The sequence below is a fragment of the Impatiens glandulifera genome, chromosome 9 (genome assembly GCF_907164915.1).
Source record: "Impatiens glandulifera chromosome 9, dImpGla2.1, whole genome shotgun sequence".
NCBI lineage: Eukaryota > Viridiplantae > Streptophyta > Magnoliopsida > Ericales > Balsaminaceae > Impatiens > Impatiens glandulifera.
In genome coordinates, this window is record NC_061870.1 from 17,404,496 (window position 1) to 17,548,674 (window position 144,179).

At 32.9% G+C, this 144,179-nt stretch overlaps 12 protein-coding genes and 1 pseudogene across 13 annotated transcripts; 6 read left to right on the top strand and 7 right to left on the bottom strand.

The window, feature by feature from the left end:
- Positions 1-18,246: 18,246 nt before the first annotated feature.
- On the top strand, positions 18,247-19,808 carry LOC124915900 (triacylglycerol lipase 2-like). Its single transcript, XM_047456648.1, has 7 exons — positions 18,247-18,433; positions 18,508-18,618; positions 18,713-18,856; positions 19,133-19,173; positions 19,272-19,351; positions 19,416-19,511; positions 19,585-19,808. The coding sequence occupies exons 1-7, from the start codon at positions 18,344-18,346 to the stop codon at positions 19,806-19,808; spliced, it is 786 nt and encodes a 261-aa protein (XP_047312604.1). The 5' UTR covers positions 18,247-18,343.
- Positions 19,809-21,284: 1,476 nt separating this feature from the next.
- On the bottom strand, positions 21,285-22,484 carry LOC124915901 (F-box protein At3g07870-like). The gene has a single exon (XM_047456649.1). It carries the CDS (start codon positions 22,482-22,484, stop codon positions 21,285-21,287), a length of 1,200 nt encoding a protein of 399 aa, XP_047312605.1.
- A 16,939-nt stretch (positions 22,485-39,423) lies between these two features.
- LOC124915090 (triacylglycerol lipase 2-like) lies at positions 39,424-40,002 on the top strand. Its single transcript, XM_047455743.1, has 2 exons — positions 39,424-39,510; positions 39,585-40,002. Coding segments are annotated over exons 1-2 (327 nt in total). The 5' UTR covers positions 39,424-39,509; the 3' UTR covers positions 39,911-40,002.
- Positions 40,003-41,385: 1,383 nt separating this feature from the next.
- Positions 41,386-42,198, bottom strand: LOC124915902 (F-box/kelch-repeat protein At3g06240-like). Its single transcript, XM_047456650.1, has one exon. It carries the CDS (start codon positions 42,196-42,198, stop codon positions 41,386-41,388), a length of 813 nt encoding a protein of 270 aa, XP_047312606.1.
- Positions 42,199-47,464: 5,266 nt separating this feature from the next.
- On the bottom strand, positions 47,465-48,139 carry LOC124915903 (F-box protein At3g47030-like). The gene has a single exon (XM_047456651.1). It carries the CDS (start codon positions 48,137-48,139, stop codon positions 47,465-47,467), a length of 675 nt encoding a protein of 224 aa, XP_047312607.1.
- A 1,542-nt stretch (positions 48,140-49,681) lies between these two features.
- Positions 49,682-50,359, bottom strand: LOC124915904 (putative F-box protein At5g52610). Its single transcript, XM_047456652.1, has one exon. The coding sequence runs from the start codon at positions 50,357-50,359 to the stop codon at positions 49,682-49,684; it is 678 nt and encodes a 225-aa protein (XP_047312608.1).
- Positions 50,360-72,323: 21,964 nt separating this feature from the next.
- On the top strand, positions 72,324-76,163 carry LOC124915905 (3-oxoacyl-[acyl-carrier-protein] synthase, mitochondrial). Its single transcript, XM_047456653.1, has 15 exons — positions 72,324-72,482; positions 72,601-72,843; positions 73,073-73,180; positions 73,250-73,321; positions 73,408-73,494; positions 73,597-73,648; positions 73,728-73,827; positions 74,501-74,581; positions 74,666-74,699; positions 74,782-74,848; positions 75,027-75,103; positions 75,491-75,551; positions 75,641-75,723; positions 75,824-75,895; positions 75,961-76,163. Exons 1-15 carry the CDS (start codon positions 72,324-72,326, stop codon positions 76,123-76,125), a joined length of 1,461 nt encoding a protein of 486 aa, XP_047312609.1. The 3' UTR covers positions 76,126-76,163.
- A 790-nt stretch (positions 76,164-76,953) lies between these two features.
- LOC124914028 (putative BPI/LBP family protein At1g04970) lies at positions 76,954-79,419 on the bottom strand. The gene is made up of 6 exons (XM_047454488.1): positions 78,888-79,419; positions 78,531-78,670; positions 77,967-78,318; positions 77,634-77,882; positions 77,362-77,487; positions 76,954-77,280 (listed from the first exon to the last, which is right to left on the bottom strand). The coding sequence occupies exons 1-6, from the start codon at positions 79,299-79,301 to the stop codon at positions 77,017-77,019; spliced, it is 1,545 nt and encodes a 514-aa protein (XP_047310444.1). The 5' UTR covers positions 79,302-79,419; the 3' UTR covers positions 76,954-77,016.
- A 10,902-nt stretch (positions 79,420-90,321) lies between these two features.
- On the bottom strand, positions 90,322-92,748 carry LOC124915907 (fimbrin-1-like). Its single transcript, XM_047456654.1, has 10 exons — positions 92,659-92,748; positions 92,421-92,591; positions 92,193-92,340; positions 91,852-92,042; positions 91,724-91,762; positions 91,576-91,644; positions 91,378-91,494; positions 91,089-91,300; positions 90,845-91,000; positions 90,322-90,772 (listed from the first exon to the last, which is right to left on the bottom strand). Exons 1-10 carry the CDS (start codon positions 92,746-92,748, stop codon positions 90,568-90,570), a joined length of 1,398 nt encoding a protein of 465 aa, XP_047312610.1. The 3' UTR covers positions 90,322-90,567.
- A 20,586-nt stretch (positions 92,749-113,334) lies between these two features.
- LOC124915592 lies at positions 113,335-114,874 on the top strand. Of its 2 annotated transcripts, XM_047456348.1 has the most exons (2): positions 113,664-113,884; positions 114,133-114,874. In XM_047456348.1, the coding sequence occupies exons 1-2, from the start codon at positions 113,811-113,813 to the stop codon at positions 114,710-114,712; spliced, it is 654 nt and encodes a 217-aa protein (XP_047312304.1). In that variant the 5' UTR covers positions 113,664-113,810; the 3' UTR covers positions 114,713-114,874. The 2 variants fall into 2 exon arrangements, with proteins under 2 accessions (XP_047312303.1, XP_047312304.1); XM_047456347.1 differs by having other exon boundaries at positions 113,335-114,874.
- A 6,050-nt stretch (positions 114,875-120,924) lies between these two features.
- On the bottom strand, positions 120,925-124,756 carry LOC124915908 (annotated as a pseudogene).
- Positions 124,757-126,828: 2,072 nt separating this feature from the next.
- On the top strand, positions 126,829-128,079 carry LOC124915909 (putative F-box protein At3g10240). Its single transcript, XM_047456655.1, has one exon. The coding sequence runs from the start codon at positions 126,829-126,831 to the stop codon at positions 128,077-128,079; it is 1,251 nt and encodes a 416-aa protein (XP_047312611.1).
- A 4,659-nt stretch (positions 128,080-132,738) lies between these two features.
- LOC124915910 (uncharacterized mitochondrial protein AtMg00810-like) lies at positions 132,739-133,368 on the top strand. Its single transcript, XM_047456657.1, has one exon. It carries the CDS (start codon positions 132,739-132,741, stop codon positions 133,366-133,368), a length of 630 nt encoding a protein of 209 aa, XP_047312613.1.
- Positions 133,369-144,179: the final 10,811 nt, after the last annotated feature.

A 144,179-nucleotide genomic window follows, 5' to 3' on the forward strand; every position in this document is an offset into this window, starting at 1 on the left:
CACATAAATATCCAAATTAATCACAACTCTCGACCCGGCAATCCGGACACTTTAAAAATTAAGCATCATTATATATATATATAGATTAGTTAGTTAAAAATTTGAACTTTTATTGTTAAAATGTCTCGCGTTCATCAAATTTGGTGTTGAATCTTAAATATAAAGTGTTGTTAGCCTAGTTGGTTAAAGGGTTGTACTTGTGTTTGTTAGGTTGCAAGTTCGGAACCTACAAATAACATTTTTAAAACTCTCACATAAATATCCAAATTAACCACAGCTCTCGACCTGGCAATCCAGACACTTTAAAAATTAAGCATCATTATATATATATATATATATTAGTTAGTTAAAAATTTAAATTTTTATTGTTAAAATGTCTCGCGTTCATCAAATTTGGTATTGAATATTAAATATAAAGTGTTTGTTAGGATCTAGATCGCCGCTGGTGAACCGGGGGTTGGACCGGTTAGCGGTTCACACTCGAAGGGTGGTGGTTAATCCGGTTAGAGATTAACACCGGGGTTTCAATACTACACAACCTGTCACAAACCCTTGAACTAGGTTCAAGCGCGGAAGAGGTTTGCTTTCAGGTTGAAGCGGTACTCTTGTATGATAGGCACGGTCGGCTTCGGATAATGGGGATTTGGAAATGGTGGGTCGGTTTCGGTAATCTGGATATTCGGTATGGTTAGTATAAAGTCGGTTTGGAGCGGTGTGGTTAAGTTAGTCGGTTAGATAATGAAGCCGACAGAAAGTAAGTAACAAGACGGATTTTATGGATGTTCGGAGATAAAACTCCTACGTCACCCCTTCCTCTCAAAACCGCGAGAAGGATATTCACTAAGGAATACAAGTACAGGCCGATCGAGACTTATTTCCTGCTCGATAACACTCTTACAATTTACACCGAAATTGTAAAACACACTTTAACTTTCAACACTTAGGCTTTCTAAAACAGCACACTCTTATCACTTGTAGTAAATGCTCTTAGCGCTATCTCAATATCACACTGTTGTCTCTTAATGTCCCGCTTAAGTCACTGCATTTACTCTTCTTCAGCTACCCCTTTTATAGGTGAAATATGCCAACGGTCATATTTCACTGCCTTGAATCTGATTGGCTGATCAGAAGTGCAGTGATTCAGTGTTTCAGAGGTTCAGACCTGCGGTCGTTTCCTCAGACCTGATGGTCAATCTCAGACCTGGTATTATGTCTCAGACCTGGCGGTCTGTTCTTCCGGTGTGTAAGACAAACCTGCCGGGTTTGTCTTTTACTTGATGTAGGCACTGTCTGTTGGACAGTTGTCTGTACTTGGAAGATTTCCTTTCTGGCTTATCCCGAAGTAGAAGGATCCGGTAGTACTGTTTTATGCAGCCTACAGTCTTTCCTCAGACTTGCATGGATACGGAAGTATTCAGTCTGTTCCTTTGGTATCATTCTCAACAGATACCCAAATTGTCTTCTTGTACTGGTCGGTCATTTGACTTGGCCGAATGTCTTTTGGTAGTGATGTAACCGGACTTCTTCCGGTTATTCTTGTCTTGTGGATGATCGGCTGTTTGATGATTCCGGTTTTGAGCTTTGACCGATCCTTTCTTTGTGCGGTCACGTTCCGAATACTCTTGATCGGTTTGGTAGCTTGACCGGTTAGGTTTCTTTAGTCGGTTCTCTTGTTGGTCCGGTTCCTTGTTTCTGCATGGAAAGTTTATTTAAGTTAGGTTTATTTGAACCGGTTTTATTTTATCTAACAATGTTGTTAGCCTAGTTGGTTAAATGTTGTACTTATTTTGTTAGGTTGCAAGTTCAAAATCTACAAATAACATTTTTAAATTTATTTTTAACCGTTTTAAGTTTATGGGCGGTTCAACCCACAATCCGACCCAAGTATCCATTTACTCTCACATAAATATTCAAATTAACCATAGCTCTCGACCCGACAATCCGAATATTTTAAAAATTAAACATCATTATATATATAGATTAGTTAGTTAAAAATTTGAACTTTTATTGTTAAAATGTCTCGCGTTCATCAAATTTAGTGTTGAATCTTAAATATAAAGTGTTGTTAGTCTAGTTGGTTAAAGGGATTTACTTGTTTTGTTAGGTTGTAAGTTCGAAACCTACAAATAACATTTTTAAATTTATTTTTAACCGTTTTATGTTTAGGGGCGGGTCAACCCGCCACAATCCGACTTAATTATCCATTTACTCTCACATAAATATCCAAATTAACCACAGCTATCGACTCAGCAATTCGGACATTTTAAAAATTAAGCATCATTATATATATATAGATTGTATATTTTTATATAACTAACCAATTAAAAATAAAATTAAATAACATTAATAATAGATAAATTAACCTAATTTAATCTATCTATTAACTTATTATTAGTTTATTTTGTATATTTTGATTTTTCTATCCCAAAATTAAAAATTAATTGTGTTTAGAGTCTCATACAGTGTCTCTAATAAATAAATTATAAAAACAAATGGTTTGAAAATTATAAATATAAAAGTGAAAAATGCAAATTTGACGAAATGACCCCGAAGATTGGGGTAATTGACCTGGTGGTCGCTGATAGTTTTTATTGCTTTTGTGGTTTTTTTTGACGAAATTGCAATAGTAGCGAAACGCTAAAGGACTTAGTGTTTCGTTAAGTGGATTAGAGTTTAGTATAAATACTCTAATTTTCCATTTCCTTTCTCTCTCTTCTCTTGTTCTCTCTTTGACGGCGGCGACTACGGCGACGAAGGCGACGAGACGGCGGTCCACTTCATACATATACAGATTTATGTTCTTATTACATGATCTTTATTTCAAACCCCAACCTAAATCGATTTTTGTTTTTATTTACACGATCTTCATTTCAAACCCTAACCCTAAACCTATTTTGCATGCAAGTCAGGTGAAGGATTCTAAGGGTTTGAAGGTCAAAGAAGATGTTCATTTCAAACCTTAACCTAATTCGATTTATGTTCATGTTTCCATGATCTTCATTTCAAACCCTTCGATTTAACCTGTTCTTATTTGGTTCATATTGGTTCATATTTGTTATTTGGTTCATATTGGTTCATATTTGTGGTTCAAATTGGTTTATATATGTCGATAATGATATTTGCAGATAATCTCAGATTATATGCGTTCCGTTTTAGGGAAGTTTCGCAAAGGACTTACCGTTTCGCTAAGTGCTTACCGTTTCACTAAGTGCTTACCGTTTCGCTAAGTGCTTAACATTTCGCTAAGTGCTTATTTATTTTGATTAATAAATAAGTAATGTGATATATAAAAAGGAGAATGAAATGATGTTTGAAGGATGAATATTGTGCTAATTTAAAATATATTTTAAATAATTTGGTGTAAAAATTACTTTAAAGTGTAATTTAATTTATACTTTAATTTTTGACAAACATAACTTTTTTTTAAAATTTACCCATTTATTATAATCAAGATGAAAATAATAATTCATAAGAAAGAGTCCAATAAAGATTCATATAAAGAAAGTAAACTATTATTGGTTAGAAATATCATATATATCCTGATCATAATGCACTCCTTTCATTACAAAGTTGTATACATGCATTTAAAACAGGAAAAAACTGATAAAACCAAACATAAAACCAAAAAAGCTAATGAAAATAGGAAATAAATTCACATAAGTTCTCCATTGAAGAACCAAAAGATGAACTTTAGATGATTAAAGCCATGAAACAAGTGAGAATTACATACATACATACATACATATTATTACATACATAGAAAAGAGCAAAATCCATTAAGGTTCAAGGTTTAACAACACAACTCTGGCTTGCCGATTACTCTTCGCAGACTTGACAAAAACAACCGCCAAACAAGGAGGTGCCCACCATGGCCTTCGTACCCTTTGTTCTCCTTTCAAACAAGCCACTGAAAAAAAGTTCATTTTCTTATTATCAACAAACTAAAGCTAATAAGATTATAGTTTTGGAAGAGAATAAAGGAATGACAAGAAATCGACCAACCTTTAATTCGCCTCAGTTCCTTGCAAAGGATTATAAAGTCACCCCATTTTATGTGACATCGTCTTATAAACCTAAGTATTTGTTATGTCGTGAACATTGACATACTTTCTAAGTATTCCCCATTTACACTAATTTCTTTGAATATTTGACGATAACTTCCCAAATTTATCTCTTCTAACCACAACCAACATCCTATCATGGAAAAACAACAATTATAAGACTTTTGAAATATAAAGCCCCTCAAATGTTGACACAGAATAAACAACTCAAAAGGGTTCCTAATGACATACATGTGTTATTTATTCAAACAATATGAAGAATCAATACATCAAATGACCATTTCCTTATTTCTGTTTCTTGATTATCTAAATACATAATGATCTCCAATACACACCATAAGAAAATATATCTATGTACTTTAAACAGGAAGACTTTGTCCAAGATTATCTAAATAGTTGAAAATGCTTAACATATTGTATTATGTATAATCTTCAAAAGAGATGGGAAAATCTCTAGATAACTTAACAATGCATAATCATAATAATAATAATAATAATAATAAAAAATAGGGTTCAATATATCCATTTCGAAATGCTAAGCACTTAGCGAAATGCTAAGCACTTAGCGAAACGGTAAGCACTTAGTGAAATGGTAAGCACTTAGCAAAACTGTAAGTCCTTAGCGAAACTTCCCTGAAATGGAACCCATATGGTTTGAGATTATTTGCAAATATCATCATCGACATATATGAACCAATATGAGCCGCAAATATGAACCAATATGAACCAAATAACAAATATGAACCAATATGAACCAAATAAGAACAGGTTAAATCGAAGGGTTTGAAATAAAGATCATGGAAACATGAACATAAATCGAATTAGGTGAAGGTTTGAAATGAACATCTTCTTCGACCTTCAAACCCTTAGAATCCTTCACCTGACCTGCATGAAAAATAGGTTTAGGGTTAGGGTTTGAAATGAAGATCGTGTAAATAAAAACAAAAATCGATTTAGGTTAGGGTTTGAAATAAAGATAATGTAAATAAGAACATAAATCTGTATCTGTATGAAGTGGACCGCCGCCCCGCCGCCTCCGTCGCCGTAGCCCCCGCTGTCAAAGAGAGAACAAGAGAAGAGAGAGAAAGGAAATGAGGGAAATGAAAAAAATTAGAGTATTTATACTAAACCCTATTCCACTTAGCGAAACGCTAACAAGGGCAATTTCGTCAAAAAAAGACCACAAAAGTAATAAAAATTATCAGCGACCACTAGGTCAAATACCCCAATCTTCGGGGTCATTTCGTCAAATTTCCTGTGAAAAATGGGTGCTAAACCCTTAGCAAGATGCTAACTAATTTAATAGTTCATATATATATATATATATATATATATATATATATATATATATATATATATATATATATATATATATATATATATATATATATATATATATATTTCAAAATATCTAATAAATAAATAAAAATAATATTAATAATTAATAAATCATTTCAATTTAATCTTATTTTTAATATTTTGAGTTTTATACTCAAATTTTTTTAGGAATTGAATATGAATTTGTGTGATTTTATTTATCCACATTATTATTTTTATTCATTAAGGAAATTAGTTTCATTTAAACAATAAATGATTTAAATTACAACAATAAAATGATCCAAGTTGATCAATTCAAATATACATTCGACTATAAATAACATGTGCGTCAATACTCCATGAGTTAAATATGGTTATCAAAATATGTTTATTTTATGTATCGTTAATTACATGTTGAATGTGAAAGAAAAAATATTTCATATTTTAGATTTATACTCAAATTACAACATAAGACGATGACAACCAACAAATAAATGGATAGTAGCTAACATGATTGATCAATGGACATGTCTTGGCGACTTTTGCTTTAATTTTGCTCGCACCTTCTATATCTAGAAGCTCTATTGATACTCCTTTATGTAAGAGTTCGGGTGGGCTGAAGCCTATTCGAATTTTTTTTAATTATTTTTTTACGGTTAAAATGTGACATTAACCTTTAATTATTAATTTTTTTTTAATAAAATTCACTATTTTATTTATTTAATTATTAAAAAAATAGTAAAATTTTTACCTGTTTAATCCAAAATATTTTTGTTTTTTACTTTAGGCTTTACTCCACCCTAAATTTTTTCAAGTCCACTCCACCACCAAATATTGGATCTGTCCTTACTCCTCTTAGATAGATTCCACTTTTTTCTTTAAAGAAAAAGTTCGGCAAGAAGATATCTATATAGAGGTATGATAAATACAACGGATGTTTAGCGAAAGCAAGGCCACGAATCCTACGTGGCCTTTCCAGTTATGAGAGAGAAAAAGCAAAAAAAAAGGGAAAAAAATTATTTATGCATTTCTGCATATCCTCTTTCACCAATATAGTTTCATATTTCTGCATTTCTTTCTCTCTCTGAAACGTATCCGACATCATTTATTTCTCTTCTCCGACTGTATTTATTTCTCTTCTCCGACTGCATTTATTTCTTTTCTCCGGCTGCATTTACTCTCCATGGTATCCTTTTTAAGGATCTTTATTATTTTATTTTATAGATCTAGGGTTTAGATTTTACAGATCTAGGGTTTACATTTTACAGATGTATTTATGGATTTAAAGGTTTATGGATTTATTTTAGAACTGCTTGAACTTTCAGGAAACCGAAGCACCGAACTTGAACAACCTAGTAGATGAAGAACTTAACCTAAATAGATCCACCCCTATTGAACCCGAAAGGTACCCGATTGCCCGATTGATATAAAAAATGTACATTTCAATGTGTCAAAATATCCCGAAACATACCATTTCTGGACCTAAAGAGGGTCGTTTCAGGACCCTAGAGGATCATTTTGGGTCCCAAAATGGATGGTTTTGGGACAAGAAATGGTCCTTCCTTGTCCTGAAATGGGTGGTTTCGGGACAAGAAAGGGTCCTTCCTTGTCCCGAAATGGGTGGTTTTGGGACAAGAAAGGGTCCTTCCTTGTCCCGAAATGGTTGGTTTCGGGACAAGAAAGGACCGATCCTTTCTTGTCCCAAAATGGGTGGTTTTGGGACAAGAAAGAGTCATTCCTTATCCCGAAATGGTTGGTTTCGGGACAAAAAAGGTCCGACCCTTTCTTGTCCTGAAATGGGTGGTTTCGGGACAAAAAGGATCCTTCCTTGTCCCTAAATGGTTGGTTTCGGGAAAAGAAAGGACCGACCCTTTCTTGTCCCGAAATGGGTGGTTTCGGGACAAAAAATGTTGTGTTTTGGGACAAAAAATGTTGTGTTTCGGGACCCGAAATAGGTGGTTTCGGGACCCTTTCTTATCTCGAAATGGGTGGTTTCGGGACCCTTTCTTGTCCTGAAATGGGTGGTTTCGGGACAAGAAAGGGTCCTTCCTTGTCCCGAAACCATTTCAGGACAAAAATTGTTGTGTTTCGGGACCCGAAATGTGTTGTTTCGGGACCCGAAAGGGTGGTTTCGGGACCCAAAAGGGTGGTTTCGGGACCCGAAAGTGTGGTTTAGGGACGTTTTTCTTACGGTTGCACATCCCAGTGTTAGAATGGCATTTTCCTCCGAAGAATAACTTCTTGAATTCTACACATCATATGCCCACTTAACTGGATTCAGCATTACCAAGTTAAGGAGCAAAAATGTAGGTGGTAAGAGGAAATACTTCAGCGTTGGTTGTGCCAAGAGTTTTATGAAAGAATCGAAGCCAAAAATAAGTTTCATGAGCCTAGACCATTAACGAAGACAGATTGTAAAGCGAAGATTAATGTTGTTGTTTGAAATGAAGGGAAATATGTGATAACAAGTATTTCTCTTGAGCACAATCATACATTAAGCCCTAAGAGAATACGTCATGTTAGATCCTACAAAGTAATTGACGGAAATGTAAAGATAAAATTGGATACAAACGATGAAGCTAGAATAATTGTGGCCAAAACATTTCAATCACTTGTAGTTGAAGCTGGAGGGTATGAAAACATGTCTTTCGATGAGAGGACATGTAGAAATTACGTTACAGAAGCACACATGTTGAGGTTAGGGAGTGGGGATGCTGAAGCACTCACTAATTATTTCTTAAGAATGCAAACTAGGAACTCAAACTTCTTCTACCTTATTGATTTGGACGAGAATCCCGAATTAAAAACGTGTTTTGGGCAGATGGTAGGTGTAGGGCTGCCTTTAAAGATTTTCATGATGTTATCTCTTTCGACACAACCTATTTGACAAATCGCTATGACATGCCTTTCGCTCCGTCAGTTGGAGTAAAATCTGAAGTCAGTTGTTCTTTTTGGATGAACGGAATAAAAGACTTGATGGAACAGTTTATGTCACTTAATCATGGAAGTACTAAAGCATCTAAAGACCAAAGCACAAAAGCATCTCCATCTCCATTTCAATCTCCCGCTACATCCATTTTGATACACTCTCCTAACAAAGTTAGAAGTCGAGGACGACCACCAACAAAGAGGAAAAAATCTTTAATTGAAAAAATCCCCAAGACTTCGAGATCAAAAAAGAAGGGAAATACGGCCACAACATCTACAATTTTGGATTCAACACAACAACAACAACAATGGAATGATCCACTTTCAATTCAATTATCCTTCACATCACTTTTGTCCTCTCAAATATATATCGAAGATAATGCGTGTGGGGATAACATTCAACGAAGATAGTAACTTATTTGAACATGTTGTCACTTTGAATATTTTTACATTTTTATCATATCTTTAACGAAGATAGTACTTATTTGATCATGTTGTTGTCACTTATTTTTGTCTATTTTTGGTCCCGAAACAATCCATTTCGGGTCCTAAAACACCATTTCAGGTCCCGAAACACAACATTTTGGGTCCCGAAACGATCCATTTCGGGTCCCGAAACACCATTTCAGGTCCCGAAATACCATTTCGGATCCCGAAACACAACATTTCGCTCAAACACCCCCACATTTCGCTCAGACACCATTTCGGATCCATCCATGTTGAATTCATTGGTTCTGACCTCTTCCTAGGTGTTGCATTTTTAGGTTCTGTTGCTGTTGCCTTTGGAGGCTTAGACACCCCCACATCCTCCTCCTCGTTCATATCCTCCTCCTCGTTCTCCTCCTCCCCCACATAATTATACTCGTCATCGCTCTCCTCCCACATCCCCGATAGTGGAATGTGTCCCAGAACACTTCCACGTCCGAATCCTCCATTTTCAAACTCTGTATCCAGCCTAAATTTCAACGTCGTGTCATTCCAACATGACAGTATAGGAAATCGTCGCTCATTAACTCCTCCCAGTTCAGGGTTGCTCACCCTATACATGTAGCACAACTGAAAACATACATATGTTAAAACCAAATATTTTTGAAAACATGAAAATTAATTGGTGATAACTTACGATTAAGAACGTATGTGGTCCTTGGAAATGTCGTTTTTCATTCTCCTTCACTTTTGCGTATGATTGAACTAATCCTTCAAGTACAAATTTGCACCAATTGAACTTCTTGATATTATCAACATCTGAAATAGATTTCAGAATTCTATACCTGCAAGTGAAAAAAAAAATATTTGAGGATTATTTAACAATACATATATGTTGTCATGCACGTGAAAATAACAGAAATGAGATATACCTGGATAGTTGACCTAGGTGATCACACTAGAGAAAGCAGCTGACAACAAATAATACGAAGTTTATCTTGAAATTGTTGTCAGCAACTTTGTTCTCAATGATTTCCGTCGGCATATCAGTCGCTAAAGGAGCGCCATTAACAGGGTTACCCCATCGAGTCCTAAATGCCTTCAACTTGTCATTAGTCTCGTTATTCTGATATTCTACAATGTCCAGCTCCCCTCTGGGGAGACCTAATATCATATGAACATCTTTTTCTTCGATTTTCACTTCCTCACCATTCTCTAGGGTGAATGAACATTTATTATAGTCAAACTGTCTGACTAGATAATGAGAGATCTCCCCGGGGCATTTTGAAAGCGATAATGAAAGTAGAGAGCCAAAGCCTATTTACTTCACATCATCTTTTTGTTCCTTAGACAGCATTTGAAGAAGATTGAAAAGGCCATTAGACGATGTCCTAGTTAAAAATAAGTTGTGGGGGCCTGCTTTGGGAGTTATTGCTCTAGGGATATGGGAACTACTTAGGGAGCTGTTTTGGGGGATTTGGGAGCTACTTTGGGAGCTGCTTCGGGAGCTGCTTCTTGGGCATTCATTTTACGTTTATTTGTCCTACAAAAACAAAAGATAAACATTTAAAAACCATGAAGCAGATAATCAAATAAATGAAGCAATTCGGGCCCAAAAACAACCCTTTTGGGTCCCGAAACTAAGCTTTCGGGTCCCGAAACTAAGCTTTCAGGTCCCCAAACTACATGTTTCGGGTCCTGAAACCACATGTTTCGGGTCCCGAAACCATCCATTTTGGGTCCCGAAACTAAGCTTTCGGGTCCCGAAACTACATGTTTCGGGTCCTGAAACCACATGTTTCGGGTCCCGAATCCATCCATTTTAGGTCCTGAAACCAAACTTTCAGGACCCATAATAGCCAAACATGATATAATCCCACTTTCGGGTCCCGAAACCATCCATTTTGGGTCTCGAAACCACACTTTCGGGACCCTTAATTCAGCCAAACATGATATAATCCCACTTTTGGGTCCCGAAACCACACTTTCGGGACCCTTAATTCAGCCAAACATGATATAATCCCACTTTCGGGTTCTGAAACCATCCATTTGGGGTCCTAAAACTACACTTTCGGGACCCTTAATTCAGCCAAACATGATATAATCCCACTTTCGGGTCCTGAAACCATCCATTTCGGGTTCTGAAACCACACTTTCGGGACCCTTAATTCATTCAAACATGATATAATCCTATTTTCGGGTCCTGAAACCATCCATTTCGTGTCCCGAAACCACACTTTTAGGACCCTTAATTAAGCTAAACATGATATAATCCCACTTTCGGGTCCCGAAACCATCCATTTCGGATCCCGAAACCACACTTTCTTTCGGGACCCTTAATTCAGCCAAACATGATATAATCGCACTTTCGGGTCCTGAAATCACCTATTTCCGGTCCCGAAACCACACTTTCGGGACCCTTAATTCAGCCAAACATGATATAATTGCACTTTCGGGACCCTTAATTCATCAAATACACATTAATCATAGTTTTCGGGACCCATAATTCAACCAAACACAATAAAATCATACTTTTGGGTCACAAAAACTTGGTTTCGAGACCCATAATGCAACAAATACATAATAATCATAGTTTTCTATCGTTAAAATCATAATAATCCCTAACCCTAACCTTAACCGCAAAACCCTAACCGATATTCAAATCATCAAAATGATCTATGATTCTAAAAGAGAAGATGTCTTATTTACCTTGTCCTTGGAGATCTGGGAGTCTTGCATGGAGATTTACTTGGATCACCAGCCTAAAAAGAATAGTATGAAGTGAACACGAATGCAGACAATCTAAATGAAGTATGAAGTGAACATACACGAAGGAGAAGACCTACCATTTTCGATCGAAAGAAAATGAAGAAAGTAGAAGAAGTCGGGGATGCCGGAGAGAAAAGTCGCCAGAGAAGAAGTCGGTTCGTCGGAAATGAGAAATGAAATGAAGAAAGAGGGGAAGAAGAAAGAGGAGAAACGGAAACGTTTTTATTTTTATTTTTTATTTTTTTATTTTTTTTCTCTCATAACTGGCAAGGCCATGTAGGATACGTGGCCTTGCTTTCGCTAAAGACTCGTTTCGCTAAAAACTCGTTGAGAATATCATTTCTCATATCTATATGTATCAAATAATTGCAAATAATTATTTGATTGCTGCTATCAGCTATTGATTGCATGCTTCACTATGCCAAATATGTTAATTATATTTAACAATTACAATACTCCCAGATCTCTTCTAAATATGTTTGATTTTCTTAACTCAAATACTTACAACTTATAATTAAAGTATTTCTATTGTATTCTCATATATCTATTAATTATCCAAATTAGTAATTCGATTTCAAATTATTATTTAAATGTTTGACTTTACCTTGTCCACCACATTTATGTGAATATCCCGTAAAGGCACGTATGTTTATAAATGGAAATTAAAGTTAAATAAATACAATTTTAACAAAAATAAAGTAAAACATGATAAATATTTTGATTTTGTATTTACTCCTTAAAATGGAGCCTAGATCAAGATAAAAAGATAATTGTAGTTTTGATTTTAATTTATTTATTTATTTATGTTATATGTTTTAATTATCGTGTGTTTTAATTGAATGTAAAATAAGAAGTAACGGTTTGAATCAATAAACTGATCATTCATGTGAAAAAAATGTAGAAAACAAAAATAATATGGTCAAATATTTATATAGTCAAGCAGTTTAGGGGCTTAAGAATGATTAATTTTTATGTTTAATCCAAGTTGATATTTAAATAAAATAAATCGGCATAATAATAAATAAAATAAAATAGAATAGAGTGTTATTAAATAAACTAGTGTATGGAGAAAATATAAACGAAGTTTTAACAGATGAATATGAGACATGTTTTTAATTACAAAATTCACTATACTATATTTTATTAATTAGAATATATATAAATAATTAAATATAAAAAATAAATGGTAATTAATAATTTCTTTTTAAAAATATTATAAATTAAAATAAAAAAATATTTATAAATGATTTAAAACATATCAAAATATAATGTTTATTTTTAAAAATATCAAAACATATCAATGCACATTATTAATCAATCTCCATTCTCAAATTCCATAATATACATTATCTTCAAAATTGACATTCTTAAACATTCGATTTACTCGTCATACTCAATTCCCACCATACATTATCTTTTCAAATATGACATTATTAAACATTCGATTATGCCTTTTGGCATGATTTTAGGCCTTGAATCACCCTTTTGGATGAATCTTACGGTCTTCAAAGATGCATTCTTAAACATTTGACTACGCCTTCCGACATTATCTTAGGCCCTAACTCACCCTCCGTGGATGAATCTTGCAGTCTTCATAGATACTTTTGACTACACCTTTCAACATTATCTTAGGTCCCTGACTCACCCTCCGTGGATGAACCCCTCACTATTCTCAATTCTCACCATACATTATCTTTAAGGATGACATTCGTAAATATTCAATTACACATTTTAACATTATTTTAGGCCCTAACTCACCCTTCGTGGACGAATTTTGCAGTCTTAAAAGATACATCCTTAAACATTCGATTATGCCTTTTGACATACATTTGACTATGACTTTCGACATGATCTTAGACCCTAACTCACCCTCCATGGATGAACCTCTTTACCCTTCTCAATTCCCACCATACATTATATTCAAGGATGACATTCTTAAATATTTGATTACACATTTTATTTAAAACTCTGACTCACCCTTAGTGGACGAACATTGCGGTTTTCAAGGATAAATTCTTAAACATTCTACTACACTTTTCGATACTATATAGGCTCTAACTCACCCTTTGTGGACTCAACTTTTCGGTACTAGATTTTCACACTAATGTTTGTGTTACTTAAGTCGACATTCTCGCTTATGTTCGATTACATCTTTTAGCATTATTTTAGACATTTTTAGGGGAAAACGACTTAAAGTCATTTCATTAAAAAACCCCAAAACGAAAAAAAAACCAAATGAGTTTTTGTATTTTCCTAGACAAGCCTCGAAAAATTAAGTTCGTAACGATTTTAAAAACAAATGAATTACAAACAATCATCAAATTACAAACAAATTTAAATTGCGTTTATCTCGCTAAAAAAACAGTGTCTTGGTGACTTCTTGATATGATACCTTCCAGTCCCTACAAATGTTCCAATTTTGTTCGTTTTTCGTGGCTCTTCTCCACGTTTGTATGTTCGCACTACAGTTAGTTACAATATCATCCCAGGTCTACTCCAGAATTCTTCGATTTCTCGAGAATGCCCTCGCGTTTTTCTCTCGCCAGATGTTGTAAACTGTTGAGCCGAATCCGCATTTGAAAATCTTTGACTTAAACTTTGTGCCCTTCGCTTTCTTTACAGCCATTTCCTTGATTTCTTTCTAGTCTCTCAGGAAACTAGTCATATCCATATTTTTTACAAATTTATTCCAAAGTTTTGAGGTAAATGAACAGTCCCGAAGAGATGATCAACTATTTCTACATTCCCTTCACACAGTAGAGAACTTGAATCCGAAATTTCTATGTACTTCCTGATGCGGTCTCTCGTGTTTAGCCTTTCCCGAAATGTAATCCATATGATGAATTGGTGTCTCGGGATAACCTTTGACGACCAGACCAGATTAACCCAATCTACTGTTTTTTCATTCTCTTAGATGGTGTTCCACACTTTTCTTGAAATCATGTTCCCGTTTTCCTCGGCTTTCCATCGGTGTATGTATGTTCTTTGGTTGAATTTGATGTTATTAATATGTTCGAGAATGCGCCGCCCCGCCGGTATTTGTCTAAGGAGCGAATTTCATAACCCGTCTTTAATGTCTTTGACCTTGACAGCTAGGTAGTCCCGTTTGATCCTCACATTTATGAATTTCTCTTTGTTGATTAACGGTTGGTCCTCATATCAGGGATCATGCCAAAAGAGCATGTTTTTGCCGTCTCCTTAACTATTATAAAAAAAGTCATACAATATTGTTTCTTAGCTTAAGGATTTTCTTTAACGACCATTCCATGCCTTCGCTTATTTTGAATGTCCAAACGCTTGATTCGTGTTTCATAAACCAGGTGTGGACTCACTTGATCCAGAGTGATTCTTATTTTCTCTCGATGGCCCATAGGTGTTTATACGTCAATGCTTTATTCCATTCAACACAGTTCTTGAGCCCTATGTCGCCTTCTTCCTTTAGTTTGCAAAGTGAGATCCACACATTCTTCCCGCCTCTCCCGCTGCTTCTCAAAATAAAGTTTCTCATTAGTGCGTCAAGTTCTTTCATTACTTTCTTCGGGAGCACGAGTTTCTATGACTAGTAACCGATGATTCCCATTACCACGCTTTTGACCAACTCAATTCTTCCCGCGTATGTAAGTTTCTTTAATGCCCAACCGGAAATTGAGTTCTTCTCTTTCTCGATAAGTGGTCTGTAGTGCGAGATTTTGATATATTTTTCCGTGAGTGGTATGCATAAGTATCTTACCGGGAAGCTTCCTTCTACGATGCCCATGAGTATATGTTTGATTTTGTTTCCTCTTTTACTCCTCCGTAGAATGCCAAGCTTTTGTTCTAATTGATAGTCCATGTAACCCAAAAAAAATGTTAGTACAACTCTTACAGTTTTTATGGAATTTATGTCAGCCATCGCGAGAATGAACAAATCGTCAGCAAAGCATAAATGGGTGATCTCCTCCTCACAGAATGGGTGGAAGATGTATGGTCGATTCTTTCGGAACGTCATAAAGACGCTCTCAAAGATCGCCATGATGACGACAAAAAGGTAAGATGATAGGGGATATCCCTGCCTCACGCCGTTTCACCCTGAAGTAGCCTCCGTGGATCCCATTGACGTTAACTACAAAATGAGAGGTAGAAACACATTGCATGATCCATTCTATAAAAATCATAGGAAAACTCGATACGACCATAAAGTCCCGAATGCTTCCCATCTAACAGAATCAAAAGTTTTTTTGATATCAATTTTGAAAGTCACTCTCGGGGATATTTTTCTCTTCCCATAACCATTGAGGAACTTTTGCATGAGAAGAATATTATGTGAGATAGTTCGACAGGGAATGAATGTAGATTAATTTAAACTAATAATTTTACCAATGACATTTTTAAATCGTTTTGAAAGAATTTTTGAAATTATTTTGTAAACGACATTACAACATAAAATCAGTCTAAATCTTGAACCTTTTCGGGAACTAAGGTTTTGGGTATAAGAGTCAGGATTGTAGTGTTCCACTACTTGAGCATCTTCATGTTCTTATAGAATTCCAGAATCCATTCTATAATATCGTGACCTACACCGGCCAGTTTTCCTTAAAGAATTGAGCATTAAAACCGTCTAGACCCAGACTTTTATTACCGTTGATGCTGGACAGAGCCTTTTTTACTTCATCCCGTGTGACAACCCTGATTAGATCTTGACTGTCCCGTGTGACAACCCTGATTAGATCTTGTCTGTCTTCAGTATAAACTCTTTTATCAATTATCTGGTATAAGGTGTTCAAATGACTTGGTTGCGCTTTCTTTGTACTTATAAGCTCTTTATAGAAGTTGATGGCGAGATCTTGTAACCCTTTCTGTGCCTGTACATATTCACCCTCATCATTCTTCAGTTTGTAAATATTGTTTCTCAGATTCCTAGTCATACATTTCCGATAGAAGAAGGCAATATTATTATCACCGAGAGAAAGCCAATTTTGCCTTGATTTCTATTTCACAAAATTCTCTTCTAATAAGCTGAGCTTTCTGAAATTATCAAGGGCATCTTTTTCTTCCTCGTTAAGTTGTTCATCATTTTCTCTCCCAAGTAACTTGCTTTGGACTTCTTCTAACTCAATTCTGGCTATTTGGACTCGTTTGGAGATGTTACTGAACTTCTTCTTATCAAACTTTTTCAGTTGGATTTTTAGAAGTCTAAGCTCTTTTGAGACCTTGAACATGTTTGAACCCTCCATATTTTCGGCCCACACTTTACCTAGTATATCTTTGAAATTATCACTCTCCATCGAGAAATTAAAGAATTTAAAGTGTCTTTTGAACCTCTCCTCCTTCTCCCAGAAGAGTTTGATAAGACTGTGATATGAGATTCTAAGATTCAAAACGTGTATTAGCTTCTCGGGAATTGAGCAATCAACTTCTCATTGAAAAGAATTCTATCAATTCTGTTTTTCTGAATATGTCCATCTCCCCGAGTTGATGACCATGTAAAGAAGTTCCCTAAGTTGGTTGGGTCGATGCATCCTATGTCTTTAATTCAATCGTTGAAGTCAATCATATCTTGGGTAATATAAGACTCCGGGCTTTGGTCAATTTCGCTTCTCGTAGCATTAAAATCACCAAGGACATCCCATGGTTTATCGCTATCAATCCAGTTCCTAAGACAGCTCTAGAGAAGTCTTCTCTCGGTACTGGAATTGTTACCATAGACAATAGCAAGTTAGAACTCAAGTTAGAACTCTTTGGAACTGACTTCCATACCTTGGTTATTACCATGACTTTGATTCTCAACATTCTTCTAAACCCTGACCCATTTCATCTTTTTTTTGTTATTTTTTTTAACCTTGATATGGCTTTTGGCTTTATTCTGCTCTTGATTTTCAGCCTTGTTACCTTTTGTCTGAATAATTTCTTTAGCTTCAACCCGATGTTGATTTTCTTCTTTGGCAATTTCTTATTGGATTTGATTTGTTTCCTGATTTTCTGTTGTGACATTAGTTTTGGCAGATGCTTCTTGTGCTGTTCCAGTTCTATTGTTCTAATTACATTGCCAGTATTTTGTTCACTCCTCCTAGATGCTTGATTGCTTTGATTGGAATTTCGTGAATTGTTAACAGGACACTTATTTGTCGAGTGAGTGAAAGTATTGCGTCTCATGCATCTGTTTGGGTGTCATTCATACCTTGTTCCAATTTCGAATATGTTTGGTTAAAATTACAAGAATTCGAAGTATTCATTATAAGTATGGGTCAAAATGGTGGAATATATTTGTGATGAGTAAACTTGTTTGATTAATATTCTCAGCATGGGCTGTTTTTTATGTACTGTCCAGTATGCCCTTTGAATATTTAGTTGATGACTTTATTAAAGATCACATGAAAAGTTATTTGAATTAAATCAAAATAACCCGAATCATCAAATAGGCTATCAGATCCTACTTCACAATATTCAGTGATTTCCTTAACTTGGTTTTCTTAACTTGGTTTCATTAATGCACTCAATCAAATATTATGGGAGACTAAGAACATGATGCAACCTCTATTATTAGCATTTCACAATTTACTTCAGTTTTATTTTTGCCCTGTGTATTTGAGGATTTAACAAGGTAAGGAGCAAAAAAAACTTTTAGCATTGAATAAATGCATTTTTCTTAGTAAAAGAAAATAGAGGCCCTTATACTATTTTGGGGAAAGAATCTTCCTTGAAATTTTGTGTTTCCAATTTGTCTTGGACTTGCTATTAGAATTTTAGATAATGATTAGTCTGTGTTTAAGAATACAACATGGAATGACAAATATGTGTAACCGCATGTGTAGGATGGTATAACATGGCTACTGAATCCCCAAGACCAGGCTTTGGCATTTGTTATGGCTGACAATGGTTTTGATGTTTGGGTTGCAAGTACACGCGGAACTAAATACAGTCGAGGCCATACATATCTTAGTACTGATAACCCTGTAATTATTATTTTTATGTAATTTTACTGTTTTTTCCCCTTGTGTTTTCACTTAACATTTCCCAGTTTTCTTAGGCTTATTGGGATTGGTCGTGGGATGAACTTGTTGCTTACGATCTTCCAGCCACGGTTCAGTATGTAATGCGTCAAGCTGGGCAGAAGTTGTATTATGTTGGACATTCACTGGTAAAAAAACACTTGTTTCAAGCTATTTTAGTATTCTTAAACTTAGTCGTAATTGGAGCATTGATTAATGTTTTGATAATATGTTATCTTTTAGGGAACTTTGATTGCCTTGGCTTCTTTCTCAAAAGGAAATCTCATCAACATGGTTAGATCAGCTGCCTTGCTTAGCCCGATTGCTTATTTGAGTCAGATGTCTTCACCACTTGCAATAAATGCAGCTGAGAATTTCATTGCTGAGGTAGAAGTTAAAACCAACCATCCATCATCAATTAGGTTAGGATTAAATGAAAACAACTCAAACACGAATTATCCATTTATAGTAGTTCAAGTAGTAATAGTCTTGAACTAAGAGGCTAAGGTCTCGGGTTAAATAAAACAACTGAATTCATTCCTCCTATCCGGTTTAGAAATCACATTTCATATTGCGATGAATCTTATATTATTCACTTTCAAGATTTAATACGTCATTACATCTCTAATAACATTTATATGATTTTCATGTCTTATCACCAAGACCTTGTACCGTGTGGGTGTTCATGAATTTGATCCAAGAGGGTATGGATTATGATCTGATCATTCCTGTAATTGATATTTTTTCTTCATTCAATACAAAATGGTATGAATCGTCTTTGATTTCACGATGATCTGAGCAGGAATGACGTGATCGAACTCCTCAAATCGCTCTGCCTGAACCCTGGCCTGGATTGCTTTGATTTGTTAACCACTTTCACAGGTAACTAGTTATACACGAAAATGAACTGTACTTAAGTCACTGGCTTTTTTTTTCATATATACAGGCCAGAATTGCTGCCTGAACTCTTCAACAGTTCAACTTTTTCTCGAGCACGAGCCTCAGCCAACCTCTACGAAGAATATAATCCATCTGTCGCAAAGTAAGTAGTTTTGGAATTCGCGACTATATGTTAGGACATGGTTTTTCTAATTTGTTTCTTTGGGTGGAGACAGTGATAAGAGGAGGAGGATACATTGCAATGTTCAACTACTCGAGTGAGGCTGATAACATGAAGCATTATGGGCAGATGAAACCGCCATTGTATGAGATGGTGGGAATAGCTGGAAAACTTCCACTTTTGATAAGTTATGGAGGAAAAGATGCACTCTCAGATAGCAGAGACGTGGGGATGTTGATTCAAATGCTGCAAAAAGGCGGTCACAAGATGGTGAATTGAACGTGGATTATGGTCACGCCGATTATGTCATGGGTGTGAACGCTAGACAAGATGTCTATGATCCTCTCATTTCTTTCTTTAGGTCGACTAGGATCTAATGATTTTCCCATTTTCTCAATGAATCTATACAGCCTAGGTAAACTATAAAAAAACACAAGCATTTGAACTAAGTAATTCTCTAGCATATGAATTTAACATCATTCTGCACATACAATATTTTTTGAAATTCAATTTATAGGAAGATACAAATTAATTAGCTATAAAGTAAAAGTTTACTATATATTTAACTCGTGTAACTGTAATAATATAAAATTTTAAGAAAAAAATTACGTTAAAAATATAACTTTATAATTTAATTTAATATTTTTTTTATCTAATTATTAAAAAATATAATAAAACTTGCTTTTATCTACTTGATTTATTTAAAATTGTTTTTTATTTAATTAAATCTAACCAAATTCATATAAATTGAAAACATTTATGAGGTGAAAATAAAAATAATTTCGATAAAACAAATCTTTAAATATTAAATTTTGGATCAAACTACCAAACAAGTTCTACTGCATCTAATATTATTTATTATTATATATTCATTTGAAAAAAATAAGAATATTAAAAAAATCATCTAACTAATTCATTTAAATTTTTATATTTTTTATATCTATAATAATTTAGATTATTTAATAACCAAATTCGAGAGTGAATTCTTAAACATGATCTTAAGCCCTAAATCACCCTCCGTGGAGGAGTACTTAGGTTTTTTTCTCAAATGTTTATTTTACTTAAGCCAACATACTTACGAAATGTTAACACTTTAACCGCTAGACCGCTTATGATTGTTAAAATAATTTTATAATTTTGTGTATGTATATATATATATTTTGGTTAAGTTGCAAGTTTGAAATATATATATAATATTTTTAATTTTATTTTTAACCGTTTTAAGTTTATGGACGGGGTTAACCCACATTCCGACCCAAGTATCCATTTACTCTCACATATGTATCTAAATTAACCACAACTCTCGACCCGACAATCTGGACACTTTAAAAATTAAGTATCATTATATTGAAGCTAATGCTATAAAATTCTTATTTTTGAGTATGCCACGTCAGATATTGACTTCTACAAAGGTAAATATTGTGTATTTAACATAAATGTTTGATTTGTATTTAAATAAAATAATAAAAATAGATTTAATTAATTGTATTGAACTAGTGTGAAATATATTTAAACTCATTTATTAATATATATAACAAAAACAAAAACAAAATTAGACACCTTATAATTTACCAATTGAGGCAAGGTTAAAAAATAAAAATACCATTTATTTCAATGAAAGACTTGCATTAAAAGTGAAACCTAAAAAAAAATAAAAATAAAACTATACTTATATCTAAGTTATTAAACTAAGAATGTATCCCTTCATAAAGTACTAATAAAAAATATTAAAAAAAAATATGCATATTTGTAAAATTATTTTAGAGAAAGTAAACTCTCAACATTATTAGAGACAATCTTCCACAATTTGTCATTTAAGCAGTCCAATTCCAAATTGGTAAACTTGTGTGTATCAAGATTTACAACCAAGATCTTCTTATCAATGGTTTTCAGCCACAACTCATTCTGCCCTTCCATGTTCTTCCAAAACTTTAAGGGTCGAAATAAAGATAGAAAAAACAAACTAAAACCATTAAATGGAATAGAGTATATCTTTTTCCAAGACTCATTCACCCCATATTCAGTCATTACCCATATCTCACCCCACATCGTTTTGTGATCAACAATTACCGGTCTTAAAAATGAAAGATTTCCGTAAAAGGACAACAGGTCCGAATCCATGTTGTAATCAGAAGTAGATGGAGGGAATTCAAGTTGTCCAATGGTTTCCAATCTTGCATCAAATGTGACAATCACAGAAACCGAATCCCTTTCCATACAAAAGTGGACAATTCCATTCAATAACAAGGATTTAATACGAAATACCCTTCCAAATATAGCCTTGCTTAATCTCCAACTATTCACAGTTGAATCGTATGTCTCGATCTTGCAGAAGCCACTCGAAATAGCCATCATAAAGACTTTGTAATGCTTCTTAGTGCTGGATTCGAACCAAACATCCAGAATACGAACCACCCTAAAACCAATTTCTAATCTTGAAAGATGAGGTTGATTGTGCAACAATTGAGATTCTCTAGTCGATGGGTTATATAGAATAACATGCAAACCATATCCAAAACATATCAAACCATCAAAAGGAGAAAATAATTGGATGTCATCCATATCCATATTGGATGGAAAGCATAATGATGATAGAATGGAACTAACGTCTACTTCTTTGTCGACTGTGGCTACTAGTTGGTTGTTTGTTTTCTTTAAGGTAAAGAATGTCAATACATTTTTAGCACCGAAATTGTAAGGAACAGAGTAAGCCTTTCGGAGGAGAATGAAATGTGAGGAGGAGGAGGCATTACTGATCTGTGAGGAATGGTTATAATGAAGAGAAATAAAGTGAGGAGTTCGTAATAGAATGTTCCATTCCTTGCAGACCGATCTGCATCGAAGAACATCTTTTGCAGGCAACCTCTTTAGAATATCTAATAACAAATCTTCACATAACAAAGAAATCTGAGTATTGTCGACCATTCTCTTCTTCTGGTTTGATCGTGTATCCATATCTAGTTCATGCATGCATGTAACAATAAATAAACTTCAATTAATCCATACAGAAGATTAACAAGTATATATATACTCAAAGATTGATATCAATTTAATAATTTATGTTTGAACAAACCCAGTAAAACTAACCTTAAAGGAGAAGCCGTTTACGGTCGGTCAATGACGAGGAGTAGTCGTCAGCGCTCGTGAGAGAGAGGAGAGATCCAAAGGGAAGAGAGAAAGAGTCAGCGCTCGTGAGAGAGAGAGGAGAGATCCAAAGGGAAGAGAGAAAGAGATGCACACAGATAGAAAGACCTAAATCTAATTAATAGTTTAATATGTTAGTTAGTTATTTATATTCTATTATTAAGGTATAAAATAAGCTTTAGATAAGTATTAATATAAATAAATAATAAGTGAAAAGTAAAATTATTAATAAGTATTAATATATATAAACAAATACTCAATGAAACTAATTTCACTTCTATTTTTTTTTATATTATATATATATATATTTATATTTTCTTTAATAATATATATATATTATCTTTTATAATTAATTTTTATATAAATAATTTTTATCTTTAATCATATATATATATATATTCTCAATACTCATAAAAAAATATATATATAATCTCGACCGGAATCGCACTGATGTGATGGAAAGGAATCAATCTCAGAGATTCTCCGCCTATCGACCCTTACAAGAGAGCTAAGCCTTACCTGCTCCTGATATTGGAGAGTTTCCAGTAGAACGGAAAGGCTTAGCTCAAAGACTTGAAAGAGTTGGAGGAAATTGATTAAAGTCAAGGGTATCAGGTCTGTTACTTGTTGAATGTTTCTTCTATGCTACCCACACAAGTAAATCCAATTACTAATCCATGTCAACCTTTAAATTCTTTAACTTATAAACTTAACTATGATTTAGAATTTAAAATAAGAAATAATATATTAAATTATTATATATTTTGTTTTTACTAAAAAAAATAATGTAATTATTTTAAATTATTATTAATTAAATATATATATATATATATATATATTAAATTATTATTTATATATTTTTATGAGAAATAACAAAATAATTTTAAAACATTATTACGTGATATATATTTAATAACGTATATATATATATATATAATTAAATTATAAAACTATTATGTTATTTCTCCTTAAAAATATATATAATAATTTAATGTATAATTTTTACTTTAAATTTTCAACAAAATTAATAATATTAATATGTAATATATATTTAATTAATAATAATTTAAAATTATTATGTTATTTCACTTAAAAATATATATAATAATTTTATGCTTAATTTTCTACTTTAAATTCTCAACAACTATATTTAATTAATAATTTAAAATAATTATATTATTTTTTTAATAAAAACAAAATATATAAAAATTTAATATATTATTTATTCCTTTAAATTCTCAATAAGTTTAGAAGTTAAAGTGAGAGAAAAAAAATTAAAAATTAATGTGTCAATTAGTAATTAAACCTTTAATTAGCCTCAGTTCCATAGGATTATAAAGTCACCCCATTTCATGTGACATCGTCTTATAAACCTAAGTATATGTTATGTCGTGAACATTGACATACTTTCTAAGTATTCCCCATTTACACCAATTTCTTTGAATATTTGACGATAACTTCCCAAATTTATCTCTTCTAACCAAAACCCAACATCCTATTCAGGAAAACAACAATTATAAGACTTTTGAAATATAAAGCCCCTCAAATGTTGACACAGAATAAACAGCTCAAAAGGGTTCCCAATGGCAGATGTTATCTATTCAAACAATATGAAGAATCAATACATCAATTGACCATTTCCTTATTTCTGTTTCTTGATTATCTAAATACATAATGATCTCCAATACACACCATAAGAAAATATATCAATATACTTTAAACAGGAAGACTTTGTCCAAGATTATCTAAATGGCTGAAAATGCTTAACATATTGTATTCTATATAATCTTCAAAAGAGATGGGAAAATCTCTAGATAGCTTAACAATGCATAATCATAATCATAATAATAATCAAAAATAGGGTTCATTATATCCATTTCGAAATGCTAAGCACTTAGCGAAATGCTAAGCACTTAGCGAAACGGTAAGCACTTAGAGAAACGGTAAGCACTTAGCAAAACGGTAAGTCCTTAGCGAAACTTCCCTAAAACGGAACCCATATGATTTGAGATTATTTGCAAATATCATCATCGACATATATGAACCAATATGAACCTATGAACTGCAAATATGAACCAAATAACAAATATGAACCAATATGAACCAAATAAGAACATGTTAAATCGAAGGGTTTGAAATAAAGATCATGGAAACATGAACATAAATCGAATTAGGTTAAGGTTTGAAATGAACATCTTCTTCGACCTTCAAACCCTTAGAATCCTTCACCTGACCTGCATGAAAAATATGTTTAGGTTAGGGTTTGAAATGAAGATTGTGTAAATAAAAACAAAAATCGATTTAGGTTAGGGTTTGAAATAAAGATCACGTAAATAAGAACATAAATTTGTATCTGTATAAAGTGGACCGCCGCCTCCGTCGCCGTAGTCGCCGCCGTCAAAGAGAGAATAAGAGAAAAGAGAGAAAGGAAATGAGAGAAATTAAGGAAATGGAAAAATTAGAGTATTTATACTAAATCCTAATCCACTTAGCGAAACGCTAAGTCCCTTAGCGTTTCGCTACAAGGGCAATTTCGTCAAAAAAAAGTCCACGAAAGTAATAAAAATTATCAGTGACCACCAAGTTAAATACCCCAATCTTCGGGGTCATTTGGTCCAATTTCCCGTGAAAAATGGGTGCTACACACTTAGCAAGATGCTAACTAATTTAATAGTTCATATATATATATATATATATATATTTCGAAATATCTAATAAATAAATAAATCATTTCAATTTAATCTTATTTTTAATATTTTGAGTTTTATACTAATTTTTTTTAGGAATTGAATATGAATTTGTGTGATTTTATTTATCGACATTATTATTTTTATTCATTAATGAAATTAGTTTCATTTAAACAATAAATGATTTAAATTACAACAATAAAATGATCCAAGTTGATCAATTCAAATATACATTCGACTATAAATAACATATGCGTCAATACTCCATGAGTTAAATATGGTTATCAAAATATGTTTATTTTATGTATCGTTAATTACATGTTGAATGTGAAAGAAAAAATATTTCATATTTTAGTTTTATAGTCAAATTACAACATAAGACGATGACAACCAACAAATAAATGGATAATAGCTAACATGATTGATCAATGGACATGTCTTGGCGACTTTTGTTTTAATTTTTCTCTCACCCTCTATATCTAGCAGCTCTATTGATACTCCTCTATGTAAGAGTTCGGGTGGGCGGAAGCCTATCCGATTTTTTTTATTATTATTTTTTTACGGTTAAAATATGACATTAACCTTTAATTATTAAAAAAATTTCAATAACATTCACTATTTTATTTATTTAATTATTAAAAAAATAGTAAAATTTTTACCCGTTTTATCCAAAATATTTTTGTTTTTACTTTAGACTTTATTCCACCCTAAATTTTTTAAGTCCACTCCACCACCAAATACTGGATTTGTCCCTACTCCTCTTAGACAGATTCCACTTTTTCTTTAAAGAAAAAGTTCGGCAAAAAGATATCTATAGAGGTATGATAAATACAACGAATGTTTAGCGAAAGCAAGCCACGAATCCTACGTGGCCTTGCTAGCTAGGAGAGAGAAAAAGCAAAAAAAAGGGAAAAAAAATTATTTCTGCATTTCTGCATATCCTCTTTCACCAATAGGGTTTCATATTTCTGCATTTCTTTCTCTCTCTGAAACGTATCCGGCATCATTTATTTCTCTTCTCCGGCTGTATTTATTTCTCTTCTCCGGCTGCATTTATTTCTTTTCTCCGGCTGCATTTATTTATCCATGGTATCCTTTTTAAGGATCTTTATTATTATTTTTTTATAGATCTAGGGTTTAGATTTTACATATCTAGAGTTTACATTTTACAGATGTATTTATGGATTTAAAGGTTTATGGGTTTATTTCAGAACTGTTTGAAATTTTAGGAAACCGAAGCACCGAACTTGAACAACCTAGTAGATGAAGAACTTAACCTAAACAGATCCACCCCTGTTGAACTCGAAAGGTACCCGATTGCCCGATTGGTATAAAAAATGTAAATTTCAATGTGTCAAAATATCCCGAAACCTACCATTTCTGGACCTAAAGAGGGTCGTTTAGGGACCCTAGAGGGTCATTTCGGGTCCCAAAATGGGTGGTTTCGGGACAAGAAATGGTCATTCCTTGTCCCGAAATAAGTGGTTTCGGGACAAAAAAGGGTCTTTCCTTGTCCTGAAATGGTTGGTTTCGGGACAAGAAATGACCGATCATTTCTTATCCCGAAATGGGTGGTTTCAGGACAAGAAAGGGTCATTTCTTATCCCGAAATGGTTAGTTTCGGGACAAGAAAGGGTCCTTCCTTGTCCCTAAATGGTTGGTTTAGGGACAAGAAAGGACCGACCCTTTTTGTCCCGAAATGGGTGGTTTCGGGACAAAAAAATTTGTGTTTCAGGACAAAAAAATGTTGTGTTTCAGGACAAAAAATGTGGTGTTTTGGGACCCGAAATAGGTGGTTTCGGGACCCTTTCTTGTATCGAAATGGGTGGTTTCAGGACCCTTTCTTGTCCCGAAATGGGTGGTTTCGGGACAAGAAAGGGTCCTTCTTTGTCCCGAAACTATTTCGGGACAAAAATTGTTGTGTTTCGAAACCCGAAATAGGTGGTTTCGGGACCCGAAATGTGTTGTTTTGGGACCCGGTGTGTGTTGTTTCGGGACCGAAAGGGTGGCTTTGGGACCTGAAAGGGTGGTTTCGGGACCCGAATGAGTGGTTTCGGGACCCAAAAGGGTGGTTTCGGGACCCGAAAGTGTGGTTTAAGGACTTTTTTTCTTACGGTTGCACTTAATTTTTCCAGTCACATTCCTAGTGTTGGAATGAAATTTTCCTCCGAAGAATAACTTCTTGAATTCTACACATCATATGCCCACTTAACTGGAATCGAAATTACCAAGTTAGGGAGCAAAAATGTAGGTGGTAAGAGGAAATACTTTAGCGTAGAGTTTTATGAAAGAATCGAAGGCCAAAAATAAGTTTCATCAGCCTAGACCAATAACGAAGACAGATTGTAAAGCAAAGATTAATGTTGTTGTTCGAAATGAAGGGGAATATGTGATAACAAATATTTCTCTTGAGCACAACCATACATTAAACCCTGAGAGAATACGTCATGTTAGATCCTACAAAGTAATTGACGGAAATGTAAAGAGAAGATTGGATACAAACGATGAAGCTGGAATAACTATGGCCAAAATATTTCAATCACTTGTAGTTGAAGCTGAAGGGTATGAAAACATGTCTTTCGATGAGAGGACATGTAGAAATTACGTTACAGAAGCACAAAGGTTGAGGTTAGAGAGTGGGGATGCTGAAGCACTCACTAATTATTTCTTAAGAATGCAAACCAGGAACTCAAACTTCTTCTACCTTATTGATTTGGACGAGGAATCCCGAATTAAAAACGTGTTTTGGGCAGATGGTAGGTGCAGGGCTGCCTTTGAAGATTTTCATGATGTTATCTCTTTCGATACAACATATTGAAAAATCGCTATGACATGCCTTTCGCTCTGTTTGTTGGTGTTAATCATCATGGTCAATCCATTTTTCTTGGATGTGGGTTATTGTCAAGTGAAGATTCAATTTTTTTCACTTGGTTGTTTAGAACTTGGTTGGAATGTATGGATGATAGACCTCCAAATGCCATAATCACAGACCAATGTCGATCTATGACGATTACAATTGAGAAGGTATTTCCTAAAACTCATCATCGATTTTGTTTGTGGCATATAATGAAGAAACTTCCTATAAAACTTGGAAGCCATACTGAATACCATCTAATAAAGAAGAGGCTGAAAAACATAGTATACAATTCCATAAATATTCAACAATGCGAAGAGGATTGGAATAGACTAATTGAAGATTATCAGTTGGAAGATAATGTTTGGCTGAAATCTTTGTATTTGGAAAGATCTAAATGGATACTTGTTTATGTGAAAGGACAATTTTGGGCCGGGATGTCAACATCTCAACGGAGTGAAAGTATGAACACCTTCTTTGATGACTACGTGCAGTCCAAAACATCCCTCAAACAATTCGTCGAGCAATATTATAGGGTTTTGTTGAGAAATATCGAGAGAGAAAAGAAATTGGATTTCCAATCGTTTAATTTTTTGATACCAACTGTTAGTGGATTTGCCTTTGAAAGACAATACCAAACCTTCTACACTCCAGATATATTTAGATTGGTTCAAAAAGAAGTTAGAGGTTTGATGTTGTGCGACATCTCAGTCATTGAAGAGGAAGGGTCAACTTGTATATTTAGAGTTGAGGAAATCATTTTGGGGGTTAATGGAGAACATGTAAGAGATGTTTCTTACAAAGTACATTACACCGAAATGGATTGCAATGTGAAATGTCAATGTCGATTGTTTGAGTTTAGAGGTATTTTGTGTAGGCATATCATGGCTGTGTTAAAAAAAAATGAGGATGAATGAGATACCAATGTATTATATAATGGACCGGTGGCGTAAAGATATTAAGCGTGGGTATCAAAATATCACCAATATTTATGATTCAGATATGTCTGTGGAAGAAAAAAAATGTCACAATAGTCTAACTCGATTGATGCAAGAGATTCAACTAGTTGAAGTAAAATCTGAAGTCAGTTGTTCTTTTTGGATGAACGGAATAAAAGGCTTGATGGAACAGTTTATGTCACTTAATCATGGAAGCACTGAAGCATCTAACGACCAAAGCACAGAAGCATCTCCATCTCCATCTCCATTTCAATCTCCCGCTACATCCATTTTGATACACTCTCCTAACAAAGTTAGAAGTCGAGGACGACCACCAACAAAGAGGAAACAATTTTAAATTCAAAAATCCCCAAGACTTCGAGATCAAAAAAGAAGGGAAATACGGACACAACATCTATAGTTTTGGATTCAAAACAACAACAACAACAACAATGGAATGATTCACTTTCAACTCAATTATCCTTCACATCACTTTTGTCCTCTCAAATATATGTCGAAGATAATGCGTGTGGGGATAACATTCAACGAAGATAGTAACTTATTTGAACATGTTGTCACTTTGAATATTTTTACATTTTTATCATATCTTTAACGAAGATAGTACTTATTTGATCATATTGTTGTCACTTATTTTTGTCTATTTCTGGTCCCGAAACAATCTATTTCGGGTCCTGAAACACCATTTCAGGTCCCGAAACACAACATTTCGAGTCCCGAAACGATCCATTTCGGGTTCCAAAACACCATTTCGGGTCCCGAAATACAACATTTCGAGTCCCGAAACGATCCATTGGGGTCCCGAAACACAACATTTTGCTCAGACACCCCCACATTTCGCTCAGACACCATTTCGGATCCATCCATGTTGAATTCATTGGTTCTGACCTCTTTCTAGGTGTTGCCTTCTTAGGTTCTGCTGCTGCCTTTGGAGGCTCAGACACCCCACATCCTCCTCCTCGTTCATATCCTCCTCCTCGTTCTCCTTCTCCCCCACATAATTATCCTCGTCATCGCTCTCCTCCCACATCCACGGTAGTGGAATGCGTCCCAGAACGCTTCCACGTCCGAATCCTCCATTTTCAAACTTTGTATCTAGCCTAAACTTCAACGTCGTGTCATTCCAACATGACAGTATAGGAAATCGTCGCTCATTAACTCCTCCCAGTTCAGGGTTGCTCACCCTATACATGTAGCACAACTGAAAAAATACATATGTTAAAACCAAATATTTTTGAAAACAAGAAAATTAATTGGTGATAACTTACGATTAAGAACGTATGTGGTCCTTGGAAATGTCGTTTTTCATTCTCCTTCATTTTTGCGCCTGATTGAACTAATCCTTCAAGTACAAATTTGCACCAATTGAATTTCTTGATATTATCAATATCTAAAATAGATTTCAGAATTCTATATCTGCAAGTGAAAAAAACATATTTGAGGATTATTTAACAATACATATATGCTGTCATGCAAGTGTAAATAACAGAAATGAGATATACCTGGATAGTTGACCTAGGTGATCACACTAGAGAAAGCAGCTGACAACAAATAATAAGAAGTCTATCTTGAAATTGTTGTCAGCAACTTTGTTCTCAATGATTTTCGTCGGCATAGTAGTCGCAAAAGGAGCGCCATTAACAGGGTCACCCCATCGAGTCATAATTGCCTTCAACTTGTCATTATTCTCGTTATTATGATATTCTACAATGTCCAGCTCCCCTCTAGGGAGACACAATATCATATGAACGTCCTCTTCTTCGATTTTCACTTCCTCGCCATTCTCTAGGGTGAATGAACATTTATTACAGTCAAACTGTGTGACTAGATAACGAGAGATCTTCTCGGGGCATTTTGAAAACTATAATGAAAGTAGAGAGCCAAAGCCTATTGACTTCACAACATCTTTTTGTTTCTTATACAGAATTTAAAGAAGATTAAAAAGGTCATTAGATGATGTCCTAGTTAAAAATAAGTTGTGGGGGGCTTCTTTGGGAGTTGCTGCTCTGGGGGATTTGGGAACTACTTTGGGAGCTGCTTTGGGGATTTGGGAGCTACTTTGGGAGCTGCTTCAGGAGCTGCTTCTTTGGCATTCCTTTTACGTTTATTTGCCATACAAAAACAAAAGATAAACATTTAAAAACTATGAAGCAGATAATCAAATAAATGAAGCAATTCGGGTCCCAAAACAACTCATTTCGGACCCCAAAACAACCCTTTCGGGTCTCGAAACCACATGTTTTGGGTCTTGAAACTATCCATTTCGGGTCCCAAAACGAAACTTTCTAGACCCATAACAGTCAAACATGATATAATCCCATTTTCGGGTCCTGAAACCATCCATTTTGGGTCCCGAAACCACACTTTCGGGACCCTTAATTCAGCCAAACATGATATAATCCCACTTTCGAGTCCCGAAACCATCTATTTCGGGTCCCGAAACCATCTATTTCGGGTCCCGAAACCACACTTTCGGGACCCTTAATTCAGCCAAACATGATATAATCATACTTTCGGGTCCTGAACCATCCATTTCGGGACCCTTAATTCATCCAAACATGATATAATCCTATTTTCAGGTCCTGAAACCATCCATTTCGGGTCTCGAAACCACACTTTCAGGACCCTTAATTAAACCAAACATGATATAATCCCACTTTCGGGTCCCGAAACCATCCATTTCAGGTCCCGAAACCACACTTTCAGGACCCTTAATTCAGCCAAACATGATATAATCGCACTTTCGGGTCCCGAAACCACACTTTCGGGACCCTTAATTCATCCAAATATGATATAATCGCACTTTCGGGTCCCGAAATCACCTATTTCGGGTCCCGAAACCACACTTTCAGGACCCTTAATTCAGCCAAACATGATATAATCGCACTTTCAGGTTCCCAAAATCACACTTTCAGGACCTTTAATTCAACAAATACACAATAATCATAGTTTTCAGGACCCATAATTTAACCAAACACAATAAAATCATACTTTCGGGTCATGAAAATTTGGTTTCGAGACCCATAATGCAGCAAATACACAATAATCATAGTTTTCTATCGTTAAAATCATAATAATCCCTAACCCTAACCGCAAAACCCTAACTGATCTTCAAATCATCAAAATGATCTACGATTCTAAAAGAGAAGATGTCTTATTTACCTTGTTCTTGGAGATCTGGGAGTCTTGCATGGAGATTTACCTGAACCACCAGTCTGAAAAGAATAGTATGAAGTGAACACGAAGGCAGACAATCTAAATGAAGTATGAAGTGAACATACACGAAGGAGAAGACCTACCATTTTCGATCGAAAGAAAATGAAGAAAGTAGAAGAAGTCGGGGATACTGGAGAGAAAAGTCGCCAGAGAAGAAGTCGGTTTCCCAAAAATGAGAAATGAAAAGAAGAAAGAGGGGGAAACTGAAACGTTTTTATTTTATTTTATTTTTTTTTTCTTTTTTTTCTCTCTCCTAGCTGGCAATGCTAGGCAAGGCCACGTAGTCTTGCTTTCGCTAAAGACTCGTTTCTCATATCTATATGCATCAAATAATTGCAAATAATTATTTGATTGCATGCTTCACTATGCCAAAAATGTTAATTATATTTAACAATTACAATACTCCCAGATCTCTTCTAAATATGTTTGATTTTCTTAACTCAAATACTTACAACTTATAATTAAAGTATTTCTATTGTATTCTCGTATATCTATTAATTATCCAGATTAGTAAATCGTTTTCAAATTATTATTTAAATGTTTGACCTTACCTTGTCCACCACATTTATGTGAATATCCTGTAAAGGCACGTATGTTTATAAATGGAAATTAAAGTTAAATAAATACAATTTTAACAAAAATAAAGTAAAACATGAGAAATATTTTGATTTTGTATTTACTCCTTAAAATGGAGCCTAGGTCATGATAAAAAGATAATTGTAGTTTTGATTTTTTTTATTTTATTTATGTTATATGTTTTAATTGTCGTGTGTTTTAATTGAATGTAAAATAAGAAGTAACGGTTTGAACCAATAAACTGATCATTCATGTGAAAAAAATGTAGAAAACAAAAATAATATGGTCGAATATTTATATAGTCAAGCAGTTTAGGGGCTTAAGAATGATTAATTTTTATGTTTAATCCAAGTTGATATTTAAATAAAATAAATCGGCATAATAATAAATAAAATAAAATAGAATAGAGTGTTATTAAATAAACTAGTGTATGGAGAAAATATAAACGAAGTTTTAACATATGAATATGAGACATGTTTTTTATTACAAAATTCACTATACTATATTTTATTAATTAGAATATATATAAATAATTAAATATAAAAAAATAAATGATATTTAATAATTTCTTTCTAAAAATATTATAAATTAAAATAAAAAATATTTATAAATAATTTAAAACATATCAAAATATAATGTTTATTTTTAAAACATATCAAAACATATCAATGCACATTATTAATCATCTCCATTCTCAAATCCCATAATATACATTATCTTCAAAATTTACATTCTTAAACATTCGATTTTCTCACCATTCTCAATTCCCACCATACATTATTTTTTCAAAGATGACATTATTAAACATTCAATTATGCCTTTTGGCATGATTTTAGGCCTTGAATCACCCTTTTGGATGAATCTTACGGTCTTCAAGGATACATTCTTAAACATTTGACTACGCCTTCCGACATTATCTTAGGCCCTAACTCACCCTCCGTGGATGAACCTTCCAGTCTTCAAATATGCTTTTGACTACACCTTTCAACATTATCTTAGGTCTTTGACTCACCCTCCGTGGATGAACCCCTCACTATTCTCAATTCTCACCATACATTATCTTTAAGGATGACATTTGTAAATATTAGATTACAAATTTTAACATTATTTTAGGCCCTAACTCACCCTTCGTGGACGAATTTTGCGGTCTTAAAAGATACATCCTTAAACATTCGATTATGCCTTTTGACATACATTTGACTATGACTTTCGACATGATCTTAGACCCTAACTCACCCTCCGTGGATGAACCTCTTTACCCTTCTCAATTCCCACCAAACATTATATTCAAGGATGACATTCTTAAAATTTGATTACACATTTTATTTAAAACTCTGACTCACCCTTAGTGGACGAACATTGCGGTTTTCAAGGATAAATTCTTAAACATTCAACTACACTTTTCGGTACTATATAAGCTCTAACTCACGCTTTGTGGACTCAACTTTTCGGTACTAGATTTTCACACTAATGTTTGTGTTACTTAAGTCGACATTCTCGCTTATGTTCGATTACATCTTTTAGCATTATTTTAGACATTTTTGGGGGAAACGACTTAAAGTCATTTCATTTAAAATTCCCCAAAACGAAAAAAAACAAATGAGTTTTTGTATTTTCCTAGACAAGCCTCGAAAAATTAAGTTCGTAACGGTTTTAAAAACAAATGAATTACAAACAATCATCAAATTACAAACAAATTTAAATTGCGTTTATCTCGCTAAAAAAATAGTGTCTTGGTGACTTCTTGATATGATACCTTCTAGTTCCTACAAAGGTTCCAATTCTGTTCGTTTTTCGTGGCTCTTCTCCACGTTAGTATGTTCGCACTACAGTTAGTTACAATATCATCCCAGGTCTACTCCAAAATTCTTCGATTTCTCGAGAATGCCCTCGTGTTTTTCTCCAGCCAGATGTTGTAAACTGTTGAGCAGAATCTGCATTTGAAATTTTTTGACTTAAACTTTGTGCTCTTCGCTTTCTTTACAGCCATTTTCTTGATTTCTTTCTAGTCTCTCAGGAAACTGGTCATCTCCATATTTTTTGAAATTTATTCCAAAGTTTTGAGGTAAATGAACAGTTTCCGAAGAGATGATCAGCTGTTTCTTCATTCCCTTCACATAGTAGAGAACTTGAATCCGAAATTTCTATGTACTTCCTGATGCGGTTTCTCGTGTTTAGCCTTTCCCGAAATGTAATCCATATGATGAATTGATGTCTCGGGATAACCTTTGACGACCAGACCAGATTAGCCCAATCTACTGTTTTTTTATTCTCTTAGATGGTGTTCCACACTTTTCTTGAAATCATCTTCCCGTTTTCCTCGGCTTTCCATCGGTGTATGTCTGTTCTTTGGTTGAATTTGATGTTTTTAATATGTTCGAGAATGCGCCGCCCCACCGGTATTCGTCTAAGGAGCGAATTTCATAACCCGTCTTTAATGTCTTTGACCTTGACATCTAGGTAGTCCCATTTGATCCTCACATTTATGAATTTCTCTTTATTGATTAACAGTTGGTCCTCATATCAGAGATCATGCAAAACAACGTGTTTCTACCGTCTCCCTAACTATTATAGAAAAATCCTACAATATTGTTTCTTAGCTTAAGGATTTTCTTTAACGACCATTCCATGCCTTCATTTATTTTGAATGTCCAAACGCTTGATTCGTGTTTCATAAACCGGGTGTGGACCCACTTGATCCAAAGTGATTCTTATTTTCTCTCGATGGCCAATAGGTGTTAAAATGGCAATGCTTTATTCCATTCAACACAGTTCTTGAGCCCTATGTCGCCTTCTTCCCTTAGTTTGTAAAGTGAGATTCAATTAACCTTCTTCCCGCCTCTCCCGCTGCCTCTCCAAATAAAGTTTCTCATTAGTGCGTCAAGTTCTTTCATTACTTTCTTTGGGAGCACGAGTTTATATGACTAGTAACCGATGATTCCCATTACCACGTTTTGACCAACTCAATTCTTCCCGCGTATGTAAGTTTCTTTAATGCCCAACTGAAAATTGAGTTCTTCTCTTTCTCGATAAGTGGCCTGTAGTGCGAGATGTTGATATATTTTTCTGTGAGTGGTATGCCTAAGTATCTTACCGGGAAGCTTCCTTCTACGATGCCCATGATGTTGTATATGTTTTCTTTTGTTTCCTCTTTTATCCCTCCGTAGAATGCCAAACTTTTGTTCTCATTGATAGTCCATGTAACTCAAAAAAAATGTTAGTGAAACTCTTACAGTTTTTATGGAATCTATGTCAGCCATCGCGAGAATGAACAAATCGTCAGCAAAGCATAAATGGGTGATCTCCTCCTCCTCCTCACAGAATGGATGGAAGATGTATGGTCGATTCTTTTGGAACGTCGTAAAGACGCTCTCAAAGATTGCCATGATGACGACAAAAAGGTAAGATGATAGGGGATCTCCCTACCTCACGCCGTTTCACCCTTGAAGTAGCCTCTGTGGATCCCATTGACGCTAACTACAAAATGAGAGGTAGAAACACATTGCATGATCCATTCTATAAAAATCATAGGAAAACCCGATACGACCATAAAGTCCCGAATGCCTCCCATCTAACAGAATCAAAAGTTTTTTTGATATCAATTTTGAAAGTTACTCTCGGGGATATTTTTCTCTTCCCATAACCATTGAAGAGGTTTTGCATGAGAATTTAAACTAATAATTTTACCAATGACATTTTTAAATCGTTTTGAAAGAATTTTTTAAATTATTTTGTAAACGACATTAAAACATAAAATCGGTTTAAATCTTGAACCTTTTCGGGAACTGAGGTTTTAGGTATAAGAGTCAGGATTGTAGTGTTCCACTACTTGAGCATCTTCATGTTCTTATAGAATTCCAGAATCCATTCTATAATATCGTGACCCACACCGGCCAGTTTTCCTTAAAGAATTGAGCATTAAAACCGTCTAGACCCAGACTTTTATTACCGTTGATGCTGGACAGAGCCTTTTTTACTTCATCTCGCGTGACAACCCTGATTAGATCTTGACTGTCTTCAGTAGAAACTCTTTTATCAATTATCTGGTATAAAGTGTTCAGATGACTTAGTTGTGCTTTCTTTGTACCCAAAAAATCTTTATAGAAGTTGATGACGAGATCTTGTAACCTTTTATGTGCCTGTACATATTCACCCTCATCATTATTCAGTTTGTAAATATTGTTTCTGAGATTCCTAGTCATACATTTCCGATAGAAGAAGACAATATTATTATCACCGAGAGAAAGCCAATTCTGCCTTGATTTCTGTTTCACAAAATTCTCTTCTAATAAGCTGAGCTTTCTGAAATTATTAAGGGCATCTTTTTCTTCCTCGTTAAGTTGTTCATCATTTTCTCCCCCAAGTAACTTGCTTTGGACTTCTTCTAACTCAATTCTGGCTATTTGGACTCGTTTGGAGATGTTACTGAACTTCTTCTTATCAAACTTTTTCAGTTGGATTTTTAGAAGTCTGAGCTCTTTTGAGACCTTGAACATGTTTGAACCCTCCACATTTTTGGCCCACACTTTACCTAGTATATCTTTGAAATTATCACTCTCCATCCAGAAATTAAAGAATTTGAAGTGTCTTTTAAACCTCTCCTCCTTCTCCCAGAAGAGTTTGATAGGAATGTGATATGAGATTCCAGGATTCAAAACGTGTATTGGCTTCTCGGGAATTGAGCAATCAACTTCTCATTGAAAAGACTTCTATCAATTCTGTTTTTCTGAATATGTCCATCTTCCCGAGTTGATGACCATGTAAAGAAGTTCCTTGAGTTGGTTGGTTCGATGCATCCTATGTCTTTAATGCAATCGTTGAAGTCAATCATATCTTGGGTAATATCAGACTCCGAGCTTTGGTCAATTTCGCTTCTCGTAGCATTAAAATCACCAAGGACAGCCCATAGTTTATCGCCATCAATCCAGTTCTTAAGATAGCTCCAGAGCAGTCTTCTCTCGGTACTGTAATTGTTACCATAGACAAAAGCAAGTTAGAACTCAATTCTAGTGATGTTTTCCTTGACCCCAACTAGTATTGTTTGATCATTGGAGAAAAGTGACTTGACTTCGGCAACCATTGAATCCCAGACAACCCAGATTCTTCTAGTTCTCGAGTTCGAATTATGAATGAGTTCCAAACTACTATCAATGCACAATATGCGAACCTTGTCAATATTATTACTTAAGATTTCTTCTTCAATACCTCTTTTGTTTATGTTTAATTCTGGAATTTTAAATTATCTAAACCCAAGTATTTATAGGTCACGTTCAATAGATTCAGCAAAAATTTAACATTTTTGAGCCCTGGATTTTCTTGGTCACAGTCCTGTTTCTGACCCAGATTTTGATGTTTACCCAGATCCTGATTCTGACCTAGACCCTAATTCTAACCCAAACCCTCGTTACCTTCAGCCTGTTGGTGATCTTGACCCATAGTTGTATCTTGATTCTGACCCTTAGCCTGGTGCTGATCTTGACCCATATTCTGACCCTCAGCCTAGTGCTGACCCAAACACTAATTGCTCTTATCCTTGTGTTGATCATGACCTTTGGAACTGACTTCCATACCTTGATTATTACCATTACTTTGATTCTCAAAATTCTTCTAAACCCTGACCCATTTCATCTTTTTTGTTATTTTTTTTAACCTTGATATGGCTTTTGGCTTTATTCTGCTCTTGATTTCCAGCCTTGTTACCTTCTGTCTGAATAATTTCTTTAGCTTCAACCCGTGTTGATTTTCTTCCTTGGCAATTTCTTATTGGATTTGATTTGTTTCCTGATTTTCTGTTGTGACATTGGTTTTGGAAGATGCTTCTTGTGTTGTTCCAGTTCTATTGTTCTAATTACATTGCCAGTATTTTGTTCACTCCTCCTACATGCTTGATTGCTTGGATTGAAATTTCGAGAATTGTTAACTCGACACTTATTTGTCGAGTGAGTGAAAGTATTGCCTCTCATGCATCTGTTTGGGTGTCATTCATACCTTGCTCGGATTTCGAATATATTTGGTTAAAATTACAAGAATCCGAAGTATTCCTTATAAGTATGGGTCAAAATGGTGGAATATATTTGTGATGAGCAAACTTGTTTGATTAATATTCTCAGCATGGGCTGTTTTTTATGTACTGTCCAGTATGCCCTTTGAATATTTTAGTTGATGACTTTATTAAAGATCACATGAAAAGTTATTTGAATTAAATCAAAATAACCCTTCATCAAATAGGCTATCAGATCCTACTTTACAATATTCAGTGATTTCCTTAACTTGGTTTCCTTAATGCAGTCAATCAATATTATGGGAGACTAAGAACATGATGCAACCTATATTATTAGCATTTCACAAATTTATTTTTTTTACTTCAGTTTTATTTTTGCCCTGTGTATTTGAGGATTTAACAAGGTAAGGAGAAAAAAAAACTTTTAGCATTGAATAAATGCCTTTTTCTTAGTATAATTGCTGCCTGAACTCTTCAACAGTTCAACTTTTTCTCGAGCACGAGCCTCAGCCAACCTCTACGAAGAATATAATCCATCTGTCGCAAAGTAAGTGGTTTTGGAATTCGCGACTATATGTTAGGACATGGTTTTTTCTAATTTGTTTCTTTGGGTGGAGACAGTGATAAGAGGAGGAGGATACATTGCAATGTTCAACTACTCGAGTGAGGCTGATAACATGAAGCATTATGGGCAGATGAAACCGCCATTGTATGAGATGGTGGGAATAGCTGGAAAACTTCCACTTTTCATAAGTTATGGAGGAAAAGATGCACTCTCAGATAGCATAGACGTGGGGATGTTGATTCAAATGCTGCAAAAAGGCGGTCACAAGATGGTGGTGCAATTGAACGTGGATTATGGTCACGCCGATTATGTCATGGGTGTGAACGCTAGACAAGATGTCTATGATCCTCTCATTTCTTTCTTTAGGTCGACTAGGATCTAATGATTTTCCCATTTTCTCAATGAATCTATACAGCCTAGGTAAACTATAAAAAAACACAAGCATTTGAACTAAGTAATTCTCTAGCATATGAATTTAACATCATTCTGCACATACAATCTTTTTTGAAATTCAATTTATAGGAAGATACAAATTAATTAGCTATAAAGTAAAAATTTACTACATTTAAATATACTAGCATGTAGTTCGTGTAACTGTAATAATATAAAATTTTAAGAAAAAAATTACGTTAAAAATATAACTTTATAATTTAATTTAATATTTTTTTATCTAATTATTAAAAAATATAACAAAACTTGTCTTTATTTACTTGATTTATTTAAAATTGTTTTTTTATTTAATTAAACCTACCCAAATTCATATAAATTGAAAACATTTATTAGGTAAAAATAAAAATAATTTCGATAAAATAAATCTTTAAATATTAAATTTTGGATCAAACTACCAAACAAATATAAAGTTCTACTGGGTCTAATATTACTTATTATTATATATTTATTTAAAAAAAATAAGAATATTAAAAAAATCATCTAACTAATTCATTTAAATTTTTATATTTTTTATATCTATAATAATTTAGATTATTTAATAACCAAATTCGAGAGTGAATTCTTAAACATGATCCTAAGCCCTAAATCACCCTCCGTGAAAGTGTGTTTAGGTTTTTTCTCCAATGTTTACTTTATTTAAGCTAACATATTTACGAAATGTTAACACTTTAATCACTAGACCGCTTATGATTGTTAAAATAATTTTATAATTTTGTGTATGTATATATATTTTGGTTAAGTTGCAAATTTGAAACATATATATAACATTTTAAATTTTATTTTTAACCGTTTTAAGTTTATGGACGGGTTAACCCACAATCCGACCCAAGTATCCATTTACTCTCACATATATATATCTAAATTAACCACAACTCTCGACCCGACAATCTGGACACTTTAAAAATTAAGCATCATTATATATATATATATATATATATATATATATATATATATATATATATATATATATATATTTGAACTAGCATATTTAATGATATAATATGATGATTTTAGGTGATTTTATTGAACCTAATGCTATAAAATTCTTATTTTTTTAGTATGTCACATATATTGTGTATTTAACATAAATGTTTGATTTATATTTAAATAAAATAATAAAAATAGATTTAATTAATTGTATTTAACTAGTGTGAAATATATTTAAACTCATTTATTAATATATATAACAAAAACAAAAACAAAATTAGAAACCTTAAAATTTACCAATTGAGGCAAGGTTAAAAAATAAAAATACCATTTATTTCAATGAAAGACTTGCATTAAAAGAGAAACCTAAAAAAAAATAAAAATAAAACTATACTTATATCTAAGTTATTAAACTAAGAATGTATCCCTTCATAAAGTACTAATAAAAAATATTAAAAAAAAATATGCATATTTGTAAAATTATTTTAGAGAAAGTAAACTCTCAACATTATTAGAGACAATCTTCCACAATTTGTCATTTAAGCAGTCCAATTCCAAATTGGTAAACTTGTGTGTATCAAGATTTACAACCAAGATCTTATTATCAATGGTTTTCAGCCACAACTCATTCTGCCCTTCCATGTTCTTCCAAAACTTTAACGGTCGAAATAAAGATAGAAAGAACAAACTAAAACCATTAAATGGAATAGAGTATATCTTTTTCCAAGACTCGTTCACCCCATATTCAGTCATTACCCATATCTCACCCCACATCGTTTTGTGATCAACAGTTACCGGTCTTAAAAATGAAAGATTTCCGTAAAACGACAACAGGTCCGAATCCATGTTGTAATCAGAAGTAGATGGAGGGAATTCAAGTTGTCTAAAGGTTTCCAATCTTGCATCAAATGTGACAATCACAGAAACCGAATCCCTTTCCATACAAAAGTGGACAATTCCATTCAATAACAAGGATTTAATACGAAATACCCTTCCAAATATAGTGTTGCTTAATCTCCAACTATTCACAGTTGAATCGTATGTCTCGATCTTGCAGAAGCCACTCGAAATAGCCATCATAAAGACTTTGTAATGTTTCTTAGTGCTGGTTTCGAACCAAACATCCAGAATACGAACCACCCTAAAACCAATTTCTAATCTTGAAAGATGAGGTTGATTGTGCAACAATTGAGATTCTCTAGTCGATGGGTTATATAGAATAACATGCAAACCATATCCAATACATATCAAACCATCAAAAGGAGAAAATAATTGGATGTCATCCATATCCATATTTGATGGAAAGCATGATGATGATATAATGGAACTAACGTTCTTTGTCGACTGTGGCTACTAGTTGGTTGTTTGTTTTCTTTAAGGTAAAGAATGTCAATACATTTTTACCACCGAAATTGTAAGGAACAGAGTAAGCCTTTCGGAAGAGAATGAAATGTGAGGAGGAGGAGGCATTATTGATCTGTGAGGAATGGTTATAATGAAGAGAAATAAAGTGAGGAGTTCGTAACAGAAAGTTCCATTCCTTGCAGACCGATCTGCATTGAAGAACATCTTTTGCAGGCAACCTCTTTAGAATATCTAATAACAAATCTTCACATAACAAAGAAATCTGAGTATTGTCGACCATTCTCCTCTTCTCACTAGACAATGATTGGTTTGATCGTGTATCCATATCTAGTTCATGCATGCATGTAACAATAAATAAACTTCAATTAATCCATACAGAAGATTAACAAGTATATATATATATCTCAAAGATTGATATCAATTCAATTTTATGTTTGAACAAACCCAGTAAAACTAACCTTAATTAAAAAGGAGAAACCGTTTACGGTCGATCAATGAGGAGGAGGAGCCAAGAAGAAAGAGATGCGCGATACAGAAAGACCTAAATCTAATTAGTTTAATATGTTAATTAATTAATTTTTCCCAAAAAAAAAATATGTTAATTAATTAAATAATAATTCATTTCGGAAAAGTAACAAGTAATGAGTGTATGGGTTGGACTGTTTATTCTGAATTATTCCATACAAAAGTGGACAATTCCATTCAATAACAAGGATTTAATACGAAATACCCTTCCAAATATAGCGTTGCTTAATCTCCAACTATTCACAGTTGAATCGTATGTCTCGATCTTGCAGAAGCCACTCGAAATAGCCATCATAAAGACTTTGTAACGTTTATTAGTGCTGGATTCGAACCAAACATCCAGAATACGAACCACCCTAAAACCAATTTCTAATCTTGAAAGATGAGGTTGATTATGCAACAATTGAGATTCTCTAGTCGATGGGTTATATAGAATAACATGCAAACCATATCCAAAACATATCAAACCATCAAAAGGAGAAAATAATTGGATGTCATCCATATCCATATTGGATGGAAAGCATAATCATGATAGAATGGAACTAACGTCTACTTCTTTGTCGACTGTGGCTACTAGTTGGTTGTTTATTTTCTTTAAGGTAAAGAATGTCAATACATTTTTACCACCGAAATTGTAAGGAACAGAGTAAGCCTTTCGGAAGAGAATGAAATGTGAGGAGGAGGAGGCATTATTGATCTGTGAGGAATGGTTATAATGAAGAGAAATAAAGTGAGGAGTTCGTAACAGAAAGTTCCATTCCTTGCAGACCGATCTGCATTGAAGAACATCTTTTGCAGGCAACCTCTTTAGAATATCTAATAACAAATCTTCACATAACAAAGAAATCTGAGTATTGTCGACCATTCTCCTCTTCTCACTAGACAATGATTGGTTTGATCGTGTATCCATATCTAGTTCATGCATGCATGTAACAATAAATAAACTTCAATTAATCCATACAGAAGATTAACAAGTATATATATATATATCTCAAAGATTGATATCAATTCAATTTTATGTTTGAACAAACCCTGTAAAACTAACCTTAATTAAAAAGGAGAAACCGTTTACGGTCGATCAATTAGGAGGAGGAGCCAAGAAGAAAGAGATGCGCGATACAGAAAGACCTAAATCTAATTAGTTTAATATGTTAATTAATTAATTTTTCCCCAAAAAAATATGTTAATTAATTAAATAATAATTCATTTCGGAAAAGTAACAAGTAATGAATGTATGGGTTGGACTGTTTATTCTGAATTATTCCATACAAAAGTGGACAATTCAATTCAATAACAAGGATTTAATACGAAATACCCTTCCAAATATAGCGTTGCTTAATCTCCAACTATTCACAGTTGAATCGTATGTCTCGATCTTGCAGAAGCCACTCGAAATAGCCATCATAAAGACTTTGTATTGTTTCTTAGTGCTGGATTCGAACCAAACATCAAGAATACGAACCACCCTAAAACCAATTTCTAATCTTGAAAGATGAGGTTGATTGTGCAACAATTAAGATTCTCTAGTCGATGGGTTATATAGAATAACATGCAAACCATATCCAAAACATATCAAACCATCAAAAGGAGAAAATAATTGGATGTCATCCATATCCATATTGGATGGAAAGCATAATGATGATAGAATGGAACTAACGTTCTTTGTCGACTGTGGCTACTAGTTGGTTGTTTGTTTTCTTTAAGGTAAAGAATGTCAATACATTTTTACCACCGAAATTGTAAGGAACAGAGTAAGCCTTTCGGAAGAGAATGAAATGTGAGGAGGAGGAGGCATTATTGATCTGTGAGGAATGGTTATAATGAAGAGAAATAAAGTGAGGAGTTCGTAACAGGAAGTTCCATTCCTTGCAGACCGATCTGCATTGAAGATCATCTTTTGCAGGCAACCTCTTTAGAATATCTAATAACAAATCTTCACATAACAAAGAAATATGAGTATTGTCGACCATTCTCCTCTTCTCACTAGACAATGATTGGTTTGATCGTGTATCCATATCTAGTTCATGCATGCATGTAACAATAAATAAACTTCAATTAATCCATACAGAAGATTAACAAGTATATATATATATCTCTCAAAGATTGATATCAATTCAATTTTATGTTTGAACAAACCCAGTAAAACTAACCTTAATTAAAAAGGAGAAACCGTTTACGGTCGATCAATGAGGACGAGGAGCCAAGAAGAAAGAGATGCGCGATACATACAGAAAGACCTAAATCTAATTAGTTTAATATGTTAATTAATTAATTTTTCCCAAAAAAAAATATGTTAATTAATTAAATAATAATTCATTTCGGAAAAGTAACAAGTAATGAGTGTATGGGTTGGACTGTTTATTCTGAATTATTCCATACAAAAGTGGACAATTCCATTCAATAACAAGGATTTAATACGAAATACCCTTCCAAATATAGCGTTGCTTAATCTCCAACTATTCACAGTTGAATCGTATGTCTCGATCTTGCAGAAGCCACTCGAAATAGCCATCATAAAGACTTTGTAACGTTTCTTAGTGCTGGATTCGAACCAAACATCCAGAATACGAACCACCCTAAAACCAATTTCTAATCTTGAAAGATGAGGTTGATTATGCAACAATTGAGATTCTCTAGTCGATGGGTTATATAGAATAACATGCAAACCATATCCAAAACATATCAAACCATCAAAAGGAGAAAATAATTGGATGTCATCCATATCCATATTGGATGGAAAGCATAATCATGATAGAATGGAACTAACGTCTACTTCTTTGTCGACTGTGGCTACTAGTTGGTTGTTTATTTTCTTTAAGGTAAAGAATGTCAATACATTTTTACCACCGAAATTGTAAGGAACAGAGTAAGCCTTTCGGAAGAGAATGAAATGTGAGGAGGAGGAGGCATTATTGATCTGTGAGGAATGGTTATAATGAAGAGAAATAAAGTGAGGAGTTCGTAACAGAAAGTTCCATTCCTTGCAGACCGATCTGCATTGAAGAACATCTTTTGCAGGCAACCTCTTTAGAATATCTAATAACAAATCTTCACATAACAAAGAAATCTGAGTATTGTCGACCATTCTCCTCCTACTAGACAATGATTGGTTTGATCGTGTATCCATATCTAGTTCATGCATGCATGTAACAATAAATAAACTTCAATTAATCCATACAGAAGATTAACAAGTATATATATATATCTCAAAGATTGATATCAATTCAATTTTATGTTTGAACAAACCCTGTAAAACTAACCTTAATTAAAAAGGAGAAACCGTTTACGGTCGATCAATGAGGAGGAGGAGCCAAGAAGAAAGAGATGCGCGATACAGAAAGACCTAAATCTAATTAGTTTAATATGTTAGTTAATTAATTTTTCCCCAAAAAAATATGTTAATTAATTAAATAATAATTCATTTCGGAAAAGTAACAAGTAATGAGTGTATGGGTTGGACTGTTTATTCTGAATTATTCCATACAAAAGTGGACAATTCAATTCAATAACAAGGATTTAATACGAAATACCCTTCCAAATATAGCGTTGCTTAATCTCCAACTATTCACAGTTGAATCGTATGTCTCGATCTTGCAGAAGCCACTCGAAATAGCCATCATAAAGACTTTGTAATGTTTCTTAGTGCTGGATTCGAACCAAACATCAAGAATACGAACCACCCTAAAACCAATTTCTAATCTTGAAAGATGAGGTTGATTGTGCAACAATTAAGATTCTCTAGTCGATGGGTTATATAGAATAACATGCAAACCATATCCAAAACATATCAAACATTCAAAAGGAGAAAATAATTGGATGTCATCCATATCCATATTGGATGGAAAGCATAATGATGATAGAATGGAACTAACGTTCTTTGTCGACTGTGGCTACTAGTTGGTTGTTTGTTTTCTTTAAGGTAAAGAATGTCAATACATTTTTACCACCGAAGTTGTAAGGAACAGAGTAAGCCTTTCGGAAGAGAATGAAATGTGAGGAGGAAGAGGCATTATTGATCTGTGAGGAATGGTTATAATGAAGAGAAATAAAGTGAGGAGTTCGTAACAGAAAGTTCCATTCCTTGCAGACCGATCTGCATTGAAGATCATCTTTTGCAGGCAACCTCTTTAGAATATCTAATAACAAATCTTCACATAACAAAGAAATATGAGTATTGTCGACCATTCTCCTCTTCTCACTAGACAATGATTGGTTTGATCGTGTATCCATATCTAGTTCATGCATGCATGTAACAATAAATAAACTTCAATTAATCCATACAGAAGATTAACAAGTATATATATATATATATCTCTCAAAGATTGATATCAAATCAATTTTATGTTTGAACAAACCCAGTAAAACTAACCTTAATTAAAAAGGAGAAACCGTTTACGGTCGATCAATGAGGACGAGGAGCAAGGAAGAAAGAGATGCGCGATACATACAGAAAGACCTAAATCTAATTAGTTTAATATGTTAATTAATTAATTTTTCCCAAAAAAAACATGTTAATTAATTAAATAATAATTCATTTCGGAAAAGTAACAAGTAATGATTGTATGGGTTGGACTGTTTATTCTGAATTATTCATACAAAAGTGGACAATTCCATTCAATAACAAGGATTTAATACGAAATACCCTTCCAAATATAGCGTTGCTTAATCATCAACTATTCACAGTTGAATCGTATGTCTCGATCTTGCATAAGCCACTCGAAATAGCCATCATAAAGACTTTGTAATGTTTCTTAGTGCTGGATTCGAACCAAACATCCAGAATACGAACCACCCTAAAACCAATTTCTAATCTTGAAAGATGAGGTTGATTGTGCAACAATTGAGATTCTCTAGTCGATGGGTTATATAGAATAACATGCAAACCATATCCAATACATATTAAACCATCAAAAGGAGAAAATAATTGGATGTCATCCATATCCATATTTGATGGAAAGCATGATGATGATAGAATGGAACTAACGTCTACTTCTTTGTCGACTGTGGCTACTAGTTGGTTGTTTGTTTTCTTTAAGGTAAAGAATGTCAATACATTTTTACCACCGAAATTGTAAGGAACAGAGTAAGCCTTTCGGAAGAGAATGAAATGTGAGGAGGAGGAGGCATTATTGATCTGTGAGGAATGGTTATAATGAAGAGAAATAAAGTGAGGAGTTCGTAACAGAAAGTTCCATTCCTTGCAGACCGATCTGCATTGAAGAACATCTTTTGCAGGCAACCTCTTTAGAATATCTAATAACAAATCTTCACATAACAAAGAAATCTGAGTATTGTCGACCATTCTCCTCCTACTAGACAATGATTGGTTTGATCGTGTATCCATATCTAGTTCATGCATGCATGTAACAATAAATAAACTTCAATTAATCCATACAGAAGATTAACAAGTATATATATATATCTCAAAGATTGATATCAATTCAATTTTATGTTTGAACAAACCCTGTAAAACTAACCTTAATTAAAAAGGAGAAACCGTTTACGGTCGATCAATGAGGAGGAGGAGCCAAGAAGAAAGAGATGCGCGATACAGAAAGACCTAAATCTAATTAGTTTAATATGTTAATTAATTAATTTTTTCCCCAAAAAATATGTTAATTAATTAAATAATAATTCATTTCGGAAAAGTAACAAGTAATGAGTGTATGGGTTGGACTGTTTATTCTGAATTATTCCATACAAAAGTGGACAATTCAATTCAATAACAAGGATTTAATACGAAATACCCTTCCAAATATAGCGTTGCTTAATCTCCAACTATTCACAGTTGAATCGTATGTCTCGATCTTGCAGAAGCCACTCGAAATAGCCATCATAAAGACTTTGTAATGTTTCTTAGTGCTGGATTCGAACCAAACATCAAGAATACGAACCACCCTAAAACCAATTTCTAATCTTGAAAGATGAGGTTGATTGTGCAACAATTAAGATTCTCTAGTCGATGGGTTATATAGAATAACATGCAAACCATATCCAAAACATATCAAACATTCAAAAGGAGAAAATAATTGGATGTCATCCATATCCATATTGGATGGAAAGCATAATGATGATAGAATGGAACTAACGTTCTTTGTCGACTGTGGCTACTAGTTGGTTGTTTGTTTTCTTTAAGGTAAAGAATGTCAATACATTTTTACCACCGAAGTTGTAAGGAACAGAGTAAGCCTTTCGGAAGAGAATGAAATGTGAGGAGGAAGAGGCATTATTGATCTGTGAGGAATGGTTATAATGAAGAGAAATAAAGTGAGGAGTTCGTAACAGAAAGTTCCATTCCTTGCAGACCGATCTGCATTGAAGATCATCTTTTGCAGGCAACCTCTTTAGAATATCTAATAACAAATCTTCACATAACAAAGAAATATGAGTATTGTCGACCATTCTCCTCTTCTCACTAGACAATGATTGGTTTGATCGTGTATCCATATCTAGTTCATGCATGCATGTAACAATAAATAAACTTCAATTAATCCATACAGAAGATTAACAAGTATATATATATATATATATCTCAAAGATTGATATCAAATCAATTTTATGTTTGAACAAACCCAGTAAAACTAACCTTAATTAAAAAGGAGAAACCGTTTACGGTCGATCAATGAGGACGAGGAGCAAGGAAGAAAGAGATGCGCGATACATACAGAAAGACCTAAATCTAATTAGTTTAATATGTTAATTAATTAATTTTTCCCAAAAAAAACATGTTAATTAATTAAATAATAATTCATTTCGGAAAAGTAACAAGTAATGATTGTATGGGTTGGACTGTTTATTCTGAATTATTCATACAAAAGTGGACAATTCCATTCAATAACAAGGATTTAATACGAAATACCCTTCCAAATATAGCGTTGCTTAATCATCAACTATTCACAGTTGAATCGTATGTCTCGATCTTGCATAAGCCACTCGAAATAGCCATCATAAAGACTTTGTAATGTTTCTTAGTGCTGGATTCGAACCAAACATCCAGAATACGAACCACCCTAAAACCAATTTCTAATCTTGAAAGATGAGGTTGATTGTGCAACAATTGAGATTCTCTAGTCGATGGGTTATATAGAATAACATGCAAACCATATCCAATACATATTAAACCATCAAAAGGAGAAAATAATTGGATGTCATCCATATCCATATTTGATGGAAAGCATGATGATGATAGAATGGAACTAACGTCTACTTCTTTGTCGACTGTGGCTACTAGTTGGTTGTTTGTTTTCTTTAAGGTAAAGAATGTCAATACATTTTTACCACCGAAATTGTAAGGAACAGAGTAAGCCTTTCGGAAGAGAATGAAATGTGAGGAGGAGGAGGCATTATTGATCTGTGAGGAATGGTTATAATGAAGAGAAATAAAGTGAGGAGTTCGTAACAGAAAGTTCCATTCCTTGCAGACCGATCTGCATTGAAGAACATCTTTTGCAGGCAACCTCTTTAGAATATCTAATAACAAATCTTCACATAACAAAGAAATCTGAGTATTGTCGACCATTCTCCTCTTCTCACTAGACAATGATTGGTTTGATCGTGTATCCATATCTAGTTCATGCATGCATGTAACAATAAATAAACTTCAATTAATCCATACAGAAGATTAACAAGTATATATATATATCTCAAAGATTGATATCAATTCAATTTTATGTTTGAACAAACCCAGTAAAACTAACCTTAATTAAAAAGGAGAAACCGTTTACGGTCGATCAATGAGGAGGAGGAGCCAAGAAGAAAGAGATGCACGATACAGAAAGACCTAAATCTAATTAGTTTAATATGTTAATTAATTAATTTTTCCCAAAAAAAATATGTTAATTAATTAAATAATAATTCATTTCGGAAAAGTAACAAGTAATGAGTGTATGGGTTGGACTGTTTATTCTGAATTATTCCATACAAAAGTGGACAATTCCATTCAATAACAAGGATTTAATACGAAATACCCTTCCAAATATAGCGTTGCTTAATCTCCAACTATTCACAGTTGAATCGTATGTCTCGATCTTGCAGAAGCCACTCGAAATAGCCATCATAAAGACTTTGTAATGTTTCTTAGTGCTGGATTCGAACCAAACATCCAGAATACGAACCACCCTAAAACCAATTTCTAATCTTGAAAGATGAGGTTGATTGTGCAACAATTGAGATTCTCTAGTCGATGGGTTATATAGAATAACATGCAAACCATATCCAAAACATATCAAACCATCAAAAGGAGAAAATAATTGGATGTCATCCATATCCATATTGGATGGAAAGCATAATGATGATAGAATGGAACTAACGTCTACTTCTTTGTCGACTGTGGCTACTAGTTGGTTGTTTGTTTTCTTTAAGGTAAAGAATGTCAATACATTTTTACCACCGAAATTGTAAGGAACAGAGTAAGCCTTTCGGAAGAGAATGAAATGTGAGGAGGAGGAGGCATTATTAATCTGTGAGGAATGGTTATAATGAAGAGAAATAAAGTGAGGAGTTCATAACAGAAAGTTCCATTCCTTGCAGACCGATCTGCATTGAAGAACATCTTTTACAGGCAACCTCTTTAGAATATCTAATAACAAATCTTCACATAACAAAGAAATCTGAGTATTGTCGACCATTCTCCTCTTCTCACTAGACAATGATTGGTTTGATCGTGTATCCATATCTAGTTCATGCATGCATGTAACAATAAATAAACTTCAATTAATCCATACAGAAGATTAACAAGTATATATATATATATCTCAAAAATTGATATCAATTCAATTTTATGTTTGAACAAACCCAGTAAAACTAACCTTAATTAAAAAGGACAAACCGTTTACGGTCGATCAATGAGGAGGAGGAGCCAAGAAGAAAGAGATGCGCGATACAGAAAGACCTAAATTTAATTAGTTTAATATGTTAATTAATTAATTTTTCCCAAAAAAAATATGATAATTAATTAAATAATAATTCATTTCGGAAAAGTAACAAGTAATGAGTGTATAGGTTGTACTGTTTATTCTGAATTATTCCATACAAAAGTGGACAATTCCATTCAATAACAAGGATTTAATACGAAATACCCTTCCAAATATAGCGTTGCTTAATCTCCAACTATTCATAGTTGAATCGTATGTCTCGATCTTGCAGAAGCCACTCGAAATAGCCATCATAAAGACTTTGTAACGTTTCTTAGTGCTGGATTCGAACCAAACATCCAGAATACGAACCACCCTAAAACCAATTTCTAATCTTGAAAGATGAGGTTTATTGTGCAACAATTGAGATTCTCTAGTCGATGGGTTATATAGAATAACATGCAAACCATATCCAAAACATATCAAACCATCAAAAGGAGAAAATAATTGGATGTCATCCATATCCATATTGGATGGAAAGCATAATGATGATAGAATGGAACTAACGTCTACTTCTTTGTCGACTGTGGCTACTAGTTGGTTGTTTGTTTTCTTTAAGGTAAAGAATGTCAATACATTTTTACCACCGAAATTGTAAGGAACAGAGTAAGCCTTTCGGAAGAGAATGAAATGTGAGGAGGAGGAGGCATTATTGATCTGTGAGGAATGGTTATAATGAAGAGAAATAAAGTGAGGAGTTCGTAACAGAAAGTTCCATTCCTTGCAGACCGATCTGCATTGAAGAACATCTTTTGCAGGCAACCTCTTTAGAATATCTAATAACAAATCTTCACATAACAAAGAAATCTGAGTATTGTCGACCATTCTCCTCTTCTCACTAGACAATGATTGGTTTGATCGTGTATCCATATCTAGTTCATGCATGCATGTAACAATAAATAAACTTCAATTAATCCATACAGAAGATTAACAAGTATATATATATATCTCAAAGATTGATATCAATTCAATTTTATGTTTGAACAAACCCAGTAAAACTAACCTTAATTAAAAAGGAGAAACCGTTTACGGTCGATCAATGAGGAGGAGGAGCCAAGAAGAAAGAGATGCACGATACAGAAAGACCTAAATCTAATTAGTTTAATATGTTAATTAATTAATTTTTCCCAAAAAAAATATGTTAATTAATTAAATAATAATTCATTTCGGAAAAGTAACAAGTAATGAGTGTATGGGTTGGACTGTTTATTCTGAATTATTCCATACAAAAGTGGACAATTCCATTCAATAACAAGGATTTAATACGAAATACCCTTCCAAATATAGCGTTGCTTAATCTCCAACTATTCACAGTTGAATCGTATGTCTCGATCTTGCAGAAGCCACTCGAAATAGCCATCATAAAGACTTTGTAATGTTTCTTAGTGCTGGATTCGAACCAAACATCCAGAATACGAACCACCCTAAAACCAATTTCTAATCTTGAAAGATGAGGTTGATTGTGCAACAATTGAGATTCTCTAGTCGATGGGTTATATAGAATAACATGCAAACCATATCCAAAACATATCAAACCATCAAAAGGAGAAAATAATTGGATGTCATCCATATCCATATTGGATGGAAAGCATAATGATGATAGAATGGAACTAACGTCTACTTCTTTGTCGACTGTGGCTACTAGTTGGTTGTTTGTTTTCTTTAAGGTAAAGAATGTCAATACATTTTTACCACCGAAATTGTAAGGAACAGAGTAAGCCTTTCGGAAGAGAATGAAATGTGAGGAGGAGGAGGCATTATTAATCTGTGAGGAATGGTTATAATGAAGAGAAATAAAGTGAGGAGTTCATAACAGAAAGTTCCATTCCTTGCAGACCGATCTGCATTGAAGAACATCTTTTACAGGCAACCTCTTTAGAATATCTAATAACAAATCTTCACATAACAAAGAAATCTGAGTATTGTCGACCATTCTCCTCTTCTCACTAGACAATGATTGGTTTGATCGTGTATCCATATCTAGTTCATGCATGCATGTAACAATAAATAAACTTCAATTAATCCATACAGAAGATTAACAAGTATATATATATATCTCAAAAATTGATATCAATTCAATTTTATGTTTGAACAAACCCAGTAAAACTAACCTTAATTAAAAAGGACAAACCGTTTACGGTCGATCAATGAGGAGGAGGAGCCAAGAAGAAAGAGATGCGCGATACAGAAAGACCTAAATTTAATTAGTTTAATATGTTAATTAATTAATTTTTCCCCAAAAAAATATGATAATTAATTAAATAATAATTCATTTCGGAAAAGTAACAAGTAATGAGTGTATAGGTTGTACTGTTTATTCTGAATTATTCCATACAAAAGTGGACAATTCCATTCAATAACAAGGATTTAATACGAAATACCCTTCCAAATATAGCGTTGCTTAATCTCCAACTATTCATAGTTGAATCGTATGTCTCGATCTTGCAGAAGCCACTCGAAATAGCCATCATAAAGACTTTGTAACGTTTCTTAGTGCTGGATTCGAGCCAAACATCCAGAATACGAACCACCCTAAAACCAATTTCTAATCTTGAAAGATGAGGTTGATTGTGCAACAATTGAGATTCTCTAGTCGATGGGTTATATAGAATAACATGCAAACCATATCCAAAACATATCAAACCATCAAAAGGAGAAAATAATTGGATGTCATCCATATCCATATTGGATGGAAAGCATAATGATGATAGAATGGAACTAACGTCTACTTCTTTGTCGACTGTGGCTACTAGTTGGTTGTTTGTTTTCTTTAAGGTAAAGAATGTCAATACATTTTTACCACCGAAATTGTAAGGAACAGAGTAAGCCTTTCGGAAGAGAATGAAATGTGAGGAGGAGGAGGCATTATTGATCTGTGAGGAATGGTTATAATGAAGAGAAATAAAGTGAGGAGTTCGTAACAGAAAGTTCCATTCCTTGCAGACCGATCTGCATTGAAGAACATCTTTTGCAGGCAACCTCTTTAGAATATCTAATAACAAATCTTCACATAACAAAGAAATCTGAGTATTGTCGACCATTCTCCTCTTCTCACTAGACAATGATTGGTTTGATCGTGTATCCATATCTAGTTCATGCATGCATGTAACAATAAATAAACTTCAATTAATCCATACAGAAGATTAACAAGTATATATATATATCTCAAAGATTGATATCAATTCAATTTTATGTTTGAACAAACCCAGTAAAACTAACCTTAATTAAAAAGGAGAAACCGTTTACGGTCGATCAATGAGGAGGAGGAGCCAAGAAGAAAGAGATGCACGATACAGAAAGACCTAAATCTAATTAGTTTAATATGTTAATTAATTAATTTTTCCCAAAAAAAATATGTTAATTAATTAAATAATAATTCATTTCGGAAAAGTAACAAGTAATGAGTGTATGGGTTGGACTGTTTATTCTGAATTATTCCATACAAAAGTGGACAATTCCATTCAATAACAAGGATTTAATACGAAATACCCTTCCAAATATAGCGTTGCTTAATCTCCAACTATTCACAGTTGAATCGTATGTCTCGATCTTGCAGAAGCCACTCGAAATAGCCATCATAAAGACTTTGTAATGTTTCTTAGTGCTGGATTCGAACCAAACATCCAGAATACGAACCACCCTAAAACCAATTTCTAATCTTGAAAGATGAGGTTGATTGTGCAACAATTGAGATTCTCTAGTCGATGGGTTATATAGAATAACATGCAAACCATATCCAAAACATATCAAACCATCAAAAGGAGAAAATAATTGGATGTCATCCATATCCATATTGGATGGAAAGCATAATGATGATAGAATGGAACTAACGTCTACTTCTTTGTTGACTGTGGCTACTAGTTGGTTGTTTGTTTTCTTTAAGGTAAAGAATGTCAATACATTTTTACCACCGAAATTGTAAGGAACAGAGTAAGCCTTTCGGAAGAGAATGAAATGTGAGGAGGAGGAGGCATTATTGATCTGTGAGGAATGGTTATAATGAAGAGAAATAAAGTGAGGAGTTCATAACAGAAAGTTCCATTCCTTGCAGACCGATCTGCATTGAAGAACATCTTTTACAGGCAACCTCTTTAGAATATCTAATAACAAATCTTCACATAACAAAGAAATCTGAGTATTGTCGACCATTCTCCTCTTCTCACTAGACAATGATTGGTTTGATCGTGTATCCATATCTAGTTCATGCATGCATGTAACAATAAATAAACTTCAATTAATCCATACAGAAGATTAACAAGTATATATATATATCTCAAAAATTGATATCAATTCAATTTTATGTTTGAACAAACCCAGTAAAACTAACCTTAATTAAAAAGGACAAACCGTTTACGGTCGATCAATGAGGAGGAGGAGCCAAGAAGAAAGAGATGCGCGATACAGAAAGACCTAAATTTAATTAGTTTAATATGTTAATTAATTAATTTTTCCCCAAAAAAATATGATAATTAATTAAATAATAATTCATTTCGGAAAAGTAACAAGTAATGAGTGTATAGGTTGTACTGTTTATTCTGAATTATTCCATACAAAAGTGGACAATTCCATTCAATAACAAGGATTTAATACGAAATACCCTTCCAAATATAGCGTTGCTTAATCTCCAACTATTCATAGTTGAATCGTATGTCTCGATCTTGCAGAAGCCACTCGAAATAGCCATCATAAAGACTTTGTAACGTTTCTTAGTGCTGGATTCGAGCCAAACATCCAGAATACGAACCACCCTAAAACCAATTTCTAATCTTGAAAGATGAGGTTGATTGTGCAACAATTGAGATTCTCTAGTCGATGGGTTATATAGAATAACATGCAAACCATATCCAAAACATATCAAACCATCAAAAGGAGAAAATAATTGGATGTCATCCATATCCATATTGGATGGAAAGCATAATGATGATAGAATGGAACTAACGTCTACTTCTTTGTCGACTGTGGCTACTAGTTGGTTGTTTGTTTTCTTTAAGGTAAAGAATGTCAATACATTTTTACCACCGAAATTGTAAGGAACAGAGTAAGCCTTTCGGAAGAGAATGAAATGTGAGGAGGAGGAGGCATTATTGATCTGTGAGGAATGGTTATAATGAAGAGAAATAAAGTGAGGAGTTCGTAACAGAAAGTTCCATTCCTTGCAGACCGATCTGCATTGAAGAACATCTTTTGCAGGCAACCTCTTTAGAATATCTAATAACAAATCTTCACATAACAAAGAAATCTGAGTATTGTCGACCATTCTCCTCTTCTCACTAGACAATGATTGGTTTGATCGTGTATCCATATCTAGTTCATGCATGCATGTAACAATAAATAATCTTCAATTAATCCATATAGAAGATTAACAAGTATATATATATATATCTCAAAAATTGATATCAATTCAATTTTATGTTTGAACAAACCCAGTAAAACTAACCTTAATTAAAAAGGAGAAACCGTTTACGGTCGATCAATGAGGAGGAGGAGCCAAGAAGAAAGAGATGCGCGATACATAAAGACCTAAATCTAATTAGTTTAATATGTTAATTAATTAATTTTTCCCAAAAAAAAATATGTTAATTAATTAAATAATAATTCATTTCGGAAAAGTAACAAGTAATGAGTGTATGGGTTGGACTGTTTATTCTGAACTATTTGGGTCCAGATCGATAAAAATGGGTTTTTAGATAAATAATTAATATAAAAAAATAATTAGTGAAAAGAAAAATTATTAAATGTTAATTTTAAGGTGAATTTTATAACGTTATTTAACTAAGTAATATTTGAATTTTAAATATTTAATATTTGAATCGGTTTAATAATATTTTAAAATATATTAAAATTATACTATTATATATTAGTTATATTAATTAATAATTTAAATATACAAATAATTAATTTATAGTTTGTGAATGAGGAGTGATAGGGGAGAGAATTTGAGGGAGAGAATGAGGAGAAATGATGTCTCACTACATCACTGATTGGAAAAAAAATAAAAGGTGAGGAGAGAGAAAAAAAAGAAATTTTGTTATTTTTTTTTACTAATCCGCCACATCATTCTCTTCTCCATTCCCTCTCTCTCAAATTCCCTCTCTCTCAAATTTCCTCTCCCAATCATTTCTCTTTGTAAATATATATATTACAGAAAAACTATATATTAATAAACAATATATTGTTAGGGAAAATAACACACAAATGTTAAAAGGAATAGAATCGACAATGTTGAAAATAAACTTTTCTATCTAAATGATTAATACACCCATAATAGATTTAGAAATGTTTCTCCAGCCAAAAAATTTATTTTCAATGAATTCAAAATTCCGGGTTATACCCAATTCAGAAAATGATTTTTTTTGAAAGCATTCATATTTTAGAAATACAACAATTTAAGAAAGAATTTTATGAATTTTGCAAAGAAAAAAATGCTTTAATTCCCTTCACCTTATGGTTCATAAGTATTTATGTAAAAAATTATTGGGTTGTTATTAAAAGAAATTAGAAATTAGAAATAGAAAAAACCTATTTTGGTACATATCCGGCTCAACAAACTTTTCATATTGAAAAAGGAGGAAAAATAATAAATTTTACACCATATAAAATATTGATTGAAAATGATACACTCCATATTAATAATATGTTTGAACAACAAAATTACACAACTTTATTCCTAAATATTTTAGGAGAACAATTACAATCTATCGAAAATAAGATTGAAAAATTAATAAAATTAATAAATGAAATTAAAGCAGGAGCATTAAAATTAACCCCAAAAGAAAAAGAAACTTGCCCAAGCTTCTAACCCCCTCCAATAATATCTAAATTCAAACTAAGGCCAATGCAATAATTTGAAAAAATTCTTGAAGAAAAATTTAGCAAACTAAGCATCAAGACTCTAGACAAAGAATTACAATTTGACTTGAGTGAAAAATTAGATAATTTTTTTTTCAAAGACCAAATTAATAAAATTAATAAATGGGCTGATAGACCCATACAAAGTAAATTTTATTATAACGGACCAACACCAATGAATGTTTTACATTAAGAGTACACATATACAATTGATATCAGTTATTCAGGTAACAAGATATATGAGTGGAATATTGATGGATATTCAAACAAACAAATTTATAATATAGTACATAGAATTTTAATGTACTCAACAATTTGTAAAAATAGTAAAAATTCTGATAAAACAAAAGCAACAATTATTGTTGCTGGGTTTACTGGTCAATTAAAGGGTTGGTGGGGTAATTATTTTTCCCAAGAAGATAGAGATTCAATCCTTAACACTGTAAAACAGAAAAACAATATTTTTACTGAACATGCAGTTTATACACTAATAGTTAATATAATTGAACACTTCACAAGAAGGTTCAGTGATAATAACGATGCCATTGAAACATTATTACAAAATCTAAGGTGTAAAACACTTTCAAATTTTAGATGGTACAAATACCTTCCTAAGTAGAGTTATGGAACTCCCAAAATGTATTAATGTACACTGGAAATTCAAATTTATTGATGGCCTCCCAAGTCTATTTGTTGAAAGAGTTAGAAGAAATCTCAAAAAGAGACATACAATGATACCATATGAAAACTACACATATGGTGCATTAATAGACATATCTATTGAATAAGGGTTAGCTTTATGTAATGAAATTAAGTTAAACCAACAATTAAAAGACAAAGTCAAATCGAAAAACAACAATTAGGTCAATTCTGCCAACAATTTGGTCTAGATAACCCTACATCTAGCATAGATATAAGGGTAAAATACAATAAATTCCATAAATATAGAAAACCCTTCCAAAAACATTTGGAGATGAAAAATGAAAGGAGGGAGAAGAAATCTAGAATAAAGTCAAAAAAATTCAAAACTAAAAGGAAGTGCCACAACTGTGGAAAATTTGGACACACATCAAAATATTGTTAGGCAAAGAAAAAAATTAATAATCTTGAAATCCCAGAAGACAAAAAGATTAATAATCCAACTCTTCAAAACTCAGAATCTGAAGAATTTGATTCAGATTCAACAAGTAGTAATTCTAAACTAGTTATTCTAAATGATAAGAACATTTCTAAATTCAGCTCGGAAGATTCCAAATGTGAGCCATGTCGATTAGGATTAAAATGTCCTAAGAAAGAAGTTAATAACATCGATCAAAATCAAAATACCAAAAAATCAGAATTATATAGGATCATCATGTCCCAATTCTCAGATATGAAAGTTGATGTTTTAATCTCTAATCATGTTTTTGAATTACTAAAAGCCATTAGGGACCCAAAATTAAGAATACATATCATAGATCAGTTCAATACTGACTTCTTCCTCTAGAGTAGAAGAAACATAAGATAAGAATTTAAATTATAATAAATCTTATAATATGAGTGAGGTAACGAACCAACTTAGGAACAAATTTCAGAACAAAGAAGAAAATATATCTCTCCAAAATCTTTACCGAAAAATCAATAATCTTAAAGAAGAAATTAAGATATTAAAAAAGAAGAATGTCATACAGGAATCAAGAATAACTAAACTTAAGGATAAACCTCAAGAAAACAATCAATCTTATGAAAAAAGAAAAGAGAAAATGGAAATTGAAGAAAACAACTTCTCAGAAAATTTCTTATCCACAATAGAAATGGTTAAATCCCAATAATGACACATAAAAATATCTCTTCTAATAGATAATCATTATACAAGGTCGTTTACTGCTCTTGTTGATAGCGGAGGATATTTAAATGTTATTCAAGAAGAATTAATCCCTACTAAATATTTTCATAAAACAAGTCATACCCTGTGGCATGCAGGTGGAGATAAACTCCAAATCCAATATAAACTTCCAAAATCTTACATATGTACTGATAATAAATGAATTGTCCAAAGTTTTATACTTGCTAAAGATATTTCGAACCAGGTCATACTTGGTACCCTATTTTTAAACATTATTTACCCAATCAAGAAGATAGATAGTAAAGGCATTACTGAAACTTTTCAGGAAAATGATATTTTTTCTAGAATTTATTGTTGAACCACTTATTAAAATGTTACATAGTATATATTATAATATCAAAGCAAAACAAGATCAAATATATTTTTAAAATAAGAAATAAGTCTTGTAACAATTGATGAACAATTAGGAAATCCTAGATTACAAGAAAAAATTGTTTTACTAAGAGATCAAATCTCAATAGATATTTGTAATGAACATCCTAATGCATTCTGGGATAGAAAGAAACACATGGTTTCACTACCCTATGAAGAATATTTTAATGAAAATAATATTCCTACAAAGGCAAGACCTTGCCAAATGAATTCAGAATATCTAGAATTATGTAAAAAAAAGATAAATACTCTTCTACAAAAAGGGCTAATAAGTCCATCACAATCCCTTTGGTCATGTACAACTTTCTACGTGAATAAACATTTAGAAATTGAAAGGGTGTACCAAGATTAGTAATTAATTATAAACCCTCAATAAGGTATTAAAATGGATTAGACATCCAATTCCTAATAAAAAAGATCTACTAGATAGATTATATGATAGTGTTAGGATCTAGGTCGCCGCTGGTGGACCGGGGGTTGGACCGGTTAGCGGTTCTTACTCGTAGGGTGGTAGTTAATCCGGTTAGAGATTAATACCGGGGTTTCAATACTACACAACCTGTCACAAACCCTTGAACTAGGTTCAAGCGCGGAAGAGGTTTGCTTTCAGGTTGAAGCGGCACGCTTGTGTGATAGGCACGGTCGGTTTCGGATGATGGAGATTTGGAGATGGTGGGTCGGTTTCGGTAATCTGGATATTCGGTATGGTTAGTGTAAAGTCGGTTTGGAGCGGTATGGTTAAGTTAGTCGGTTATATGATGAAGCCAGCAGAAAGTAAATAACACAACAGATTTTATGGATGTTCGGAGATAAAACTCCTACGTCACCCCTTCCTCTCGAAACCGCGAGAAGGATATTCACTAAGGAATACAAGTACAGGCCGATCGAGACTTATTTCCTGCTCGATAACACTCTTACAATTTACACCGAAGTTGTAAAACACACTTTAACTTTCAACACTTAGGCTTTCTAGAATAGCACACTCTTATCACTTGTAGTAAATGCTCTTAGCGCTCGTTATCCCAATGTGTGTCCCACATTTACTCTTCTGCAACTGCCTCCTTTTATAGGTGAAATATGTCAACGGTCATATTTCACTGCCTTGAATCTGATTGGCTGATCAGAGGTGCAGTGATTCAGTGTCTCAGAGGTTCAGACCTGCGGTCGTCCCCTCAGACCTGATGGTCAATCTCAGACCTGGCATTATGTCTCAGACCTGGCGGTCTGTTCATTCGGTGTGTAGGACAAGCCTGCCGGGTTTGTCTTTTACTTGATATAGGCACTGTCTGTTTGGACAGTTGTCTGTACTTTGAAGATTTCTTTTCTGGCTTATCCCGAAGTAGAAGGATCCGGTAGTACTGTTTTCTGCAGCCTACAGTCTTTCCTCAGACTTGCATGGATATGGAAGTATTCAGTCTGTTCCTTTGGTATCATTCTCAGCAGATACCCGAAATGTCTTCTTGTGTTGGTCGGTCATTTGACTTGGCCGAATGTCTTTTGGTATTGATGTAACCGGACTTCTTCCGGTTATTCTTGTCTTGTGGATGATCGGCTGTTTGATGGTTCCGGTTTTGAGCTTTGGCCGATCCTTCCTTTGTGCAGTCACGTTCCGAATACTCTTGATCGGTTTGGTAGCTTGACCGGTTAGGTTTCTTTAGTTGGTTCTCTTGTTCATCCGGTCCGGTTCCTTGTTTCTGCATGGAAAGTTTATTTAAGTTAGGTTTATTTGAACCGGTCTGAATTTATCTAACAGATAGTTTAATTTTTTCAAAGTTCGATTTAAAATTGGGATATTGACAAATTCAAATAAAAAAATCTGATAGGTATAAGACAACTTTCAATGTCCCCATTGGACATTACGAATGGAATGTGATGTCATTCGGATTAAAAAATGCTCCCTCAGAATTTCAGAAAATTATGAATAATATTTTCAATCCTTATAGGACATTTATAATCGTCTATATTGATGATATATTAGTTTATTAAAAAAACAATTGAAACTCACTTTAAACACTTAAACATGTTTAAAACAATAATAACTTAAAACAGTCTAGTAATTTCTAAGCCAAAAATGGAACTGTTCCAAACAATAATAAGATTTTTAGGTCATATCATTGAAAAAAGAAACATTATTCCTATTAATAGAAACATAGAATTTGCAGAAAATTTTCCAAATATAATTACTGACAAAACATAGTTACAAAGATCTCTAGGCAACCTCAATTATGTGTCTCCTTATTATAAAAAATTAATAGAAAATACATTAATCTTATATGATAGTCTGAAGAGAAACCCTATACCATGGTCAAATCACCATACAAAAGCAATCAAAAGAATAAAAAACAAGGTCAAAGTACTTCCTTGCTTGATGATAAGTAACCCAAATTGGTAAAAGATAATTAAAACTGATGCGTCTAACATAGGATTTGGAGGAATATTGACTCAAATAAATCCTGAAACAAAACAAGTCTATCTTGTCAGATTCCATTCTGGTAAATGGAGCGAGTCCCAAAAGAATTATGCAACAATCGTCAAAGAAATACTTGCTATAGTAAAATGCGTTTTAAAATTTCAAGACGATTTATATAATCAAAAATTTATTATACTAACAGACTACAACGTAGCTAAATTTATGTTTCAAAAAGATTTCAAACATGATGTATCAAAACAAATATTTGCCAGATGGCAAGCTCATTTAGCCCCATTTGATTTTGAAATAACATATAAAAAGGGAAAGATAATAATCTTCCTGATTTCTTAACTCGTGAATTTTTAAATTTACAGGGATGAGTATAAGGGGTTTTGAACATTTCTCTAATAGAGGAAGGGGACCCTCCTCTCTTAGAGGAAGAGGCTGAGGTAGAACACCAAAGATTATATCTCAATATGGGAAACAAATGCTCATAGCAATGGAACTCTCTCAAGATCCCGAGAGTCAAAAAGATCAGCCCACCTACACCAAAATACTTGGTGATGATGAAACAGAATCCAGTAATATTGGATTTACGAGAAATGAATACAAAGAAATTATATTTCTCCTAGAAGAAAATACCTCAAATGAAAAACTGAGCCATGGACAATATTGTAGAGGTATTTGGATAATTCATCCACACCATCTAGAACTTATAAGTCACGAATGTTTTATGAACACATACTTGTTCAAAGCGGATCATGTGAAATATCACACTTTTCTGGCGCAAATAAAGAAATTTATAATTTCAGCAAAATGATAATAAAAAAGGCAATATCCTTAGAAGATTGGGGGAATATCCCCAATGAAAGAAAGATAATTGTCGTTTAATAAAACAACGAAAATTAAATTCAATTATTGAGATTACTGTGATGATGCCTTCGCTAAGGCACTTAATTATGAGAATAATAAATATAAACATTACTGGTTTATCAATGTATGTGCAAATATTTATAGAGGAGACATTCTCCACTAGTTCATAAACTGGTTTTATTATTTTGGTTTTAGTCCAAAAATTCTACCAGAAGAGATTAAAATCTTCTTTGACAAATGGAGCGATATCTCGCCACAACTCTTGAAGAAACAAAAAGAAAATTTATATATTGAAGGAATAGCTTCATGCTTCTTCTTTACAGAACTCTCCATTCCATGGATTTGGAAATGGATACCAAAATTTGGTTATACAAAGACAAGCATTCCCTGTTTATTCAGAACATTTCATCATAAATATTGGGATAAGATGATGAGAGTAGACCCGGATACGAATGAAATATTCGGGAAAGAAATAATGGACCTCCTAAATCGACAAATAACCTTATATGAGGAAAGGCGACAAGTAGCTGAGGCTCCGTCTCCGTTTGATTATATTTCCAAGAAATTCAGAATGAGGTCAGTAAACCTGACAAAACAACAGATGATAGCTGCATATATTGAAGAAATGAATAAAGACTTTATGTCTAAATTTGAAGATGATAATAAATCAAATAAATCTGATTCAACCATGACATCTGATTATTTACAGGATGCTCAAAGTGATGTTGGAATTGAAGACATCTTCGAAGAAATCAAAGATACATTGGTTAAAAAATATCCAAGAAGGAAGTTGGGCCATCCTCATCCAACCAAATAAAAATTTAAATATAAAAGACAAGATCCGCAATAAGATGAAGACAAGATCTAGAATGCGCAAAAAAGCTTATCCCGGGAATCATGATTTTCACTGTTCATTTTTTAACTTTTATAAAATATTTTCCTTTAAATAACTGTTCATTTCTACTTATCAGGGGAGGCAAAAACGACCCCTCTAGTCTCTATTCTACTCTCTCTCTATCTCTCTTTCCAACTCTCTTGTAAAATAATTCAAGTGTGATCAATAAAAGGGTGAACTAAGTTGTGTTCGCTTAATTCAGTCTTTAGTTCCGGGTACATTTCTATTCTTTCTCCTTATTTATTTTATTCTTTCATGTTTAGCCTAATAGGCTAATCCCATTATGTGTTGATCATGTCGGTTAACTACCCTACATAAAAAAAGAGTAATTAATAAATAATTATAGCCTATCTTAGAATATTGAATGGACACAAAGGTTGGATATGAAATGTCGGGCCCTTTTATAAAATAGTACTTTAAATTTTGTGTTCCTTATAAGTCCCTATTGGGCCTTTTTATTGCATTTTCGCAATGTGGAACTTTATATTAAAGTTAAATTTTATAATTGGTTGACGAGAATTTTTATATGTTGTAAAATTTCTTGTCCTCTTCAATTTCTATTTGTGGACTATAATTTCGTCGCATGTTAAAACTTTGATGTCAATATCAGTATTCGTTTAACCACCTTTGCTGGATTCAGCTGGAAAAGCATCTATTGTTTTGATTTTCGTCTTAAAATTTTATATAAAGATCATAAAAATAATGGTATTAGAGCCAGAGGGGTGGTTATGCTAAGTAATCAATACAATAACATAATCATGAATATAATCTCAAAAAAGAATAACATAAAGAATATTTAAAAAGAGGAATATGATATTCCAAAAGACTTGGATCTCCTACATAAGTGGACAAATTTCGAAAGTCAAACCTAGATTAATAAATCAATTAGGAACATTTAAAAAAATGAGTCTAAAACAAATAGTAAAAACTACTGAAGAATCAATTTCAATAGATAATAGTGATATGATAATAAAATTACTTTCAGATATGGATATTGCATATTATAGACAAACATATAAGTTCCTACATATAGGGCTAGTACATGTCGTATTTAAACCTTTAACCTTATAAGAATTACTAGAAAGCTTTATGGAAGCTTTAAGAAGAATCCTATCAATATAAGTTCCTTGACTTAATCCAAGTAGCCTTTTAGATCTATCTCTATAGATCTTGATTCCAAGTATGTACTCGGCATTTCCTAAGTCTTTCATTGAGAAACATTTCTTTAGTCATTCTTTAACATACTCTAGTATGAGAATGTCATTCCCAATAAGTAGTATGTCATACACATATAGAACTAAGAATGCTACTTTACTCCCACTGAACTTCTTGTAAACACAAGGATCTTCTTCGCATCTAATGAATTCAAATTATTTGATCTTTTCATCAAATAGAAAGTTCCAACTCCTAGATGCTTGCTTAAGTCCATAAATAGACTTATTAAGCTTACATATTTTCCCAACATGTTTTGAATCTTCAAAACCTTCAGGTTGTGTCATGTACACATCCATTTGTCATATCTCATAGTCATAATATGCAGCAATAGCTAGGATTATCCTAATTTATCTAATCATAACAACTGGTGAATATGTCTCATCATAGTCAATACCATGAATTTGTTTAAAACCTTTGGCAACTAATCTTACCTTGTAAATAGATACATTTCCATTTTTGTCATTTTTAAGTTTGAAAATCCATTTGATTCCTATGGGTTTAACCCCATTTGGCAAATTTATCAAGTCCCATACTTGATTTTTAAACATCGAATTCATTTCGGATCTCATGGCTTCAAGCCATTTATTGGAGTCTAGACCCATCAATACTTGATTATAGGTAAAAGGCTCGTTATGTTCTAACATAAGAATATCAAGACTTACACTTAAGATAAAATCATTGTAACGTATTGGCATAACCTTTGTCCTTTCCGATATACGATTGGGTTCAACTTGTTCAACAATTGAATTTGGAATGTGATCCACAACAATTTGCAGATCCTCTTGTTCTAGTTCTTGAATTATCTGAGCCCCTAGGCCATCAAAAGTAATCATATCATCATCGATATTATCAGAATCATTTTGTTGTTGAGTTTGTTGTTGTTCATCATCTTGAACTGTTTCAAGATGAATATTTCTCTCACTTGACTTGTTGGAAAGAAACTCTCTTTCCAAAAAGACACTATCCTTTGCAACAAAAACCTTTTGCTCATTTGGATTGTAGAAGTAATATCCAAAACTCCCTTTTGGACATCCTATAAAGAAACATTTATTTGATTTGGGGGCAAGTTTATCTGTTTGTAAACGTTATACATAAGCTTCGCATCCCCATATTTTTAAAAAAGATAGTTTTGGAACTTTTTCAGTCCATATCTCATATGGAGTTTTGTCTACAGTTTTTGATGGAGTCTTGTTTAGTGTTAGTACAACGGTAGTGAGGGCATATCCCCAGAAGGATACCGAAAGATTAACAAAACTCATCATTGATCGAACCATGTCTAATAAAGTCTTGTTTCTCCTTTCAGACACACCATTAAGTTGTGATGTTCATGGGGTTGACAACTGTGTTACAATACCACAGTTTTTCAAATGATGATTAAATTCGTGACTCAAATACTCACCACCACGATCAGATCGAAGTACTTTTATTTTTTTGTCACATTGAGTCTCTACTTCATTTTGAAATTCTTTGAATTTTTCAAAGGACTCCGATTTATGTGACATGAGGTAAACATATACATATCAACTCATGTCATCTATAAATGTGATGAATTATCTATAGCCACCTCTAACTTATGTGCTCATTAGTCCACATACATCAGTATGTATTATGCCCAGTAGTTCATTAGCCTTTTCAAACTTCCCTTTGAAAAGTGACCTTGTCATTTTGCCCATTAGACACGATTCATATACAATAATGGATTCATAATTCACGTCTTTAAGAAGTCCATCTTTATGGAGCTTCTTTGTGTGATTAACACCGATGTGACCCAATCGACAATGTCATAGGTAGGCTTCACTCAAATTATTTAACTTTCGTCTTTTGTTATTTATGTTATATAATTCTGATTTGAGATCCAAAATGAAGATCCCATTACTCATTTGAGCAGTTGCATAGAAAATATCATTCTTAAAAACAGAAAAACTCCTATTTTTAATGCTAAATTCAAAACCATCATAATGTAATACAACAACCGAAATAAGGTTATTAGAATGTAAGGAACATAATAACAATTATTCAGTTCAAATACTAAACCAGAAAGTAAAGATAGACTATAAACTCCTACGGCAAACCCAACAACATTTGCTCCATTTCCAACACGCAGGTCTATCTCCCCTTTCTTCACTTGTCTTTTATTTCTTAGTCTCTACACATTTGAAATAATGTGAACACCACATGCAATATCAAATACCCAAGTGGGACCATCATTTAATGTGAGAACATTGGCTGTCATAATTTCAATAACATAAATACCTGAAGTGGAACTCACAGTCCCATTCTTCTTTTCTTCTAGGTACTTGGGACAGTTTCTTTTCCAGTGTCCCTTGGCTTTGCAGAAAAAACAATCATGATCAGAGGCTACTCTTAGCTTCCCACCACTATTGGGGTATGACAACTTGTTTGTCTTTCCCTTGGTTATTATTCATTTTCTTGGCCACCTTCTTAAAACCCCTCCCATTGTTGGCATTCAGAACTTCCTTCCTCTTATCATCAATCATATTGCCTCAGTATTTTTAAGCAATTTATGGAGCTCATTCAAATCATGATTTAGACCATTCATATGGTATTGCATTCTGAATGGTGCAAAACCATCATGTAAGGATCTAAGAACAATATCAGTGGCCAAATCTTGGTCATATAGGGTCCCCAAATTTTTCATCCTCTTGAATAGTCTAGTAAGACTAATTACATGAGGACTGACAGGTTTTCCATTCACAAGCTTGCTATCAAGTATAGTCTTGTGAGTCTCATATCGTTCTATCCTTGCATGATCTTGAAACAATGTTTTCAGTTCACTTATGATGGTATAGGCATTAGAATTCAAAAACCTCTTTTGCAATTCAGGTTCCATTGTGGCAAGAATTAAGCAAGTGATAGGCAATGCTTCGTTTTTCAACCAAATTGTGTTTTCCTTCTCCTCATCAGATGAGGTTTCTGTCACCATCACCATCAGGATAGGGGTTGCAAGGGCGTCCTCACGTCCCTCAGACCTAAGAACGATTCTCAGATTCCTTTCCCAATCAAGGAAGTTTGTTCCATTGATCTTGCTTTTCTCAATAATTGAGCGTAGAGAGAACTTAAAATTATCGTTTGCCATTATCTACATTATGTGATAAATATGCAAATAGTCAAAAAAAAATTATAAATATTTATGATTAAACAATTTAATATATACGATTGCGCATTTTATTCAAGTTATAATTGTTCCTTATGAATAAAATTATTCCAAAATCTCATCACATACAAGCCAATGTACTTTTGCACTGCCTTAGGACTTGTGTGTTTAAGGTAAGTAACAATTTACTAATTATAAACATTCCTTTATAATTCTTGGTTGATAATTCACATCCAATGTCAGAATCATCTACATGTCTCAAGATCCAAAACTTTTTTTTGGTCTCTTGTTGGGTACAACCGTATCAAGGTTTATGAATCCCCGTATAGATTCACCCTCATGAGTATAAGGTTGAGGAAGTACACCATCGCTTTTGCGAAACCCATTCAACTAAAAAAACCATAAACTGCATGAGTTATGACACGGAAAGGCATTGCCCAAATATTCTTTAGGAACTAATGTTTTGTTGTCTTTTATTAAAAAAAAATATATTTCATGAATCTCCATCCTTGAACTTAAAGCTCATAAATTGAATTAAAATTATATATTATAATCTAATTATAAAATAAAATGTAAAACAATTGCCAAAAAAAATGTATTAAATAAATCATATTTATTTTAATCTTTAATATTTCTTAACTCTTAAAAAATAGTAACATAAATCACATTTATTTTAATCTTTAATATTTCTTAAATTTTAAGAAATAGTAACATAAATCATATTTATTTTATTCAAATATTTATATTATCTAATCTTAAAATATTTATTTTAATTTTACCTTTGTTCATGTAAAATTTTCTAGCAAACTAGAAGACTAACAAGATCTTCAGAAAATTATTGCATCAAAATTAACGATTAATTTATTCAATCGGTTTATGCTAAAACCTCGCTCTAATACCATTGTTGAAATTCATTAGACGTATGTTGCGGAAAATAATATACTATCTTAACATCTATTCAGGATGTTCATGCATTTAGCGTTTAAAAGCGTTATCGAAAAGGTGATATCTTTGATGCGTGAATTCGATATATCTTGTAGTATAAAGGATGAGAGCCCCACGTGTTGCTCCTCTAGTTGGTCCACACGAGCTCGTCAAGATTCAATTGACTTCGACTGCTAGGACGAAAGAACAACAGAAGCAATCTAATTACTTATGGGAAAAATGAGTTTTTTAATCGCCTATTCACCATCTCCCAGATCCCTAATTTAAGCTGTTAAATTAGAGAGTCATGGCAAAAGAAAACCAAAAGACCATCTTTTGACATTTCTCCGTTTGCAATTTATATTAATGATAAATATTTTATTTCATAAATAAAATATTATTTATATCATGTTTCCATAATCAATTTACCATGGTTAATTATTTTATTTCATAAATAAAATATTATTTCTATCATGTTTCCATGATCAATTTACCATGGTTAATTATTTTATTTCATAAATAAAATATTATTTCTAATTATTAATAATATCTAATATATTATTAATAATTGGACTTCATTCTCATTTTCATTAATCTATTCTGTCAACTCTAAGTGTGTGACCTCATAGGAACCAATTATAATAGTTATGGGTTTAACCCCATTAATCGTAGTTGGCTTCTAGGAAAGCACACAACGACTCCTAACATAATCGGATTAAATTATTATTGTTAATTGTCCTATCTAGGTTTAGTCATTGCACATTAAATTAAATGACATATTTCCTTCAAATATATATATAAGTTCGAGATTTTAACTTTCTAAATTAAAAAAATTACCAATTACCTAAGTTCAAATGTTGATTTATTAAATTATATATATATATATATATATATATATATATATATATATATATATATATATATATATATATATATATATATATATATATATATCGGTTCGAGATTTTAATTTTTGAATTTAAAAAAAAATTACCAATTTAATGTATTAATAGTGTTGTAAATGATAAAATAATAATATATTTTTTTTTATAAAAGTATAAAAAAAATAGAATTAAATTTTAAGTTAAAAAGTGTGAAATTAAAAATTATAAAAATAAACTAATTTAAATTTCATTAAAATTCTAATTCTAATTTTAATTTAAATTCAATTTCTAATTCTTAATTTTACCAAATTTAAGAATTGAAATTAAGCATCTAATTTCAGTTCTAATCCCATGTTACCAAACACACCATTATAACCATTATAGACATTTATTCGAGTAATGATGTACTCGTCGGGATCGAGTATCCGACAAATCAGGTATGAAAATAGAAGAGATACTTGTAAGAAACTTTAGTATCGAGGTCGAGGTCGAGGTGAAGATCGAGGCTATAATAGAAGTACCGATCTAATGTGAATGCTTATCATATATTATAGCCTCGATCTAATGTGAGATCTAATGTTTATCATTTTAACCATTTTAATCATTTTCCAAACCGGTCATTCTCTACACAACTTGTAGGATATATCTGTTTCACATCCATGATCTAATGTGAATGCTTATCATATATTATTGTTGTGTTTTATTGTTAATTTATTTGGAAAATGAATATATTTTTATTTGGAAAATGTATTAACGTGCCTTCTAAGAAAAATTTGACGAAATGACCTTAAAGATAGATTTTGATCAGCACTGCTAATAAAATTAAATGCGCAGATGATCACTTTTTTTTAACGAAAATGCTCCCGTGGTGAAAAGTCTATAATTGCGAGACGTTACCCCTCAACCGGCATTCGCGTCTCGCGATTGTAGACTTTTCACGGGGCATTGTGGATAACCAGCGGTTGCGTCTCGCGATTGTGACAATTTCGTTAAAAAAAATATAAAATGGTCACCGACCCATTTTAAATTTTGCACCGGTCAAAACCTCGTCTACCCAAATTTTTAATACCATTTTGTGAAATTTCCCCCTCTAAGGCTCTAACTCTCTTCACAGTCATCTTCCCTTCCCATCCCAGTTCCCGCCGTCCATCTTCATCAAAACCCATATACTTGGGTCTGAAAATTGAAAGAGCTATGGCGAGAAACAATCTATTCAGACTATTCTCACGCCACACTTTCCACTTCAAAAGACTCTTATCTTCTTCTTCATCTTCTCCACCTCCTAGTTTTGAACCCTTTGCTCCTCCTCCTCCTCTTCCTCTTCCGCGGCGGAGAGTAGTCGTCACAGGTAGTGTATTCGCATATATTCACTCAAATTTGATTCTTCTTATTATCCAATTACGCTGATTCATACTGTTATCTTCTTATGCTATTATTATGCTTCTGATTTGGCTGAAGTCTTCACATTTAGTCGGATGATGTAGGACTGGGACTGGTAACTCCCCTTGGCTGTGGAGTTGAAACGACATGGAAGCGGCTGATAGGTGGTGAATGCGGAGTGAGAGCATTAACTATTGAAGATCTCAAGATGAGTAATTTTGACGAAGAAACTCAATTGCGTACTTTCGAACAATTGACGTCTAAAGTTGCTGCTATTGTCCCTCAAGGGTCCGGCCAAGGAATGTTTAACGAGGAAATGTGGATGAATTCTAAGGTGACTTCTTTTGATGACCCTATAGTTTCTGTTTTGTGTTATTTCCATGATTCAAACTACAGAGGTTTTGATGATTCAAAAGTTAGTCATTTTTGTGTATTTTGATTGAAATTATAGACAGACAGTGTCAGAAGGTTGAGTGCCATATGTTTGAGAACCTTCATTAGAACATGAAACCTAGATTGACATCATAGTAATAAGCTTAATCATGCTTGATTTTGTCTACCAGGAACATAAATCAATTGCAAGATTCATAGCTTACGCGCTATGTGCAGCTGATGAAGCTCTCAAAGATGCAAACTGGATGCCTACTGAGAAGGATGAGAAAGAAATGACGGTATTATTGATATTATTTTTTATCAATTTTCATTTGTGAGTATGAAATTTCTAAGATGGGTTTCTGTAGGGAGTCTCCATTGGTGGAGGAATTGGAAGCATAAGCGATATACTGGATGCCTCACAAATGATTTGTGAGAAGGTCATTGTTCTTCTTTAATCATATTGCTTAGATTAAGAATGAATTCAGCACTGGTAACTTATAATATTCCATTTTGCTTCTCCCAGCGCCTTCGACGACTTAGTCCATTTTTCATTCCTCGGATATTGATTAACATGGCTTCTGGACATGTGAGTATGAAATACGGATTCCAGGTAATGATACATCTTCTTACTGTAGATTTTTATTAATGATCTTTATAAAGAAAGAATTATTTGTTGTTGCTATTGCACATTTTAGTCTGATTATGAATATAGGGACCAAACCATGCTGCAGTAACTGCTTGTGCTACTGGGGCACACTCAATAGGTGATTTTATCAAAATAGAAAAATAAAATCCATGTTTCATTTGAGTTTATGCTAATTTTGAAATAAAAATAAACTTTAGGTGATGCAACAAGGATGATTCAATTTGGAGATGCTGATGTTATGGTGGCTGGTGGGACAGAATCAAGTATTGATGCATTGTCTATAGCAGGGTTTTGTAGGTAATTCCAAGATTTTGTTTTTAGAGAAAAGATTGCATAAGCCTATGAACTTTTCAAAGAAAATTGAACAACCCCATTATACTATTTAACGATTTCATGGGCTTATTTTACCATGAAGAGAATTGTTTATGAAAATAATGCTAAATGTTAAAGACAATAGTGCTTGAAGAACTGATATGCTGCCTATGGGAAATATGAGACATCGTCAATCTGTTTTTAGTTATATTTTTGAATAAATGTGATAAGCGATAAAGGTTGGGATTTAAAAGGGTCAATCTGAAGTGGACATGTAGCTAGAAGTTTAAACTATTTAAATTAGAGTAATTATGTTTATATTAGGTTAGATAGCTAAAATTATCTACATAACATATTAAATTGCTTTAATCTGCTCACTATTGTTCATCTTCAAATTGACCCCTTTTTAATCTTACAAATCTATGGTGAAATGATTTGTTTTTTGAAAATATCTGATAGGTGATATTGTTTGTCTAGTTAAGAATGTTGATTATATGATTGGCATTTGGAAGACAAAATATTATAATATGATGATCATGATCTTTCTGGCTATTCCTTATTGTATGAAATGGACACTAAACATTGCTACTTCTCCAAATTAAGATTAATCACCTAATTTGTTTTTTATTCAATTTAATAGTTCAATGACACTATGCAGGTCAAGAGCCCTATCCACAAAGTACAATTCTTCTCCACAAGAAGCGTCCCGACCTTTTGATAGCGGTCGAGATGGATTTGTGTAAGTTAATCTTACTCATCAATCTATTTTTAAGTGTCATAACTTGTTTACGATCCCTTTAACATGTGATTAAAAATAGATCAGGATGGGTGAAGGTTCTGGCGTATTGGTGTTGGAGGTGAGTTTGCTCGCATTGTTTTTTTAAAATCTTATTCTTTCGTATACGTGATCATCGCTTCTTCATTCTTATGCCTCTTTAGGAAATGGAACATGCAAAAAGGAGGGGTGCAAAAATCTATGCAGAACTTCGCGGTTATGGGATGTCAGGTCTGCAAATGTGATTTTTCGTATTAATAATGTCTATTACGTATCCCACTAACAATACTTTGGTGGAAGTGGGACATGACTGTGGGATCGTGTTAGCTTCTTTCAGGGAGGGAATAAACCATAATTTTCAGAAAAAAGTCTTTTGCGTGTTATTTCATCTTAAATATGTATTTTACAGGTGATGCATATCATATTACTAAACCGCATATTGATGGTCGAGGTGCCATCTTGGCTATGACCCGTGCTCTAAAGCAGGTTAGAGTGAATTTTATTCATTGCATGAATGATTTGTTATCTTATTATGTCTGCAAATCTTCGAGATCATATTCTGTTTTCGTTCCAAACGTTTTGGTATCTACATTCAACTTGGATTCAATCAAATCCCTTTTCAAGCTGGAGCTAGAACAACTTATTTTAATTTTTGGGAAAATGGTTAAATCCAAAAAAAGAGTTTACAAGTTGAACATGAATTGGAGAGCAAAATAGGTTTTGCCTCCAACTAACTAAAGTAAAACTTAACTACAAATCAAACAAAAATTTGAAATAATTTAAACAACTTATATACAATTAATCTTCTCGCCATAACTATTTTTCTTCTTTTTTGTTTTGTTTGGTTGTTTGATTTGCTTATGCAATATGCAGTCTGGTCTTCATGCATGTCAAGTGAATTACATAAATGCTCATGCTACTTCTACGCCTCTAGGTAAAATAAGTAAACATTTTCACGGTTTTCCTTATTTATGATGGTTTAATCTAACTGGCATATTTAATGCTCGAATATACTGAATTTAGGCGATGCTATTGAGGCCAATGCTATCAAATCCGTATTTTCTGAGCACGCCACATCAGGTTCATTGACATTGTCTTCTACAAAGGTAAATATTTTTAATTAATGAATAAGCCTTCTTTCTTTTTCGAGATCTTCGAGATTGAAGCATCTGTTTGTTCTGTAATTGCTTCAATTTGAAAACACAGGGTGCACTTGGTCATCTGCTTGGTGCAGCTGGAGCAGTAGAAGCAATTTTTACTGTGTTATCTATCCACAAAGTAAGTAATAATTTTTTTATGATTTTTTTTTCTACTTGATGTAAATCCCCTTACTCCTATGGCAGGGAGTTGCTCCTTTAACACTTAATCTAACCGAGCCAGATCCTGTTTTTATCGACGGTTTCAAACCTTTGATTAGTTCAAGAGTGATGCCCATTAGGGCAGCCCTTTCAAACTCTTTTGGCTTTGGAGGAACCAATGCTTCTTTACTTTTCACAGCTGCATCGTGATTTTGCACCGCTTCCTTGACGTGTAGATTATCAATAAAATTGAAAAACTTCTACTCCTGGTGATTAAGGTTGGGTTACTTGGGTAGTTCTCATGATCATTGTAGTCTTGGGGATTACTTTTTTATTATATTATTCCAATAATATATTTATTGTTTGCTAAGATTGATTGTTTTGATAAATTTTTTTGATAAAATGAACAAACACAAATCAGTCATTACAATCCCAAAATGTAAAGCAGGAAAGGCAGACAGTGAATACAACAAAGAAACTACAAAAGCAAAAAAATTGAAACCTAAGAAATGCCAAAAGTTTCAAAGTTTATTTATTATAAATATGATATAAATGAGAGCTTTATTATAAATATAATATAAATGAGAGAGGTTTAGCATCACAAAAGAAAAATACAATGTTCAAATTGTTACAAAACACACGAAAAAAATGTTTAATAAATCAAACAAATATAAAAATTAACATTAACGAGAGTTAAAAGATTTTCTTGAAGAAATATCTAGTATCAAAATAATATCGTTATAAAGTAAACGCAGTTATTAGTAAAATAAACCTAACGATAAAAAATAACCAGAATTTGACTCATGGTTTTATTCAAACTTCCCAACCACCAACTATTAACAACATTGAAATTGAGCTATTTCAAAATGAATGGGTTGGATCGAAGCTATTGTTCCCAAGGATAATAAGTGTAACATCCATAGTTCTTAGGAGTTGTGACCTTAGCATATATGTATAGAATATTATAATAATTTTGAGACATTTATGATTTGATTTGGTGACCTACATCTAAATTGTTATATGATTTAAAACACAAGATGAGTGAAATACTTATAATACAAATATATACATTGATTGAAACTGTAAAAAAGAAGCAAAAAACTACACAAATAAGACCTCATTTTGAACACCTTTCATGAAGAGTGATGAAAAGTGTTTCTGTAAAGTGGAAGACAGGTTGAAACCAAGTGATGGTGAATCATCCGTATAATCGATATTGCTGCAAACAGTAATCTTCGACGATGAGCAGATTATTTCCGCATCCTGTAGGGTAAACCCATGAATCACGGGCAGAGGGAATCCTTGTTCCAGGTGCGAGTTTGTATATGGCAAGACAACTGTTTCAATTACTGTCCACACCACAGGCTGTAAAAGAAAATTACGACCATTTTTCTTATCGTTAAAACATAACTTATCACTTAACAATGTGAATGTGATAGAACTTACCTGTATCAGGAACATTCGCAAATTACCGATTTTACTCCATTTTAACACCATTGTAAAATCAGTCAATTTGACGCTGCCAGCAAGGTTATTTTGTACAATTTTAACCGATCCAGAGCCATGTATAACCTGCATAGACAAAAAAAAAGAGATAGGTCATTATGTATCGCATTTAAAAGACTTAAGTGCCCTTCTTTCCATTAATAATCTATCGATTAAGAAGGGCAAAATGGTCTTTTTCTAGACAAAAAGTTATAATTTTCAGCTTGTATTACCAATGAAATACAAGCAACGGGAACCACTTCTCCATTGTCAATGATTTCAATGGTTAAATCTGCGTTGACGGTTGCAACAATATTCTGGGATGAGATTCTCATGGCTGGGGGAGACGAAAGGGTAATTTTCAGACTCATATCATCGTTTGGATATTTCTTGTAAAGCTGAGGAACAATGAATTTCCATCCAGCAGTGTTCAAAAGAGATTGATCAGGTACGTTATCCACACTCCATTGCATCAATTCCGTCTAGAAAAACAACCAATAACAAAATTTATATCAAATAAAACTGTCAAACCGACAGACATCGATGTTGTTTAGTACTTTACTCACATTGTAGTATAAATTAGAAGCGGATGTAAACACTGCCTCGTCTAACGAAATTCCAAGCATCTTCGAATTATCATGGCATGAAACGACACTTTGAGAGTTACTGAAATCGTGGTTTGAAAACGATTCGATTTTCCTTCTCGAAAACAGACCGCTGATCTCAACCCCGACAGAAGAATCAGTCAGCGTAATGTTATTTACAAAAGTAACGTTTAGGGATGCAGTTTCGTCGACAGCGATTTCCTGTGGAAGTTCGTGAAGAAAGGAATTGAGAGTGGAAACTCCCGATTTAAGTTCGTTAGTAATTGCATTTTCAACTGCAGATGTTATTTGTTCATCGAAAGCATCCACAACCCTGAAACATTATCTTAGTTTAGACCTGAAGTAGTGAAAGAATTTGGAGATATTACAACTTCTTTGATTGTTTGTTATCATAATCTGATTGCTTGATCATTGTGAAAGATAACAGACAATCAAGCATCATCAATGGTCTTCTTTATATCATATTGCATGAACTTTTCTCAAAAAAACAATCAAGCATCATAAAAAAACTGTATTCATTCATACCCTTGATAAAGCCAAGATGCGCCTCCATCCAATGCAATAGAAATGTCAGTAACATAACAACCGCCTTCCAAAAGGGACATCTCTAGAAATCCTTCAACATTCTTCAATCCTAGAGTAATCCCAATTTCCATGCCCTTAACCTTTTTTTAAAACCCAGAAACAAACAGTAATCATCAAAATTCTTTGTCAAGAAGAAGATCAAATTCATCCAAGTACAAACAATCAGTCAATTTACAGCAAATAATTGGATCTGAAATAGTGTATGTAACAACAAATGGAACAAAATTAACACTGCTTCAAGATTCCAAATAAATGTAAACCCTAGATGATTAAGCATGATCAAAGAATAAGTAGTACCTCAACATATGCACGGCCACTATCTGAAACCTTAACGGGAAAAAACCAAGAGCTGCTATAGGAGTAGTGCCAATCCATAGTCAAATTACAGGTGCTTCCAGATGTTACTATGGCGATTCCGTTGTCTCCAGGCTTGATATAGGACGTGGGTACGTCGATTTGATAGATGGTGATGTTGGATAAAGCAACGTATACGCTTCCTAGGAAAGGGATCTTAATGACTTTTTCAATTTGGGGAATCCGGAGGGGGGTGATTGAGGAGATTGCTTTTGATACAAGTAAATCTTTGGTGAAATCGAGGCCTTTTTGAGTTATGAGCATGGAAATGAAGGACTGATCGGTGTTTAGTCGGTGGCATTGAGATGGAAAGAAGAGGGAGAAAAGAAGGAGGAGATTTAGAGGGAGAAGTGACATGGCGGCCGGGTGTTCAATTTCATATAGAATACAGAGACTCAGATCAGAGAGAGAGAGAGAGTAATTGACCTGATCGGACCTGTAATTTTTGTGAGAGAAGCTTCAGCTTGGGGACGAAGAAGATGATCAGTACAAAAATACAAAATTTATTTTTTCATTTAAAAACAATTTATAGAGTCTCATAAAATATAACAATAAATTATCTTGAAAAACAAAATATCTTTTAAAACAAAAATTAATAAATATATATTTATTAACCTTTTTTATATACAGGTCAATAAAAACTTTTAATAAGTAATAATAGGTAAATTTGAAAAAATAAATGAGAGAATGAAATTGAAATGTGATGACCCTAATGAACTAATTGTGAAAATGACCTACGCCTAAAAAAAATGCGCAAATAATTATTTTCATCGCGATGAAACCCTAATTTGACGAGCGTGCCTTTGCGTGACGAGCATAATAATAATAATAATAATAATAATAATAATAATAATAATAATAATAATAATAATAATAATAATAATAATAATAGGAAGTTCTCTAACACGTTATTCTCTCAATTTCTTTCCGGGTCACTTTTAATATATATTTATATTATTTATATAATTTTAAGTTATTTTATATGTTATAAGTACTTTGTTATTATAATAGTCACTATAAACAAATTTTATTTATATGTATTTTAATAATAATATGATTATTTAATTAATTATATTATAATATTTTTATCTAAATACCTCACCAAATAGTTGACCTAAAATACCAAAATGCCACGGTTTTTATCCTACTCAAAACACTTTGGCTGTGATGAGTCATTCTATTCTATATAAAAAAAATTAACTAAAATAAGCTTTTTAGAACGTATAAAAATTATTGAGATAAATGACAAATTTAGTACTCTTTCCCTAATCTCATCTCCTACAACTCATTCTTGTCTAGATAAAGCTTTACACTCGCTTCACAAGCGATTGCATCGAAAGGGAAAGCCACGACGATAGTGAAAGGCGTTATTCTTGCCTCTCTCGAGATTGTCCCGCCTCTCTACGCTGGGAGTATAATGTTCTCATAAATATGGACGATAATACCATTTAGAGGAGCGTCCAACGTGAGGTATCGCGATTCATTTGTCATTATAGGCCTAACTCATGTCAAGAAGGTTGTGCCACATTTCTAGAGGGAACAAAGCTGTGACCATCGTTTTATCCTTGTGAAACATAGGAGATCATCAAGCCCTTCTATAAGTGTTTATGCTAAGATGATACTTGAAGGGTCTTGGTTTTTTTTACGCGGATGATAGGCTACCTCTAAGACTTTAAAGGATGGTTTGGTACCTAACGGGGCCAGAAAAAATGAGCCAGTAGTATGGTTACTGTCATAATTGAAGATCATAGGGTTAGAGGAATTTCTCCGTTCTTGACTTCCATTTTGGTCCATTTGCGAAAGTCAATGATAGCTTTCCTCATGATGTTTTCTAATGTCGTTTTAGTATATCCAAATTCATGTTGTAGAAGCTTCTTAATGAAATTGATTTTACAAACGGTTTGAGAAGTATAATATTTTGTTAGCAATCATTAAAATAGCCCTAAATTCTTCTATAGTAGGGCACATCTGTATGTCTACCATGAAGAAGGTTCTAGAGACAAGACTTCATCTTCTTTACATTTGTATCATGAAGTTCTTATTTATTTTGAAATTGACGAACCTCATGATAGAGCTTAGCCCGTAAATCCTATGATTCCATCGTCCAACATAGACATCGTCCAACATAGACATCGTCTGGATTGAACGTATAAAACAATTTAAAAATGTTTTTGTTTTGAAAAGGAAGCATATTCAAAGATGTTCATTTGTCCATAGATGCATACAAATAATACATATATAATAGTCACGTAATGGTTTAGTGATGAGGTTTAGTTGTTTGAGCACGTCAAACAACCATCTTGGATAATGTATCTAGGATTTTTGTGCTATGGTGAATCATAAGAAAGTATCACTCACCAATAGTGGAGGGGGGTTAACACTACAATAAATTGAGAATTATCAACTCAATCGGGAATTTTTCTTTATCTCCACAATGCCTACGTTTTATCGGACGACTCATTGCTAAAGAGAAGGGTCGATCCTTGGAATTCTAGGTCAAACTCTTGCAACATCGCTCGGTTTATAACAAGTTATCGTTCTTCATCGACAATCTTTGCACATAATTTGTAGAATCACTGAGTCTTATCGTGTACTTTTGAATGTAATTAGGGTTGTATACCCTTTATTGGTCAATACATTTATTAAGATAAAAGTCTATGCATATGCCATGTGATATACCTTTTAGACGTGCCATTTTTTAATAGCCAAGTTCTTTTTATGTTTTCGAGTTAAACAATTTGATCCCCAATAGAGTGTCCAGAAAGTTGTAACCCCCGGACATCCATTGTCCCGAAAAAAATCAAGGTTCGAAAAATTTCAACCTCTGTTTGCGTGTCGAAAAAATCTTTTAATACAATATTATTTTAAAGATTTATATAAAAATGTATTTTTGATATTTTAAAATTAATTATAACAATAATTAATTTTTATGATAAATTTTAAATAATCTTTTGAATTTAAAATAATCAAATCACAATTTGAATAAAAGAAATATTTATCTTAAATTAGTTTAAAATAATTAAATTAAAAGATTATTTATTTAATTAAAGATTCACTAATTGATTTTTAAATCAATAAAACATTTTGTATACGTATATAAACGCATATTTGACTAGAGATTCTTTTAGGTTTGATGTTTGGTGATATTTGAAAAAGACTTTTCACACTATATCCTTCGTACCCGATAAAAACGGTTTTTACTTTATAAAATAATGGTTTTTTAAATTTTGGTTTTATTACGTTTTGTTTGACCAATTATTTTCAAGTTCTAAACATTCAAATATTTTCTTGCATTTAAAATTGTAGAATAATATTTAAATGTTGGTACCTGCGATTGATGTTGATGATTATCGAGGAAAGTACAGTGAGTTGGAGAACACTCCTGAACTCTGTTAGAAGCTTTGTGGTTACCCAGAACCGAGCCTTAGAGCCTTATGCAAAATTCAAAATTTTCAAGAAAACCTTGAAAATTTTAGTGGCAAATTTCGTGTGAAGTGAATTGAGGGCTTATGATTCTAATCTATGCTTTCAGTTTGTCTAAGGGGAGCTATTTATAGCCTCGCAAGGTTGATTGATCAAACAAGTGGATCGAATTTCAGAAAAAGCACCATTAATGGCTTTTGTTTGTTCTTCATCTAGTTGATCGTTATAGGGCATGGTTTCTCATATGTTCATAGATGAAATGATCATCAAGCTAGAGTGATCATTTCATCTTTTGAATCAAGTCATTTGATGGAGTATCGGTTGAGTTCCATATTTGAAAATTAATTTTTTTGCCGATGTTGATCCAGTTCGTCGTGAGGAAGAAGACAAACTAGGGTTGAAAACGACGTTGTTTGCTTCTTCCGTGTTTGAGCACTGAGGGAGTCTTGAAACGACATCATTTTTGGCCAAAGCGCGAACGCTTGGGTATTCCGTCCGCGTTCTGTCTACGTTGGGCATTCTGCTTGCATTTGGGCTAATGACGTTGAGGCGCGTGTTAGTTGATCCTCTGTTTCGCGAACACACCTTTCTTCAGTTGTAGCGGGCGACGCGGTTGGCTATTGTGCATTGGATAAGATTTCAACACTCATCTGATGGTTGTGTGGTCTACTGTAACTGCTTCCCTTGTATTCGGTTGCATTGGATCCCGACCCTTTTTCAGCTTTTGAGCTTTTTGAAATTGATGTTTTCAATTTCTTTTCGCTTCATTTTCAACCTACAAATATTTTTAATAGACATATTATTTTTTTGGGGGGGAAAATAGACATATTATTTATTTTGCCTATTTTTTGGTATTTTTGGGTAGGGTGGTAATTTGAGTCAGTTTCAGGTTGGCGGGTTCGGGTTGACAAGTTATTGGGTTTAACGATACTAAATTAAACCTAACTTGTTTAATAATTCAGGTCAAAATCTCTAACCTACCTGACATTTTTTTTTTGTGATTGACCAGATTTACCTAACTCAACTCGAACCAAACCCGATGTAATTAATTCACATCTCTGTTTTAAATTAAAATTACATCAATGCAAAACAAAAATGAAGTTAAATCACAAATCCGTTTATAAAAAAAGTACAAAAGAAAATGAGTGAGTGAATAGAAAAGAATAACACAAAACTCAACAAAAAAAACTTATAAACGAGTTATCAAGTCAATTTGGGTCATTACAGGTCAACCCGATTTTGATATATTTATTAATCAAGTTAAACATGTCGACTTGATTTTTACCCGAACAAAAAAAATACATGACCTTAACCTGATTTTTTGCATCAAAAAATACATGACCCGAACAAAAAAAATACAATCGCAAGACATAAGATTATAAGTCTACCCGAAGAGCGGAAGAGAAAGAAGAAAAAGTCGTTGGTTGGAGTTCGCCGGAGAAGTTGATTTCTCGTCAGAATCACATTGGGAGTGTTCTTCAATTGGTCTCCTGGTATTCTTTCTAAGTGTAAGTTAAGAAATCTAGCAAATAGCCAGTTGTGCATTAAATGAATGAGGAATAATCTTTATATATCCTTGATCAAAACTTTGGAATATTTGTTTAAAACCGGTAACTCACTAGACAAGTTAAACCGACTCATCTAAGTGCTCAACCGAGTTTTGGCTGAGTTTAATCTTGTAGGTAATCGTTCATGATACACTCTCCACTTTGAATCATGTCAAATGGTTAAGTACAAGCCAAGTTACACGTTTTTAAAGCTTAGCCTTTTCTTGTTCTCAGTTTTAGCCATCTTGTTTCAATTGAGGCTTCAAATGGCTATAACTTTTGTCTCAAATTACTGTTGTGGCTGAGCCAGGTTGCATTGAAAAGTTATTGACGTTGGCTAAATGTTTTGTCTTTCATATGAAGTTCAAGACATGCCACAAGTTCATGCAGTTCGAGATGGAATATCATTGGCCTTGAAATGAATAGTTTGACTTACGAGAAACCTAGCGTGGGTTGCATGTCGATCAGTGAGTGATGCATGTTATCAATAGAAATCCAAACTCAATAATCTTTCCAATGGTAGCTCACTTGCACAAAATGATCGAGTGAGTCAAAAGATATGAATTATGAAGTTACACCTAACTTCAATTCGCTCCAGGATTTAAGTTGGTGCACTTGCATCGTGTTGTGTATATCACCTTAGTCGTTGAAAGGAGACTCATGATCAATGCCATTCGATTGGGATGTGTCTTAGCTTTCCAATCATAAGTAAAAATTGTGAAGCCTTGTGGCTCAAGTTATGAAAATTTTTAAACGTAGGTGTGTTAAGTTTGATCATATTTTGGCTGCATCGTCTTGTACCGTCGATTTCTTGGGGGTTAAGAGCTTCGTTTCGAATTAGGATTCAAACGGTCCTTGTAGAAGACTCTTCAAGCATTCCAAATCATCTAAAACTATTGGATGTAGCGATTTGGGTGAATTTTTGAAGTTGAAGATCCTGCTTGTTTTCTTTAGCCAAGCAATACCAAAATAAGGGTATTTATGCTTTTTTTTTTCAAATAAAATGCGCTTGACGTCACCCGTTCATTTATAAGGCTTGGACGCGCATAATTTTTTGTGTTGACTTTCATTGACTTAGCATTGAACCAACCGATTTGACTCAGTTTGGACTCTTTTGCCCTTTTGAAAGTCTTCTACACAAATTTGCAAACAAAAATATTACACGCAAAATTTATATTTTCAAACTAGTTAATCTGAATATATTAGGTCTCTCGAATTCCAACTTTTTATTTAAAATGGTATTTGGGTGCAAGAACAAGCGTAAAAGTATATGTTCAGTACATTTTGACCAATAATAATATTATATTCAAAATTCATGATTTTCCAAACCGATCATTCTGAAGGTACTTGGTCAATCAAATTTTGAGTATTTTTAAAAATTGCATTTGAACCGCTTTTCAAAGTCATTTCAAGTCATTCTAAAACGTGTATCTAATTTTTCTCACCCGATCCATTAATCAAGTACGATCATCATATTAGTCCGGACATATTTATTTTAATTTTGGGGTATAAAAATGAAGTGTCTATAATTATAATTTCACAAATTTAAGATATTTTCAATAGAATTGTTCCAAATTTTTTTTATCATTTCAATAAAACATTTATTATTTGTGTAATACTTAAGCTAAATCAATATTAAAATAAATATGTAAAAATAAAACATTTTTCAAATTTAAATTTTATTAATTTTCAAACTTGTATTCAGAATTGAGTGTTTCAAATAAAGAAGTGTAGAGAAATATTTAAGAAGCTCATACTATATCTTAACAAATTAAATTGTGATCAACAAATCAAAATAAAAAGTTAAAAACCATATGCACTCTCATTGTAATAAGTAAAACAAATATTTAAGTTAATTTGTACAAAAACTTAGAAATATTTGTACTAAATCGATTTAAATATTCTCAAAATAATTATCGATTTTAAGTTTGGATAAAAATCGTAATACTTCCCTACATACCTCCTAATACTTAAATATATATACCTCTAATCATTGTTTATGTTGATCGATTTGATCAGGTTGAACTTGAACATTTCTCCCTTAATATTAAAGCCGCTACATTAAATATGTAGAGAAGAAATAGATGACTTTAAACAATTTGCTTTTGCTCAAACTCTCAATAATGCTTATTTGTTAATAGAGGTGTCAATTTAGAAACTTCTTATCTTTTAATATAAACTATTATCATCAAATAAATAAATATAAATATGAACAATGACATGTCATCTTCTAGTTTAGCGGCAACGGGACGTGGATACTCAAATCTAACCTTTCGAGGTTTTGGGTGTGAATTAGTTATTAGTCCCACTTCAAAAGAGATACGAAATTCATCGTTCTTAAAAATAAGAAGAAGAATATAAAGAATGATTATTTTTTTTATTATATTAAAAGTGTTCTACAAAATTCTTTTAAAAATTAAATGTCATAAATATCTACCCTAAATTAATTCTAGCCTAGCGGCAAAAAGAGGTGGATACCAACCCTAAGTTCCTGGGTTCGAGCCCGTCAGGGGCAAGTTCTGCGCCTGGTTAAATGATTAAGTGTGTTTGCGGGCTACATACTTAATCCTTTGTCCCATATTTTATAAGTTAGCAATATAAGTCAAAGATTCACATGGAAGAGAAACATCTTTTTATTATTATTAATTTGTTTAAATGACTCTATGAAGAAGTGATCTATACATATGTTATATTACTAATCCTCTCTTCTAGCCTAGCGGCAAAAAGAGGTGGATACCAACCCTAAGTTCCTGGGTTCGAGCCCGTCAGACGGCAAGTTCTGCGTCTGGTTAAATGATTAATTGTGTTTGCGGGCTACATACTTAATCCGTTGTCCCATTTTTTTTTACTCTTGGACCGAATAGTGACATGTCGAATAATCTTTTAAGACAAGTATCGTCGGTTAGTATCCTTCATTTTTTTTCCTAGACCTCTTAAACAAGTTGAGAAGGAAGTAGTGTCTAGTATCTAGGGCTGCAAATGAGGCTCAAGCTTGCTGAAGCTCGAGCTCGACTCGATTAAGTATTTATTAGCTCGACTCGAACTCGAGCTCGAACGAGCTTATAAATTTGAGCTCGAGTTCGACTCGACTCGAAAGCTTGAACAAAAATTTAATTTTCAAGCTCAAACTCGAGCTCGAACTCGATTCGAGCTCGAACTCGAACCAAATTTATTTATAAAATTAAAATATCAAACTTTCATACATATTAATAATTTAAAACATGATATTTCAAAATTAAAATATGAAACAATCATAACTATTCAAAATGCTAAAACATAATAATTCAAAACATTATTAAATTACCATTACTAATTAAAATTCAAAAACATAAAATTCAAAAATTAAAGTACAAAACTATAAAAATTGTTTGAACATTCAATATATAAATCTTTTTAACTCATGTTCTTCAATCATAGCACACGTACAACTACCTGCATTCAATAATATTAAATATTTAATGTTAAAAATAATTAATATAAAAATAAATTTTAAAACAAATAACTAAAATTTAACTTACTTTAAGAGGTAGATACCGGCAACAATTGATATGTCTTCTCTTTTTGAAAAAAGTGAAAAATTAATTAAATAGGTGATAAAATTAAGTATGTAACATTAGTGCTACAAATGAATCAAGCTACTCGTGAGCCACTCGTGAGCCGCTCGGTCAAATCTCGGCTTGAGCTTGACTTTGACCGAGCTCGAGCCGAGCTCGAGCCAACTCGTTTAAAATTCGAATCGAGCTCGAGCTCATATAATGCTTGCTCGATGGCTTGTCGAGCTTTTTCGAGCCTAAGTATATAATATATAATTTTTTTAATTTAATATTAAAACTCAAATAATATATATTTTCCCTCTCTTTCTCTTCAAAACCCATATGAAGGCCCACAATCCATAAGTAAAACTCTAATTTCTAACATATCTACGACTCTTCATCTAACCTAATCTTCTTCATCTAATCGCCTTTTTTTTCATTCTCATCTAACCTAATTTTTTCTTCATCTTTCATTCTTATCTAACCTAATCTTATTCATCTAATCGCATCTTCTTTCATTTTCTCTTCCATCTTTACCATTTCTTTCGCTCACTCTTGCTCACTTTTCACCGTTCTTTCACTCTTAAATCTTTTCTTCATTCATTCTTCACTATTTCTTTATCTCTTAATCTCTTATTCTGTAGTCTTTGTATATTTTTCACTCTTCATCTATTCATTTTCTTCTTTTTTTCGTCTTCAAGTCGATTTCATTCAGAAGAGGTTTACAAGTAATTAAATTTATTTTCACTTTTATGATAACTATTGTTTTTGCTTTTTATTTAACTTTGATTTTTTTACCTTAAAGAAATTCAGCAACAATGAAAGGAAAAAATTATTTTATTGGTGAACTCAATGGTAAGGTACGTCTTATTCATCTTTTTTTCATGTATTAAAAGAAATTTATGCTTATATATTCTTTTTTTCATTTATTAGGATAAACTTAGACTTCGATTAATCTATACATAGGTTGGATGAATATATAGAATAACACTGATTGGTTATAAAAAAAGACTGGTTATAAAAAAAAGACTAGTAAAAAACCAATCTTTTTTTATATAACTAGTCTTTTTTTATAACCAGTCTTTTTTTTATAACTAGTCTTTTTTTATAACCAATCAGTGTTATTATATATATTCATCCAACCTATGTATAGAATAATCGAAGTCTAAGTTTATTCTAATACATGAAAAAAAGAATATATAAGCATAAATTTCTTTTAATACATGATAAAAAGATGAATAAGACTTACCTTACCACTGAGTTCACTAATAAAATAGTTTTTTTCCTTTCTTTGTTGCTGAATTTCCTTAAGGTAAAAAAAATTAAAGTTAAATAAAAAACAAAAACAATAGTTATTATAAAAGTGAAAATAAATTTAATTACCTGTAAGCCTCTTCTGAATGAAATTAATGTGAAGACGAAAAAAAAGAAGAAAGTGAATAGATAAAGAGTGAAAAATATATGAAGACTAAAGAATAAGAGATTAAGAGATAAAGAAATGGTGAAGAATGAATGAAGAAAAGATTAAGAGTGAAAGAACGGTAAAGAGTGAGCAAAAGAAATGGTGAAGATGGAAGAGAAAATGAAGAAAAAATGAAAGAAGAGACGATTAGATGAAGAAGATTAGGTTAGATGAAAATGAAAGATGAAGAAGATTAGATTAGATGAGAATGAAAGATGAAGAAGATTAGGTTATATGAGAATGAAAAAAAGAGGATGAAGAAGATTATGTTAGATGAAGAGTCGTAGATATGTTAGAAATTAGGGTTTTACTTATGGATTGTGAGTCTTCATATGGGCTTTGAATAGAAAGAGAGGGAAAAAATATATTATTTGAGTTTTAATATTAAATTAAAAAAATTATATATTATATATACTTAGGCTCGAAAAAGTTCAACAACCATTGAGCAAGCCTTATATGAGCTCGACTCAAATTTTAAACGAGCCGGCTCGAGCTCGGCTTGAGCTCGGTCAAAGTCAAGCTTAAGCCGAGTTTTGACCGAACGGCTCACGGGTGGCTCACGAGTAGCTTGACTCATTTGCAGCCCTACTAGTATCTTGTTTTATTTTTTTTACTTATCATTTTTTTTTAATCTTAATCTTCTCTTTTATCTTGAATGAAAGTTAAGATATCAAAACTAACATAGAGAACTTGAATTGATGTTTGATAAATAACAACAACCTAACACAATCCTACACTTGTTTATCTTAAACATTTAACTTCTCAAATGAATGAAATCTTTTAACTATAAAACTAAACCAAAATTTTAAAGTTAAATCACACCCTTCTTAATTTTTGCTTTCTGATTTAAGGATCTGATGGGTCTTAACTGGTTGGGGATCCTGTTGTCTCATTATTGGAAACATCAATGGTTTGTGGTGAAGAAGGCTGTTCTGGGTCAGTTCCCTTGTTCAGAAGGCTCCAATACATTATACTTGCTGTTAGAGTTAGAATCATCTTCTGATTCACCTGTATCCACATGAATATTATCATTAGACTAATCCAAACTATAGATTATTTCTTAAATATGGATTGTAATTTACCTCCATTATGTCTTCAGGCAACAAGAAAACAGAACAACCAAGCTTTCGAGCAACACTGATTATGTATGATGCGTTTAACTTCCTGTCTTCACCTGAAATTATTACAAAACAAGAGACTTCTTAATTCAAAAGCTTTTTTTAACAAAATTCAAGAGATTTTCAGTGTGTTACTTACTAGTATGGCCTTTAGTAACAACACTCCAGTTGACAACCCTTGGTTCTACAGCACTGAGAAGCTGCAGAAAGAACACTCCACTCGAAAGATTCTTGTCCTATCAAAACAACCAAACTTACCAAATTCAAATTCAAATTCAAATTCAAATTCACATTCAAATTAGTTCATTCTTCTTCTTCACCTTGAAACTTTCCATTTGAGTTTTTCTGCCTGAACGCTTCACTTTGTTGTTTGCCCATAAGATAATGTCGCTATCTGTTATCTCCTTTCCTTTCGAGAATGATCTCAAATTATTCAGGAGTCTCAGCATCGTAAATCTCATCAACTGCCATAAAAATGCTGAAAAAACATAACCAGTCAAGGAAATTTCTACATCTGATCTATAAATACGCAATGAAGTACTAACCTATTATGAGCTTCTTATTGCATTGCACTATATCACTCCCAGCTACATTTACAAGAGACAAATTTAATTCTTTTCCAATTTTTATAACTTGATTGCAGTTCTCTACTTTTCTAAAAGGCATCTGGATTGGCGGTTTTGTTGCTTGCTTCCATATTACTGTCCCTGGGGAGATTTTGTCAAGAACTTCCAATAGAACCCATCTGCAATCAAGATTAAGATAAGGAACATATTTTTCTTTTATTTGTTTTCAGAAAGTAAAAAATTAACCCCACCCGTTCCTGACATCCTCGAACAAATTATTCACGAAAGAATCTATTCCAAGGTTGTTAATCCACAGGCGAAAACACCTTTCTTCCTTTGATGTTTGATCATCATCCATGAGCATCACAGCAAAAGGACTCTTTGCAAAATCCATTGCTAACCCGTTTCTGATATCAATAATGCAAAAATCTCCAGTAAATAGAAAAGAAATAAATAAAAGGGATGTTAGTATATGTGATCACTAGGCTGACCGACCTCTGCTGGAATATTTGCGCAACAAAAGCAAGATTTAGATTTATTGAACCTTCAACAATGTCCTTTGGTGCTATATATCTTTTGCAATTCATTCTCTCTGCATGAGCAAGAACCATATCTGCTCTCTCAGAAGGATCCTTCAAGTCCAAAATACCAGCATCGCCATGTTCTGGTGCAAGAACATTAAGAAGATGAACATAAGCCTCGCCATCCTGCAGGTGCATAAGACTGGAATTCATCATAAGAGGGACAAAAATTCAAGAAAATAAAGCTAAAATTTGTTTTTTACCTTAAGATCAGCTGAGAAATTTGTAACCTCTTTCTTGTATCCCGTTTTCTTCAGCTGGAAATTCATCCATTTCAGTAGAATTTTTTCTGGAGGCAATGACATAAGTTCTTCCATATCCTGCAGATTGATGATTCAATTAGTCATTCACTGAAAAAATGGCAGCTCAGAATCAAGTATTTTTTATCAACTTCTTGTGACCTTGCTGTCATCAACCAATGCCAGCAACTGAGGCGTCTTTCTCAGGTTGAGAGTAGCTAACATTTGAATCTGGCATTATATAACACAAAGAAGAAAAAAAAAATTTAGCAATAAATAACTAGATATATCATTAGAAACATAGAATTACCTTAATAATCTGAGAAATTAAACCCATAACTAGATGAGTCTGCGACAAAACAAACCAAAGACCAAGTTTAGAACCAACTATAGTAATTAAAAGAAATAGATATTCTTGGAGAAATCAGTTTAACCTACTCTTCCTTCAACAATATCCTGAGTTCCAATATTGACAACTGTACATCCTATGGCCTTGGCAGAGTTGAGGCAAAGAGTATGATTCTCATTCCTCTCCCATGGATTAAGGATCTTTTTAGTATTAATGGCTCGTTCGTCGATTGTGCCAGAAACTGCTATATTGATGAGCTTACTGCACAAAACAATATATTCTTCAAGTCCAGATTAGAAAATGTTCATACAAAAGTGGATGATGGAAGTTTACCATAGAAGAACTCCATCCTTTGCAAGTTCAAATAATGAATTGTCAGAAGGATCCAATGGAAGAAACTCCTTCAAGAATTTATCGTCTCCAAGGAAACTGTTAATATGGGCGACATATGAGGCTTTTTCGTTTTCAATAATCATGTGGCGATTAGTGGTAGTGGCAGCCTTGATAAATGAAGTTGAACCTTTTAGTTTTGGTCCACCTGTTTTCGTCGTGACTTTGCTCTGTATCTTTAAATATATCTGCAGAAAACATAACTATATACAATTAGGTCTTCTATGAAAGTATGGTGGAGAGTTTGGAATGATGGAAGAAGATTCACCTGAAGGAATGATTCGAAATCAACAACTTGGTTTAGATCAGAAGAGGTTTCAAGCAAGATTGTCTTGACCTGATCCTCATTAAACCCTTCATCTATACCTTTCAGTAATACTGTCATTGTAGGCAAGTCACCTAATTTTACTTTACCAGATTGGTTACTAGCTGCTAGAAACTGAAACAAGAAAACACAGCTCAAATGAGATGATTGTTAAAGATTTGATCGAAAAGTGGGTACATACTTGGGAGTTGAGGGTACGGAGTTCAACTGGCGTGAATTGGCTTTGAATGGATGGATCAGACACAAAGACGCCGCCTTGAACACCGGACATTTTCGGTTTTGTTTACCCAATCTGAAGAAATTGGAAATGCAAAGTGAGAAAGTGTGTATAGATAGATCAATCAATCAATCAATCAATCAATCCTCAATGAAGGAAACGATTGCTTTGCTTAGAAGAAGGTTGAAAGAAAGAAACAACTTACATGATTCAGAAAATCATTAGGGGATTGAAGAATCTTTCCGTGTTTCCAAAGCTTTTTGGGGCAAGCATCATCTCTGAGATTGTAAAGGGAAAACAAAGAAAGAAAGAAAGAAAACTTTGAAATCTCAATGGAAGAAAGTTTTCTCATTGGGGGAAGAGAGAAAACCGTATTGCCTCAAAGACCCGCGAAATACTCAGGGTGGCAAAGAGACATAATATTTCATAGGAACTAAAATATAATATAATATTTTTCAAATTAATAACTTATATTTATATTTGTCATTTATATGAACAAATACAAATATGATATATTGTATAACTATTAAAATTCTAATTATTAATATAATTAAGTAAAAAAATATTTTATTATTATTACCAAATGCTTGTATGATCATTTATAAAAACTTATTTAATGTAGTTTATTAAATTAATTTTAATATTTAAAAAAATATTTTTTAATTGATAATAGGAATGATTTAATAAAATAAAGTAACACAATAATCTATTAGATTACTAGTATATATTTAATGGTCAAAAGTATTTTTTTTTTCTTTTTTTTTTTTGGTCATTTAATGATATTTTTAAGTATGTTGACCACTCAAATTAGAGTTAATTTATATTTTATTTGGTTCGGTAAAATGTTTAGTCGAATCGGATTTATCATCTCGGATTTTTGCAATAAAAATAATTTTATTAATTTTTTATGGGTCATTTATTGATCATACCTATAGTTCTTTGTCTTAGTATTTATTATTTTTTATTAACAACAAAAGTTGTTAAATCTGGAATTATTTTTCATTAGAATAATGAGTTATTTAAACTCACCTATCACTTGAAAGTCTTCTTAGTTTTAGAGATATTTTCATTTTATTGTATGAGTTTACCTTTATTTTGATCATATACGTTGAAGACATAATTTTTTTTGCGTTGTTTGTTAACCCACATACAAAGACAATTTTTAATACCGTTTAAAATATATTGTAGAGATATTTTCGGCAGCACTTGATTAATTTATCCGACTTACTCTGTTTCCTCACTATTTCTTATGAAATTTAAACAAGTTCGTCTTTGGAGTTGTCCTAAATTTTTTTAATATTGTTGGTATTCTCCATTAAAATTTGAATTCTTACAAATTTTTATACTATTTAACATATCAATTTTCATTTGGTGTTTTGATGTTTTGATTTGTAAATATTATATACAAATTAATTTTTCACATTATAACTTTTTTAAATTAATAAAAAAAATCTCTCCTCTGTATACATTATTTTGTTTTAAAATTATAATGCTTCTTATAAAATTATTAATTTATGTTGAAAATATGTCCAAAATGTTCTTATATGTGTTATATATCCATATTTTATTTTTTCTAAATCTTACTTTAAACAAAGCTTTCACATTCGTTTGAGATAACTTCTTTAATTTCTTTCTCATACGACGACACATCTGATTTGTTTCATTTTTAGACAACTATATTGCAAACTAAGATGGAAACAAGATTGTTACTAATTCGTTTTCTCCATATTTAGATATTGTGTGTTTGTGTTAGATTCCTAAAATTATTTCTAAGTAATAAAAATATTAATATTGAAGGAGATCAATATGTTCGATAGTCACTGGTAAAAAATTGACCTTTACCTAGATATTACCGAAGGTTTTATAAAACTCTCCTAAATGATCCCGAGAGGAAGAAAACTTTCGTTAATAAAAATAAATTCCGAGAGGGGTATAAAACCTTCGGGTTTACTAATTAGTACCGAAAGTTCTTTATAGAACTTTCGGTTTTGACCTTCCCAAAAAACCAAAAATAATTCTAAGTGTTGGAATTGGGTTAATTGCGAAGATTATTCAAAAAACTTTCGGTTTTACCTTTCCTGAAATTTTTAATTGCGAAGGTTTTCCAATAAACCTTCGGTTTTGACTCATCCCAAAATAATGAAAAAATATTCTAAGTTTGAGAATGATTAATTGCGAAGTTTATTCAAAAAAACCTTCGGGTTTTACATTTCCTGAAATTGTTAATTGCGAAAGTTTTTCCAATAAACCTTCGGTTTTAACTCATCCCAAAAAAAAAATTAATTTTCGTGATGTTTATTTCCGAAGGTTTATTGGAAAACCTTCGGTTTTAAGGAGGGTCAAAACTGAAAGTTATACAAAGAACTTTCGGTAATGCCCTTTATAAATACAAAACTCTAACCCTTCTCTTCTTATTTCCGCCTCTCTTTTCCCCCCTCTCTCTCTTCCGCCTGCGCAGCCGCCTACTCCTTTTCTTCTTCTCTTCTTCTTCTCATTCTCTTCTTCCTCTCTTCTCATTCTATTCACCTTTTTCATCTCTTCCGCCACCGCCAATTCCAGGTTAGATTTAATTTATTTGTTATTGTTTAGTTTTAGATATGATTTAGGTTAGTTTAGATTATATTTTGTTTGTTAAATATATATATGATTTTATTAGATTTTGTTAAATGTATGATATATTTTGGATTTAGGTTATTGTGTTTGATTTAAGTTATATTAGATTTATTTGGTTTGATTAATATGAAATGCATTAAGGATGAGTGATTCATGGAAAAATCTTCGACATACACCAGAGAAATTGTTCCAGCCATACTAAAATTTGATAGCAGCATCAAAAGCTGCGGAAGAGGCGAGACAAATATCGTTGAAATTGGAGAAAATCCGATTGAGGGACAAGGAAAGAGCTCAAATGAAGCAAAAACTGGCGAATCTCGAACAACAAGTTGATTATTTTAAGAGGCATAATCAACCACCCCCTCCTCCCCCCTCATCCACTAATTAGTGGATTTTAGTGTTTGATTAATTATGTGTAATCTTTTTCGTTCGACTGATGACATATTTGGTGTGATTTGTTTTTAGAATTATGAATTATTATTATTATCTTTTGGTTTATTAATGTGGTTTATAAATTTTTTTCCTTTATTTATTGGTTTTTCCTTTATTTGAGAAAATTATAGAACATGTTTGATTTATACTTTTGTCAAAAATTGAAAAAAATAATAGGGTAATTGCGAAAGTTATTCAAAGAACCCTCAGTTTTAATTGATAATTGCGAAAGTTTATTGAAAAACTCTCGCTTTTGACCTAGGGTATTTGCGAAAGTTTTCAAATAAACTTCTCTTCACCCTTCCCCCTAAAAATTAGAAAATTTTCTAAGTGTTAGGAAGGGGTATTTGCGAAAGTTTTCAAATAAACTTTCTCTTTTGACCATTCCCCCAAAAATTGGAAATTTTTCTAAGTGTTGGGAAGGGGTATTTGTGAAAGTTTTCAAAAAAACTTTCGCTTTTGACCCTTCCTCCAAAAAGTTGGAAATTTTTCTAAGTGTTGGGAAGGGGTATTTACGAAAGTTTTCAAATAAACTTTCGCTTTAGACCCTTCCCCAAAAAATTGAAAACTTTTCTAAGTGTTGGGAAGAGGTATTTGCGAAAATTTTCAAATAAAATATGGCTTTTGACCCTTCCCCAAAAAAATTGGAAATTTTTCTAAGTGTTGGGAAGGGGTATTTGCGAAAGTTTTCAAATAAACTTTCGCTTTTGACCCTTCCCTAAAAAATTGGAAAATTTTCTAAGTGTTGGGAATGGGTATTTGCGAATGTTTTCAAATAAACTTTCACTTTTTACCCTTCCTCAAAAAAATTGGAAATTTTTCTAAGTGTTGGAAAGGGGTATTTGCGAAAGTTTTCAAATAAACTTTCGCTTTTGACCCTTCCCCCAAAAAATTGAAATTTTTTCTAAGTGTTGGGAAGGGTATTTGCGAAAGTTTTCAAATAAACTTCCGCTTTTGACCCTTCCTAAAAAAATGGAAAATTTTCTAAGTATTGGGAAGGGGTATTTGCGAAAGTTTTCAAATAAACTTTCGTTTTTGACCCTTCCTAAAAAACATTCTATTTAAGATCAGGACCGAGAGTTTTATGTATAACTTTCAAAAATAACCATCAAAACCGAAAGCTAATGTTATAACTTTCGGTTTTACCACTTCATAATTTGTTAAATTAATTTATTTTTGACCTACGAATCTAGACTCCTGACTAATCTAATCAAGTGTGTGTTGTTTTTAAAAAATTAATATTGTGTTTAATGTTAAAATATTTATGATTGTGTTTGATTATATAAAGAAGTGTATATGTATGTTTGTGTTTGATGATCATATGAATGTGTATAAAGTTTGATCATATGGATTGTATAATGTTTTAAAGATATCAAATGTGTTAAATTAATGTTGTTCAAAGTCATTAGAAGGTGAAAAACCAATTAATTTAACAATTTGTGAAGTGGTAATTCCGAAAGTTAATGGTATAACTTTTGGAAATAATCATCAAAACCGAAAGTTATACCATTAACTTTCGGAATTACCACTTCATAAATTGTTAAATTAATTGGTTTTCACTTTCTAATTTAGACTCCTAACTAAGATAATCAAGTGTGTGTTATTTTTTAAGAATTCAAATTGTGTTTAATGTTAAAATGTATATGATTGTGTTTGATTATATAAAGAAGTGTATATGTATGTGTGTTTGATGATGATATGAAAGTGTGTAAAGTTTGATCATATGGATTGTGTAATATTTTAAGGATATCAAATGTGTTAAATTAATGTTGTTCAAAGTTATTAGAAAGTGAAAACCAATTAATTTAACAATTTGTGAAGTGGTAATTCCGAAAGTTAATGGTATAACGTTCGGAAATAATCATCAAAACCGAGAGATATACACACATCTCTCGGTTTTGTTTATTTAAAATAAATTATGTATCTGTTAAACTAAGAGATTTGTTTAAATCTCTCGGAATTATGGCATTAGTTAGAACCGAGAGTTATATGAAAACTCTCGGAAATAATAAATGATCAAAACCAAAAGTTTTGAAATAACTTTCGGTAATGACCTCATTAAAAATCCTTTTCTTTTCTTCTTTTCCCCGATTCCCTTCTCTCTCCCCGAACCTCTCTCGCCCGCGCCGCCCATCCGACGATCCGACGACGACGCCGCCCTGCCGACCATCCGACCATCCGACGACGCCGCCCCTCCGACAATCCGCCGCCGCCGCCCACACCCCTTTCCCTCGACGAAACCCGCCATCAACCGACGCCGCCGCATCCGTCTCGGCTTCAGCTGCCGCCTCCTCCGTCTCGGCTTCCGCTGCCGCCTCCGTCCATGTTATATTATATTTTGTTTATATATATAATTATATGGTTAGATTTAGGGTTTGATTTTGGTTTGTTTAGGTTTTGATTATGTTAGATTTTAATTTGTTTGATATATGTATTTAGGTTTAGATTTGGTTTGAATTAGATTTGATTTTAGGTTAGAATTGTATATTTATTTGAATGAATTGGATTTTAGGTATGAATTATTTATGAATGAAATAATATGTTGGATTAATTTGGTTTGAATTGGATTTGATTTTAGGTTTGAATTGCTATATGTTTGAATGAATTGGATTTTAAGTATGAATTATGTATGAATGAAATAATGTTGGATTAGATTTGGTTAGATTAATGTTAGATTATGTTGGATTTTGATTAGATATATGTTAATATGTTAGATTATGTTATGTGCTATAAATTAGGTTGATTTAGGTTAGATTTATGTATATTTAGTTTGAATTAGATTTGATTTTAGGTTTGAATTGCTATATATTTGAATGAATTGAATTTTAGGTATGAATTATGTATGAATGAAATAATGTTGGATTAGATTTGGTTAGATTAATGTTAGATTATGTTGGATTTTGATTAGATATATGTTAATATGTTAGATTATGTTATATGTTATATATTAGGTTGATTTATGTTACACTTATGTATATTTGGTTTGAATTAGATTTGATTTTAGGTTTGAATTGCTATATGTTTGAATGAATTGGATTTTAGGTTATGAATGAAATAATGTTGTATTAGATTTGGTTAGATTAATGTTAGATTATGTTGGATTTTGATTAGATATATATTAATATGTTAGATTATGTTATATGTTATATATTAGGTTGATTTAGGTTATATTTGGTTAGAATTATGTAAGATAAATGTAAGCCTAATTAATTTAGATAAAGTTAAGTAAATAATAATCGGGTTGTTTTCCATCATATTATAGAAAGATGGAAGTACTCGATAAAAGTAGGATGACCTTACATCGAGATCATCCAGATTACGAGGAAAGTGTTGACAAATTCCTTGAGTTTGCTGTTAGGAGTACATCCCGACAAACAGTGAAATGTCCTTGCATGAAATGCTTGAACACGCCGTTTATGGAAATAGATTATGTGAAGACTCACCTCATCATTTATGGAATAAATGTTCATTATGATTACTGGTATTGTCATGGAGAAAAGAGACGTACTACTCACGTGGTTAATGATGATGCCGATGACTTGGATGATGATGATGATGATGATCAGTCAGAGGATGCCGTGCCGGAATTCAACGATTCGAGAACGGAGATGAATAATACAGTTAATGAAGAGGTCAATGAAGAACGTTATATGCACGATTTTATAAACGATATGTTCTCCAACGTTAATGATGTCCCGAACAACCATGAACTAGTCGAAGATGCGCAGAGATTTTATAAATTGCTTGATGATGCCAAACGGCCATTGTATGAAGGTGCTCGAATAACGAAATCATCAGCACTACTGAAACTACTTCACATAAAGAATGTCTGTCAATGAACAAATTCTTCGTTCGATATGTTGCTGCGTCTGCTTAAAGACTACATATTACCGATTGACGCTCAATTGCCAAACTCCTACTACGAAAGTAAAAAATTCATTACTGATATCAGACTTAAGTATGAAAAGATAGACGCATGTAAGAACAATTGTATGCTATTTTAGAAAGATGACAAAAATGTAGATTCTTGCAGAGTTTGCGGTCTTTAAGATGGAAAGTCGACCAAAAAAGTGGGGCATTTTGAAAGAAGCAAAATGGGAAATTCATTCCAAATAAGGTGTTGAGATATTTCCCTCTAATACAAAGACTGCAAAGACTAAACATGTCCTCAAAAAATGTTCAAATGATGAGATGGAATAAGGAAGGAAGAGTTGATAGTGATACGTTGAGACATCCTGCTGATTCCTTAACTTGGAAAACGTTTGATGAAAATTATAAAGATTTCGCGTCGGAATCTCGAAACGTAAGACTGGGTTTATCAAGCGATGGGTTTCAACCATTTGCAAATGGGAAAAAAGTCATATAGTGTTTGGCCGGTTATTCTCGTTCCTTATAACGTGTCACCCACTACTTGCATGGATTTTAGCAATTTCATTCTATCTTTGTTAATTCTGAGTCCAAAGAGTCAAAGAGATGCAATTAACATATTTCTCCAGCCATTGATCGACGAGTTGACTGAACTGTGGCAAACTGGTGTGAGAACGTTTGATGCACACACTTCGCAATACTTTAACATGCGAGCGACGTTGATGTGGACCATTAACGACTTTCCCGCATACGCGAATTTATCAGGCTGTAGTACGAAAGGGAAATTCGTTTGTCCCTGTTGTAACAACGACACGGTATCTCTTCGATTGGTTCATGGTTCCAAACAATGTTACATGGGTCATAGACGCTTCCTTCCATCAAAGCACAAATACAAAAGGGATAAAAAGTCGTTTGATGGTCGAACAGATTACAGAGAGCCCTCTATATTGTTAACGGGGCAAGAATGTTACGAGCAATCACGAGACCTAGAAGACACAATTTTTACAATGGATTTGAGCAAAAAAACCAAGATATATCATGAAATGCGGGGAGACAATTGGAACAAACTTAGCATTTTCTTCCGTTTGCCTTATTGGAAATCACTATTATTGAGACATAATTTGGATGTGATACATATTGAGAAAAATATTTGTGATAGCGTGTTGGGAACAATAATGAATGTGAAAGAGAAGACTAAGGATGGTCTTAAAGCCCATAAAGATTTACAACTCTTAGGAATAAAATCATGGTTACATCCTATAAATGATGAAGGAGTGGTTCATTATCCAGAAGCGCCTTTCACTTTAACATCTGATCATAAAAAACGTTTTTGTAAATTCTTGAAAGATCTCAAGTTGCCTGATGGTTTTTGCTCAAATATCGGCGGTTGTGTAAATTTGGAAGAGAAAAAGATTTCAGGGTTAAAGAGTCATGATTGTCACATTTTATTGGAATATCTTATTCCTTTAGCAACCCGTGGATTACTTCCAGATAATGTGCATGATGCGTTAGTAAATTTGTCTCGGTTCTTTCGGTTGTTGTATTTCAAAGAGTTGATTCAAGCGGACCTCGAACAATTGTACATGGATATTATATTGACACTTTGCAAATTTGAAATGATTTTTCCATCGTTAATCTTCGACATCATGATGCATCTCCCGGTTCACTTGTCATTTGAGGCTTTGCTTGGGGACCTGTCTAGTATTGATGGATGTATCCGTTTGAAAATTACATGGGTACAATGAAAAGATATTTGCGAAATAATAACCACCCCGGAGCCTCTATAAGCGAGTATTAGTTTATGTGTCAGGTATATGCAGGAAGAAGACCAAGAAAATGCACAAACTGAAATCTCGGACATTCCAATATTTTTATCGTTGGAAGACCTATCTAACGGAAAAATATACAACTTGGATTATAGAGATCGAGTGACAGCTCATTCATACATTTTGAAAAATTGTCCCGAAGCAGAATCTTTTTACATGTAAGATTCTATGTTGTTGTTATGGTACGTCTTATTAATTAACACTAAAGAGTATGTTATTTAATATTCGATCTATTTGCAGATGATTATATGCAGTATTGCAATAATAATGAGTCATGTGGAGAAACATTTGCCACCTATTTCAAGCATAGAGTGAGTAAATTCTAAACCATATCTAATAACTTTAAATTTATTTTAAAGACTACATTTCGGGAATGTATATATATATAGGTCGCTCAATTAGCAGAAAATAACGACATATTAAGAGACTTCAAGATCTTAGGAGAATGTTTAAGTATGTACTTGTCTATGTATATTTGGTGTAAAGTAAACAGATATAAATTCTGTACAGAAAAACACGACGAAGGTTTGACCACTCAAAATAGTGGGGTGGTTGTTGAAGGGTACAACAGGTCTGAAACTATGTCATACTACAAAGTTTTAACGGATATAATCGAAGTACAATACTTTTCTCACAAACGAGTTGTCTTATTCAAGTGTAAGTGGTTTGATACACACTCGGGGGAACTAGGAGTGAAAATGGATAAATATGGATTCGTAAGTATAAATGTAAACCGAATTTAAAAAACCCAAAGTTAGGACCCGTATATATTGGCGAGTCAAGCAAAACAAGTATTCTACGCCCCTGATATGTCAGCCCGACCCGGTTGGAAGATTGTGACAAAAATAAATCCGCGGTTTACAAATATATAGTTCAAATTAATTAATTAGGTAGATTTATGTTTTTTACTTTATATTCATTCTTATTACTACTTTATGTCAATTATTCGCCCACTTATTAATGATATGCTTTAAGGATGTCTGAAGGTCGTAAAGAAACTTGGAAGAGTATGAGGAAAACACTTAGTAAACTGTCTAAGCCATACCAAAACCTACTAGTACAGTCAGAAAACCTAAGGCTCTGAGAAGAGTCTTCTAGAGATCAAGCACCATTAGCTATGGACCCGATAGCTATTACTCCCCCAATAGATGGACCTGAGGAGGATATTAATCCTAAGGTTGAAGAGTTCGTTGAGAGTACGTTTATTGACACGGGAGATGACGAGGAGACTCACGATGAGGCTCACAAGGAGGATGACGAGGAGGAGCACGGTTCCACTTCCGACCCATCATCGACAAGTAACATGTTTGCACTTAGTTAATGTTTTTATTGGTTTTATATCTAATTTTGAATTTGATAATTTTGAAGAATCTTCTTCCCGCAAGAGACATGGGAAGAACAAGAATATCGCGTTGTCTAGGAGGCCACAGGGGACAAAGATTGGTCTAGTTTTAGAGCGGTAGATGGGAGGCCCGACGGTGTCGGCGATGGAAGAACAATGTGGTCTAGACATTTGGGGTCGATTGTGCGGGACCCCTTAGTCGTCTCACACTGCCTCCTAAAGTGGAAGGAATTAAGTGCTGACCAATTGGATTCACTTTGGATTGCTATGACGGTAATCATTACTTAATTATACAATAATAATTCAATACTTTTTACAACATTTGAATGATTTATTTTTCAGGATCCGTTCGAGTGTACTGATGGTTCTATTGATCAATATCGAAGGTCCGGATTGGCACACGCCAAACAGATATTGGATAGATGGCGCTCGGATTTGAACAGGGATTATATCCGCATTTATGAAGGAGACGAGGCGGCGGTACTTGCCAATCCTCCACGAGACTACGTACAACCGAGATGATTGGGAGTTTGTGTGTCGAAACCATTACTTCACTGAAAAATTTAAGGTACGGTTTCATAATTAAAATAAAATATGATATTAATTATTATAACTTTATTTTTTATTTCAAATACAGAAAAACAGTCGTACAAATATTGTTAACAGAAGAAAGTTAAGATTCCCACATCATATTGGAAGTAGACCGTTTGCTCAAGTGAAGGAAGAGTTGGTATGTATATTATTTCTAATAACTTAATATAAAGATTGTTATTAATTTTATAAATCATTTATTTCAACATGAGCTTGAAATGGGACGGACCCCCTCTTTCGTTGACGTATTCAAGAGGACCCGTACCCCAAAACCTATCAAAGAAAACCCAACCCCCATCCCGGACAAACTAGCGCAAGAAAAAATTGTAAGTGAATTGAATTTAAATAAATTAATTATAGCTAGTTTATTTATTATATAAATGAAAATTTATTTCAAATGTGCAGGTTGAGATGGAGGAAGTAAGAAGTAACGAACTAGAAATATCTGACTTTGAGTTGATGGAGAGAGTGTTCGGACGCCAGAAGCATGGGAGAGTTATCGGTATGAGATCAGGCGTCCGACCCACACATTTTTGTGAGGATCTTCGAATTGACAACAATTCACAACGAGCCACTGATCGATTGTTTGAGGATAATCAAAGAATTGCGGTGGAACTAGAGGATTTGAAAAAGAGGGATGAAGAAAAAACTCAAACGATTAATCAAATACAAGCGGAAAATGTAGAATTGATTTCAAGAATGGATAGGGAAAGTGCAAAACAGGAGAAGGAAATGTTAGAAATGAATGCAAGATTAGAGAGTTTTGAAATGTTTATGATGCAATATCAACCACCCCCTCCTCCCCCCACCAGCTAATTCTAGTATGTTTCGACTGAAAACAGAATTGATTGAATACGTCTTAATTTTAATGTAAAACATGTTGTTTGGATGATTGGTTTGGTTGAGAATTTTGGAATGATCATTTGCTTTATGAATGTCATTTGTTTTATGAATTGATATTGGTTTGGCTGAACAGGTTTTGGTTGAGCACACAAAACAATCGGGCTATTTTGTACATTTTGTAGGGAAAAACCGAAAGTTAAATGGAATCTTTCGGTTTTTCTTGAAAAGGAAAAACCGAGAGTTCTTCATATACCTCTCGGTTTTATTTGAAAAGGAAAAACCGAGAGATATGTGGAAAGTTTTTGGTTTAGATACCCGAGAGAAAAACCGAAAGTTAATTGGAAAACTTTCGTTTTTTCCCTCTAAAGAAAAACGAAAGCTAATTAGGTAACTTTCAGTTTTCTTCAAAGAGAAAACCGAAGGTTTTGTAATTAACATTAGATTTTTCTTTAAAGGGAAAACCAAAAGTTTTCCAATTAACTTTTGTTTTTTCTCTCGGATATCTAAACCGAAAACTCTACGATATCTCTCGGTAAATGCCCAATTGTTTTTAACGAATGAGTCAATACCAAGAAATGGCGAGAGTCACCTAAACTTTCGGTATTAGGTCTATACCGAAAGATATAGGTTCAAAACCGAGAGTTTTTACTCTCGTTTTTTACCCCTTTTTCACCAGTGAGTGATATAGTTAAAATATAAATAATATGATAAAAATTACGAAATATAAAATATGATATCGTAATAAAAACACGTAATATGCTTGAATCGGGCGGTTAAACATGACTTACAAAAAAAGTGTGGCTATCCCCTTTGTGAAAATGAATATAATTTGATTGGAAAATAAAAAGAGTTTATTAATCCAAATAAGTTTTATTCTGAATAGAAACACAACATAGTTAAAACATTAAGCGATCAATAGTTTTAAATTAACTATTAAGTGAGTTCAAATTTCGATTAATATTTGTAATTATGATTTTCATTTTGTACGGTTTAAAATAGTCAAACAAATTAAATATATATAAAATAATTTCAAATAAAAATAAATATACAAAGAATAATTTCAAACGTAAATTGTCAAAATCGTATATAAAAATAAATAAAAATATTAGTTTAATTTTTCACTAAAATAAAAATAAAATCAAAAATAAAAATAAAAATTGAAAGATATAATATTGGTTCATGACATTAATCAAAACTTAAATTATTATTTGTTAATTTGTACATGACCATGTTCAAAATTATTTGTTAATTTATTTTTAAATATTGCATCAAACTCTTAATTGTTAATAGTTAAATTTAAAATTATATAAAATAAAATTGATTTTGAAATAAAATACAAACAAACATCACACAAGCTATAAAATGACTTATTAAATATAAAAAACTATTTCCGCTTTTTAAAGGGAAATTTGACAAAATGGCCCTAAAATAGGTCTTAAATGCGTGGTCATAAATTGCGTTAGTGACCACTTTATATTTTTTTGACGATAATACCCCTTTGCTTAACGCGAAAGTAAAGATCGTTACACGATAGGAAGGCATGTGAAAGTTTAGAATACCCTTACTATTTAATATAATTTCCCCTTTTTTTCATTTCTCTTCTCCTCCTTCTCTCTCTTCCCACTCTTTTCTTCATTCTCTCTAAACAAAGACTTAAACGATGGAAATCTACGATGATCTTCGACGGACAGCCATAACGGCGATCTTCGACGGACACAATCATGAGCACGAACACGAGCACTGTGGCAATTGGTACTCTTCTTCCTTGATCTGTTTATTATTTTTGTTAAAAATGGTATGGTCGTCTCGTGAAGGGTGAAGGGAACGATCGTCTTGCAAAGGGGACGATTGTCTCGCGAAGGGTCTTGTTGTCTCACTATGGGCCTTCTGGTCTCGCGAAAGGCCTTCTCGTCTCAAGATGAGGAGAAAGAGAATGAAGATGAGGAGATGAGGAGAATGAAGATGAAGAGATGAGGAGAAGGAAGAGATGATGAGAAGGAATATGAAGAGATGATGAGAAAATGAAGATGATAGATGAGGAAAATTAGAATGAAGATAAAGAGATGAGGAGAAGGAAGATGAAGCGATGAGGAGATGAAATCACATAAAATTTATTATGATTCATTTTATTTTGTTAAAAATCACTTGATATATTTTATGATAAAATCACTTAAAATTTGTATGTGATTCATTTTATTTTATAAATTTTACCAAATGACGATCCAAATTATAGGTTATTTTTTCTATTTTATTTTGGTATAAAGAATATTTTTGAATGATAATGTATATTATAATTTGATTTTTGATTTTAATTAAACAAACATAGAAATGGACAAAACATCCTTAAAATAGACATGACAAATAAACAATGCTAGTTATACAAAGGAAACAACACATGGGATTACAAACAAAACTGAAGGCAAATAAATACTTGGTTAGTCTTTTGGAAAAAATAAGATGAGGTTTGCAAACAAGAAACACAAACAGTGTCGATGTCATCTCCTTCTTCTTGTAGCATCAAATATGACGCACCATAACATACCAATTTGACAACCTTCCTTCAATAATCTAATGGATTTCAACTTCTTCATCCATGACCAAGTCCATATGCATCCATGAAACCACAATGCCCATGATCATGATCATCGTGAACATGGTGGTGGTGATTGTTATCAACCGCTTCATCATGAATCTTCTCCACACGTTGCTCTACCAAAATTTCTTCACTCTCTTTAACGGGTTTTGATAAACTTGACAAAAACCCATAAATATTTTCATCTAGTTCATCAACATTATCATCTTAACCATCATTCACAACAACAAAAAGTCAAGTATGAGATTTAGACCATTTCTTAAACCATGTTTTTTTTTATCAACTATTATTAAGTAAGTTAGTTAATTACCTGAGACCACCTTCCTCCTGAATGTGTAAGAATCGATGCATGTGATGAAAAACATATGTCAAACACAAAAGGATCAATCAAATCAAATCAATTCAATTCCTAAGCAGTTCAACAGAAAGTAAAATCATACCAATGGACAATAAGAAATCATGTTTAGCATCGTCCACACATTCGAGCATGATCAAATGAAGGATCTTTGTAATAATCATGAAAGAAATTGAAACAAGTACTTGTCCATGATACACAAAATGCCCATACGCGGCCAGGAAGACAGTAATAACCAAAGTCCCCATAACCATTAACTTCCCAAAGCTTTTAAGGATCCCTCCACGACAATAATGGCGAAATAAGTAGACAAAATACACAAGCGTAACCACAAAAAACAAATGTTTAAAGCAAAGAAGTGTTTGGTTTTGCAACAACAAAACTACGGATCTTCTTAGAAATCAAACATGTAACAAATCAGTTTCCAAATCGTCTATAACGAACAACAGATTTACCAATAACTGAAATAGCACAAAGCAATAAACGACAATATAATATACGTGGTTCAGTCAAAATCGACATACGTCCATGGGAGGGATAAGTTTCACTAAATCAAACAAATGTCAATAGTAGAAACTTACATGCGCTGCTCTCAAATGAAAGAAGTGATTACATTATGAATGATTTGAATCCTCCACAATCAAAAGCTCCCCCAACCTCTCACTCTAGATCATCCAAAGAACAAGAAGAAGTAGAAAAACCCTAGATCTATTCACTCTCTCTCAACCTTACTGTGTTATGAGGAAAATACCCAAAAAAAGTATTTATACTCTAACCCATTTTCATAACAGAAAACTCTGACCCGTTTACCCGAAATTTAAAACCCGCCCACAATGGCAAGGAACATCTCAACAATTCTCCCCCTTCCGAGCCATGGGAGAATGTTGCTATAAACATTCATCATCGTGACGCTCCTACTAGAACCATTCCATCTTTGGCACACTATATCTCATGCTTACCTCTTGGCAAGCCCTTTGTCATCATATCTAACCAGTTCTCATCTATATGCACTTTCTCTAAGTATAACTCCTTCTTCTCGAGCACTTCACAGATCCAATGTTACATTCTTTGGATGTATTTTGAACGTGAATGAAAACTTGGATTCTTGCTCACATGTATAGAACTCTGTGAGTCACTAAACACCACAAACCTGTCTTGTGCAATGCCTATTTCTTTCAACAACTCTTTCATCCATCTGATTTCCTTACAACATTCAGTAATGACAATATATTCAGCTTTTGTAGTAGACAAAGAAACACATTTCTGTAGGCGAGATTGCCATGATACAACTCCTCCTCCAAAGGTAAATAAATACCCTGAAGTTGATCTCATTGTGTCAATATCACCACTCATATATGAATCAGAAACCCCTTCAACATGTGGTTTTCCAGTAGCATAACACAAAGCGTATTTGGAGGTCCCTCGAAGATATCTCATTAGCCACTTAACCGCTTCCCAGTGTGTCTTATCAGGATTTGAAATAAACAACTAACTACTCCAACTGCATGAGCTATATCTGGTCTTGTACAGACCATTGCATACATCAGACTGCCTATTGCTGAAGCATATAGAACACTGCACATTTCTTGTTTTTCCTCTTCATCCTTGGGAGACATTGTCTTGTTTATTTTCAAGTGTGTAGCCAATGGACAAGCAACTGGCTGCCTTATCCATATAGAATCGTTTTAGAATCTTATCAATATATCTCTCTTGAGACAGCCATATCCTTTTCTTCACCCGATCACGAATGATCTGCATTCCGAAAATTTGTATTTCTTGACCCAAGTCTTTCATCTCAAAAGACTTAGCCAAATCCTTTTTCAACTTGGCAATCTTTAGCTTGTCTCTCCCTACAATCAGCATGTCATCAACATATAGGAGAAGTATATTAAAATCATTAGAAGAAAACTTTTGTACAAAGACACAGTGATCTGTAGACATCTTCATGTACCCATGGATGGTCATGAATGACTCAAACATAAGATATCACTGCCTTGGTGCTTGCTTCAAACCGTACAGACTTTTGACAAGTTTGCACACCTTGCTTTCCCCACCTTTCTTATTGTAACCTTCAAGTTGCTCCATATAAACATCTTCATCTAAATCACCATGGAGAAATGCAGTATTGACATCAAGTTGTTCAACCTCAAGATCCATACAAGCAGCTAGACCTAACACCACCCGGATATAAGTCATCTTCACTACCGGTGAGAAAATCTTATCATAATCGATTTCATGCCTCTGGCCAAAACCTTTCACAACCAGCCTAGCCTTGTATCTTGTCTTTCTATCATCACCTTCTTGCTTGATCTTGTACACCCATTTATTTTGTAATACTTTTATGTTTTTTGGTCTTTCAATAAGTTCATATGTGCCATTTTCAGCAATGACTTCATCTCTTCATCCATGGCAGCTAGCCATTCTTCCTTATGAGCATCCTTAAGAGCCTCCTTATAACATATAGGCTCCCCACAATCAGTTAGAAGGACATACTCAGTAGTAGGGTACTTAAAACATGATCTTTTCTCCCTAGTCGACCTCCTAAGTACCTCTGTTTGTTGATTATGTTGATTTCCATCTTCTTGCTAAACTTCAAAATCATCCTCAATATTATCACCAAGATCAGTTGTTGTATCATTTCCATGGCCTATAGCTTGACCCTGAGGAACATCATCATCACTATCTGAGTCTGAAGCTACATGTGGCATTGTCTCCTCTACATCATGAGACAGCTCAAGACCAGAAAGATCACGTATGTATGCATCAAGTTTTTTACCATCTTCAAAATTCTCAATAGTCTGATCTTCAAGGAATACCACATCTCGGGTTCTCAAAACCTTCTTGTCAACTAGGTCATAACACTTGTATCCCCACTTTTCATCACGATACCCCAAAAATATGCATTGCCTAGTTTTTGCATCTAGCTTAGACCTCTCGTCTTTTGGAACATGCACAAAAGCTCTGCAACCAAAAACATGTAAATAGTCATAATTAACATCTTTACCTGACTAGACGCTTTCTGCACACTTATTATTCAATGGCGTGGAAGGAGAACGATTGATCACATACACTGCAGTGTTCATGGCTTCAGCCCAGAAATGCTTAGCCAACTTGGCATGGGAGAGCATACTCCTCATCCGTTCCAACATTGTTCTGTTCATCCTCTCTGCCACACCATTTTGTTGTGGAGTCTTGGGCACAATCTGTTCATGTCGAATACCTTGCTCTTTGCAATAATCATCAAATGAGCCTATGTACTCTCCCTCATTATCTGACCGCACCCTCATCAATTTTCTTCCTGTCTCTCTTTCAACTAGTTTGTGAAAGACCTCAAACTTTGCTGCAACCTCATCCTTAGACTTTATAGCATAGACCCAAACCTTCCTAGATGCATCATCTATGAAGGTTACAAAATAGGAAGCACCACCTATGGATTTAATCTTTATAGGACCACAAACATCTGTATGGACCAGTTCAAGGACATTATTTTTCGGTTCCACTTTCGACTTACTGAAGGAGACTCTGTTCTTTACCCTTTAAGCAATGCTCATAATTTTCAGGATGAGTATCCTTGAGATTCAGAAACTCATTCCACTTGATCAAAACATTCAGCCCCTTTTCACTAATGTGACCTAGTCTCTTGTGCCACAACTCAGAGGATGACTCCATCACAACAGAATATGTTGCATCATAGACAATTTCCAAATTTGTCTTGTATAAGGAATAACATTTCTTACCTTGTGCAACAACTAATGAACCATTTCTTAGCTTCCATACTCCACCACTAAAAACATTATGGTAGCCTCCATCATCGAGCATACCTACTGAAATCAAATTCATTCTCAAATCAGGAACATGTCTTACATCTCTCAATGTTAGAAAACAGCCCATGTTTGTCTCGATTCTAACATCACCAAGACCAACTATCTTGGACACACCACTATTACCCATGCGAACCTCACCATAATCACCGTCTTTGTAGGACTGGAAGTAACCTTTGTGTGGAGTAATATGAATGAGGCACTTGTGTCAACAATTCATGCTGTTTCATTTGAAGATGTGCTAAGACAGGAGTCTTGACAGTTAGAAGCATATGTCAGTTCACCATCTGAAGCATAAGCAGATGTATCTACGCTTTGTTCTTTCTTTTCTCTAGGCTTCACTGTACCCTTCTCTTTATCATTTTTAAATTTTCAGCACTCGTTTTCCAATGACCCATTTTGCCACAATAATGGCAAGCACTGTCCTTCTTTGTAGCTCTAGACTTGCTTCTAAACTTGCCCCTGCTCGAACCACTTCTATTATCTTTTGATCTTCCTTTATCAGTCACCAACATATCAAACTTAGAGGGTTTATCCCCCTTTCGATTCTCCTCATCAAGTAAGGAACTGGTGAAAAATGACATGTTGACTTTACCATTTGATGATGAGTTGCTGAGAGTGATAATAAGTGTTTCCCAACTTGCAGACAAAGATACAAGGACTAAAAGTTCTTGCACCTCATCATCAAAGTTTATCTTCATACTACTCAACTGATTCAAAATATTTTGAAATCCATTCAAGTGCTCAGCAATTGATTTATTATCAATGTACTTCAGATTCACCAATCTTCGTACTAGTGATGTTTTATTCTCTGCTGACCTCCCAACATAGAGAGATTCAAGTTTGCTCCACACACCATATGTCGTAGTCTCGTTCTCAACATGGTGCACACTATTTACACCAACCCAAGAACGAATAAAGCTGTAGACCTTTCTATCTGTCTTTTTACAATCAACCTCTTTTGTAGTCTCAGGTCTAACACCCTCATTTTCAATTGCTTCATTCAAATCATTTGAAACTAATAGATCACTAATCATCAGTTTTCATTGTCTGTAATTTGTACCATTCAGACTCACCATATCAAGTCTAGATTTCTCTATTATTACTGTCTTAACAACTGACAATACCCCCAGCAAAGAAACCAGTTGATCTCCTCTTTGAATTTCGTCAAGTAACCAGCAGAGCACTCTGCTCCAATGTTAAAACAGATAACCAATCAATACTGCTCTGATACCACTGTTGGATTTTATAATAGCAAAACTACGGATCTTCTTAGAAATCAAACATGTAACAAATCAGTTTCCAAATCGTCTATGACGAACAACAGATTTACCAAGAACTGAAATAGCACAAAGCAATAAACGACAACACAATATACGTTGTTCGCTCAAAATCGACCTACGTCCACGGGAGGGATAAGTTTCACTAAATCAAACAAATGTCAATAGTAGAAACTTACATTCCCTGCTCTCAAATGAAAGAAGTGATTAGACTAGGAATGATTGGAATCCTCCACAATCAAAAGCTCCCCTAACCTCTCACTCTAGATCAGCCAAAGAACAAGAAGAAGTAGAAAACCCTAGATTTGTTCACTCTCTCTCAACCTTACTATGTTATGAGGAAAATACGCAAAAAAATTATTTATACTTTAACCCGTTTTCATAATAGAAAACCCTGACCCGTTTACCCAGAATTTAAAACCCACCCACAATGGCAATGAACATTTCAATAAGAAGAACGAAAAAAAGAAATCCCCACATCAAGTCATTCCCTTTTTCAATAAAAGGCAGGAAGAGTAAAAATATGCCATAAACCCAAAACCCATCGCGAGAAGAGACGACTCTTCGCGAGAAGCCCCATCGCGAGAATCACATGAATCAGAGCATCATCTGTAAATATCATCATCGATAAGATGAACAACCAAGATGAACAACCAAGATGAACAATAAAAACAACCTCATTTGCATACGCAAATATCATGATTTAGGGTTCCATCTACATTTAACCTGCATTGAAGATGAACACAAAAACATTTAATAAAGCTATAATGGAAATAAGAACATAAATCGAAAAACATGTTTTCGTCGTTGATATGTATGATGTGTTCGTTTAGGGTTCCGTCGCCGTGGCGAGAGAGAACTCGGAGTAGAGAGAAAAGAGAGAAGGAAAATAACAAAATGAAAAATAAATAAATATTTATATAAAGAATTAAGGTCCTTCGCGTGACGATCATCTCTTCACATTACGCGAAAGGGTATTTTCGTAAAAAAAAAAATTAATATAAAGTGGTAACATTGCATTTAAAGTTTTTTTCCGGGTCATTTAGTCCACTTTCCCCTTTTAAAATATGTGAAAAGTTAGCTATCAAACTTTATTCAATGAGTGTTGTTAGGGTTTCTTAAGCTTCTCTGCAAATCAACTCTTTAGTCTCCTGCGCCAGCAATGGCAGAAGGAGTATTGGAAGCTTAATTCAAAACACCTCCTTCGATAGAACTATCTCCAGTAGTTTGAACAGCCAAGTCCCTAATCTGGTTAGGAGTTTTGTCGACTTTTGTGCTGTTTGTCTGAATGTCGATGTTCTATCCAAAGTTAGTGTCTCGACTATCGAATGGATTTCAATTTAGATCCCTTCTACCTCAAATTAGGGTTGCGGTGAGGTTATTAACTGAATCATTCTCTACTGAGAGATGCATTCAGGATAGAAAATCTTATATAGTCTCTTATCTGATAAATTCGTGTGGATTAACAGCAAAGGAGGCTCTATCTTCTTCAAGCAAGTTATATTTCCGATCAGCAGAGAAGCCGGATTCCGTTATTGCTTTCCTGAGAAGCCATGGATTCACCGACGCACAAATCTCCAAGTGTGCGAGAACAAACGCAGAGTTACTCGTTTACAATCCTTCAAAGGTACTCTTACCAAAATTCAATTTCTTTCACTCATTAGGAGTTTCCAACGACGAATTGCCACTGTTCGTCTCGACTAATTGGAAAGTAGTTATAATGAGCCTTGAGAAGCGGATTCTTCCACTTCACAAGTTTCTCAAAGATGAATTCAATTTAGATGATAAGAAAATTGTTCTCTGTATAAAGAAATCGGCTTGGTATGCCGGCAAAGACATGCTAAGTAATTTTGCTGCTAATGTATCTTTTCTCAGAGAACTCAATGTTAGAAGATCGTCTTTATTGCATTTGGTATGCAAAATCAATATCCTTCTTTCAAAACCTGTCCGGTTCAAGGAATTTGTGAATAAGGTTATTAATATGGGATTTGTTCCTCAGAAGTTGACGTTTGTTCAGGCTGTGTGTGTGTTCTCTAATCTAAGTAATTCATTGTGGGAGTTGAAGGTTGGAATTTACAGAGAGTATGGTTTGTCTGAAACCGAGTTTCAAATGGCTTTTAAACTGCAACCTCTTTGTATGGGTTTATCTGAGAAAACATTAAGATTGAAGATGGATTTCTTGGTGAAAAAGATGGGGTTGAAGCCCGCTGATATTGCCCGTATGCCAACTGTTCTTCTGTATGACTTTGAGAAGAGGATAATTCCTAGGTGTTCTGTAATTGAAATGCTAAGGTCTAAGGGATTGTTGAAGAAAGAAGTTTCTATTTCGACTATAGCCTACCCATCTGACAAGTGTTTTATTGATAAGTTTATCGCTAAGAACCACGAAATTGTTCCTCAACTACTATGCATTCTTCGCGGTGAATCTATCCTCCCAGATGTTGTAGAACTTTAGTGTGACAGTTCTTAGCGATTTTGTTCTTAAACTCTTGAATGGGGTTGTGTTGTTTATTAGAAATTATTTGGTACATCAAGGTGGACATATCATTCTTGGGTGGTGGTCATTTGGGCTTGTTTCTTACCCTGTTCAATTTTTATAACCATTTGTTGTCTGATTATGTTTGGCAAAGGCTAACAAGTTGACCAATTTGAGGCGAGTAATTGAAGTTGGCACAATTTTTAGTGTATCTTAGTCGGGGTCACACCATACAAATGTATTAGATTTTTGTATGAAATACTATTATAGATACCCAATGATTGGTTTTGGTTTCATATTATTTGTGTGGGTTTTGATTCTTACTTAGAAGTTTGTCATTCCCACAATGAAAACCTTATGCATTTCATTCTAGATTAATTAATTGGTGTTCTTGATTTTGGATATAAACAGATTGCAGTGCACATGTTATTGTTGTTGATAGAAATTGTAATGGGTGAACATGGATGTGATCAGCTATGATTATGAAAATTGCATTGGTTTGCTTTTTCTCAAATAGCACATTTTACAAAAATAACTAATAATTTATGGTAATATAAAAACCATTTAACACTTGTAACACAAACTGCAAAGTCAAATTATGACAATAATTTAAGTCAAATTATGACAATAATTTGAAGTTGACTGCTACTTATATTTCTAACTTAATTTGCAACTTAATTTTTTTTTATAACTTTGTTTGCAGTTTAAACTAAATTTGTGTTACCTTATAAGAGAAATTTGACTGAATGACCTTAAAGGTGGCCTTATTTGACTTTTTTTATTCGCGCATAAAATTAAATGCGTTGGTGACACATTTTATTTTTTCGACGAAAATGCTCCCGTTGCGAGACGCAACTGAGTGCATTTTGAAAAGTTCACAATTACGAGACGCAACCCCGGTGGCGAGACGTAATCGGCATTCGCGAGACGCAACTGGGGTTACGTCTCGCGATTGTGAACTTTTCACAGGGCATTTGTGGACTTTTCATATGGCATCCGGTTGCGTCTCGCAACCAACGGTTGCATCTCATAACGGAGCCATTTTCGTCCAAAAAAATAAAAAGTGTCACCCGCACATTAAAATTTATGCGCTGACCACGGATACAAATAAGACAATCTTTAAGATCATTCAGTCAAATTTCCCCTGCAATATGTGCAATCCCTTTACAATATGTGCAATCACGGTTCATTAGTTAGTTATTTTAAATAAATTGAATATGATAATGCTATGCCGGTTATAATCTATTAATATCTTACATCTAAAAAATCAAATTAGTATATTGGTAAAATTCTTAGTAAATTATAATATTTACTAATATATTTAAGTATATATCAAATTGGTTAAGTTATTTGAATTAGGTATTCACCGAAGGCGTAACTTTACCTATTGTAACTTTCTATAACAATTCTACAAATTTAATTTATTTTAGTAAACACATCCTTTTTCTCATATGGCAACATACATTAGTTTTCAACTTTATAAAAAATTATAATTATGGTAACATTATATGCAATAATTATAAATTTAAATTTATAATTCTTACAATAAATTTAATAATTCAATTTTGTAACATTATTTATATTAATTATAATATATATTATTTTAATTTTCACAATTTATTCCACAATATTGCAATAATTATAGTTAAAATTTTAATATTCAATCCATTTAGTTGTCTAATATTGTTTACAATAAATTTAAAATGTATATTTAAAAAATTTTGATAATAAATTTATCAGTTCATTATTAGGATAGGGCAAACTAGGCAAACACGATTTATACGGGATTAACAAATTTATAACTAGGCATATTAAGATTTATACAATATTAACAAATTTATAACTTTTAAAATATTCAAAACTTATGCAGTTGAATTCGAAGGAGTATAGGCGTATCATCGGGCGTCTCAGATATTTGACGCACACTCGACCCAATATCTCTTATGCATTTGGCATAGTGAGTCGATAAATGAAGAAGCCTACCACTCTACACCATCAGACAGTAAAACACATTCTTTGTTACGTGAAGAGAACAACGAGTTATGTGATTCAGTTACGAAGAAGACAAGAAGTTGAAGAACTCGTTGGTTTTACTAACAACAATTTAGCCGGTGACACAGACGATAGAAAAAGTACTGGAGGGATGGTGTTTTATCTCAATGGGAATCTGATCACTTGGCAATCTCAGAAGCAATGAACTGTTGCTTTATCTTCATGTGAGGCGGAGTTTATGGAAACTAATATAGTGTCGTGCCAAGGACTTTGGTTGAGAAACTTGTTAAGCAAGGTGCTCGGATGCGAGCCAAGGCTGGTAACCCTTTATGTCAACAACAAGTCAAATGTTTTGGGATTTGAACCTGGTATTCAGGGTGAAATTTGAACACTTTAACCGTTAGACCACTTAAAATTGTTGAAATAATATTATTATTTTGTGTATATATGTTATATATTTTGTATTCAATATTTATTACTAATTAGTTAACTTTTATATTAACAAAAAGTTATTTATATTTATAAAGAAAAAATATTATATATATATATATATATATTAAATTTAGTTAATTTTTTTATATTATTAAATGTATGAGAAGAAACACAAAACAGTGAACAACATAACAAAATGCAAATTCAATTATTGAAAAATGATATTGATATAGAAATTGAGAAGATTATGATCGAGACGACTGAAAGATTTTGGTTGTAGCAACTAGATATCACACTTTTCTCTCTTTAATTGAACATTCTCTCTTCAATTGGACCTTGTTGATCTAAAATTATTTATAGAAAGAAAATAGTTGGACGGAGAAGAAGATGAAAAGTCTGGTTGGTTTATTTTATTTGAAGTTAAATTTTATTATACGATAACTTAACTGAAACTCTTAAATTAATATTTAATAATAAATTCAATTAATATAGATATTTTTTTAGAGGAGTGATAGAGGGAAAAAATTTGAGAGAAAGAATAACGTGTCACTAGTAAAAAAAATAAAGTGTAAAGAGAGAGAAGAAAGAAAAAAATTGTTAATTTTTCAAATTGAGCGTTCTTCTAAAATTTCATCTCCCAAATTATCTTCCTTAATCATTTTACTTTTTTTAATGAGAATTTATTAGGTTTATTTTATTTGAAGTTAAATTTTAAAATAAATATTTAATAAATATATATATATATATATATATATATATATATATATATATATATATATATATATATATATATATATATATATATATATATATATATATATATATATATATATATATATATATATATATATATATATGTTAAATTGGTGATTTTTAAGAAATAAATTTAATATTTAATGTAAACTTCAATTAATATAAATATTTTTTATTAGAATTCATAAGATTTTGTTTGATTTGTGTGAATTGATTTGAAGTATTAAAATATTTAATAAAAAACATGAATATTTATATATATTCATGTTAAATAGGTGATTTTTTAAATATAAAAATTATGATTTCTATCGTAATATATATATAAATAAATAAATAAATAAATGTAGGTGTATTTAGAACAGAAAAATAAAATAAAAATTGTTTATATATATATATATAAATATATATATATATATAAAATAAATATAAAAATTATAAAGGTATGTGCCGTTATAATTTTTTTTTTATATATATATATATATATATAAAATAAATATGTAATATTATATATAAATATAAAAATTATGATGATATATACATTTATAACCAAAAAAACAATTTTTTATATATATATAAATAAAATTAATATGTAATATATGAAGGTAGTTGTATTTCTAAAAAAAAAAAAAAAAAAAAAAAGATTGTTTATATATATATATAAAAGAAATAAAAATTATTATTGTATATGCATTTATAATAAAAAAAATTGTTTATAAATAAAATAAATATGTAATATTATATATAAATTTAAAAATTATTAAGGTAAGTTCATTAATAAAAAAAATTGTTTATATATATATATATATATATATATATATATATATAATAAAAATAAATATTATAATTGTAGGTGCATTTATAAAAAAATATTATTTATATATTTATATAAATAAAAGAAATATAAAAATTATGAAGGTAGTTGTATTTATAACCCAAATAAAAATAAATTATATATATATAAATAAAATAAATATAAAATTATAAAAATAGGTGCATTTATAAAAAATAATTATATATATATATATATAAAATAATTATAAAAATTATAAATGTATATGCATTTATAAGTTCAATTGTTTTGATTAACTAATATATATATATATATATATATATATATAAATAAATAATGATACTTACTTTTTAAAGTGTCCGGATTGTTGGGTCGAGAGCTGTGGTTAATTTAAATATATATGTGAGAGTAATGGATACTTGGGTTGGATTGTAGGTTGACCCGTCCATTAACTTAAAACGGTTAAAAATAAATCGAATTTGCAGCCTAACAAAATAAATACAACTCTTTAACCAACTACGCTAATAAATTTATATTTTAAATTAAACACCAAATTAGATGAAAGCGGGATATTTTAACAATATAAGTTCAATTTTTTAACTAACTGATCTATATATATAATGATGCTTAATTTTTAAAGTGTCTGAATTACCGAGTCGAGACATGTGGTTAATTTGGATATATATATGTGAGAGTAAATGAATATTTGAGTCGAATTATAGTTTGACCCACCCATAAACTTAAAACGGTTAAAAATAAAATTAAAAATGTTATAGGTATGTTTCGAACTTGCAACCTAACAAAAACAAGTACAATCTTTTGAGCAACTAGGCTATTAATACTTTATATTTTAAATTTAACACCAAATTATATTAACCCGAAACATTTTTACAATATAAGTTTAATTTTTTAAGTAACTAATATATATATATATATATATATATATATATATATATATATATATATATATATATATATATATATATATATATATATAAAATGATGCTTAATTTTTAAATTATGAATTATTGGGTAGAGACCTGTGGTTAATTTGGATATATATGTGATATTAATGAATACTAGCTGAATTTCCATGCGTTGCATGGTATAAAAATAAACATCGCAATATTACACAACTAATATAAACAAAAATAAAATCAAGAAATAAAATAAAATTTAGGAGTGATAACCAATTCTTAATAAAGTAAATAAATAAAATTTTACAATTTAAGATAGAATAAAATATAATTTTAATAAAAACTCATAAGAATTTTTTCTACTAACAAAGTTCCAAATAATTATAAACATACAAAATTTAAAATATAATCATTAATATAAGTAAGTAAGCATTTTACCTAATTAATGACATGATAATGAAAAACAAAAGAAAAATAAAACAAACATATATTAATTTATTATAGAACACATGATAATTAGAAATTATTAATCCATTTAAATAACTTACAAAATCAAACCATAATATTATAATTTCATACTATTCAGTTCAATTTAAAAAAAAAACTAATAAACTACTCATTAGGTTATTTATAAAAATATTATTCAAATATAATTTTTTTATACATATTTTTTTAATTCATTACCGATATTTTAATTTTATTCAACCAAAATAAAATTAAAATATTACAAAAACACTTAAATTATTAAGATTATATTATCTTACCTATTACTATAAAATTTATTAGGAGTTTAGGGTTATTCATTTAAAGAAATAAAAAATCAAAATAATAAGGTCAATAATAATAATGTAACAAAAGAGGAAAATAATTCGATGAAGAATAAAAATGACAAAGAACAAATATTAAAAAACACTATAAACAATCTATCAATCAAATTAGTAAACATTCATATAAAATGATAATGTTTATTACAACTATATTGTTATTTTTTATTATATTAATAAAGATTTAATATGTTTCAAGACAAAATTTTCAAATTCTCAATACAAAATGTTTTCTATTGAGTAGGAGAATAGAGACTTTGAAGCATGAGATCAAATTAGGGACTAAAAGTTTAAGTTAGGATCTTATCTCACAACATTCTTTAAAGAAAAAATCAGTCACAAGTTAAACAATCTAGTCATTATTACACTACCACAATGATAATTGATCAAATCACTGAAATTCATTTTTCCCAACTCTTTTAGCTAATTAATTCTTTCAAACAAAACAAATCACAATTCATAATATTTTGCATAAACCATTACTCATTTTGTCGGAGCCTCCCTGCCCAATGATCCCCAAATTCCTAATAACAATATCATATCATATCATATCATATCGGAACCACTCCTCGGAATACCTTATTTTTGTAAGATGACCATTGAAAATAAACACAATCAGAAATACTTCATCAACAGAAAACCCTCCAGGTAACATTAAAAGAAAAAAGAATGTCATTGTTTGTGACTATTTATCACAAACCTCTTGTCTGAAGGAGTGTACGATATCATCTAAATATTCCTGTTTGAAAAATACTTTGACAGCTACATCCTGCCCGAGAGAATGCTGAATCAGTTTCTATAAGGGAGAATTTGTGGAAATTAAATGACTCGTTACTTTTAACATTGACAAAAAGAGAGAACAATTAAACATATATAAAGACAAATATACCGATCCATTCCACAAAGCATGGTAGACAGTGTCACAAGAACTTGCAATAGTGTTTATTTGCATGTTAGTAACAATAAGAATAACATATTGAATAGTTATCACAGCTTACTAATATGCTATATTACTACTATCATTTGCAACTAAAATCAATATATTGAAACCTCTGATCATTGATTCACAAGTTTTGGCTTTTAGAATGAGCACATACATACATACGTAAACCAATTTTATATTTTTTATAGTTCAACTTAGGATGTTCTTAGTGGCAATCGAACCCGTGACCTTTGGTCTCTTAGATAAGACTCTTGACACTTGAATTATACCAACTGATCTAAAAGATAATTGTTCCCTCAAAATTGGACTTACTTCCTACAAGCAGTTGGATTAGTCTTTACATGAAACATACAACAACAGCAACCCAAGAAAGATAAGAACACTTTATTTATTTATTTTTAAAATGTTTAATAAATGAAGATCCATATTTTGCATGTATGTATATCGAAGAAAGGATCTAAGGTAAAAAAAAGTAACAACTAACAAAGCAATTAAAAGAAAAAGATGATTACCTTGGCCAACCGATTCTCCAATTGTCAAGTCTTCCCATGGAATCTCATAATCGAAGCAATCTTTCATGTCAAGTTTATTAACAACACTATTGCCGTTACTTCCACAGCTACAACTACTTGCACTACATTGCTGTTAACATTAAAGGACGAGAACCAAGACCCTGACCCATCATTGTTAGTAGGTCGATTGCCCTGATCAATTTTTCTTGTTTTCCTTTAGAAAAAGAACTACGAAGATAATGACATGTTGTTTGGTCGTTCTCTTGGTCCTTATTTAACCATGGCCATATAAAACGTGCGGTTTTATTCTCTAATGAACCTTTCTGCTGATCATTCCCTTTACACGGTCAATATAGTCTTTTCTTACCTATCCAAGCTTCGGCTCTTGATGTAATGATCTTTTGAATTACATATTTCCCCTACAGTTTCATCACCAAAATGTTCTTCAGAAATCAAGTTAAATGTAGAAGATGCTATTGGATCCCCTCTTGGAGTACTTGCTCCACTGGAATTTGCATCTTCTCTATGCTCAGAAAAAGCTAGATCTGAGAAACCATGATCAGAATGATGATTATATATCTCCACTCCCTCCTTCATGAACCATGATGCCATCTCCTAACTTTATTTTTTTACTTCACCTTGTTGTTACCTTTGATGCCTGACTATGTTAATATATATACAATCCATCATCACTATAAACTACGATCAATACAAATCAAATGAAGACAGATTGCAGTTGTAGGCACTAACCAAATCAAACTTGGAGTGGCTGCTGAGGGAGCCAGGGACGGCTAAAGCTTTGTGCTTGTGTCTAAATTCTCAGTACATCGGAATGAAGGCCTCGTTTCTCGATATGGCCGTGAATCATTCAATGCACATATAATACCTATTAAAGTGTGGGCGTCATCGTAGAAAGGTGTGTTGGTTGCGACAACTATGAATATCTCTGTTTTTGTGCTTAACAGGAAATTGGCAGTTCAGTTCTCACCCGTCATCACGTGTTGCACGATATAGTTGGCTACAACAAGATCTAGGTCATCGATCAGGAGCTCAATAGACTTTTCACCTAGAGCTTCAGTTGCAGAATAACCATAAAGGTGTTTAGTTATTCCATTCTTGTAGAATTAAGGTAACACATAATATAATCAATGTTAGAATTTCCAGAATGATTCAACAGGTAAAAAGATGTATAGTACTAAAAGGTAGCTCAAAGAATGAATGACAAACTTCCATCAACAAATGAGTTCTGTAAATTACTAAATATTGAAAGATTTGACCACTCAGCAGTAAATTATACGACCACTAAGATCAAATAAATATGAACAGACTATGAACAGACTGGCTTAATGACTGTAGAATATTCAAGTACTGCCTATAAGTAAATTTCACAGCCGCTGGTAAATTAATAGTTTCGGTAGTAGGTTCGATTTTAAGAGGTTGATCCTTGACACGACTCTTTCTATGCAAAGGCGAGCATCCAATTAATCCAATTCCTCATTAATTTACACCAACATTTGTGCTAAAGTATTAATAAAAAGAGGTTAGCCTTACCATAGGTCCTTACATGTAGAAATAGAACTCAAAAGCAACTCAGACTATCACAATTTAAGGTCAAATAAGCTGAAATCAGAACAAAATAATTTATAAGAAAACCATAGAAAAGGAAACTAATAGATTAATTGCAGATCCAAGAAATTCATAGGCCACATTAGTATTCTTAAAAATAACTATATTCACTTCAATAGCTTTGTCAATGCATCATGTTGAAATAAAGAAACAAAAAGATATTTCTCAACAAACGACAAATCAATTAATGTCTAATTCTCTAGACCTGCAAAGTTATATGTACCCTTTCTTCAATTAGACAACATAATTTTGTTCCACATCCATTTTGAATAAAAACATTTGACACTCATTGATCAAACAATTCCATTCAATAACCCTTGTTATCGTATTATTAAATGGACCATAACCTGTTTCACAACCTTTAAATTCCAAATCCATTAGTTCTAAGTATATTTATGGATGTGTATATTTTCTGACAAATTCTGGAATCAAAGATCATAAAAGTGCATTTACAAGTTTTCTTTTAAGTAGTTAAGATTTGAACCTGAAAAAATTTGTGCATGGCTTCGATTTGCTTCCAATACCAGGTGAAAAGGACTCCATTTCTGTTGAAGAACATCAATTATCTTTCTAATATTCAATTCCAATTTGTGCATGGCTTCGATTTTCTTCCTATACCAGGTGAAATTTTTGTTGAAGAACATTAATTATCTTTCTCAGATTCAATTCCAATTTGTGCATCGCTTCGATTTGCTTTCTATACCAGGTGAAAAGGACTCCATTTCTGTTGAAGAACATTAATTATTTTTCTCAGATTCAATTTAAAATTCTATAGCTTCAATAAAACATCTATAAAAAAAAGCAGTCTTACCAACATCAAGCTGTTTTATTAAATCAACTCACCAGTTCTTATATTCAACCAATCTGAATTAGTTACAAATCTATCTTTCATCTTGATATTCTCTCATTGTTCACTAATTTTGAGAATCAACAACAAAAAAAAAACAACATAAACCTAAATGAGAGATAATAAAAACAGTAACCCACCAAGCGACTAACAGCTACAACCCAAAACCCTAGCGCACCAAGTGTCGGACTAACAGCTACAACCCAAAACCCAAAAGAGGAATAACCGAGAGATCATAAACTATAATAAAAAAAGAGGATGGCCTTACCGTAGGTTTTCATCTTCCGAAGTCGTCCCCAGTCGTCTGCCGATCGAGGATCGCTCATCCGACGGAGATGACGACGTTTTATGGATGGCCTTCCGTAGGTTTTCATCTTCCGAAGCCATCACCAGCATTTGCTCGATGCTATCCTTAAGTGGGGAGAGAAATACCCGCGAGATTTTCTTATACCCTGAAACCCGCGATTCCTCTTCTATAACCCGATGAAGGAGGGAAGCGCGTGTAAATCACCCTAAAACAAAATATTTAAGCACTATTATATATATATATAGATTTGTGTCGGTTTATGAGTTAACCTGCCCATAAACTTAAAACGGTTAAAAATAAAATAAAAATGCTATAAGTATGTTTCAAACTTACCACCTAACAAAAACAAGCTCCCGAATGGTCTGAGGATTTTAAAGAATGACCTAACAAAAACAAGTATAACTCACTAAACTTTATATATATATATATATATATATATATATATATATATGAAATATGATGCTTAATTTTGTGTAGGTTTAAAAAATAACAAAATAATTTTAAATAAAATGAGTGGATAAAAATAAGTTTTTGTCATATTTTTTAATAATTAAATAAAAAATATTAAATTAAATTATAAATTTATATTTTTAATTTAATTTTTTTTTTGAATTTTCTTGTTGCACATGCTAGTTTAATTAAGAAAAAGAATGAAAGAAACAAGAAATATTTGATGACCGTGAATTATTGTGGTGCCTATTTGACTTTAAATATATATATAAATTAATAGATTAAGTTGAAATAATTTATTTATTATTAATATTATTTTTATTTATTTTATGAGATATTTGGGAATATATTTATATATTAATTAGATTATAAATCTTGGTTATATATATGAAGTATTAAATTAGTTAGCTCATAGATGCTAAGTGTGGTAACACCCATTTTTCACTTCTATATTCATAATATATTTTAAATTTTCAAATCTTTTATTTTGTAAAATTCATCTAAACGTTTATTACCCATTACACAGATTTTTTTTTTATTAAATAATAACGGTAGAGACAATGTATGAAACTCTAAACATAATTAATTTCGAGATAAAAAGCTCAAAATACACACTGACTAAACTATAATCCAGTAGATAGATTAATTTATCAATTATTAATATTATTTTTATTTATTTTTTAATTAATTATTTGAAAAGACGTTGACTTGGTCTAATGAATCCGGTCAACTAACCATGGCTAACGTGCATGTTCAACCATGTTCAACAGGTAAAAGACCCCATATCTTATTGTTGAGATTATATATATTATTTTAATGAGTATTAGAATATATATATATATATATATATATATATATATATATATATATATATATATATATATATATATATATATATATATATATATATATTAATTAAAGATAAAAACTATCTATATAAAAATTTATTAATAATATATATATAATTAAAAAAATTTAAATAGAAGAAAAAATAGTTTCATTGAGTATTTATATTTATATATATAAAATAAAAATAAATATGAAATATTATATATATAAATATAAAAATTAATATATGATTAGTGAGAATTTTTTTTAAATAAAATATATTTATATAAAAGTAATAATAAAATAGAATATATAATATAACGAGGAAAAATAGGATGAGAGAAATTGGGAAAATAAATATGAGAGAATATATAACATCAATAATTATTGGTTGAAAATAAAAAATGTGACTTAAGATAATTTATTTTTTATTTTATCAGTTAACTAAATTAAGTCACATACTTTTATATATATATTTTTTAAAATTCTCTGACCTAAATTTAGCATTATAAAATTCACATTAAAAACAAATCGTTTCTTTTCACTAATTATTTATCTAAAGCTTACTCTATACCTTAATAGTAGCTCATACTTATTCTTTTTCACTAATTATTTATTTGTTTATATTAATACTTATCTAAAACTTATTCTATACCTTAATAATAGCATATAACTAACTAACATATTAAACTATTAATAAGATTCTAGGTCTTTCTATCTGTGTATCTCTTTCTCTCTTCCCTTTGGCTTCTCCTTCAAGGTTAGTTTTAAATTATTAAATTGATATCAAACTTTGAGATATATATATACTTGTTAATCTTCTGTATGGATTAATTGAAGTTTATTTATTGTTACATGCATGCATGAACTAGATATGGATACACGATCAAACCAATCATTGTCTACTGAGAAGAAGAGAATGGTCGACAATACTCAGATTTCTTTGTTATGTGAAGATTTGTTATTAGAAATTCTAAAGAGGTTGCCTGCAAAAGATGTCTTTCAATGCAGATCGGTCTGCAAGGAATGGAACTTTCTATTACGAACTCCTCACTTTATTTCTCTTCATTATAACCATTCTTCACAGATCAATAATGTCTCCTCCTCTTCCTCCTCACATTTCATTCTCCTCCGATTGGTTAAATCTGTTCCTTACAGTTTGGGTAAAAAGGTATTGACATTCTTTACCATAAAGAAAACAAACAACCAACTGGTAGCCACAATCGACAAAGAAGTAAACCTTAGTTCCATTCTATCATCATTACGCTTTCCCTCCAATGTAGGCTTCCCAAGTCTCCCAAAACAATCAGATATGGATGACATGCCATTATTTTGTCCTTTTGATGGTTTGATATGTTTTGGATATGGTTGGCATGTTATTCTATATAACCCATCGACTAGAGAATCTCAATTGTTATACTATGAACCGCATTTTTCAAGATTAGAAATTGGTTTTAGGCTTCGTATTCTGGATGTTTGGTTCGAATCCAGCGTTAAGCAACATTACAAAGTCTTTATGATGGTTCTTTGGAATGACTGCTGCAAGATCGACACGTACGATTCAACAGTAAATACCTGGAGATTAAGCAAGGCCATATTTGGAATGGCATATCGTTACACATCCTTGTTATTGAATGGAATTATCCACTTTTATATGAAAAAGGATTCGGGTTCTGTGATTGTCACATTTGATGCAAGATTGGAAACCTTTGGAGAACTTGAATTCCCTCCATGTTATGCCGATTACAACAAGGATTCGCGGCTTTTCTCCTTTTGCGGAAATCTTTCATTTTTAAAACCGGGTACCATGATGGATGATAACAGTATTTGTTGTGAGATATGGGTGATGACTGAATATGGGATGAATGATTCTTGGAGAAAGATATACTCTATACCAATTGGTGGGTTTACCGTTAGTTTGTTCTTAGGATATTTATTTCGCCCGTTAAAGTTTTGGAAAAACATGGAAGGGCACGATGAGTTGTTACTGAAAACCACTAATAACAAGATCTTGGTTTTAAATCTCCATATGCAGAAGTTCACCTATTTGGAATTGGACCGGGATATTATTAAAGTGTCGAAGATTGTGTCAAACAATGTTGAGAGTTTACTTTCTCTAAAATGATTTTATAATATGCATTTTTTTTTAAAAATTATTATTTATTAGTACTTTATGAAGAGATGCATTCCATTTAGTTTAATAACTTAGATGTAAGTATATTTTTATTTATTTATTTTTTGAGGTTTTTAACCTTGCTTCAATCATGTGTATAATTTTGTTTTATATATTAATAAATGAGTTTGAAATATATTTCACACTAGTTAAATAGAATTAATTAAATATTTTTTTTTATTTTATTTAAATAAAAATCAAATAATTATGTTAAATACAAAATACAGATTTGATAGCATTAGTCTCAATAACATCGCCTAAATTCAGTATATTCTAGCTTTATATGCTAGTTAAAATATATATAAATGTAGTAGATTTTTACTTTATAGTTAATTAATTTTTATCTTCCTATACATTGAATTTCAAAAAATGTAGGTGTAGAATGATGTTAAATTCATATCTTAGAGAATTACTTCTTTCAAATGTTTGTGTTTTTGATAGTTACCTATAGGCTATATAGATTCATCGAGAAAATGAGAAAAATCATTAGATCGTAGTCGACCTAAAGAAAAAAAATAAGAGGATCATGGACACGCCTCGTCTAGCGTTCATTCCCATGACATAATCGGCGTGACCATAATCCACATTCAACTGCACCACCATCTTGTGACCACCTTTTAGCAGCATTTGGATCAAAATCCCCACATCTCTACTATCTGAAAGATCAAAAGTGGATGTTTTCGAGCTATTCCCACCATTTCTTACACAGGCGGTTTCGTCTGCCCATATTGCTTCATGTTATCAGCCTCACTCGAGTAGTTGAACATTGCAATGTATCCTCCTCCTCTTATCACTGTCTCCACCCAAAGAAAAAAAAAATAGAAAAACCATGTCCTGAAATATAGTCGCGAATTCCAAAACCACTTTGCGACAGATGGATTACATCCTTCGCAGAGGTTGACCGTGCTCGAGAAAAAGTTGAGTTGTCGAAGAGTTCAGACAGCATTTCTGGTATGTATATATGAAAAACAAAAGCTAGTGAGCTAAGTACAATTCATTTTCGTGTATAACTAGTTACTTGTGAAGGTGGTTAACAAATCGAAGCAATCCAGGCCAGGGCTCAGGCAGAGCGATGTGAGTAATTACCTTGAAGAAAACAAACAACGAACTAGTAACCACTGTTGACAAAGAAGTAGACTTTAATGAGATATGGATGACATACAATTATTTTCTCCTTTTGATGGTTTGATATGTTTTGGATATGGTTTGCATGTTATTATGTATAACCCATTTACTATATAATCTCAATCGTTGCATTATATACCTAATTTTTTAAGATTAGAAATTGATTTTCATGTTAATATGTATAACCCATCAACTAGAGAATCTTAATTGTTACATGAATGAATCTAAAAAAAAGTCATAATAATAGCATTATAAATGATACGTATTCGGACGACTATAATTTGAAAATTCGACAATTTCTCTTAAACTAAATAGTATACCAAAAAATAATTGAGATAAATAATACATTTAATACTCTTGTTCAAAAGATATGTCAAATTTAGGACATTATTAAAATTTTGTTACTTAAAAAATTATTATTATAAGATTTTGTTATATTTAATACTTCATATTAACACCATTAATTTATATATAATTCCGTTAAATTTATCACCATTTAATTTATTTTTTAATATAATTTTCTTTCTCCTTCTAAGGGAAATTTGATGAAATGACCATAAAGATTCACTTATTTGACTTTTTGACCCGCGCTTAAAATAAAAAGCGTTGGTGACACCTATTTCGTTTTTTGGACGATTTTCCCCCTGTCGCGAGACGTCCTCAATCGCGAGACGCAACCAGCCTTCGCGAGACACAACCGGCATTCGCGAGACGCAACCGACACTCGCGAGACGCAACCGGCATTCGCGAAACGCAACCGACAATCGCGAGACGATTTTTTTTTTTTCAAAAATATTTTTTTTTTCACACAGCATCCGGTTGCGTCTCGCAACAGGGGCATTTTTGTCAAAAATAAATAGTATCACCAGCGCATTTATTTTATATGCTGGCAAAAAAGTCAAATAAACCGATCTTTAATGTCATTTCATCAAATTTCCCCCTTCCGAGTGATTTCTCCCCTACTCTATTTTTGTTTTGTATCATCATCAATAATGGTAATGAAAGAGATTACGTTTATCATTAGCACAAGACTTGCGCTTCAGATGATAAATGAAGAGCCAAAGCAATTGGTAACTTTCCTCCGCCTGCTGAGCCCAAGTTCTCTAAGTAGACGATCCTCATAATCTAGTCTCTAACGACTTAGAAATAAATTTTGATACTCCTTCGGCGCTGACATTAAATGTGTCGTCCGGTACGTGAATGTAAAAATTAGGATATGTTGTCGTCGAATCAATAGAAGACCCAATCAAATTCTTACAAAATACGAGGAAAAATACTATATATATATGGAAAATGGTAGTTCTGATCAAATAAACTTGGTAGGCTGCATGCAGTTTCTGAATGACACTTATAAAAATATATGATTAATCTGACATGAGATAAAAACATATGATTAATCTGACATGATACAACCAATTGATTTTCAGTTAAAAATTCAAATCAATGGTTAAAACTTAAAAGGAAAAATAAATTTCAAGAAATATTATACTTGGGACAATTTAATTGTTTTCTATGCAATTAGAGCTTATTTAATTATTAACGGGTTTATTCTGTATGTATAAGTAATTTTGGGTTTCTATACTAATTTTTCCTTTATAAGAGTTGTTTGTAAATGTTGATATACAACATTTAAGATTCTTAAAAATTTTCCTCTTTAACAAATATTATTATTCTTCTCTATTTTCTAGAGTTTTATTTCTTCGTAATTATTCTCAAAAGATCCCATAGTCAGAGCCAACATTTGGTATCAAAGCCTATCTGAAAAACATGTTGTCGACAAGATCAACTAGAGATGCGACGACAATGAAGATCAAAAGTGAAGGGAACGTGAGACTCTCCTATCCGTTACTCACAAAGAGTAACTACTCTGTGTGAGCGTTGAAGATGCGGGTAAACTTACAAGAACAAGGAATGTGGGAAGCCGTGATGTTTGACGAGGTCGATGAACATAAGGATATAATGGCTCTTGCCTCCATCTATCAAGCGCTACCCGAGGACGTCCTTCTCATGGTGACCGAGAAGGATTTTGCGAAGCTAGAGTGGGAGACGTTAAAGACAATACATGTTGGAGTGGAGAGAGTCAAGGAGGCAAAAGTGCAAACCTTGAAGACACAATTCTTCACATAAAGAATGGAGAATTAGTGGATGATTTCGCCATAAAATTGACATCCATCGTGACTGGTATTCGCTCGTTGGGAGAGAAGGTTGAGGAGATCTCCGTCGTCAAGAAGTTCCTTAGAGTCGTACCACAAATATACATGCAGATCATTATAGGAACTGGTGAAGTTCCTTAGACCTCAAGAATATGACTTTCGAGTAGATCATCGATTGTCTCAAAGTCCACGAGGAGAGACTTTGCGGCTATAGAGACCTAGAGGAGGAGTACCTATTGCTCACACATGATGAATGGATGTCATGAATGAAGAAAAACGGAGAAGCAGATTTTTCTTATGGTTCGTCGAGTCGCAGCGGCAACATTGGAGATAACTAAGGTCATGACAAAGGGTGAGGTGAAGGTCATGGAGAAATCTCATCTCGATAAGAAGATATCAAGCCCCACAAAGACAAGAGCACAATGAAGTGTTATGCTTGTCAAAAGACGAGGAGACAAACCTTGAAGAGTTTGTGTAAAAATTGTCCAAAGAAGAACCAAATGTGGTGTTGCTCAAGGAAGAGAAAGTCATGGAGAAAATCCTCGCAAGTGGCGATGAGTGTAATCACACTGATGTGTGGTACCTTGACAATGGAGAAAGCAACCATATGACGGGCCATCGAGAGAAGCTCAATGAGCTTGAAGAGAAAATTACCAAAAATGTGAAGTTCGAAGACAAAAGCAAGGAGCACAAGTTTGTTGATCCAGCTTGTGGGAAAATCTGTGTGAGTAAAGATGCCGTGTTCGAGCAGGAGAAGAAGTGGGAGTGGTTCAACGATAACAATAAGCTCGTACAAAATCCGTGACGTTTGGAATCTTACGAGATGTCTATGCGGAGACACCACTAGTAGAGATGGATCATGTTGTTTCTCACCACCGACGAGCCAACAACATATCACCAGGTGGTAGTTAAAGAGTCGTGATATGAGGCCATGTAAAAAGAGTTCGAGTCCATCAGGAAGAACAAGACATGGGAGCTCACCGACTAACCACCCGGTCACAAGACCATCGGGTTAAAGTGGGTTTTTAAGTTGAAAAGAGACTGCAAAGGCAACATCCTCAAACCTAAAGCGAGATTGGTAGCGAAAGACTATGTGCAGAAGCAAGACGTTGACTTTGATGAGACCTTTGCACTTGACACAATCAGATTAATTTTTGCTATCGTAGCTCACCGTGGATGGGTGATCCACAACTTGGATGTCAAATCAGTTTTTCTCAATGGTGATATCGAAGAAAAAATCTACGTTTTTCAACTTGAAGGCTTCATCATCAAAAATAAAGAGCATAAGGTATACAAATTATACAAGGCTCTTTACAGACTACGTCAAACACCAATGGAGTGGAACATTTTCCTCAACAAGAGAGTGAAGAGTCTTGGCTTCGTGAAATATTCTGAAGAGAAGGTTGTGTACACGAGAAACCATGGAGAAGAAGTATTTATTGTTGGAGTATACGTCGACGACTTGATCGTGACAAGATCAAGAATCAAGGGTGTTGAGGAGTTCAAAATACAAATGATGAAGGAGTTCGAGATGAATGATTTCGGGTTACTCTTGTACTATCTTGGCATCGAGGTGAAGCAGACAACTTATGCGAAGAAGGTATTGAAACAGTTTGCAATTGAGGATTGCAACTCGAGAAAGTATCCAATGGAAGTAAAATTACAGCTCAGAAATGATGTGGAAGGAAGCTTAGTGGATCCGAAGGAGTATATGTGTATCATCGGGTGTGTCAAGTACTTGACGTACACTCGACCCGGTATCTTTTATGCATTTGGCATAGTGATTCAATACATGGAGCAACCTACCACTCAACAACAACAGATAGTAAAACACATTCTTTGTTACATGAAGAGAACGAAGAGTTATGGGATTCTATTAAAAAGAGGACGAGAATTTGAAGAACTCGTTGGTTTTACTTACAGCGACCTAGCCGGTGACACAAATGATAGAAAAAGCACTTGAAGGATGGTGTTTTATCTCAACGGGAAATTAATCACCTAGAAATCTCATAAGCAATGAACTGTTGCTTTATCTTCTTGAGAGGCGGAGTTTATGGCAGTTACTGCAGTGTCATGTCAAGGACTTTGGCTGAGAAATTTGTTGAGCGAGGTACTTGGATGCGAGCCGAGGTCGGTAACCCTCTTTGTCAACAACAAGTCTGTAATAACATTATTGAAGAACCTAGTGTTTCATGGACACATCAACACTCGATTCTACTTCATTCGTGAATGTATCGAGAACCGACAAATCGTTGTAGAGTTCATAAGCACTAGAGAGAAACGTGCATACATTCTCACCAATGCGCCATCAAGAGTCAAATTCGTATAAATTCGAGAGCTTTTGGGCGTGAAGAATCTCAAACCAAATCAAGCTTATGAGAGTGATTGTGAGTTTAAGCATTGATTGTTAGTAAATTGAGAGTTGTTGGTCTTAATTGTATTTTATGCAATTAGGGATTTTTTTTAATCATTATTAGTGGGCTTGGGCTTGTATGTATAAGTAATTTAGGGTTTTTGGGCTAATTACTCCCTTATAAGAGTTGTTTATAAAAGTTGATATACAACACTTAAAACTCTTAAGACTTTTCCTCTTTAACAAATATTATTGTCCTTCTCTATTTTCTAGAGTTCATTTCTTCATAATTGTTCTCAAAAGATCCGATAGTTAGAGCCAACAAACCTAAAAAATCCAACATAAAGAACAAGTGTATAGATTATGATATAAATGCTTAATTCTCCATAATTGAAGATAATCCTTGCTTGTCAAGAAAAGAGTAAAACCGACGGTGATGTATCTTGTGTATCCATTCCAGTTCCTATAATCTGAAATAAGTAAACATCATCAATGATATCAACCCAGTTGAGGAATTCAAAACGTTATAGTAAAACCCATGAATGATATACCTGAAGATTGCAAATTGCATTGACAAGATTAAGCTTAGCATATTTTAATTTGAGAATTTTCATAGGAATGTCAGGTTTATCCTTACATTCAATCTTTATCAATCTCTTCATTTGAAGAACTCCCTTTTCGACGATTAAAGGGACGAGAACTCGGTTTGTCTATGTCTCTTTGTTTGTTGGGATAAGAAGGGAAGAAAGTGAAAATAGAGCAATGGAGATTTGGAGAAGTATCTCCTAATTGAATAAAGAATACAGTTTGAGAGAGAATCAATAATAGGGTATGAGAGAAAATTACAAAGAATGAAAAAATATTATATTAAAAATGTTTTTAAATGAAATGGTAATAAAACTTATGGTGTTAATATGAAGTATTAAATATAACAAAATATTACAAAACTAGTTCCTTAAATTATAACAAATTAGGAGAGTTCTAAATTTGATATTTCTTTTCAACAAGAGTACTAAATTATGATTTATCCCAAAAATAATTGAGATGTTAACTCAAATATGTAGATCTGTCATATCAGCTGCATCAATCCAAATTTTTCAGCATCTACTTAAAGACAGCATCACCCAATGTTAGTACGAAGTATTAAATATAACAAAATATTTAAAAAATAGTTCTTTCAATGATAACAAATTAGGAGAATCCTAAATTTGACAAATCTTTTCAATACGAGTACTAAATTTATTATTTATCCCAAAAATTAATGGAATGTTAACTCAAATATGTAGATCTGTCATATCAACTGTATCAATTCAAACTTCTCAACAACTATCCAAAGATTCGGGCATCACTTAATAAATCTTAGTAATACTCAATAAAAGACTTCAAATATTAATCACACCTTGACAATGCAAAAATAAATGAGTTGTTGATTCAAACTCTTCGTGACACATACAACTATGCATAATACAACATTTTTTATTCCCATATTATCCGTAAGAATTCCATTATGAATAACGCTTCATCCAAAGAACGATATCTTTAATGGAATCTTTGATTCCCAAATTTTTTCCCAACAAAAAATATATAGAATCATCTTAGGAAACATCTTGTATCAATATCCTACATAGAAACTATACATATTTTGTCAATGCATAATGTGTTGTTAAGACGGAAATGCTTGATTACGTCCTACCAAAAGTAAAACTCTAATATGGGATGAAGCCTCCATAATAGTTAATTTTTTACTATATCTAATTCGGTTAGCGAAACCACTAGATCGAGGATCAAACAAGTCCTTAACTTGACATTTCTACATATAACAATGGAAGAAAGCTCAAGATATGTCGTAGTTAAACTTTTGACACTACACAAAATATCGTCCAAAAAATTAATCGAAGAACCATTCTCAATAATGAATCTAGACTGCTCACAGAAACTATTCAACATAGAATAAATTCATCTCTAAATTCTACATCCCGCTAGATAATTAGACAGTTTGGTGAACTAAACTGACCAATCATGACCATACTTACATCTGATTATCTATGCCTAGAGACTATCCAGTTCCGTTTCAAATCTACTATACCATTTTAATAGAAGAACCTTATTAAAATAAATAATAAGAACTTGAATATTCAGACATTCTTGATCTTTAAAATATTTAACCTTATCAAACTAACTAAATGACAAAACAATGAGTTAGAAGATCTTTATAGAAATTTACACATTATTCTTTCTATTTTTGGGGAAATTAAGGATAACTAGCATGACACTTCAAAACCATAACCCTATTCGGTGCTACCAATAGAGACTAGGGTCTAACTATTATCAGCAACTTATGATAAATTCTTCGATAGTAATCCTGTGAGGGATTATTATATATTTCTATTCTTCGCAAATTCTCCAAAGTCTTGGAATAGATTCAAGTGCGGAAGTATTTGTTGGATTTTAAGCTTGAGACAACTGAATGTAAATGGAAGAAAGTAAGAACACCAAGAGTTTTATGGATGTTCGGAGATAAAACTCCTACGTCACCCCTTCTTCCACAACTGGAAGGATATCCACTAAATACTTTGAAACAAATACAGCTCATTGATCTAACTAACTCTCTGTTGAACAAAGCAACCTTTGTTCAACTTACAGCACTGAAGTTTCTTATAGAAAAGACAGTATGTGATTACAATGTATTTGCAGCTACATAGTAAGAGAGATTAGAGTTTTTGTTTGAGCAGAGTGTTTTTCAGACTTGTAAAACCGATGCTTCGACCGTTGTCCTTTGGCTTCCATATATAGTTGAAGTACACCAACGGTCGAATATTCTTTGAGGACACGTGGCATGTGTCCGTTGGAAGGCCGCCTGTAGTACGAGAGTACAATAGGCTCTAAATAATTTGATCGTGACCGTAATGAACGAGTAGTGCGTTAAATATCCTCTAATCTTGTCTTGTACTAGAAATATGGTTGAGGAATATTTTCATACGTGGCGTTCATTCATTGATGGAATTAGTTGGCTTGTCAGACTGCCGAAAAAAGTGGAACAGAAGGTAGTGAGGCAGGAAGCTAATTGATCGTGGGTAGATGGATACTACATTTAGACAACAACAAAAGCAAATCATCAGACTTTCTTCTTCAGACCGCGTCTGAAGGAGTTAGACCTCGTCTAATTACGTATCCCTTTAGACCTCGTCTGAAAGAGTTAGACCTCGTCTAAGTACGTATCCTTCATACCTCGTCTGAAGGAGTTAAACCTCGTCTAACTATGTATCCTTTCAGATCTCGTCTGAAGGAGTTAGACCTCGTCCAACTACGTATCCCTTCAGACCTCGTCTGAAGGAGTTAGACTTCGTCTAACTACGTATCCCTTCAAACTACGTTAAAGGAGTTAGACCTCGTTTAACTACGTTTCCCTTTAGACCACCTCTGAAGGAGTTAGACCATGTTTGAAGGAGTTAGACCTCGTCTAACTACGTGTCCCTTCAGACTCCGTCTGAAGGAGTTAGACCTCGTCTAACTACGTTTCCCTTCAGACCACGTCTAAAGGAGTTAGACCTCGTCTAACTATATTTTCCTTTTGACCACGTCTGAAGGAGTTAGACCTCGTCTAACTACGCATCCTTTCCGATTCTGTCTGAAGGAGTTAGATCTTGTCTAACTACGTTTCCCTTTAGACTCCGTCTGAAGGAGTTAGACCTCATCTAACTATGTTTCCCTTCAGACCACGTCTGAAGGAGTTAGACCTCGTCTAACTATGTTTCCCTTCATACTACGTCTGAAGGAGTTAGACCTTGTCCAACTACGCATCCTTTCAGACTCCGTCTGAAGGAGTTAGACTTCGTATAACTACGTTTCCTTTCAGACCACGTTTGAAGGAGTTAGACCTCGTTTAACTACGTATCCCTTCAGACCTCGTCTGAAGGAGTTAGACTTCGTCTAACTACGTTTCCCTTCAAACTCCGTCTGAATGAGTTAGACTTCGTCTAGTGTAGCGTTGTCTTATATTTGTTCTTGCATAAAGAAAATAGACCACTCATCTTTAATCACAACTAAGTTTAACATAGATCATCAAAATAATGTCAGCATTAAATAAACTTAATTCCTACTTTATTTAGTCAAAATAATTTGACCCAACAATTTCCCCATTTTTGATGATGTTAAAACTTAGTTAGAAGATTAGGAAAATAGACATACTCAATAAACATCAAAATTATATATATATATATATTAATAAAAGATCTGGGAAAGATAACAAACTTAAAAGAGATTGCCTAAAAACTACAAAAGCTGGGTGTTTTCCTATCCCTTTCTACCCTTGATTCCCCCTGGGCCTCGGACCACTTCATTTCCCCCCTTTTGACATCATCTGAAAGGGCAGAATCCTAGTTAGCTCCCTGAAGCGCCCGATTTCTTCTCATCAGCTTCAATCTTCCTACCATACGAACATAATCAAGGACTTTTTGGTACTCCAAGACTCTGTAAGATTTAATGAGGACACCATGTCTAACATTAGTGAGAAGGGAAGGAAGAAACATGCTAAGTGGGGCGGCATACCCATGAGGCTTTCTCTGATAGGAGATCATTTCCTCCAAGTTTTTGAAAATGATTTTCCACCATTTGATTGTAGTTCCCTTGGTGATAACAATCATTATCTCGAAGACCTTCTTCGAGTATGAGTTGGAAAATTCCTTAGCTAGAAGGGATTTGGAGATGATATCGTTGAGGAGAGAAAACTCAACTTTCAGAGCAGATTTCGGTCCGTGAGAACCGACAGGAACAATCTGCCTTTCAACATATGTATCTAAGAAGACAAGCCTCATCTCAGATACTACCTCATCATAAGAGATAGGGAACTCAGACAGTCCCTCCGATGGGAGATTAAAGAATTGAGCAAAAGATTCTTTACAAAAACAGACATGTTCTTCAAAAAAAATTTCCACGACAAGCCTATTGTCCTAGAACCTTCCGAAATTAAAGAATTTACGAACCTCAGGTTCGTTACGATAGGAGCTCCAAGAAATTTCTCCAATCCCGAAGCTTTGAGAGATTCAAACATTATGACCATCTTAGGGATGATTAGAGTGGAGACAGAATTAAAGTTTATTTGAAGAGTGGATGGAGCAACATAACCCATTTCTTGACTTACTATTGAATATTAGTAGAGCTAAGAAATTTAGAAGCCTAAGGATTACATGAGTTTAAGCAAGTATTCAGGATCATCAAGAAGATATTGAGTCTTTTCGGATAAGATGAATGCTTCTTTATAGATCAAGACTAACACATGAATGGACACTCATCATTAAAAATGAACCGTCATTTAATTTGAAAAATATGTTCCCAATAAGTCATAATTAAAAGACATCAGTTAGAAATCATCATCAAATCTATCATAAATTTAAAATGAGAAGACAAACCATCCTTCATAAGTTTTAGTCATATTTTTAACATTAAGAGACACGTATTTTCAAGTTATTAGATATGTGACTCTTCAATTTCTGAGCGGGAAAGGTACATAGACAGTCTATGAAATAATGGACAGATGTCCTATGGTTGAAGATGAATCATCTGATTGTACACGTAGTTAGACGTCTGACTAGCTATCCGCATACCTTGCGTCTAAGTTGGGTAGACATCTATTTAGACGACGTCTAACCATGCGCGTCTACAGGCATCTAACAGGCGTCTGTCTAGATGATGTCTAACCACGCGCGTCTACAGTTGCCTTAGACGTCTGGCGAACAGGTAGACGTCTAACCAGACTTAATTTACAAGTTGCTTAAGAAAGTTTTCTTCTAAGTACGAAGTACCTATAGATGACTGATCAAATCAGACAAATAAAAACCTCCGTCTGCATATTATATTAGTCATTGAGACAACAAATTCTCCCTCAATTCATGCACGTATAATTAAAACAGTTTAATTTAGATCAACAAGTCCTAAAGTATTTCTAAAGTGAGAAAACTTTGTCTCGGGGAGTTGCTTCGTGAACACGTCTACCACTTGTTGTTCGGTTGGGACATATTCAAGGCAAATATGCTTCTAACTAACGTTCTCTCGAATGAAATGATGTATAATTTGATATGTTTCGTCTTAGAGTGCAACATCGGGTTATATGTAATTGCGATAGCGTTGGTGTTGTCACATAAAATGGGGGATTCTTCTGCCTTATTGTCGTAGTCCTTTAACTGTTGTTGAACCCACAAGAGCTGAGAATAGCAGCTTCTTGCAGCAAGATACTCGGCTTCAGTTATAGACGTGACAATAGACGTCTGCTTCTTGCTGAACAAAGAGATCAGATGGTCACCAAGGAATTGACAGGTTCCACTGGTACTTTTCCGATCAATTTTGCACCCTACATAATTTGAATCTGAAAATCTAGTTAGATTGAAATTGAAATCCTTCGGATACCACACTCCCACATTTTGAGTCCCCTTTAGATATTTCAAAATTTTCTTAGCAGCAACATAATGAGATTGTTTAGGATTAGCCTGAAATCTTCTGCAGACACCGACAACAAACATGATATTCGGCCGACTGACAGTAAGATAAAGCAGAGAACTAATGATCCCTCTATAGACGGTGATGTCCACACTCTGGCCATCTTCATCCTTGTCAAGCTTGCTGGAGAACTCATTGGAGTAGCTGCAGCCGAGCAGTTTTCCATTCCAAAGTTCTTTAACACTTCTTTGGTGTATTTGGCTTGGTTGATGAATATTCCTTCTGCAAGTTAACGAACTTGAAGACCAAGGAAGAATGTCAATTCTCTCATCATGCTCATCTCGAATTTATCCTACATCAACTTGGAAAATTTCTCACATAATTTGGGGTAAGTTGACCCAAATAAGATATCATTCATATAGACTTGAACAAGCAAAATATGGGAGTCTTTAACAAACTTAAAAAATGTTTTATCTACACTGGCAATAACAAAGTCATGATCAAATAAAAACTTAGTTAAGGTGTCATACCAAGCTCTAGAAGCTTGTTTTAGACCATATAACGCTTTGCCAAGTTTAAAAACATGATTTGGCAATGAATCTAAAAATACAGGTGGCTGCTCAAAATATACATTTTCATTTAAAGTTCCATTTAAAATTCACTTTTCACATCCATTTGAAAAACTTGAAAATCCTTAAAAGATGCATAAGCTAGGAAGATCCTAATTGCTTCAAGTCTAGCCTTAGGTGCGAATGACTCCTCAAAGTCAATTCCTTCCTCCTGTATATATCCTTGAACAACCAATCTGGCTTTGTTTCTCACAACTAAGCCATCTTTACTAAGCTTGTTTCGAAAGACCCATCTAGTTCCAATGACCGATTGATTAGTCGGTCTTGGAGTTAAGTGCCACACTTTATTTCTCTCAAATTGATTCAACTACTCTTGCATTTCATTAATCCAATCTGGATCAAGCATTGCTTCATTGATTTTCTTTGGCTCAATTTGAGAAATAAAGGAAGAGTTTTCCATTTCATCTAATAATTGGTGTTTAGTCCTAAGAGGAGCATTAGGATTACCAATTATCAATTTAGGTGGATGATTTCTGTTCCATCTGAAGTTAGATCCTACAGGATTAGATGTCTGATTAGATGGCCCCGCGATGTCCGAACTGTCAACAATCTGCTGACTTATAGTCTAGACGTCTAGTTGACTCTCAATCGGATCAGCCATCTGATCAGATGAATGAATCCTGTTGATCGGAGCTTCATCGTCGCTATCAGATTCAAGACTTATCGCTTCTAATCTGTTAGCAATGTCAATAGAGTCATTAGAATTATTTTAAACAGATTCATCACAAACAACATGATAGGATTCCTCAACAGCTTGTGTTCGATTATTATACACTTTAAAAGTTTTACTAATTGAGGAGTATCCTAACATGATTCCAGTATCTTCTTTAGCATCAAACGCGGTCAAATAATATTTCCTATTGTTGTGAATGAAACACTTACATCCAAAGATTCGAAAGTAAGAAACTGTAGGAATTCTTCCAAAAAATAGTTCATAGGGTATTTTATCAAAGCATTCATTGATTATTGACCGATTATGTGTATAACATGCTATTTTTATGGCTTTTGTCCAAAACTTCTGAGGAACACCTGAGTTGGCAAGCATAGATCTCGTTGCTTCCTTCAGTGTTCTAACTCTTCTCTCAGCAATACCATTTTCCTATGGAGTTCCGGCACTAGACAACTCGTGTCTAATACTAGACTCCTCGAGATAAGAAGTTAGGCGTCTGTCGGTTCTCTGATCACTTCTAATCTTGATAATGCTTAAAGATTTTTTTGTTTTGAAGTCTTCTAAGGATCTTAATAAAATTCTCAATCGTCTGATCCTTAGATTGCGAAAACATAACCCAAGTAAATCTTGAAAATCATCAATAATGACTAGGGTGAATCTCATTCCTCCTAAGCTCTTTACAGGAATTGGACCAAATAGATTCATATGTAAAAGTTCCAAGCACATGTTGGACTGAGATTTCCCTTTACTTTTGAACGATGATTTGCTCTGCTTGCCTAACTGACAAGCAGGAAAAACCTTATCCTTTGAAAACTTCAGATAAGGTAAACCAAAAACTAAATCATGCGAACAAATGTTGTTGATGGTTTTAAAATTAAGATGATTTAATCTCTTATGCCATAACCAGTTTTGATCATTTTTAGCAATCATACATATGGGATTATATATCTTATTTTTCTAGTTCATTTTGTAAGTATCTTGTTATTGATGGTTAGATTACCATGGATAATCTTACCCTTACCCATGGTCTTACCCTTGATTTTGTCCTCAAACGTGATCTTAGGCCCTAAGAAATCTGTAATTTCAGTCACAAGCCGTCTATCTCTAGTCATGTGTCTGGAACATCCATTGTCCAGATACCATATAGATTCCTCCAAGCAGCTTATTTGTTGTACCTACATAAAAACATATTTACAATCTTTTGGTACCCACATTCACTTGGGTCCTCGATCAATCAGTCCCTTAGGAATCCATATTTGAGTTATTTTAATGGATTTCCCATGTTGTTTTTTGAATAATGCGTAAGATTTATGCTTAGCGGACGTCTTTCTTCTAGCATCTGAATTGTTAACCTTAGAGGATGGTTTTTGTCTAAAACTTCATGACTTTCTGTCAGGTTTTGATTTACCAGATTTGATGGTTGCTTCCTTCCTAGGTTTCAGGAAGCTTATAGTTGGTGGGACATAAATAATCTCATCCTTTAAGGTTAAGTCCTTACAGCTTGGATCAGTTCAATTGTTAGTTAAAACTCCTTCTAACAAAGTTTATTGGATTAAACTTGTCTGTTGTTGAGTTTAACTTTTTACAGGACTTGTTTGAGTTGGCAATGTCAAATCCTAAACCAGATTTGTATCCGGCAGGCCTCAACACACTTATTTTCTGTTTGACTGCATCTCCAGACCTTGTCTAGGAACTAACCACATATGTCAACCGTTGGTTTTCAGAAAATAGAGTTTGAAACTTTTTCTTGAGCTTCTTATTCTCAGATGAGAGCTCGATCATGTTGTTTTCAAAATCTTTTGGTTCAGAAGTTTGGGATGAAGAAGGTTTATCAGATTCATATTTTAATCTCAATTCATTATAAGAGTCTGACAATTTCTTGTACTCACTGACCATGTCATTGATTGCATCAGTTAATTCATCTCTTGTAAATTCTTTAGAGAATAAGTCAAATACATCAGAGTCAACTTCTTCTTTTTCCAAAAACAAGTGAACTATTCATCATCACTATCGTTTGATGATGAGTCATCTGAATAGCTTTGGTCCCTCTTGGTTTTGTTGTCAACTATTACAAGAGCTTTTGATTATTTCTTGTCCTTCTTCTATTAACCACTCTTTGGCTTCCTACACTCTAACTTGAAGTGTCCTAGTTTATCACAGTTAAAACACTTCAAGTTAGCCTTATAGTTTTTCTTATCATTATTGTTGTTGTTTGAAAAGCTTGAGTTCGAATTTCTCTTCTTCATAAATTTTCTGAATTTCTTCATGATAAGAGCCATGGCGTCGCTGCTGATCTACTAAGAAGTAGTCTTCAAATTAATGGCAGCAAGTGGCTCCTTAGAAGACACCAAAGCCTTGGTTTCAATGGCAGGTGTGGAGAGCTCTTCTTCATTCTTAGAGTTCAGCTCAAACTCATAGGCCTTCAGATTGGCTATCAAATCGAAGAGCTCCACCTTATTGAGGTCTCTGGACTCTCTCATTGTCATCATCTTGATATCCCACTTCCTGGACAAAGTACGCATGACTTTGATTGCCACTTCTCTATTGTTGTAAGTTTTACCTAGAATAGAGAGAGTGGTGATAATCTTTCTGAATCTTCTATCAAATTCAGACATCATCTCTCCAGGATGCATCTTAAAGTTGTCAAACTGTTGTGTGGCAATCATAAGCTTGTTCTCTTTGGTCTTCTC

What these genes read in the sequence shown, in the direction of transcription:
- LOC124915900 (XM_047456648.1), top strand. Translation starts at nt 18,344, where the DNA reads ATGGCTGACAATGGTTTTGATGTTTGGGTTGCAAGTACACGCGGAACT. An exon ending in CTGAGAATTTCATTGCTGAG is followed by an intron (nt 18,857 to 19,132) that starts GTAGAAGTTAAA and finishes CTTATCACCAAG; the next exon opens with ACCTTGTACCGTGTGGGTGT. An exon ending in CATGAATTTGATCCAAGAGG is followed by an intron (nt 19,174 to 19,271) that starts GTATGGATTATG and finishes TGATCTGAGCAG; the next exon opens with GAATGACGTGATCGAACTCC.
- LOC124915901 (XM_047456649.1), bottom strand. Translation starts at nt 22,484, where the DNA reads ATGGATACACGATCAAACCAGAAGAAGAGAATGGTCGACAATACTCAG.
- LOC124915902 (XM_047456650.1), bottom strand. Translation starts at nt 42,198, where the DNA reads ATGGATATGGATGACATCCAATTATTTTCTCCTTTTGATGGTTTGATA.
- LOC124915903 (XM_047456651.1), bottom strand. Translation starts at nt 48,139, where the DNA reads ATGGATACACGATCAAACCAATCATTGTCTAGTAGGAGGAGAATGGTC.
- LOC124915904 (XM_047456652.1), bottom strand. Translation starts at nt 50,359, where the DNA reads ATGGATACACGATCAAACCAATCATTGTCTAGTGAGAAGAGGAGAATG.
- LOC124915905 (XM_047456653.1), top strand. Translation starts at nt 72,324, where the DNA reads ATGGCGAGAAACAATCTATTCAGACTATTCTCACGCCACACTTTCCAC. An exon ending in TGACATTGTCTTCTACAAAG is followed by an intron (nt 75,724 to 75,823) that starts GTAAATATTTTT and finishes TTGAAAACACAG; the next exon opens with GGTGCACTTGGTCATCTGCT. An exon ending in CTGTGTTATCTATCCACAAA is followed by an intron (nt 75,896 to 75,960) that starts GTAAGTAATAAT and finishes CTCCTATGGCAG; the next exon opens with GGAGTTGCTCCTTTAACACT.
- LOC124914028 (XM_047454488.1), bottom strand. Translation starts at nt 79,301, where the DNA reads ATGTCACTTCTCCCTCTAAATCTCCTCCTTCTTTTCTCCCTCTTCTTT. An exon ending in GCATCTTGGCTTTATCAAGG is followed by an intron (nt 78,319 to 78,530) that starts GTATGAATGAAT and finishes ATAATGTTTCAG; the next exon opens with GGTTGTGGATGCTTTCGATG. An exon ending in TGCGAATGTTCCTGATACAG is followed by an intron (nt 77,281 to 77,361) that starts GTAAGTTCTATC and finishes TTTCTTTTACAG; the next exon opens with CCTGTGGTGTGGACAGTAAT.
- LOC124915907 (XM_047456654.1), bottom strand. Translation starts at nt 92,748, where the DNA reads ATGTCCGGTGTTCAAGGCGGCGTCTTTGTGTCTGATCCATCCATTCAA. An exon ending in ATTTCGAATCATTCCTTCAG is followed by an intron (nt 92,341 to 92,420) that starts GTGAATCTTCTT and finishes TGTTTTCTGCAG; the next exon opens with ATATATTTAAAGATACAGAG. An exon ending in CATTGGTTGATGACAGCAAG is followed by an intron (nt 91,495 to 91,575) that starts GTCACAAGAAGT and finishes ATCAATCTGCAG; the next exon opens with GATATGGAAGAACTTATGTC.
- LOC124915592 (XM_047456347.1), top strand. Translation starts at nt 113,546, where the DNA reads ATGTCGATGTTCTATCCAAAGTTAGTGTCTCGACTATCGAATGGATTT.
- LOC124915909 (XM_047456655.1), top strand. Translation starts at nt 126,829, where the DNA reads ATGGATACACGATCAAACCAATCATTGTCTACTGAGAAGAAGAGAATG.
- LOC124915910 (XM_047456657.1), top strand. Translation starts at nt 132,739, where the DNA reads ATGGAGTGGAACATTTTCCTCAACAAGAGAGTGAAGAGTCTTGGCTTC.